This window comes from Mytilus galloprovincialis, chromosome 3 (genome assembly GCF_965363235.1).
Source record: "Mytilus galloprovincialis chromosome 3, xbMytGall1.hap1.1, whole genome shotgun sequence".
Classification (NCBI taxonomy): Eukaryota; Metazoa; Mollusca; class Bivalvia; order Mytilida; family Mytilidae; genus Mytilus; species Mytilus galloprovincialis.
Window position 1 is genome coordinate 73,010,972 of NC_134840.1, and position 142,514 is coordinate 73,153,485.

At 32.6% G+C, this 142,514-nt stretch overlaps 6 protein-coding genes and 1 long non-coding RNA gene across 8 annotated transcripts; 3 read left to right on the forward strand and 4 right to left on the reverse strand.

The window, feature by feature from the left end:
- Positions 1–2,879: 2,879 nt before the first annotated feature.
- LOC143068870 (uncharacterized) lies at positions 2,880–11,976 on the reverse strand. Its single transcript, XM_076243214.1, has 11 exons — positions 11,802–11,976; positions 10,983–11,203; positions 10,387–10,559; positions 9,777–9,884; positions 9,014–9,107; positions 8,676–8,725; positions 7,808–7,889; positions 7,320–7,405; positions 6,934–7,128; positions 3,851–3,946; positions 2,880–3,503 (listed from the first exon to the last, which is right to left on the reverse strand). Exons 1-11 carry the CDS (start codon positions 11,852–11,854, stop codon positions 3,366–3,368), a joined length of 1,296 nt encoding a protein of 431 aa, XP_076099329.1. The 5' UTR covers positions 11,855–11,976; the 3' UTR covers positions 2,880–3,365.
- Positions 11,977–16,706: 4,730 nt separating this feature from the next.
- Positions 16,707–50,905, forward strand: LOC143068871 (uncharacterized). Its single transcript, XM_076243215.1, has 4 exons — positions 16,707–16,882; positions 17,281–17,498; positions 19,556–19,804; positions 49,726–50,905. The coding sequence occupies exons 1-4, from the start codon at positions 16,743–16,745 to the stop codon at positions 50,175–50,177; spliced, it is 1,059 nt and encodes a 352-aa protein (XP_076099330.1). The 5' UTR covers positions 16,707–16,742; the 3' UTR covers positions 50,178–50,905.
- A 225-nt stretch (positions 50,906–51,130) lies between these two features.
- LOC143068872 (E3 ubiquitin-protein ligase FANCL-like) lies at positions 51,131–68,863 on the reverse strand. Its single transcript, XM_076243216.1, has 13 exons — positions 68,648–68,863; positions 67,942–68,055; positions 67,276–67,332; positions 66,195–66,292; positions 65,256–65,352; positions 62,425–62,493; positions 60,707–60,857; positions 59,904–59,987; positions 58,537–58,582; positions 57,834–57,915; positions 57,060–57,176; positions 52,774–52,842; positions 51,131–51,912 (listed from the first exon to the last, which is right to left on the reverse strand). Exons 1-13 carry the CDS (start codon positions 68,726–68,728, stop codon positions 51,883–51,885), a joined length of 1,095 nt encoding a protein of 364 aa, XP_076099331.1. The 5' UTR covers positions 68,729–68,863; the 3' UTR covers positions 51,131–51,882.
- Positions 68,864–80,491: 11,628 nt separating this feature from the next.
- Positions 80,492–95,031, forward strand: LOC143068873 (GTP cyclohydrolase 1-like). Its single transcript, XM_076243217.1, has 6 exons — positions 80,492–81,013; positions 88,296–88,405; positions 90,378–90,433; positions 91,994–92,025; positions 93,592–93,676; positions 94,582–95,031. Exons 1-6 carry the CDS (start codon positions 80,734–80,736, stop codon positions 94,703–94,705), a joined length of 687 nt encoding a protein of 228 aa, XP_076099332.1. The 5' UTR covers positions 80,492–80,733; the 3' UTR covers positions 94,706–95,031.
- A 14,160-nt stretch (positions 95,032–109,191) lies between these two features.
- On the forward strand, positions 109,192–133,675 carry LOC143068876 (protein Smaug homolog 1-like). Of its 2 annotated transcripts, none has more exons than XM_076243218.1 (13): positions 109,192–109,336; positions 113,851–114,094; positions 116,135–116,548; positions 117,439–117,678; positions 118,485–118,594; positions 119,129–119,215; positions 122,736–122,889; positions 123,734–123,822; positions 124,250–124,359; positions 124,746–124,941; positions 125,375–125,450; positions 125,704–125,796; positions 128,694–133,675. In XM_076243218.1, exons 2-13 carry the CDS (start codon positions 113,893–113,895, stop codon positions 128,708–128,710), a joined length of 1,788 nt encoding a protein of 595 aa, XP_076099333.1. In that variant the 5' UTR covers positions 109,192–109,336; positions 113,851–113,892; the 3' UTR covers positions 128,711–133,675. The 2 variants fall into 2 exon arrangements, with proteins under 2 accessions (XP_076099333.1, XP_076099334.1); XM_076243219.1 differs by lacking the exon at positions 109,192–109,336 and adding an exon at positions 109,440–109,509.
- Positions 121,051–122,365, reverse strand: LOC143068874 (uncharacterized). The gene is made up of 2 exons (XR_012976265.1): positions 121,863–122,365; positions 121,051–121,509 (listed from the first exon to the last, which is right to left on the reverse strand). It is a non-coding gene; the product is annotated as an uncharacterized LOC143068874 (long non-coding RNA).
- Positions 133,676–138,456: 4,781 nt separating the features above from the next.
- Positions 138,457–142,098, reverse strand: LOC143068878 (small ribosomal subunit protein uS12m-like). The gene is made up of 3 exons (XM_076243223.1): positions 142,030–142,098; positions 139,999–140,075; positions 138,457–138,933 (listed from the first exon to the last, which is right to left on the reverse strand). The coding sequence occupies exons 2-3, from the start codon at positions 140,066–140,068 to the stop codon at positions 138,515–138,517; spliced, it is 489 nt and encodes a 162-aa protein (XP_076099338.1). The 5' UTR covers positions 140,069–140,075; positions 142,030–142,098; the 3' UTR covers positions 138,457–138,514.
- Between the last annotated feature and the right edge of the window lie 416 nt (positions 142,099–142,514).

Sequence of the window (142,514 nt, forward strand, 5' to 3'; positions counted from 1 at the left end):
ATGTAATACACAATGTATTGATATGCATGAAATACATAACCAATATTTATGTTTTACATGAAGATCATCAAGTAACAATTAAATAATAACATAATAAATCATTACCTTTTTTTCAATTTTGATAAGTGACCTTTTCTATATCAAATCTTATTAGCGAGAAATTAAAAAAAATGGCCGGGGGATTAAAAGTTTTAGAGCTACATGTGGGGCACATTAACTTGTTTCACGTGGTATAAAAAAGACAATTTTAAAAAATCTACATTTTTTCTTTAAAATTATAGTATTACAACTTCAGTTTATGAGGTTCTAACATCATGATGACAATTTTCTGAACCTGCAACAATTCTCAGAGGATCTCCTTCAAGTTGCTTCAACGCAAAAAATCATCAACACATTTGCGGAACTATACGAAGTGTCTTCACCACTGCAATGGAAGGTGATTGCACACAAATAGTGCGTGTTTTGTTACCTTTTTTGTATATCAATAAAATAAATATTTAACTGATAACGATTCATTTTCAGTTAAAAAAAATGTCTTGCTGTAAATCTATAATGAAGAAATTTACTTTACTAATTGATTGTCCCTTTGGTATCTTTCGTCCCTCTTTTAAACACAATTTATTTTTCCCAATGAATGCATGTCTACAGATAATCTGTTTTAGTCTTAATGATAAATCGACCAGACTGTGTAAGAATTCCCAAAAAGAACACAGGACAAATCTATAAACTATTTAGTATACCTTGCAAATTAAATTATTGAACGGATGCCAGGTAAAACAAATTATGTCAATAAATGATATATTAAATAATTGATCAATTATAGATCAACCGTGTACATGTGCTTAATCAATAAAACAAGGTTGATACATTGTGGCATGTTCAGTTTTTGTTCACACAATTCAAATTTGGCAAACATTTAGTGTCTGTTATGATTCAACACCTTCTATGTTTAATCTTGTATTATCGTTTATTTTTCCTACATGTAACACATGTGCATAGTACAATTATAATCAGCAGCATAGCGATATAAGATTTTAAGACATTCGTAATATGTTTTTATTACTGAGACTATGATATATTATGCTAGTTTGGGACAATCATTTGGGGTGGTAATTTTTGTCATACATGATGGTATACATCATGGTTCCGTTTGGTGATAATGGTTTCAGAGATATTGCATATCAATTCACTGCAACTATATTTAAAATATTAAGACCGGGAAGTTAAAATATGCTCGCAACTAAAAGATCGGACCATTTATCAAAGAAATATTTTGCCATACATCAGTACTATATATTTTTTTAATCTTACTTTGTTCCCTGTAATGTTTTCTTTCTCTGTGTGTAGGTGCATTTATCTCAAATGTACAACGTGGCTGATATCCAGGCTTGTGTTCATCAAATGCCGTGCTTGTAAATTGATCCCCATGGTGTTTCCTTTCTGTTCGACACCAGCTCTGTTCCTTTTTCATTTCTACGGCACACCATGATTCCCTTGCCTCTCCAATCGCCCGAGCATCAGTTGGAGATAGTTTCGACATTTTGCAACTAACACATGTAACCTAACAACGATCAATGACGCTTTAACGTTCCGCTGTTGCCAAGTAATAAACAAATGCGGAAACTAAAAGTAATTGATGATTTAACTCAACTGTATTTTAGAATAAGTATTAATTACTCATAAAAAGACAACTAATTACATATAACTATTATTGTTCATTTAACTGTAATTAAATTTAAATGGAACTATATACAATGCGAATTAATTTCTTGTTTCGTTTAAAGTAAAGTCCGGATCGAAGCTTTTTTCCGGCTTTATAATGTTATTTTTAAATTTTAAATGTCCGGTAATTTAGGTATTGTTTACTTATAAATATCAATAGATTTCATTTAACTTGAATTGATTGAATTTAAATGGAACTATACACCATTCGAATTAATTTCTGGTTTCGTTTAAAATCAACTCCAGATTGAAGTTTTATTTTCCGACTTTAGTTAACCGTTTTATTACATATGTCCGGTAATTTTTGTTTAAAGATTTGTTTACACAATTTCCATTGTGTAGTATTTTATATCCAATTTTTAAAAAGAAAAAAATATAGGACTTTAGATTTATTCAGATTTTCATATGAACCAAATTTTTAAGTTATAAATGATCACAAAACTTATTTTTTCGGCTTTTGTGTTCATCCAGAACGTTATATATTGATAAGCGAAAAAAGTTACTTAAACAATAAATAATAATAATCCCAGATTATCTTTTTAAAAATCACGCTCGTAACAATTTTTGTACACGAGACTTTAAGGGAATGGCTAATCACCATCACCACTTTTCTCCTTGTTCCATGGCGGATGAAACTTTGAACTGCCTTGGAATTTATGAAATACAATGCATGAGATTAAACACGGTATTACTTTAAAGAAGGGTGTTTGAATTACATAAGATACAACGTCCAAGGAGTACAGTTGGAAAAACTAAATAATTCTGTATGTTTGTGGCTGTCCCAAGTCAGGAGTCTGCAATTCAGTGGTACAGTTTGTTACTGTGTTACATATTTGTTTTCGTTCATTTTTTGTACTTTAATTAAGCCGTTATTTTTCTCATTTGAATTGTTTTACATTTGTGAATTCTGGGCCTTTTATAGCTGACTATGCGGTATGGGCTTTGCTCATTGTTGAAAGCTGTATGTCGCGATCTATAGCTGTTGATATCTGTGTCATTTGGTCTCTTGTGGAGAGTTGTCTCATTGACAATCACACCACATTTTGATTTTTTTTATATATAAACGACTTTACTAATGGGTTTCGTGTCTAATATTTGAGAACTATACTACACCAATGAGGCAAACAGACAAAATGTCCGAAGAACTTCAACCAAAGTTTATATAACTACCAGGTAACGACATGTATTTATGATAATATTATATAAACTGATCACAAAAACAATTTTCTACCGTAATGTATTCCCACTTTCATGTTCTGAAGTCTTTACAAAGAACTAATGGCTAAACACTCTGAACATCAAGTGAACCCTTTTTTTTTAGTTTCATAAAGGTTCCATTATCCGTGTTGCTTATAAAGGAAATAATCAATTAGTTTGATGTCTTCTTTTGCAGAATTAATCCTTAAGTCTAAACTTTGAACCAAATAGTCATTGTTAAGAATTTAATTCCATTTCACACAAAACGGAGAACTCGACATTTTTTCTCTTGAAAATTACAGATGAAAGACTGTAAGTCTATGGCACTGATGACAGTATAAATTTATCACTTACGGCTTATATCATTTAGGAAAGCTATTATATGATGTTAGAACACGCACATAAAAATGCAAACCATATTCCTGATGAACAATGACACTTTTTTTTTACATTTTGTTAGGTCGAACACACCGAAGAATGAAATCCTCTGATAATACTGTAACATCGTGAATAACTCTAAAATTGTCTCTGTTATTCTTAATGTCTGTAGCAATTTCTAAGCAACTTTGCACGACTGGCACATCCTAAAATGAAAAATAGAAACAGTTCAAGTTATAATAAATTAATATCCAACATATATGATGTTAAGCACTTATACGTGACAGTCGTTCATTTTAGTTTGGAAAGTAATAACGTATTTTTTTTAAACATAGAGATATAAACAATATGAAACGTAAGCAGATGAAAATTAACTTATAAATTGAGTATAGTTTTGCTTTTGCTGATTTCAAAAGCAACGAGGTGTAGACACACGAAAAACTTAAGATTGAAAGCAGAACCAGTTTTTCTTGTTGTTCAGAATTCTTTGACATAATTTTAGAGTATTTAAAGTTGCCATAGAGATAAACATAATGCATAGATGACCTTTTACCTGAAGTTCCAGACATTCTATGGCACTGGTATGGTTTTCTTTTATGGCGACAAGAAGTTCTAAAGCTCCACGGGTGGTTATCGAATTGTAGTTGACCTGGAAATAAAACATGATTTCAAATCAAAATTATTCGAGAAGCAACTCAACTGAATACTTTAAATGAAAATAAAACTTCATAATGTGTATATTGCTTGCATTTACGGAAGCGTAATAGCGCCACACATTTTTTTTATATATATTTCTTTCTATGATGTTTGCGTTATAACGCAAATATTTGCGATATAACACAAATATCTTGGTTTTAATTGTTCATTAAGTTTTGTATAGTATGAAATTCAAAACAGTGTAGCTGTGGCCATTGATTGACCCATCAAAGTCAATCATTGACTGGGACAATTTACGTGAACGTTTGTCTGTAACAACCACTGTTCATGACGTACCTACGATAGACATTTAAACTGTGGGGTCACCAAAGGTTTCTTAACGCCTTTAATTATAAAATAATTCGAAAAATTAATCAGGAATAAACTTTGTGTTTTGATTTATATAATTGACATAAATCAAAATATCGTGTTATTTCTGATTAATTTTTCGAATTACTTTATTTAGGTTTTGAGAACCTTTGGTGACCCCATAGTTTAAGTTTCTTTAAAAAGTACATAGTGAGCATTGGTCGTTACATACAAACGTTCACCTAAATTGTCCCAGTCAATGAATGATTTTAATGTGTCAATCAATGGCCACAGCTACACTGTTTTGAATTTCATACTATATGTCCGTCTGTCATTCTTTTCGGTTGTGATTTAGTATTAGATAAAAAGAGAAACATACATACAAGGCCAAATCATTATGATAAATATGCATAGGAATAATGGAATACTTGAAGTGCAATTATACATAAACTAAGACTGATTTGTCAAAAAAGTATATAATTTAACAACAAATAGATATAGTATAGTATATAGGCATATTTAAATTGAAAGATCAAAAATAATGTCATACAATTGCGAAACTTCCTAGTCAAATAGACAAAATGATCTTTCTGCTTTAAAACCTCAGAATATGATAAAGATTCTTTGATAGAAAGTCATTGAATTTTCAGTTCAAATATAGTGAGGTATTTTTAAGATGCTTGGGTAGTCATTTGAATGGAGAGAACATAATTGTATTAATAAAACAAATTCATTCTATACATTTATTGCCAAAGGGAATCTAACCAACTTTACACAGTTTTAAAACGATAGCTTTTTATATTCGGTTATAACTATGTGAGGGGGAGGACCGGGGTAAGGGAGACAGGGAGAAAGGGGATAGGAGAAAGGAGAAAGGGGGTGGGAGAAAGAAGAAAGGGGGTAGGAGAAAGGAGAGGAAGGCTGGGAGAAAGGAGAAAAGTTGGAGAAATGAGAAAAAATAAAATATCTCTCCTTTTAAAAAATGATCTAATATTTCAAGAAAAAATATCTCAAAAGGAGATGTTTTATTCTAATCGGAGAAAGGAGAACGGGGGTAGGAGAAAAGAGAAGAGGGGTGGGAGAAGGGGGAAGGGTAACCCTCTGTCCTCCCCCTCCTATATTCGTAGGGTTGATTTTTTTTCTTCGGTATAACCTCAATATACTCAGTTTTCTTTGTAATATATATACTAGTAGTAACATGGATATTGTTTTTGAGGGCCTTTATAGTTTGCTGTTCGGTGTGAGCCAATGCTCCCTCCGTGTTGAAGACCGTACTTTGGCCTAAGACGATTTACTTTTACAAATAGTGACTTAGATGGAGAGTTTTCCTGTTGGCACTCATACCACATCTTCTTATATTATTAAAGGATTGCGTTAAACCCAAAGGTTAGTGTTATTTCGCAAAGGGTTTACGTTCAACGCAAAGGTCTGCGTTATAACGCAAAGTTAGGAAGAAGAAAATGTGTGGCGCTAACACGCTTCCGTATGCATTCGTCGTCCGACTGTTTTTCGTATTTTTCTGTATTTAACTTCATTAGGAACCCTAAGAACCTTTTTTTTAAATATTTGAAAGCAGGGGATGTGTAAATACATAGATACTTTAGGAGCTTTATGAGGGGGAGGACAGGGGTAAGGGAGACAGGGAGAAAGGGGGTAGGAGAAAGGAGAAAGGGGGTGGGAGAAAGGAGAAAGTGGTAGGAGAAAGGAGAAGAAGGCAGGGAGAAAGGAGAAAAAGTTGGAGAAAGGAGAAAAAATAAAATATCTCCTTTTAAAAAAAATTCTAATATTTCAAGAAAAAATATCTCAAAGGAGATGTTTTATTCTAATGGGAGAAAGGAGAACGGGGTAGGAGAAAGGAGAAGAGGGGTGGGAGAAGGGAGAAGGGTACCCCCTGTCCTCCCCCTCCTTTATGACTAAAAGGAACACAAACAGAATATTAAAATTCTGCTGAGGTCAACTTGACCTCAGGAAATTGGAACCTTAGTTTCTAGATAATTACTTAATTCAGCAACGGGAAATTTTGAGAAACAATGTTATAACTTATGTAAGTACCAAAAGCACTAGCTACTGAGCAACATGAAACCACCTAGATCTAACATTAAGGTATCATGACTGGTATGCATAAAACCACATTAGTTAAGATATCCAACCGTAGTATTCATTTATTCCAGGACATGAAGAAAAATCCATCCGTTCAGATCAATCTTAACTTAAGTAGTTTTATGCATATATCCCCAGAGCTTTTTTGAATACATATAATACATTTATGATTGACCACAGAACAAAAATACGAAAGATTTGTCTTTCTTTTACAGGCAAAATATTAAATTCATTTGCAATAATTAAGTTTATAGTGATATCAAAATGAAGAACTGCAATTCATAAAACTGGTCAAAATGGTGTATTGGTCTTTGGTTGCTTAAAACGTCCAGTGACAAATAGTTCACCAATGTTCAGGTCTAGACTGACACATTAATCAAATTCATTTAAGTAAAAGAAGAGTTGGTTTCTTTGCCCATAGAGTATATTTGAAAATAGAAATAGACATAGTTGCCTGCTATACAAAAGTAAATGCAAGTTAATGATATCCGCCATTCTGTTCTTAAATTCTAGGTATAAAATAGAACTTACCTTTAAGCAGGTCAATGTATTATTAAGAACTAAAGCTTTGGCAAGATTGTGACATCCTTCATATCCTATTCTATTACTGGACAAATCTAAGGTATCAAGGCAAGAATTTGACGCTAATGCTCTTCCAACAGCTTCACAACCCAAGTCTGCAAAACCATTCCAGGACACATTCAGTTGTTTTAATGATTCGTTATTCTAAAAGGAAAATATATAGAAATTTCAGGCTTTAATGCAAAAAAAACCCTGTAAATTCGGCGATAAAATTTGGGCAATTATTACATTTTGTCAATCAAAAATTTTATTCTTTCTTTCCTATTAAAGAAAAGAGGAGTAGGAGACAAAACATCCCAATTTCTTTACTCTATAAATTTTACAAAATGTCTGACCTGCAAACTGTTTCCAATAGCAACAGCGCCACAGAGTCTCAACTGGTTCCAGCTTAAATCTAAATCTTGTAAATAGTCGTTGTTCTCTAAAAAAATTAAATGAATTATATTGATAACCTATTGAACATAATTGAAAATGTACATACCAAGGCTAAAATGTACATATAGTATTGGATATTTTATATGTTTGCTTCTTTTTCACATGTCTGTTTTAAATATATGAACAAACTTTTAAAAGCAGTTTAAAAGGGCACAACTCGTCAGATAAATACAAAGAAAAAAAACTAGTAACAAAAACATGGACCGGAGTTGGAGGGATATTTATTAATCGCTACACCAAAAAAAACCCACTGAGTACTAGTCTTGGAGTACTTGCATTAACTGACAGCTAGTTTAAAGCCAATAACAAGTAATAAAAAATCATGTATCTAAGACTAAAAGTTCATCCAACATTGACATTTTTTATTATTGTTGTCCAAGTAACATACCTAATGCCTCCGCAAGCAGAGATCCTCCTTGTTCCTGGATATTGTTGTCACTTAAAATTAACTGACGTAGGTTTGTATTTTGCTGTAAAAAAAAAAGTAATAATCCTTTATAAACTCAGCATTGCCTAGTCTAGTATTCTGCCACTAGAATAAAACCACGGAGATAGAAGAAAAATAGGCGTGGTCGAGTGAACATCTGCATGGGTCAAAAATAAATGACAAATGACAAAAGCAAAGTCTTGTCACGACAAATTACATTTGTTGTGAAATGAAATATTCTTTTCAATGTAACTTTGCAGAATAGAATTGATCAAACCTTCGGTTTTTTGGGTTGTTTTTTTTTATGTTGTTATATAGTTTGCAGTCGCGTTGTCGTTAATAATACATCTTTTTCTGTTTAGTTTAATAGTACTACTAGTAATTCTTTTTAAGGTATTAGCGATCTTCTGTCCTAAACGGTGCCAAAATTTAGAAAAAATGTTTAATGTTTAAGTCAATGTATCATGATAGCATCTTAACAACAAGACAAACTATCAAAAAATGGAAGAACAACGAAGATAGCAATAATGCAATGGTCATCCCTCAACCTTCGATTCTTACTCCTCTTCACAAAAAAAAATCACAGAAAATCAGGTATATTGGGATTCTATTTAAATACCTACTTTACGAGTGACGATTGAAATTAAATTGCTCTTCAGAATATATTTATACTTCTTTTTGCAGATATTGCGTGATACATTAAAAGTAATTTAATGTGTAAATAATGTTAAGAATTACAAACACGCTCTCTAGCAGTATTATATAACAGTTATACCGATTTCATTCAATATTAAATATCAATAAGTTACATAACCAATAACACAAATACCTTTAAAGCTTCTGAAAAGCATCGGGCTTCGTCGTTCCCAAAACTGTTACCTACATCACAAAACAATAAATAGGATATGAAGGAAAAAAATAACAGTTATTTTGTATTTTTTAAATCTGAAATTTTCTTGAACATGGTGTGTTTTTTTAAGATGCATAAAACATGAGAAGTATGCGTACAGGTAAAATTTTCACATTTCAGAGTTTTAAAAAAAAGTGTGTCGATGAACTGTTGATGAGAAGATGAAAACTAATGTCTTTAAAACCAGTACATAATTTAAATTAAACTGCAAGAGGCATATTTCTGATAATAAAATGGAAGAGCAAAATAAGATTTACCTGCAGCATTAAGAGATTTCAGATGTGATTTAGAACTGAGCAGCTGTTCCAGAAGTATGGCACCTTTAGAACCAAGGTCATTATAGGAAACATCCTGAGGAAAAAAATAAAACATGCTTTTTAAAGTTGTAATTTTACACTACTGTCGCCGGTATGGGTGAAGGTCGCCTGTTAATTGTTTAAACCTGCTGCATATTTATGCATTTGTCCTAAGTCGGGAGCCTGTTGTTCAGTGGTTGTCGTTAGTTGGTGTGGTTCATAGGTGTTTCTCGTTTCTGGTTTTTATATAGATTAGACCGTTAGTTTTCCTGTTAGAATTGTTTTACACTAATCATTGTTTGGGCTCTTTAAGGCTTGCTGTTCGGTTTGAGCCAATGCTCCGTGTTGAAGGCCGTACTTTTATTTGTTAACTTTTTATACATTGTGACTTGGATAGAGACTTGTCTTATTGGCACTCATACTACATTTACTTTTGTATATGTGATTGGTGTAAATAATTGCAGGCAAATAAAAGAATATTCAAAGATCAGTAATCTGCGTGTTTTCAATTGTGATCTGCTTTAAATTTAAAATATCGTCAAAAAGCTGACATATTTTCTAATGCTTGAGAAAATTAAGCATGTAATTGACTCAAAAAAGTTGACTAAAACGGCTTTATTGTTTCTCCCTTTTAATCGTGGACCTTCATTTATTCATACATACAGTTTTGGTTTTCTGAAAGTTTGAATCAGAACGTTCTTTTAACTCGTATGTAACAACTTACAAGGTCAGTTATCGACACATTTTCCTCCAGCATTCTACTAAAATGTTTAAAGCCTTCTCCTCCAAGATTGTTCCAAGAAATATCTAATATAGTTATGGTATTGTTCATCTGAAAAATATACAATTGTTTTATGTAGACTTCGAATGTAGTATTGAAGATGATTTGGATTGTATACGCATAGTTAGACATGCCCTTTGTAAAGGTTAAATCTACTGTCAATCTATCTGATTTTGAAAGTAAGAAATGCAGACCTAGAAGCCATCAGTTCAATGTATTTTGCTAATGATAAATTATAATACTTTTGTTTACCTGTCCGTTTTTATTCAATGGAATTTTAAAAATCCTCCTTTGGAAGCGTCCACATAAATTAAAATCAACTACTGTGGATTCAATATTATTCGTGGGTTTTTTGGTTACAGGCGAACCTCGAATTTAAATGTTCAACGAAAAACGAAAAAAAAAATCTACAAAGTTGTATCCAGACATTGGCAGCACCACGTAATCAAATATCCACGAAAATGCAAGGTTTCTGAAATCCACGAAAATTGGTACCATCGAAAATAAAAGAATCCATAGTATTATGAAATTTCTAAGAAAATATTAAACATACCGTGAGAGAATATGCTAACGGTTGGATGTCAGGGCGTGTCAGTCTGCCGTTATTGATAGCCAATTTGTCTGTTAGTAAATGTTTCAAAACACTATCGCGTGGTGTGACTCCAAACTTCTTACAGGAGTTATTGTACACCAGCACACTTGTTTCTGTACCGTCTTGAGTAGTTTCTGGTGAAAATAAAGAGAAAAATGGTAACATGCAAATTAGTATAGAGTAAAAATATAATAATCGTTCGGTAGGCCGATTACTCGAATACAATTTTTGTACTTGTTTGCCTTTTATAAATCTTGAGATATTTCTCATTACATTTCCCCTCACTTAAGCTCCCTTTAAAATGTCTATCGTGTTTTTGGAAGTACTAGCATAGTCTGTACTTCATTATTTATTATCAAATAAGAAAAAATGTAGGAAGAGCGTGAACTCATCACGAGTAACCAATACAAACATGGTATTTATTTTCTTCTCTAACTCAAAGAAATGAAGGGAGAGAGAAACGAACGAACAAACAAACGAAATATCGAATTATCGTTTTATTGAACGCGATGGATGGGTGTGAATAAATAAGTGATTGAATGAATAAAAAAATAAACCTTGTAGTTCATCTTCGCTTTCTGATAAAGAAGCGTCCACGTTAAAGTCTAGCCATAAGTCTGAGTTAGCTTTTGAAGCTTTCCGGCTTAATCGTTGGTCATTGGAGTATTTGTGATGGCGTCTGGTTGACTTCGGACTCTGTTGTCGTCGTTTTGTTTTTGCTCTTCCAATATGTTGTCTTTGGTGCGAGCCTATCTTATGGTGAATTGGCATACGTTCTCTATAAGTAAAAGTTTTATGGAAACATGTTTAGCTGATGACCATTTGATAAAAACTGAAGTTATAAGTGGCAGGATTTTTTTTTAATATATATATTGCAACTGGCAAAAATAAATAATCACTCCAATGAATATTGACACCTACAAAATGATTGAAATAGTTGAAATAAATATCCATTAAATGTAGTTTCAAATATATAATCGTTTTTCAAACTAATTAAAAATAAATGTGTGTTGCAAAAAATTGTCTTCCCCTCCCCCTTTTATTTATTTTATTTCTCACTTTTTTTTCTTTTTTTTAACTTTTACAACCATTATTTTAAATTTTGTTTTGCTAGATTGTTGTCTGATTGTCATTCATATCTTCTTATGTGCCTTTTAATGGTCAAATCATTGTAAGTATTTGACACAAAACAGTTCTTGTTAGTGAATAATTACAAATATTTTAGTAACTTTGTACGGTAAATCATAAACTAAAAGATAAAATACTTTAAATACACAAAAGTGATATACTAAAGTAGATAGTCTTCTTATAAAGAAATAAATCAATATCATAATTATTTATGTACTTTAGAAATATTAAAATATCAAAATACGTACAGATTTGGTATAAATTCAGGTTTTCTTAATATATTCCAGTCCTCATCAGCCATTTTGTTTATATTTGTAGATTTAGACTAAGATAGTTTAGATGTTGCATTGGTAGAACAATTTTAACATTTTTGTGTTATATTTATCCTATTTAAGAACGTCAATAGCGGGACTATGGCTATTGTAGAAGATTTTAGGAAGGTTTAAATTCAAATTATTTTGTCACATTGATATAAAGACATTTAAAATTTACCGGAGTAGAAAATTGTCATTCTCATAAAAAGAAAATTTGAAGGTTAAATTATTATTTTGATTGAAGGCATACAATTAAATCATATATGATATGATATTTTGATATAGTGAGACAATTTTTAATCATGAAATCATGAAAGAGAATCCATGAAATCGATAACATTACGTGTATGTTTCTGCAAGTTTATGCGCATTAATCTATAAATCCATTTTAATGTCTTTCTTTAATGTACAAATAAGTGCATTCTATCGTTAATGAGTTAATTCAAAGTAAAATGTTTGCTTCTTTATCGAAAATAGATACGGAAATTAATACATCCTTAAACTCTGCGTGTGTTTTTTCAGTCGAATATAATCCTTAAATAGTGTAATAAACATTCTAAATCTTGATTTGATAATTAAAATGCAATTTCTCGTATATAACCTAAATTGTATACCCTATATTGGAGAATCAACATTTCAAATATCTATGGGAGATAAAAAGATAAAGAAATTGACATCAAATAAGTACTTGAATTAACTTTATTTACATATCATGGAATTCTTTTATGCCAATCATTGAATATCATTGCAGGAGTTTATTATTGCGATTGTTGGTTAAGAGATCAAGATGTGATATTGATAATCGAAAAAATAGGAAAAAATACCATAAACAAGTTCTATAGTATGCTGTCCATTGGAATGCGAGTTTTTATTATATCGACATTCATCCTATGATATATAATCTACAAACTGCATAATTTCTTCACATAACCTTGTGTTGCATTGATTTTTGTTCATTGCTCTTCCATAGTGACGAATGTTCTATATGTAGACATATATTTTGCTCATGTGAATTTCAAATGAATCTCAATTGAACTTCAACGAGCGAATAAGTGGAACTCGTATGTAAATTTTCGCTTGAATGTCACCGTTAATTGAGATTATCGCTATTTTGGTGGCTTACTGACTGATAATTTCCTTTCTCTACACATTTGAGTGATATGAATATATATATATATATTTGCGAAAATCCTAACCCACGTGCACCCTTAAATTCTAGCGATAATTACAGATAATTGTTGATCATCTTTGATGAACAGATTATCATTGGTCATCTCAGCTCAATTGCTTTTCTTTCTTTCGGCCTTACCGGCTCAAGCGAGAAAACCTATCTCGTTGAGATGATCAAAGATAATCTATAATTAAGGGCGCATGTGTCGTTGTCAAGGAAATTAACAACGTCTTCGTTGGTAAAATCAACAGATTAGCATTGGCCATCGCAACTCGATTGCTTTTCTCACTTTCGCCGTTCCAGCTAAAAAAATGACCAACGACAAATCATGCGAATTTCAAATGATACAAACAAAATTGGTATTTTTTTCATAATTTGAAATATATTTGGAATTTTGATGTTATTTGAAAAACTTTTTTTGTTTAAAATTCACGTTTAAAATCAGTTTACGTGACTTTCATCTGAACCCTTATTTGGGTGAGATTTATGTGATACACATTAATCTCAATGCACGTGAGTGAATTTTTTCCTGTGCATATGAAGGAAGCTCGAGGAAGGAAGTTAAGAGAAAGGGGACATGTATATGTGCTTGTCAATAATACTGCGACTGTCTCTTTAAATTTTGCGTTCTCGTCCCTTTGTCAGTTTAATGTAGATATTTCGATTTCTGATTGACAATTTCACGGTCTGTCCTAGATATGCACTTATATAGTGTTACATAACCGTTGTGTTTTGTGTAATGTGTTGTAATTGTTATTCGTCATTATTTTTACCATGGTAATGCCGTCTGTTTTGATTAGACTTTTGATTTTAGATCCCTCCCTTGACATATTCTCTCTTTCTGGCAGCAATCGAACAACACATACAAAACTACGAAGACATGGAAATTTTGGCTTTCATGTCACAATCAAGTTGTATTAGCTAATAAGCATGAACAATACTAGTAGGCTGTTTGTACTTTAACAGAAGGTCTTAAAAAAGACAAGTATGTTTACCGTTTTCCAAGCTCTTAACTATCTCAAGTATATGAATGAATGAATGAATATTTTAATATTAAAGTGCAACCTGAATTATAACAAATAATTACATTCATATATACAAGTAATTTTCAGCCAGCCAAATAGGCCTATGATATACTGTACATTGTGTATCATTATAGACAAGAGTCAAAGGATATCTGAAAACACAACACAAATCATTATGCAATTATTCAAAAAAAAAAAAAAAAAAATTAAGTATAAAGATATTGACACTGAGTGACAAGGTATATACTTAGACAAACCTAATGTATAACTGAATAACATACCAGATTTGCATGGGATAGTTATGCGACCGAAAAAAAGTCTCAAACTTTTATTGTGTTGTTATGTTAAGAAGGTCATGTCGATTCGTCTTGTTGCATAAATTGCTTAGGATAGAACGAAATCACACCGTATTGTGTTGTACGAACATATTGAAGACCTGTCAAGCTATTAAAAGTATTATCCCTGTTGTGTTATATTATCTGTTTTAATCACAAGGAAGTCTGATAATCGAGTGTCCCATCGTCTTTGATAACAGGAACAAACGGAAATAAAAATCCAATAAATAATAAGAAAACATGTCTTAATTTCATTGTTAATCCATAACCTGGGTTGTAAAGCGTCAAGAATTACTTCTGCTTTGTGTGTTTATATAGATTCAAATGATGTTATTGTCTTCTATTAGAAATGTAACTGCTTCCCGCTCAAAAGTTCATTCGTTTTATAGCAGACGAACAAGCAAGTTAACGCCAGAACAATGAATTTTTGGTCCTCAATTCTCTTCAACTTCGTACTTTATTTGTCATTTTTACATTTTTTAATCGAGCTTCACTGATGAGTCTTTTGTTAGATGTATACATCTATGGTAAGACATAACGGGCGTCCTTGGCGCAAATACCCATTTCAATCCTGTTGTCTTTGGTGAGTTTATTTAGATATGTTCATTATTTTCATCATATCAATTATAGGTATGAGTGGTTATAATGTTTCTTGTCATAAATTTATACAATTCGCCTTATTTAATCTTGAAAAACATTTACATCAATATTCAGTGTTAGAACCTTCATATGAAGTTCTCTAAATATATTTGTTGGACTCAAAATTGTGCTGTTTTATCAGAACTAGGGCTTCTAACATTATGATTTTGTATTTTAGTCAATTGTTGAATATATTAAGCTGTAGACAATAGATTCACAAATCTTCCATAACTGCTTTGTTCCATTTTTTTTTTTTGAATATTAGAAAGTTTTGAAAAAACAACAAGAATTAAAACAATTTTGACAGAACTATTTTTTTAATATATTCATAATAAAACTTAGTAAATATTTGAAAGATTGTAATGTTTTAATAAAAATGCTTCTAGAAGAAAATTGTTTGAAATTTAGAAGAAGAAAAAAATCGTTATGAAAATTGTCTCTCTTTAGTGTGATTTTGAATTTAGAAGAGCAATTAACTTGTAAGTTACGTATATCTAATCTGCTCATAAGCTCGAGTTGAATTTTGCCGTTTTTCAAATATAACTAGAGATGAAAGAATTTGCAAATAAATCCTCCTCTTGCTGTGAAATCCATGTTTTCACTTCATGCAAAAAAATGTTACTCTGATAGATATTCTCTCTTTGGCTTTGTTTGCCAAAAAACTTTTTTCTTTCTTATACTGGGCAATCAGCAAAAAATCGTTTATTTATTAAGCTATGAAGACAATCAACTAATGCAGTTCGAAAATTTATTAAAGTCAATATGAGTTAGATCTATTTTATATTTTTCATGTAGCTATAATATATACTACAAACCAAGGGTGTTATCGAAGTCTAATTAAATTGTTTTGTGATTGTGTATTTTAAAAATTCTATGTATCTATGCTTTTTTCCCCTTATACATGTAAGCTCTATAATGGTCTTTGTCCTTTTTTGTTCTATAAAATATGTTCTTGTTCTTGTTCTTACACCACGAAGGGCATTGGTTCGATCGTTTGTATAAATCACACTATGATTATAATAATATGATAATGCAAAATGCAAACCGATATAGCTTTCAATAATTTCGAATTAAAGGAGTCTATCGGGAATGTTCTTTTTTTCTAATACAAAAGATGATTAATGCAGGATAACCAACATCTTGGTGTAATAATATTTTTGGGGGAGTTCACGAAATGTTATGTGTCTAGATATTTATAATTGTTTATTAAAGCTGAAATATTAATATTCAAGAGTGAACTTCTGCTAGAAAATTATGTAAAACAAATACTTTTCTTTTCCGTATATCATATATTTTTTTAGATCGCCTTATTGTATGTCCAAATATCCATTTTCGATTAGTTACGCTGAAAATTAAGAAGAATGAAATATGTGTAGCTTTATAACTACATATATATGAACGTTTGTTCGTTCTATTCGATTTAATTTTATTTGTACAAATCATGGTGATTGTTTGTATGTATAAATGACATGCTGTCCATTAAGGGCCCTTAATTGCAACAATGAATATTTTTATTTTAACTCCTTATTTATTCCGAGACGGAGCCGAAAGTGTCAACGCTTATATAAGAGATAAACATTTTCCTTATCAATTTCGTCTATTCAATGTTTAATTTACATGTTAACAAAATAAAATAATGCGTGTGTCTTTCGTTTGTGTTTAAGGAGGAACAAAAATACCCGAAACCACCAATGTCATCTTTAGTATGATAGAAGGGGACATGAGCTGGAACGAGGCTTCCGTGGAATGCAAAACACGTGGTGGCCGTCTACTTAATATATATGATGAAGTTCGAAAAATTGCAACCTCCTATTATGTTAGACACATGAAAGATTCCAGCTTTTTGTAAGTTTCTTGTTCATAGAATACATAGGATAATTTTTTTGATTTCATGATCACATTTGATAAACTGATTCCAAAAATATGAAATGAGATTCAAGAAACAAAATATGTCAAATCATCCAAGTTCATATTAACAAAATGAATGATACCAGCAATTTTATTCCGTGTTCAAATGTTATCAGCTCTTTACGCTAGACATAATCAACCAGCCAGCTAACAAACTCAGACCTCTAAACAAATCCATTTAAATCAATGTATATTATATGAATAATGTATATAATATGAATCAATGTATATTGTATGAATCAAAGTATATCATATGAATTAATGTATATCATATGAATCAAAGTATATTATATGAATCACAAATAGTATTTCATGAGCAATCACCTACAATTCAGGTCGTCTGCCTTCTGGGTAGGATTGCATGATGTAAATGGTAGCAATACAGATGGTATTTTCAAGTGGTCAGACTGCAGCGCCATAACGTCTTCATATTGGTCTACCACACCACAGGCGAACGGTGAATACTGTGTATCTGCCAGCCAATTTGATCTGTCATGGAAAATTCGTCCTTGTACTGACAAACTTCCTGCTGTATGTGAAAATCGTCAACCATGTAAGTTTGACTAAAAAATGCACAACCCGTAACCGAAAAAAAAGATACATTGAGTAAGTCAATATTAAGATAAACAGAGGTGGTATACATATAGCCAATGAGACAACTCTCCGCGTGAGACCAAATGTCATTATGGTTTACAACAGTCAACTTCATGTCACAGTACAGCATTCCACAATTAGCAAAACACAAACTGCATAGTAAGCTATAAAAGGCCACGAAATGACGATTGTAAAGTAATTCAAACAAAAAAACGAACGACCTGATTTAAGTGCAAATCAAAACAAGAAAAACAAATAGGATATACACCAACGATAGACAACTGAATTACAGGTTTGGGACAACCTTTTCACTGGCGCCAAACCTTCTCCCATTCCAAGTTTACATTTAAATGTATACATCCTAAGCCGATCAAAGGGGGGGAGGGGGGTAATAACACTAGACATGCCGGACGGTATGCCTTTTACAAGAAAACGTTATTTCATCGACAAAAATTTAAAGTAGAACAACTTAACAACTCACTGTTCTACAATACAAATTAATAACATCAATGACAGTTTAGAATAACACCTAAAATGACTACAATGAATTGGACAAAAACAAAAATTGAAGGCCATGACAACACTACTCATTTCGCAGCTTTTGAAGTGAACATACAGACTTACAGAAACTTACTAAAAAGAAATGATCATATCCATCTGAAAGGTACAAGAAAACGTGTTTATCAACATCAGTCATATGAAGAACGCATACTTGTTGTTGGATTGCTTTTTACCACAGGCACGTGTCTCGGACCCCCCCACCCCCCCCCCTTATATACCTTAATATAACACTTATATATCAATTTAGATTTTCGACAAAACAAGTTTTCTTCTCTTCTTTAGGTACGGAATACCATCAACTTTTTGAGGAAGTTACTTTATTTTTACTGGGGTTGACAACCGAGAAATTGGCATATAACGGAAAGTTTTGCGACCGGTTGAATTTATTTTTCTGAGACAAGTGCCTGTGTTTTTAACTGACGGTCAAATGACGGGAAACACTACATGGCATTGCATAGAAAACTATGATAACGACTGTAGTACAACACTACATGCATAGAAAAATAACGACTGTACTAGTGCAACACTACATGCACAGAAACTTCTGACGATCACATTTGTTCCGGTAGGGTAAACAGATTCTGCACCATATCTGGCATCAGGTAAAAAGATCGTATACCTGTATCTAAATGGTTTTAAAAACATACGCTAGACACTGAAGTAGCATATTCGTTAAGAAGCAGCCAGTGGTTGATCCAGACATTTTCAAAAGATAATTAAATATAACAAACAAGATTTCAACTTGTGACATGTTCAATTTTTTGTACAACTATGATAAATAGATATACCTTTTGCCTATATGGCAGATCCAGTCATTTTCAAAAGAGGGGTTCCCAACCCAGGAGAAAGGGAGTAGTTCCAGCCATATGTCCCCATTCATGTGCATTGATCGTCCAGAAAAAGGGCGGTTTCAAACCCCGGAACCCCTTCTTGCATCTGCCACTGAACACTGAAATGTTTAAACAAAGATTGCTTGACCAGGGCTTAATTTCAGGTAGCAAATATTACATTTACATTAGGATATCTTCAAGTCATAGTAATAAACAGTCAGTATAAAAATGTATCACCCTACAACAAATACGCATTATTAAGCAACTCTCAATACCTAACACACGGTGCTCATAAAATCATAGAAAAGAAACTATAAGATTCATAATATATATAATATTATCACCTTTTTATGCCCCATTTATGGGCATTATGTTTTAAGGTCTGTGCGTCCGTCCGTCTGTCCCGCTTCAGGTTAAAGTTTTTGTTCGGGGTAGTTTTTGATAAAGTTGAAGTCCAATCAACTTGAAAATTAGTAAGCATGTTCCCTGTGATATGATCTTTCTAATGTTAATGCCAAAATAGAGATTTTATCATATTTTCAGGGTCCACTGAACATAGAAAATGATAGTGCGGATGGGGAATCCGTGTACTTGGGACACATTCTTGTTTCTTTTATATCCACAGGTTCTTGTAAACTTAGTTTTGATTCTGACAACTGTGCTGATTTAGAAACCTCTGTCAGCTCAACAAAACATGGACTATCAGAAGAGGACTGTAAGACTCAGTGTCTGCTACATGTCCGGTCTAATGAGCAGTGCTGGGGTCTGTCTTATGATCCTACCACATCAACTTGTATTCTACATGAAAGACTACAGACAAAAAACACATGCACTCTTCCTCTAAGATATTATAGGAAAGCCTGTTTTTCTTACCGTAAGTGAATACTTTTGATAGTATAAAGTGTTTTTTTTAATGTATATGACATAGATGAGAAATGTATTATGCTAATGACTGTCCGGGAGAGTAAAACAATGAGGTGTATATGTGAGTATGTGAACAACTAGTATCAAGTCTTTATACATCCTTTAATTTTAAATATTTTGGTTTAGAGAGTCCGGGATAAAGGTAAATCAAGAAAATCTATACAGGCCTCTACTTATAGTTATCAAAGGTACGAGAATTATAATTTGATACACCAGACACATGTTTCGTCTACATACGACTCATCAGTGACGCTCATATCAAAATAGTTATTAAGCCAAACATGATATATTTGCATTTTCTAGCATTGAGTCGTCAGCAGGGCCGTAGCGTAATGGAGGCAAATGAGGCAAATGCCTCACTTTTGAAACGAGGACAAAACTTTCGAAGTTTTTGAGAAATTTTTCTCTTGATTTTTCGCAGCTTTATCATTGACAAGTTTAAGTTCTCAAAAACTATTAAAAAATACTTCCACAGATGGCCTTTAATTATACATGTAAAAGATTTATAGTGAACGTACTTCAGCCCGGTTAATTTTAGTAGTATTATATATTTTAAAATTTGAGTTTCTGTTTTACATTTTACTAAAAGATTATTTAAAAATATAATAGTTTTAATTTATAAAAAATTTATTCTTTAAACTTGCATTAAAATTTTATAATACTAGTATTAATTTCTATCTTGTTTTTCTTTTACAGTTACTGTACAGTTTCATTTTCCATCATTGTGCATTTAATTTTGCAATGTTTATTATGTATCATTATTTAATAAATACAATTTGAAAATATTATTTTTCAAACACTTCACTCGTTCTACACAATATCCCCATATTATCGATAATTTCCGTAGATATTTCACGTTTTATACCCGATCCTTTGACATTTTATTAGAAAACCGGATGTGGGTACGCGCAGCCTAAAAACCGGGCTGAAGTACGTTCACTATTCACTATTCACTTTTCACTATTCAAAATTCATGAATAGTGAACTGTGTTTTTTTGCACTATTCACTATTCAAGTTTATGAAATTGAATAAATTTAGTATCAACTTGTATATGTAAAAATGTGAGAAAAAACCCAGATATGCTATGCTTGCCAATGAGACAACTCTGTACAAGAGACCAAATGACCGGCACAGACATTTAAAACAGCTACTCACCGTACGGCCTTCAACAATGCACAAAGTCCCTACCGCACAGTCAGCTTTGAAGGCCCCGAAATGACAATGTAAAACAATTCAAACGAGAAAGCTAACGGCATTATTATTTTATCAGGGTTGAATTCGTAACCTTTTAGAATAAGTTTATTTAAAAGATCGTTAAGTTGATTTGTTAAGTGTAATGTCTGTAATGAATTGCTATAGGAATTCGATTAGAAAACGAGGTCTGTATAATATATAGTATTAAGGTATAAACAGATAGGATATTTGTTATGCCTATCCCTTTTATCTAGAATTATTTAATTTTACGTAAAATTGAACTTGATCATGCATCTCAAATCCACTTATGCATATCTAGGAGCTTATGGTACAATTGTCGCACATATTGTCACAATTATTACATAGAATGCAATTCAAAACAGTGTAGCTGTGGCCATTGATTGACACATTAAAATCATCCATTGACTGGGACAATTTAGGTGAACGTTTGTATGTAACGACCAATGCTCACTATGTACTTTTTAAAGACACTTAAACTATGGGGTCACCAAAGGTTCTCAACACCTAAATAAAGTAATTCGAAAAATTAATCAGAAATAACAGGATATTTTGATTTATATCAATTATATAAATCAAAACACAAAGGTTATTCCTGATTAATTTTTCGAATTATTTTATAATTAAAGGCGTTAAGAAACCTTTGGTGACCCCACAGTTTAAATGTCTATCGTAGGTACGTCGTGAACAGTGGTCGTTACAGACAAACGTTCACGTAAATTGTCCCAGTCAATGGATGATTTTAATGTGTCAATCAATGGCCACAGCTACACTGTTTTGAATTTCATTCTATATTTCAATGGGTGTGCGGGGTCCACTTTTATTAATCAAGCATTAAAATACGCATTCGTTACGGGCTTGGGATGTCCACATAAAATGAAATCAACCGTTTAGACGGTACTCGATGTGTCAGGGGAGGGAAAAAGAGTAATCATGTCTCAAAGTGCCAATTTTAAATTTCAAAATCTCATTTTCCAATATGAAAATTTCTCACATACTTATACATTTATATATAAAGACTTTAAGTAAAATATGAAAAGTCTATTAGGACTATAGGAGGTAATATACCCAAGGACTGAAAGTTTCGTATAAAAAACTAGGGGTGTTTCCTCGATAAAATCTAATAAGGATATCTGTATTATGGAGCGCCCGAATACCGAAAACGGCCAACACGTTATGATCGAATTTTTTACCCTTGAATCCCCTAATTACAGGTATATCCTATATATCCTAAGAAAGGTAATAGAAGGGGAAACAAAACCTATATAGTGAATATAGTGCACAGATGCGGTTTAAGGGAGTAAGATGCGCCCTAATGTCAAAAACGGCTGATTTGAAGAAAATATGCTTCCCCCAGGACCTTATGATCGAATTTTGAACCCTTGAATCCCCTAATTACAGGTATATCCTATATATCCTAAGAAAGGTAATAGAAGGGGTAACAAAACCTTTATAGTGAATATAGTGCACAGATGCGGTTTAAGGGAGTAAGGAGCGCCCTAATGTCAAAAACGGCTGATTTGAAGAAAATATGCTTCCCCCAGGACCTTATGATCGAATTTTGAACCCTTGAATCCCCTAATTACAGGTATATCCTATATATCCTAAGAAAGGTAATAGAAGGGGGAACAAAACCTATATAGTGAATAAAGTGCACAGATGCGGTTTAAGGGAGTAAGGAGCGCCCGAATGTCAAAAACGGCTGATTTGAAGAAAATATGCTTCCCCCAGGACCTTATGATCGAATTTTGAACCCTTGAATCCCCTAATTACAGGTATATCCTATATATCCTAGGAAAGGTAATAGAAGGGGGAACAAAACCTATATAGTGAATATAGTGCACAGATGCGGTTTAAGGGAGTAAGGAGCGCCCTAATGTCAAAAACGGCTGATTTGAAGAAAATATGCTTCCCCCAGGACCTTATGATCGAATTTTGAACCCTTGAATCCCCTAATTACAGGTATATCCTATATATCCTAAGAAAGGTAATAGAAGGGGTAACAAAACCTATATAGTGAATATAGTGCACAGATGCGGTTTAAGGGAGTAAGGAGCGCCCTAATGTCAAAAACGGCTGATTTGAAAAAAATATGCTTCCCCCAGGACCTTATGATCGAATTTTGAACCCTTGAATCCCCTAATTACAGGTATATCCTATATATCCTAAGAAAGGTAATAGAAGGGGAAACAAAACCTATATAGTGAATAAAGTGCACAGATGCGGTTTAAGGGAGTAAGGAGCGCCCGAATGTCAAAAACGGCTGATTTGAAGAAAATATGCTTCCCCCAGGACCTTATGATCGAATTTTGAACCCTTGAATCCCCTAATTACAGGTATATCCTATATATCCAAAGAAAGGTAATAAAAGGGGGAACAAAACCTATATAGTGAATATAGTGCACAGATGCGGTTTAAGGGAGTAAGGAGCGCCCTAATGTCAAAAACGGCTGATTTGAAGAAAATATGCTTTCCCCAGGACCTTATGATCGAATTTTGAACCCTTGAATCCCCTAATTACAGGTATATCCTATATATCCTAAGAAAGGTATTAGAAGGGGGAACAAAACCTATATAGTGAATATAGTGCACAGATGCGGTTTAAGGGAGTAAGGAGCGCCCTAATGTCAAAAACGGCTGATTTGAAGAAAATATGCTTCCCCCAGGACCTTATGATCGAATTTTGAACCCTTGAATCCCCTAATTACAGGTATATCCTATATATCCTAAGAAAGGTAATAGAAGGGGTAACAAAACCTATATAGTGAATATAGTGCACAGATGCGGTTTAAGGGAGTAAGGAGCGCCCGAATGTCAAAAACGGCTGATTTGAAGAAAATATGCTTCCCCCAGGACCTTATAATCGAATTTTGAACCCTTGAATCCCCTAATTACAGGTATATCCTATATATCCTAAGAAAGGTAATAGAAGGGGGAACAAAACCTATATAGTGAATATAGTGCACAGATGCGGTTTAAGGGAGTAAGGAGCGCCCTAATGTCAAAAACGGCTGATTTGAAGAAAATATGCTTCCCCCAGGACCTTATGATCGAATTTTGAACCCTTGAATCCCCTAATTACAGGTATATCCTATATATCCAAAGAAAGGTAATAAAAGGGGGAACAAAACCTATATAGTGAATATAGTGCACAGATGCGGTTTAAGGGAGTAAGGAGCGCCCTAATGTCAAAAACGGCTGATTTGAAGAAAATATGCTTCCCCCAGGACCTTATGATCGAATTTTGAACCCTTGAATCCCCTAATTACAGGTATATCCTATATATCCTAAGAAAGGTATTAGAAGGGGGAACAAAACCTATATAGTGAATATAGTGCACAGATGCGGTTTAAGGGAGTAAGGAGCGCCCTAATGTCAAAAACGGCTGATTTGAAGAAAATATGCTTCCCCCAGGACCTTATGATCGAATTTTGAACCCTTGAATCCCCTAATTACAGGTATATCCTATATATCCAAAGAAAGGTAATAAAAGGGGGAACAAAACCTATATAGTGAATATAGTGCACAGATGCGGTTTAAGGGAGTAAGGAGCGCCCTAATGTCAAAAACGGCTGATTTGAAGAAAATATGCTTCCCCCAGGACCTTATGATCGAATTTTGAACCCTTGAATCCCCTAATTACAGGTATATCCTATATATCCTAAGAAAGGTATTAGAAGGGGGAACAAAACCTATATAGTGAATATAGTGCACAGATGCGGTTTAAGGGAGTAAGGAGCGCCCTAATGTCAAAAACGGCTGATTTGAAGAAAATATGCTTCCCCCAGGACCTTATGATCGAATTTTGAACCCTTGAATCCCCTAATTACAGGTATATCCTATATATCCTAAGAAAGGTAATAGAAGGGGGAACAAAACCTATATAGTGAATATAGTGCACAGATGCGGTTTAAGGGAGTAAGGAGCGCCCTAATGTAAAAAACGGCTGATTTGAAGAAAATATGCTTCCCCCATGACCTTATGATCGAATTTTGAACCCTTGAATCCCCTAATTACAGGTATATCCTATATATCCTAAGAAAGGTAATAGAAGGGGAAACAAAACCTATATAGTGAATATAGTGCACAGATGCGGTTTAAGGGAGTAAGGAGCGCCCTAATGTCAAAAACGGCTGATTTGAAGAAAATATGCTTCCCCCAGGACCTTATGATCGAATTTTGAACCCTTGAATCCCCTAATTACAGGTATATCCTATATATCCAAAGAAAGGTAATAAAAGGGGGAACAAAACCTATATAGTGAATATAGTGCACAGATGCGGTTTAAGGGAGTAAGGAGCGCCCTAATGTCAAAAACGGCTGATTTGAAGAAAATATGCTTCCCCCAGGACCTTATGATCGAATTTTGAACCCTTGAATCCCCTAATTACAGGTATATCCTATATATCCTAAGAAAGGTATTAGAAGGGGGAACAAAACCTATATAGTGAATATAGTGCACAGATGCGGTTTAAGGGAGTAAGGAGCGCCCTAATGTCAAAAACGGCTGATTTGAAGAAAATATGCTTCCCCCAGGACCTTATGATCGAATTTTGAACCCTTGAATCCCCTAATTACAGGTATATCCTATATATCCTAAGAAAGGTAATAGAAGGGGGAACAAAACCTATATAGTGAATATAGTGCACAGATGCGGTTTAAGGGAGTAAGGAGCGCCCTAATGTAAAAAACGGCTGATTTGAAGAAAATATGCTTCCCCCATGACCTTATGATCGAATTTTGAACCCTTGAATCCCCTAATTACAGGTATATCCTATATATCCTAAGAAAGGTAATAGAAGGGGAAACAAAACCTATATAGTGAATATAGTGCACAGATGCGGTTTAAGGGAGTAAGGAGCGCCCTAATGTCAAAAACGGCTGATTTGAAGAAAATATGCTTCCCCCAGGACCTTATGATCGAATTTTGAACCCTTGAATCCCCTAATTACAGGTATATCCTATATATCCTAAGAAAGGTAATAGAAGGGGTAACAAAACCTATATAGTGAATATAGTGCACAGATGCGGTTTAAGGGAGTAAGGAGCGCCCTAATGTCAAAAACGGCTGATTTGAAGAAAATATGCTTCCCCCAGGACCTTATGATCGAATTTTGAACCCTTGAATCCCCTAATTACAGGTATATCCTATATATCCTAAGAAAGGTAATAGAAGGGGGAACAAAACCTATATAGTGAATATAGTGCACAGATGCGGTTTAAGGGAGTAAGGAGCGCCCGAATGTCAAAAACGGCTGATTTGAAGAAAATATGCTTCCCCCAGGACCTTATGATCGAATTTTGAACCCTTGAATCCCCTAATTACAGGTATATCCTATATATCCAAAGAAAGGTAATAGAAGGGGGAACAAAACCTATATAGTGAATATAGTGCACAGATGCGGTTAAAGGGAGTAAGGAGCGCCCGAATGTCAAAAACGGCTGATTTGAAGAAAAAATGCTTCCCCCATGACGTTACGATCGAGTTTTGAACCCTTGAATCCCCTAATTACAGGTATATCCTATATATCCTAGGAAAGGTAATAGAAGGGGGAACAAAACCTATATAGTGAATATAGTGCACAGATCCGATTTAAGGGGTATTGGAGCGCCCGAATGTTAAAAACGGCCGATTAGAAGAAAAAATGCTTCCCCCATGACGTTACGATCGAGTTTTGAACCCTTGAATCCCCTAATTACAGGTATATCCTATATATCCTGAGAAAGGTAATAGAAGGGGGAACAAAACCTATATAGTGAATATAGTGCACAGATCCGATTTAAGGGGTATTGGATCGCCCGAATACCAAAAAAGACCTCATGTACTTTGCATGAGGACTGTGTTTTTAAAACATTGACGTAAACGATTACAATTCTAGACTTTTTAGTGTTAAAGAAAAAAAGTATCATACTTTTAATCATGTGAAATTGACGAAAATTAAAGTGAGCCTTTTTTCCGGTATATTCTCAGAAAATGTTTTTCGTGAGGTAAATATTTTTCTGTACAATTTCATAAAATGCCTAACATATTTTCCGTTAGTTTATTTTATGTTTGCCAAAATTGCAATGCTTAGAAGTCAGATGGAAGTAAGGACAAAATGGAGGAATTCATATCTATACAACTTTTGCATGGAACTGATTACAAATTGACATTAGCAGGACTAAATAAAGATACGAACGCTGACAATCTGAAAAAGTAAACTGGACGTTACGTGAAGAGACATTTCTACATCGAACGATTTTGCAAATTGGAAATTTATTGAAATGACTGTAGACGTGAAGCTATATATCTTTTTATTAAAAACAAATTATGAAAGAATTGATTGCATACCAAATTACTTTTTTTCTGGAATGGCTTATGGTGACTTTGGATGAAATAGTTAAATAACGATGTTCAATAAATATATAGGCATACTTGCCGACTTGTTTTTAAAGATTAAATGGGTATACTCCTGTCTGCAGTTGTAGTTCATAGTGAGTTTGCCCTGTGGCTACTAGTATCAGTATTCTCAGATTTGGCAATATTCAATCCATTCTCTATATATTATCAGTAGTCAAACCTACATGGTTATCTTTCACGTCTTGATTTGGACAACGGTTGTTTTATTTAGTTGGGCGTTTAAATTCGTTGATAAAGTCATCAACGAAAACCACGAAAATTGGTTCCCCACGAATAAAAGTACTTTCACAGCATTACATTGGGAATAATACTTAAGTACATGATACTCCCAACCAACAATTACAGAAACAACAGACGAATTGCAGCAGACAACAACAAAAAACTGATTAGATCAAACAGGAAATACAGGTTTGGTGTAATTTTCACAGTCGATTGCATTGAAGGGTATAAGAAAATGTAATATCTTTGGTTAGAATTATTGCAAGCTGAACCGTGAAGTCATTATTAGGTAATGTATACTATCATCCTTTCGAAGAAGCATAATACTACAGACATAGATTGGTTATCTGTCGGAATATTCTAGTCTTGAAGGAGGGTAGTTTACCTAACTTAATAATGATTTCACGGATCGTCTAGCTAACAAGCTAGGTAAAGATTTAACCTTTGCCTACACACTCAATGCAATGGGTTGTAAGCAATTTTTGCATAACATGATAATATTAGTCCATATTGTTGGATTCCTGTTATTTGGTTAGCTCCTAGGTAATACTACAAATCGAGTCTGTTGTGTTTGAATGTTTCTATTTTTGTGTTTGTGTATCCTTTTTCGTTTGATTTTTCTCACATATTCATATGCATCATGAGCATATTGGTGTTCCATAGTTTATTTCATAAACAAGAATCGTCTGCCAGTTTATGAATTTATGATGATAATGGGGATAAAAAAGAGTTGATACAAAAATAACAACACAGAAAACTACGAGTAAGTGTATTTGACAAATGCTTTGCTCATATATTTCCATATTCTATGTGATATGTAATATAGAAAAACAGAATTACTATCTCAGCGAAATGATTCAATGGTATTAATGATTGTATATATATATATATCGTAAAAGTGTGTGTGTTGCGTGGGGGGGGGGGGGGGGGGGTGGTGTTCTTTATAGCTTTTTTGTCCAATCTTAGCAACGGAAAAGCGTTTCCCGTTCATCTATTTCTTAGTTTTGATTCATACCATCTATGACATTCTTTATGGGGATATTTAAAACAGTATTTAATATAGATATAGGAAGATGTGGTGTGAGTGCCAATGAGACAACTCTCCATCCAAATAACAATTTAAAAAAAAGTAAACCATTATATGTCAATGTACGGCCTTCAACACGGAGCCTTGGCTCACACCGAACAACAAGCTATAAAGGGCCCCAAAATTACTAGTGTCAAACCATTCAAACGGGAAAACCAACGGTCTAATCTATATAAAATTAAAAAACGGGAAACGAGAAACACGTATAAATTACATAAACTAACGACAACTACTGTACATCAGATTCCTGACTTAGGACAGGTGCAAACATGTGCAGCAGGATTAAACGTTTTAATGGATCCAAACCTTCGTTCCCTTTTTCTGAAACAATAGCATAACATCACAACATAGAAAAACACAATATGTCTTCATGAAACTTTTGAGAAATGCAGTTTGAATCAATCATAACATTTGAAATACAGCTAGGTATAGCAAGCAATACAATAAGATGTTTTTCTAGACTTGATATATATATAAACTCGGAAAATTTTCACCCATTCCAGGCGCGAATCTAGCCATGTTAAAAAAAGGAGAGATCCAACCATATATCCCCATTCAAATTCAGATATCTTCTCCCCCCTGTTATAACCCCTAGAACCAGCCCCATCCCATCCGTGGATACGCTACTGCATTTGATATATAGACAAACAAAAGACTTCCTTTCAGTGGCTTATAGATGCATTCACCATTTAAATAATACAAAGAACAAACCAACTGATACGTAGTCCGGGTTACCAAGCATGGAACACTATAGCATTTGATTTGTGTGTTTCACGGAATAAATTTAGATTTTTGCCATTTGATTAGGGACTTTCCGTTTTAAATTTTTCCTTGGAGTTCCGTGTTTTTGTTATTTTACTGTTTTTCTGTAATCGTGTTTACTCATGGATACAATTGCGTTCCTCTAATGGTATGATTGCCAGTGAGACAGCTATACACAAAGTTCAAATGGAGTGGATGTAGCAGATATAGGCAACCGTACGGTATTCCACAGTGAGAAAAAGCACACATAGCGTATGACCGACTTATGGTCCCCGATAAGAAAATTACGAAACAATTAAATTTAGAATATTCACAGCCCAAATGATAACAAAAATCGAAAAACAAATGTGACAGACATGGCAAACGACAAAAGCACTAAAAAAAATATCCTGGGCAGGCACATAAAGAATGTGGCAGGTGAAACCTGTTCATGAGCACTAAACCCTCCCCTATCCTTGGCCATTGGTATAACAGTGCAACATGAGAACAAACTATAAACAACAGAAAACGGCTTAACTCACCAGATTGATCAATATAGACAAACATGTTACAAAAACACTTTACAATATATAAACGTGTATGTTGAACATTTGGACCATTAATGTTGTATTTATACATGTACAAATGCATTTGAATTGAATAAAGCCTAGTTTTCACGATCTTCAATTTTGAGGTGTCCAAATACTTTTTTAATAATGCCTCGGTCACATGCAAATTTATTCGAATCGAATACGAACCGGAAGCAAAAGCTAATTAAATTATTCTAATAAACGAAAATGCATTTCTAATGCGAATCGAATAATGCAAATTAGCGATTTCGACTCTAATTTTAAAAGGCATTCAAAAACCAAATACAGAGTTGTATATGTCGAGTTTCTCGTACACTGTACTAAAAGTATGGAATGCGCTCCTTTAATATATCAAAAAAACAAATACAGTATTTGTCAGGCTTTTTCTAATGGTTAGTCTTGATGACAATATCGGACGAGGACGTGGGCCTCTGTTTTGTAATGAGATTATGTTTCATGGCAATTAGACTTGCTTTGATTTGCTCTGTATCCTGTTGAAGTTGACCTTTGCCTGCAATAACTGAGATTTCTGGAGTTTGAAATGCCTACGGTTGTTCTAAGGGACTTTATCATCTCTGGCTTGGTGGGGGCGTTGCTGGTCGATAGGCATTACACTTGAATATATTTCTATCTGGCGATCTACCGCGATTATACTGCTATGGGGATCTTCCAAGTGTATATTTATCAGCTGATCTTCCATTAATCTGGTAATCTTCCACGATTACATCGATCAGAAGACCCAAGGTTATTATATTGATCGGCCAATCCCCGGTTAAGCTGATCAGTTGAAAGCAGCTAGTATGTGACAATTTAAGTGAGGTTACGCACCTTATTTTCCAAAGGACTGCTCATATTCCCTTTATCGGTCGGTGATACTGCGCCATCAGCAAAGAAGACTTGCCGAATGCTGATTGGCATAATTGGCACTTTTTGGTCATATATCGCCATCAGGCTGGATATTGAGGTTTTCAATTGTTTAAACGCCTTGTTTATCGTTTCGGTGTTCCTCTCTATCTTATGCCTTACATAATTATTATCATTTCATCGTCGGAGGGATGATTTGGTTCCAATCTGGTCTGAGTGTCTTTCTTCCTGAAGCGCTGCTTCAATGCTTTTCTTAAGGCATTGGAATCATTATCTATGTTTACTTTGCGAGAGTACTCCTAGGCAACATCAGCCAGGCAATCAAAGAGACTACACACTTGTGCCCTGTTTTCCCATTGTCCTCTACTGGCAGTCCGTTCAATTGGTATCTGAACGCCTCCCAAGTCATTGATCCCCTTCTTTTGAATATTTGCATCTTTGGGAGCTGTGGGCGTCAGCTCATGTTCCTTGCAGCAGAATTTTCTTGCCTTTGTGTATATTCTCTCTCCACAGAGGAGTCTGGAGAATAGCTGATGACACCATCTCTTTTCCTTTGCCCTTTCCTGGATCGTTCAGTGGAGTCAGCTTGCTGTTGTGGCAAGCCTGTTTGAGCTCCGGAAGCTGATGATCTTGTCATAATTGGAGTAATAAGTGTGGGAGGAGGATTTGTCATTAATTCGACAGGGATGATACTGGTAGTAGGCACTGCAGCCAGCATTGGAGAATCTTGACAAAGGGCCCTTACATAGTACTTCAACCTTTTGGTGAAGACATCAAATTTGCATTCAACAGAGTTGGTGCGCTTGATAGCTTGATAACTAATTGGGAAGAGACCCAAGGCAGAGAGTTTATTATGTACTATTGGTGTACTTGCGTTGTACTGGCTAAGGTCAAATTTTGGCTTAGATGATGTATCCATTGCAGGAATTTTTAATTCTTTATTTCTCTTCTCCACTAATTCATTTACAACAGATATCTTTTTTTGGAAAGTACCCTGTTTTCAAATGCACTTTAAAATTGAACTGTGTCTCCTTCCTCAGTTGCTGCCAGGTCGTCCATCCGTCTTACCACAGCATTGAATTTCTCATGGTCTGACCGTCAATTCCACCAAGCGCTCACCACTAGCCTTGTGGTCTAGCCTGTGTTCAGACTGTTGAAGTTGCTGATATATTGCTCCCATCTGTTCATTATTAACATTCATTGCCTCTTTTTGTTCAGCTTACATCGCTATGAGACCAAAAAGTATTATATCAATTCACGCTTTGCTCTGTTTTATATTGCGGTCAATCTAAGCTGTTCTTTGAGCATTAGATTTTCTATCTGCTTAAAATTCTTGGTACAGTTGTTGAATAGTCATTTCCGAGTTGTCCTCTGTTAAAGCGTCTTCAGCTTTGGGGTTCGCCACTATATCAGTTTCTGACATTTCAATATTCTTGGCCTAAATTCTTGCCATTTCACTGATTGGTGGTAATACAATTCTCAAATCACACTATGATATCTCAAATAGCAATATATAGCAAACCAAGAAATAAGATAGACAATGAATAATATCTTACGGCAGATAAATCTCAAATCACAGCTGTAATGTATGAAATAAGACAAAAAATATTGCAGCTTTTTAATGAAAGCTACTGCTGCAGCTTTTTAATGAAAGCTACTACTGCAGCTTTTTATGAAAGCTACTACTTTGTATATGAAATTATCATGACAAGCCATGGAAATCAAAAGGACAGAACTGGAACAGAGACTAAATGACACTATACTTCAATGAACTGTTTAAATTCAAGTCAATTCTCAATAATGAATATTTGCATTTTTTCAAGGCGGCCATTTTGAATTTCAAAATATATATCAAAACAAAATCTTGATAAGAACACCAAATCATTCAAATATGTTGAATTTTGTGCTTCCAACATCAAATCCACTGTTATTTGTGCAATACTGGAAAATATTTTTAGAATGTATGGCGGCCATCTTGAAATTAGCCGCCATATTGAATTTTGAGGATGGGTCCATAGCTACATGTAATATTGCTCAGTACACCAAAATGTACCATCATGCAAAATTTGATGCTTTCCTCAATATTTGAGCAATTTTTTCACCAATCGGCCAGACTAAACATAGAAGACTAAAGAATAAGCAACAGGAACGCTTATTTTAAACTGTGCACTATATTCACTATATAGCTTCTGTTTCTCATTTTATAAGCTTTCTAATGGTATATAGGATATACCTTCAATTAGGGGATTCGAGGGTTTAAAACTCGATCGTAACGTCCTTTGGAATTAATTTTTCTTGATTTTGGCCGTTTTTTTATTTTTGGGCGCCGTAATACCCATTAGACCGAATCTGTGCACTATATATATGCCACATATTCACTATATAGGTTTTGTTCCCCCTTCTATTACCTTTCTTAGGATATATAGGATATACCTGTAATTAGGGGATACGGGGGTTCAAAACTCGATCGTAAGGTAATTTGTGGTGTATTTTTTCTTAGGTTCGGCCGTTTTCGCTTTTCGGTCACTTGTTACCACTTAAATCGCATCTGTGCCACATATTCACTATATAGGTTTTGTTCCCCCTTCTATTACCTTTCTTAGGATATATAGGATATACCTGTAATTAGGGGATACGGGGGTTCAAAACTCGATCGTAAGGTAATTTGTGGTGTATTTTTTCTTAGGTTCGGCCGTTTTCGCTTTTCGGTCACTTGTTACCACTTAAATCGCATCTGTGCCACATATTCACTATATAGGTTTTGTTCCCCCTTCTATTACCTTTCTTAGGATATATAGGATATACCTGTAATTAGGGGATACGGGGGTTCAAAACTCGATCGTAAGGTAATTTGTGGTGTATTTTTTCTTAGGTTCGGCCGTTTTCGCTTTTCGGTCACTTGTTACCACTTAAATCGCATCTGTGCCACATATTCACTATATAGGTTTTGTTCCCCCTTCTATTACCTTTCTTAGGATATATAGGATATACCTGTAATTAGGGGATACGGGGGTTCAAAACTCGATCGTAAGGTAATTTGTGGTGTATTTTTTCTTAGGTTCGGCCGTTTTCGCTTTTCGGTCACTTGTTACCACTTAAATCGCATCTGTGCCACATATTCACTATATAGGTTTTGTTCCCCCTTCTATTACCTTTCTTAGGATATATAGGATATACCTGTAATTAGGGGATACGGGGGTTCAAAACTCGATCGTAAGGTAATTTGTGGTGTATTTTTTCTTAGGTTCGGCCGTTTTCGCTTTTCGGTCACTTGTTACCACTTAAATCGCATCTGTGCCACATATTCACTATATAGGTTTTGTTCCCCCTTCTATTACCTTTCTTAGGATATATAGGATATACCTGTAATTAGGGGATACGGGGGTTCAAAACTCGATCGTAAGGTAATTTGTGGTGTATTTTTTCTTAGGTTCGGCCGTTTTCGCTTTTCGGTCACTTGTTACCACTTAAATCGCATCTGTGCCACATATTCACTATATAGGTTTTGTTCCCCCTTCTATTACCTTTCTTAGGATATATAGGATATACCTGTAATTAGGGGATACGGGGGTTCAAAACTCGATCGTAAGGTAATTTGTGGTGTATTTTTTCTTAGGTTCGGCCGTTTTCGCTTTTCGGTCACTTGTTACCACTTAAATCGCATCTGTGCCACATATTCACTATATAGGTTTTGTTCCCCCTTCTATTACCTTTCTTAGGATATATAGGATATACCTGTAATTAGGGGATACGGGGGTTCAAAACTCGATCGTAAGGTAATTTGTGGTGTATTTTTTCTTAGGTTCGGCCGTTTTCGCTTTTCGGTCACTTGTTACCACTTAAATCGCATCTGTGCCACATATTCACTATATAGGTTTTGTTCCCCCTTCTATTACCTTTCTTAGGATATATAGGATATACCTGTAATTAGGGGATACGGGGGTTCAAAACTCGATCGTAAGGTAATTTGTGGTGTATTTTTTCTTAGGTTCGGCCGTTTTCGCTTTTCGGTCACTTGTTACCACTTAAATCGCATCTGTGCCACATATTCACTATATAGGTTTTGTTCCCCCTTCTATTACCTTTCTTAGGATATATAGGATATACCTGTAATTAGGGGATACGGGGGTTCAAAACTCGATCGTAAGGTAATTTGTGGTGTATTTTTTCTTAGGTTCGGCCGTTTTCGCTTTTCGGTCACTTGTTACCACTTAAATCGCATCTGTGCCACATATTCACTATATAGGTTTTGTTCCCCCTTCTATTACCTTTCTTAGGATATATAGGATATACCTGTAATTAGGGGATACGGGGGTTCAAAACTCGATCGTAAGGTAATTTGTGGTGTATTTTTTCTTAGGTTCGGCCGTTTTCGCTTTTCGGTCACTTGTTACCACTTAAATCGCATCTGTGCCACATATTCACTATATAGGTTTTGTTCCCCCTTCTATTACCTTTCTTAGGATATATAGGATATACCTGTAATTAGGGGATACGGGGGTTCAAAACTCGATCGTAAGGTAATTTGTGGTGTATTTTTTCTTAGGTTCGGCCGTTTTCGCTTTTCGGTCACTTGTTACCACTTAAATCGCATCTGTGCCACATATTCACTATATAGGTTTTGTTCCCCCTTCTATTACCTTTCTTAGGATATATAGGATATACCTGTAATTAGGGGATACGGGGGTTCAAAACTCGATCGTAAGGTAATTTGTGGTGTATTTTTTCTTAGGTTCGGCCGTTTTCGCTTTTCGGTCACTTGTTACCACTTAAATCGCATCTGTGCCACATATTCACTATATAGGTTTTGTTCCCCCTTCTATTACCTTTCTTAGGATATATAGGATATACCTGTAATTAGGGGATACGGGGGTTCAAAACTCGATCGTAAGGTAATTTGTGGTGTATTTTTTCTTAGGTTCGGCCGTTTTCGCTTTTCGGTCACTTGTTACCACTTAAATCGCATCTGTGCCACATATTCACTATATAGGTTTTGTTCCCCCTTCTATTACCTTTCTTAGGATATATAGGATATACCTGTAATTAGGGGATACGGGGGTTCAAAACTCGATCGTAAGGTAATTTGTGGTGTATTTTTTCTTAGGTTCGGCCGTTTTCGCTTTTCGGTCACTTGTTACCACTTAAATCGCATCTGTGCCACATATTCACTATATAGGTTTTGTTCCCCCTTCTATTACCTTTCTTAGGATATATAGGATATACCTGTAATTAGGGGATACGGGGGTTCAAAACTCGATCGTAAGGTAATTTGTGGTGTATTTTTTCTTAGGTTCGGCCGTTTTCGCTTTTCGGTCACTTGTTACCACTTAAATCGCATCTGTGCCACATATTCACTATATAGGTTTTGTTCCCCCTTCTATTACCTTTCTTAGGATATATAGGATATACCTGTAATTAGGGGATACGGGGGTTCAAAACTCGATCGTAAGGTAATTTGTGGTGTATTTTTTCTTAGGTTCGGCCGTTTTCGCTTTTCGGTCACTTGTTACCACTTAAATCGCATCTGTGCCACATATTCACTATATAGGTTTTGTTCCCCCTTCTATTACCTTTCTTAGGATATATAGGATATACCTGTAATTAGGGGATACGGGGGTTCAAAACTCGATCGTAAGGTAATTTGTGGTGTATTTTTTCTTAGGTTCGGCCGTTTTCGCTTTTCGGTCACTTGTTACCACTTAAATCGCATCTGTGCCACATATTCACTATATAGGTTTTGTTCCCCCTTCTATTACCTTTCTTAGGATATATAGGATATACCTGTAATTAGGGGATACGGGGGTTCAAAACTCGATCGTAAGGTAATTTGTGGTGTATTTTTTCTTAGGTTCGGCCGTTTTCGCTTTTCGGTCACTTGTTACCACTTAAATCGCATCTGTGCCACATATTCACTATATAGGTTTTGTTCCCCCTTCTATTACCTTTCTTAGGATATATAGGATATACCTGTAATTAGGGGATACGGGGGTTCAAAACTCGATCGTAAGGTAATTTGTGGTGTATTTTTTCTTAGGTTCGGCCGTTTTCGCTTTTCGGTCACTTGTTACCACTTAAATCGCATCTGTGCCACATATTCACTATATAGGTTTTGTTCCCCCTTCTATTACCTTTCTTAGGATATATAGGATATACCTGTAATTAGGGGATACGGGGGTTCAAAACTCGATCGTAAGGTAATTTGTGGTGTATTTTTTCTTAGGTTCGGCCGTTTTCGCTTTTCGGTCACTTGTTACCACTTAAATCGCATCTGTGCCACATATTCACTATATAGGTTTTGTTCCCCCTTCTATTACCTTTCTTAGGATATATAGGATATACCTGTAATTAGGGGATACGGGGGTTCAAAACTCGATCGTAAGGTAATTTGTGGTGTATTTTTTCTTAGGTTCGGCCGTTTTCGCTTTTCGGTCACTTGTTACCACTTAAATCGCATCTGTGCCACATATTCACTATATAGGTTTTGTTCCCCCTTCTATTACCTTTCTTAGGATATATAGGATATACCTGTAATTAGGGGATACGGGGGTTCAAAACTCGATCGTAAGGTAATTTGTGGTGTATTTTTTCTTAGGTTCGGCCGTTTTCGCTTTTCGGTCACTTGTTACCACTTAAATCGCATCTGTGCCACATATTCACTATATAGGTTTTGTTCCCCCTTCTATTACCTTTCTTAGGATATATAGGATATACCTGTAATTAGGGGATACGGGGGTTCAAAACTCGATCGTAAGGTAATTTGTGGTGTATTTTTTCTTAGGTTCGGCCGTTTTCGCTTTTCGGTCACTTGTTACCACTTAAATCGCATCTGTGCCACATATTCACTATATAGGTTTTGTTCCCCCTTCTATTACCTTTCTTAGGATATATAGGATATACCTGTAATTAGGGGATACGGGGGTTCAAAACTCGATCGTAAGGTAATTTGTGGTGTATTTTTTCTTAGGTTCGGCCGTTTTCGCTTTTCGGTCACTTGTTACCACTTAAATCGCATCTGTGCCACATATTCACTATATAGGTTTTGTTCCCCCTTCTATTACCTTTCTTAGGATATATAGGATATACCTGTAATTAGGGGATACGGGGGTTCAAAACTCGATCGTAAGGTAATTTGTGGTGTATTTTTTCTTAGGTTCGGCCGTTTTCGCTTTTCGGTCACTTGTTACCACTTAAATCGCATCTGTGCCACATATTCACTATATAGGTTTTGTTCCCCCTTCTATTACCTTTCTTAGGATATATAGGATATACCTGTAATTAGGGGATACGGGGGTTCAAAACTCGATCGTAAGGTAATTTGTGGTGTATTTTTTCTTAGGTTCGGCCGTTTTCGCTTTTCGGTCACTTGTTACCACTTAAATCGCATCTGTGCCACATATTCACTATATAGGTTTTGTTCCCCCTTCTATTACCTTTCTTAGGATATATAGGATATACCTGTAATTAGGGGATACGGGGGTTCAAAACTCGATCGTAAGGTAATTTGTGGTGTATTTTTTCTTAGGTTCGGCCGTTTTCGCTTTTCGGTCACTTGTTACCACTTAAATCGCATCTGTGCCACATATTCACTATATAGGTTTTGTTCCCCCTTCTATTACCTTTCTTAGGATATATAGGATATACCTGTAATTAGGGGATACGGGGGTTCAAAACTCGATCGTAAGGTAATTTGTGGTGTATTTTTTCTTAGGTTCGGCCGTTTTCGCTTTTCGGTCACTTGTTACCACTTAAATCGCATCTGTGCCACATATTCACTATATAGGTTTTGTTCCCCCTTCTATTACCTTTCTTAGGATATATAGGATATACCTGTAATTAGGGGATACGGGGGTTCAAAACTCGATCGTAAGGTAATTTGTGGTGTATTTTTTCTTAGGTTCGGCCGTTTTCGCTTTTCGGTCACTTGTTACCACTTAAATCGCATCTGTGCCACATATTCACTATATAGGTTTTGTTCCCCCTTCTATTACCTTTCTTAGGATATATAGGATATACCTGTAATTAGGGGATACGGGGGTTCAAAACTCGATCGTAAGGTAATTTGTGGTGTATTTTTTCTTAGGTTCGGCCGTTTTCGCTTTTCGGTCACTTGTTACCACTTAAATCGCATCTGTGCCACATATTCACTATATAGGTTTTGTTCCCCCTTCTATTACCTTTCTTAGGATATATAGGATATACCTGTAATTAGGGGATACGGGGGTTCAAAACTCGATCGTAAGGTAATTTGTGGTGTATTTTTTCTTAGGTTCGGCCGTTTTCGCTTTTCGGTCACTTGTTACCACTTAAATCGCATCTGTGCCACATATTCACTATATAGGTTTTGTTCCCCCTTCTATTACCTTTCTTAGGATATATAGGATATACCTGTAATTAGGGGATACGGGGGTTCAAAACTCGATCGTAAGGTAATTTGTGGTGTATTTTTTCTTAGGTTCGGCCGTTTTCGCTTTTCGGTCACTTGTTACCACTTAAATCGCATCTGTGCCACATATTCACTATATAGGTTTTGTTCCCCCTTCTATTACCTTTCTTAGGATATATAGGATATACCTGTAATTAGGGGATACGGGGGTTCAAAACTCGATCGTAAGGTAATTTGTGGTGTATTTTTTCTTAGGTTCGGCCGTTTTCGCTTTTCGGTCACTTGTTACCACTTAAATCGCATCTGTGCCACATATTCACTATATAGGTTTTGTTCCCCCTTCTATTACCTTTCTTAGGATATATAGGATATACCTGTAATTAGGGGATACGGGGGTTCAAAACTCGATCGTAAGGTAATTTGTGGTGTATTTTTTCTTAGGTTCGGCCGTTTTCGCTTTTCGGTCACTTGTTACCACTTAAATCGCATCTGTGCCACATATTCACTATATAGGTTTTGTTCCCCCTTCTATTACCTTTCTTAGGATATATAGGATATACCTGTAATTAGGGGATACGGGGGTTCAAAACTCGATCGTAAGGTAATTTGTGGTGTATTTTTTCTTAGGTTCGGCCGTTTTCGCTTTTCGGTCACTTGTTACCACTTAAATCGCATCTGTGCCACATATTCACTATATAGGTTTTGTTCCCCCTTCTATTACCTTTCTTAGGATATATAGGATATACCTGTAATTAGGGGATACGGGGGTTCAAAACTCGATCGTAAGGTAATTTGTGGTGTATTTTTTCTTAGGTTCGGCCGTTTTCGCTTTTCGGTCACTTGTTACCACTTAAATCGCATCTGTGCCACATATTCACTATATAGGTTTTGTTCCCCCTTCTATTACCTTTCTTAGGATATATAGGATATACCTGTAATTAGGGGATACGGGGGTTCAAAACTCGATCGTAAGGTAATTTGTGGTGTATTTTTTCTTAGGTTCGGCCGTTTTCGCTTTTCGGTCACTTGTTACCACTTAAATCGCATCTGTGCCACATATTCACTATATAGGTTTTGTTCCCCCTTCTATTACCTTTCTTAGGATATATAGGATATACCTGTAATTAGGGGATACGGGGGTTCAAAACTCGATCGTAAGGTAATTTGTGGTGTATTTTTTCTTAGGTTCGGCCGTTTTCGCTTTTCGGTCACTTGTTACCACTTAAATCGCATCTGTGCCACATATTCACTATATAGGTTTTGTTCCCCCTTCTATTACCTTTCTTAGGATATATAGGATATACCTGTAATTAGGGGATACGGGGGTTCAAAACTCGATCGTAAGGTAATTTGTGGTGTATTTTTTCTTAGGTTCGGCCGTTTTCGCTTTTCGGTCACTTGTTACCACTTAAATCGCATCTGTGCCACATATTCACTATATAGGTTTTGTTCCCCCTTCTATTACCTTTCTTAGGATATATAGGATATACCTGTAATTAGGGGATACGGGGGTTCAAAACTCGATCGTAAGGTAATTTGTGGTGTATTTTTTCTTAGGTTCGGCCGTTTTCGCTTTTCGGTCACTTGTTACCACTTAAATCGCATCTGTGCCACATATTCACTATATAGGTTTTGTTCCCCCTTCTATTACCTTTCTTAGGATATATAGGATATACCTGTAATTAGGGGATACGGGGGTTCAAAACTCGATCGTAAGGTAATTTGTGGTGTATTTTTTCTTAGGTTCGGCCGTTTTCGCTTTTCGGTCACTTGTTACCACTTAAATCGCATCTGTGCCACATATTCACTATATAGGTTTTGTTCCCCCTTCTATTACCTTTCTTAGGATATATAGGATATACCTGTAATTAGGGGATACGGGGGTTCAAAACTCGATCGTAAGGTAATTTGTGGTGTATTTTTTCTTAGGTTCGGCCGTTTTCGCTTTTCGGTCACTTGTTACCACTTAAATCGCATCTGTGCCACATATTCACTATATAGGTTTTGTTCCCCCTTCTATTACCTTTCTTAGGATATATAGGATATACCTGTAATTAGGGGATACGGGGGTTCAAAACTCGATCGTAAGGTAATTTGTGGTGTATTTTTTCTTAGGTTCGGCCGTTTTCGCTTTTCGGTCACTTGTTACCACTTAAATCGCATCTGTGCCACATATTCACTATATAGGTTTTGTTCCCCCTTCTATTACCTTTCTTAGGATATATAGGATATACCTGTAATTAGGGGATACGGGGGTTCAAAACTCGATCGTAAGGTAATTTGTGGTGTATTTTTTCTTAGGTTCGGCCGTTTTCGCTTTTCGGTCACTTGTTACCACTTAAATCGCATCTGTGCCACATATTCACTATATAGGTTTTGTTCCCCCTTCTATTACCTTTCTTAGGATATATAGGATATACCTGTAATTAGGGGATACGGGGGTTCAAAACTCGATCGTAAGGTAATTTGTGGTGTATTTTTTCTTAGGTTCGGCCGTTTTCGCTTTTCGGTCACTTGTTACCACTTAAATCGCATCTGTGCCACATATTCACTATATAGGTTTTGTTCCCCCTTCTATTACCTTTCTTAGGATATATAGGATATACCTGTAATTAGGGGATACGGGGGTTCAAAACTCGATCGTAAGGTAATTTGTGGTGTATTTTTTCTTAGGTTCGGCCGTTTTCGCTTTTCGGTCACTTGTTACCACTTAAATCGCATCTGTGCCACATATTCACTATATAGGTTTTGTTCCCCCTTCTATTACCTTTCTTAGGATATATAGGATATACCTGTAATTAGGGGATACGGGGGTTCAAAACTCGATCGTAAGGTAATTTGTGGTGTATTTTTTCTTAGGTTCGGCCGTTTTCGCTTTTCGGTCACTTGTTACCACTTAAATCGCATCTGTGCCACATATTCACTATATAGGTTTTGTTCCCCCTTCTATTACCTTTCTTAGGATATATAGGATATACCTGTAATTAGGGGATACGGGGGTTCAAAACTCGATCGTAAGGTAATTTGTGGTGTATTTTTTCTTAGGTTCGGCCGTTTTCGCTTTTCGGTCACTTGTTACCACTTAAATCGCATCTGTGCCACATATTCACTATATAGGTTTTGTTCCCCCTTCTATTACCTTTCTTAGGATATATAGGATATACCTGTAATTAGGGGATACGGGGGTTCAAAACTCGATCGTAAGGTAATTTGTGGTGTATTTTTTCTTAGGTTCGGCCGTTTTCGCTTTTCGGTCACTTGTTACCACTTAAATCGCATCTGTGCCACATATTCACTATATAGGTTTTGTTCCCCCTTCTATTACCTTTCTTAGGATATATAGGATATACCTGTAATTAGGGGATACGGGGGTTCAAAACTCGATCGTAAGGTAATTTGTGGTGTATTTTTTCTTAGGTTCGGCCGTTTTCGCTTTTCGGTCACTTGTTACCACTTAAATCGCATCTGTGCCACATATTCACTATATAGGTTTTGTTCCCCCTTCTATTACCTTTCTTAGGATATATAGGATATACCTGTAATTAGGGGATACGGGGGTTCAAAACTCGATCGTAAGGTAATTTGTGGTGTATTTTTTCTTAGGTTCGGCCGTTTTCGCTTTTCGGTCACTTGTTACCACTTAAATCGCATCTGTGCCACATATTCACTATATAGGTTTTGTTCCCCCTTCTATTACCTTTCTTAGGATATATAGGATATACCTGTAATTAGGGGATACGGGGGTTCAAAACTCGATCGTAAGGTAATTTGTGGTGTATTTTTTCTTAGGTTCGGCCGTTTTCGCTTTTCGGTCACTTGTTACCACTTAAATCGCATCTGTGCCACATATTCACTATATAGGTTTTGTTCCCCCTTCTATTACCTTTCTTAGGATATATAGGATATACCTGTAATTAGGGGATACGGGGGTTCAAAACTCGATCGTAAGGTAATTTGTGGTGTATTTTTTCTTAGGTTCGGCCGTTTTCGCTTTTCGGTCACTTGTTACCACTTAAATCGCATCTGTGCCACATATTCACTATATAGGTTTTGTTCCCCCTTCTATTACCTTTCTTAGGATATATAGGATATACCTGTAATTAGGGGATACGGGGGTTCAAAACTCGATCGTAAGGTAATTTGTGGTGTATTTTTTCTTAGGTTCGGCCGTTTTCGCTTTTCGGTCACTTGTTACCACTTAAATCGCATCTGTGCCACATATTCACTATATAGGTTTTGTTCCCCCTTCTATTACCTTTCTTAGGATATATAGGATATACCTGTAATTAGGGGATACGGGGGTTCAAAACTCGATCGTAAGGTAATTTGTGGTGTATTTTTTCTTAGGTTCGGCCGTTTTCGCTTTTCGGTCACTTGTTACCACTTAAATCGCATCTGTGCCACATATTCACTATATAGGTTTTGTTCCCCCTTCTATTACCTTTCTTAGGATATATAGGATATACCTGTAATTAGGGGATACGGGGGTTCAAAACTCGATCGTAAGGTAATTTGTGGTGTATTTTTTCTTAGGTTCGGCCGTTTTCGCTTTTCGGTCACTTGTTACCACTTAAATCGCATCTGTGCCACATATTCACTATATAGGTTTTGTTCCCCCTTCTATTACCTTTCTTAGGATATATAGGATATACCTGTAATTAGGGGATACGGGGGTTCAAAACTCGATCGTAAGGTAATTTGTGGTGTATTTTTTCTTAGGTTCGGCCGTTTTCGCTTTTCGGTCACTTGTTACCACTTAAATCGCATCTGTGCCACATATTCACTATATAGGTTTTGTTCCCCCTTCTATTACCTTTCTTAGGATATATAGGATATACCTGTAATTAGGGGATACGGGGGTTCAAAACTCGATCGTAAGGTAATTTGTGGTGTATTTTTTCTTAGGTTCGGCCGTTTTCGCTTTTCGGTCACTTGTTACCACTTAAATCGCATCTGTGCCACATATTCACTATATAGGTTTTGTTCCCCCTTCTATTACCTTTCTTAGGATATATAGGATATACCTGTAATTAGGGGATACGGGGGTTCAAAACTCGATCGTAAGGTAATTTGTGGTGTATTTTTTCTTAGGTTCGGCCGTTTTCGCTTTTCGGTCACTTGTTACCACTTAAATCGCATCTGTGCCACATATTCACTATATAGGTTTTGTTCCCCCTTCTATTACCTTTCTTAGGATATATAGGATATACCTGTAATTAGGGGATACGGGGGTTCAAAACTCGATCGTAAGGTAATTTGTGGTGTATTTTTTCTTAGGTTCGGCCGTTTTCGCTTTTCGGTCACTTGTTACCACTTAAATCGCATCTGTGCCACATATTCACTATATAGGTTTTGTTCCCCCTTCTATTACCTTTCTTAGGATATATAGGATATACCTGTAATTAGGGGATACGGGGGTTCAAAACTCGATCGTAAGGTAATTTGTGGTGTATTTTTTCTTAGGTTCGGCCGTTTTCGCTTTTCGGTCACTTGTTACCACTTAAATCGCATCTGTGCCACATATTCACTATATAGGTTTTGTTCCCCCTTCTATTACCTTTCTTAGGATATATAGGATATACCTGTAATTAGGGGATACGGGGGTTCAAAACTCGATCGTAAGGTAATTTGTGGTGTATTTTTTCTTAGGTTCGGCCGTTTTCGCTTTTCGGTCACTTGTTACCACTTAAATCGCATCTGTGCCACATATTCACTATATAGGTTTTGTTCCCCCTTCTATTACCTTTCTTAGGATATATAGGATATACCTGTAATTAGGGGATACGGGGGTTCAAAACTCGATCGTAAGGTAATTTGTGGTGTATTTTTTCTTAGGTTCGGCCGTTTTCGCTTTTCGGTCACTTGTTACCACTTAAATCGCATCTGTGCCACATATTCACTATATAGGTTTTGTTCCCCCTTCTATTACCTTTCTTAGGATATATAGGATATACCTGTAATTAGGGGATACGGGGGTTCAAAACTCGATCGTAAGGTAATTTGTGGTGTATTTTTTCTTAGGTTCGGCCGTTTTCGCTTTTCGGTCACTTGTTACCACTTAAATCGCATCTGTGCCACATATTCACTATATAGGTTTTGTTCCCCCTTCTATTACCTTTCTTAGGATATATAGGATATACCTGTAATTAGGGGATACGGGGGTTCAAAACTTATTTTTTCTTAGGCGCTCCATAATACAGATATCCTATAAGTAAGTGCTATTATTAGATTTTATCAGGGAAACACCCCTAGTTTTTTATACGAAACTTTCAGTCCTTGGGTATATTACCTCCTATTGTCCTAATAGACTTTTTATATTTTACATAAAGTCTTTATTTATAAATATATAAGTATGTGAGAAATTTAAATGTTGGAAAATGAGATTTTGAAATTATTGGCACTTTGAGACATGTTTACTCTTTTTCCCTCCCCTGACACAGGGAGTACCGTTTAAATGGTTGATTTCATTTTATGTGGACATCCCATGCAGGAAACGAATGAGCATTTTAATGCTTGATTAATAAAAGTGGACCCCACACACCCATTCAAATATGTGTAATAATTGTGACAATATGTGCGACAATTGTACCGTAAGCTCCTAGATATGCATTAGAAGTGGATTTGAGATGCATGATCAAGTTCAATATTTTACGTAAAGAATAAATAATTCTAGATAAAAGGGATCTGCATACCAAATATCCTATCTGTTTATACCTTAATACTATATATTACACAAACCTCGTATTCTAATCGAATTCCTATAGCAATTCATTACAGACATTACACTTAACAAATCAACTTAACGATCTTATTCTAAAAGGTTACGAATTCGGCCTGTCATTTATTCTTTGAATATTGTTTATATTGGATAGTAAAATAAATTCCATTGATCTTTTCTACACTCTGATGATTCCTGTATCTTGGCATTGCATGCACAATGTCATGTTTTTTTCTCTCTCTGTTCTTAACTATGTTGGATATGCTATGCTTGATAATTTAGTCTGAGGTGCATTTTTTATTAGTTGTTATTTGTTTTGAACTAGCTGTCAGTAATTGAGTACCGAACACACCCAGATCTGCACTGAGTGTCTTTTTATTGTTGGGATGTACAAGTACCCGGTTACGTTCACTCTGTGTTTTTATGCCCCACCTACGATAGTAGAGGGGCATTATGTTTTCTGGTCTGTGCGTCCGTCCTTCCGTCTGTTCGTTCGTCCGTCCGTCCGTCTGTCCCGCTTCAGGTTAAAGTTTTTGGTCAAGGTAGTTTTTGATGAAGTTTAAGTCCAATCGACTTCAAACTTAGTACACATGTCCCCTATGATATGATCTTTCTAATTTTAATGCCAAATTAGAGTTTTTACCCCAATTTCACGGTCCACTGAACATGGAAAATGATAGTGCGAGTGGGGCATTCGTGTACTGAGGACACATTCTTGTTGTTGTATGTATTTATCCTTATATCTATCTGATGAGTGAAGCCTTTTACAACTGATTTTTACATCGCGATAACCATGAGGGCATTCCGATGCATTGCTACAGTAGGAATTCTACTTGCGTACGTTGTATCTTTTGTTTTTGACTGGTAACCGATCTATAATTTCGGAGACATTATCGAGTGCATCATAACATTCCTTATCGTCTGGGCAGAGTATACTGATTTGTATTACTACAATCAGAGAAATATATATAAAAGAGATTAAGAAGTATCTGCTACAATATACTAGTTATTACGGTGTGGTTGTTTGTTCATCATTTATGCACGAACTTATCGTACAAAATAAATATTTCTTTGTACATTAACCTTACTTTCATGCGTAGAGATGGGAGACAGGTGCTTGTGACCGATGTTCAGTAATTCAGTACTTTTATTATAGTTGGTTCTTATGGGGTACTGTTATACCACTATCCTAGGTTAGGTTGGGGTTGGGATCTGCTAACATGTTTAACTCCGCCACATTCCGTGTGTATGTGCCTGTCTCAAGTGAATGTCGTTTTTTGGTGTATTACATACTTGTTTTTTTTTCATTCTTTTGATAAAATAATAATGCCGTTAGTTTTCTCGTTTGAATTGTTTTACATTGTCATTTCGGGGCCTTTCATAGCTGACTATGCTGTAGGGACTTGTGCATTGTCGAAGGCCGTACGGTGAGTAGCTGTTTTAAATATCTGTGTCAAGAGTTGTCTCATTGGCAAGCATACCATATCGGTTTTTTTTTCTTCTCATTTTTACATATACAAGTTGATACTAAATTTATTCAATTTCACAAACTTGAATAGTGAATAGTGCAAAAAAACACAGTTCACTATTCATGAATTTTGAATAGTGAAAAGTGAATAGTGAATAGTGAACGTACTTCAGCCCGGTCTAAAATTAAAGATTGAGTTTATAAAAATTATTATATAAAGAAGCAAGTAACAATGAATAATGAAACGTGAACGTAAGCTGGCAACATTTGAAATGTGCAGCCGGGTTGAAAGGCTGTGCCAAAACAATCATATTTGATATGTAATTAAAATTTGTTCCAAATCTTAATTAGTAAAATGAATCTTTTTATAATTGGTTTAAATTGATATTATTACTTGCTTCTTTAATTTTTCTAAACTCAAGCTTAAATTTTAGTAGTTTTATTTTCTTTTTTTTTTTCTTTTCAGGGAATGTACAGTTTCATTTTCCATCATTGTGCATTTAATTTTGCAATGTTCATTTTTCCTTTGATCTTTTTTGTGATAACTTTCATATCATGCTTCTCGCTTGATATGGAAAAATTATCGCTAGAAACTAAGGAGGCCACGTGGCGTTTCTAACGAAATTGACATTGAAATTGACAACGTCGTCATAGGTAAAATAGCGATAAACAGATTATCATTGGTCATCTCAACTCGATTGCTTTTCTCACTTTCGCTGTACCAGCTCAAGCGAGAAAATCAATCTCGTTGAGATAATCAACGATAATCTATAAATATATTTCACGTTTCATTCCCGATTCGATAGCATTTTATTAGAAAACCGGATGTGGATACGCGCAGCCTGGAACGGCAATTTGACTATTCGTACCCGCATGCGGGTACGCGCAGACACTGCCAAAGAAAATGGGGATCAATGGGCAAATTTTTTTAAGGGATTCAAATGGATGAAAACAGAGGATTCCGAAATTCTGACAAAAATTCCAAAACATGACACACGAACATCCTTAACCAGTTAACACACCATTTCCTTCGAAATGTCTGTTTGAAGTCAGGTATTTGGAATTTGTTTTTCTATAGATCCATTGAATGATTTTTGTTTTATGTGGCTTTCCCCTTTTTAGCTCACCTGACCCAAAGGGCCAAGTGAGCTTTTCCCATCACTTGGCGTCCGGCGGCGTTAACTTTTACAAAAATCTTCTCCTCTGAAACTACTGGGCCAAATTTAACCAAACTTGGCCACAATCATCATTGGGGTATCTAGTTTAAAAAATGTGTGGCGTGACTCCCCCAACCAACCAAGATGGCTGCCATGGCTAAAAATAGAACATAGGGGTAAAATGCAGTTTTTGGCTTAAAACTCAAAAACCAAAGCATTTAGAGCAAATCTGACATAAAATATGGAATAAAATTAATTATCAGGTGAAGATCTATCTGCCCTGAAATTTTTACACAAATCGGACAACTTGTTGTTGGGTTGCTGCCCCCGAATTAGTAATTTTAAGGAAATTTTGCAGATTTTGGTTATCTTGAATATTATTATAGATAGAGATAAACTGTAAACAGCAATAATATTCAGCAAAATAAGATCTACAAACAAGTCAACAAGACCAAAATTGTCAATTGACCCCTTAAGGAGTTATTGCTCTTTATAGTAAATTGTTAACAATTTTCATAAATTTTTAGGAAATATTTTCCACTGTAATTACTGGGCCAAGTTCATTATAGATAGAGATAATTGTGGCAACAAGAATATTCAGTAAAGAAAGATCTGCAAACACATCACCATCACCAAAACTCAATTTTGTCATGAATTTATCTGTGTTTATTGTTAATATGCACATAGACCAAGGTGAGCGACACAGGCTCTTGAGAGCCTCTAGTTGAATTTGCCATGGAGTTCGGTATTTTTGTTATATTTTTTTATAGCTGAATATAATAAATACTGGGTCAATATTGAAGCTTTTACAGTGACCTTTAGTTACTAGTACAACACATCATTTGATGGATAGTTATTCATTGGCATTCATACCACATTTCCTTGTTTTCATGTACTAGTCAAAATGGTAACAATTTTTTTTTTTTTTTTAGAAAAGTAAATTATTCATAAATGTAAATCTTTTAAAGAAATAAAATCATTTTTTAAAATAAATGATGAATAAGATAAATATATTTGATTCCTTTTAACAGGTGCCGATCCTCTCTCACGTGAAAACACAACTTACACCAACACTGATGTGAACCCAGAATCTGTGTGTACCACAGGTGATGACCCGATTGAACCTAGCATTGATTGTAATTACACACTGTTGGTGGACATTACACCTCCACCCTGTTCCTGTCCTAAATGTGGATCAGAGGTTTCTGGTTTACCTGAATTTTGGGGTAACAGTACACTACAAGAACAAATTGATTGGCTTGTAACAAGCCTGAAAGTAGATAAAACTAATACTTCTATCATGCGTCGAAGGAAATACAGTGCTACTGATTCTCGTATGACAGCAGCCAGTATTGGCTATGCAGGAGCTGCCATTTTAATATTGGTTGTTAGCGGTATTGTTATTTTAGATATGAACAGACTATGGAGAGATATCAAACAGGCATTTAAAGGAGTACACATGTACATATTAAATAAAAAATGATTCCATTTGATGGGTTGAAAACCAAGGGTTATTCCAGATATAAATGTATAAAGCTTGAAGACACATTACAAAACCTTCCAAACTTATGATTTCCATTTTAAATACATGTACATGTATATTTAAATTTTGTATTGAAATTTTCATGGTTTTATTGATTTGTGTCCTTTGTTTAAAAGTTGTGTAGTTACACTAGATTTTCGTCATATATGTTTCCAAATACATATAACTTTCAAACTTCTGAATTGTGAAGTTGACCTTTCAACATTGATATGTGTTTTATGCTCCAGTGATCAGATCAAAGACTTGAGTGGTAGATCAAGAGGTAAAGGGGATTTTAACTTCCTATTACCTGATTACTGTGGATTCATTAATTTTTCCTGGATTCCAATTTTCATGGATTAAAGAAACTTCGTATATTTTTTGTATTCGATTTCTTGGATTTGTTCGGGTCTGCATACAAGCCTATAGAAAATCTGTACTTGATTATTTAAGGTGGTACCCAACACTTTAACTAAAATTAATTTGGCTGGTTTAATTTTCTTAAAATTTTGACAAAGTATTTACTTTGACCCTTTTACAAAAATATAAAAAAATAAAAAAATTTGAACCAAGCGTTTTATCAGAAAAATTACACTGGTTATATAGCAGTTTGACAAACACTTATTTTGATCATTGAGAAGCTTAATATTCCTTTAACAACACAACGTAATTAAAACGTTAAGCTGATTTTACAGGAGTTACCTCCCTGTAGTGTAAGTTACCACCTTAAATTCATCATTCACCTGTAACAACAAAATCAACAAAAATTGGTATCCAACGAATAATAATGAACCCACAGTAATACATTTCTGTAACAACCCTGATCATATACAGATGTTTCTATCCTTGAAGATAATTACTTTTCATGAACAATATATAAATATGTAGATGTTATTTCAAACAGAAAGGCTATCTTATGTATTTTATCTTTTTATTTATAATTCTATAACAAAATTTTATGTACCCAGTTTTGAAAAAGCCACATTTTGTTTTGAATAATTTAATAGATATTCCGCTATTAAATGTTATGAGATTTCTTAGCAATAAATGTTTTGATGTGCAAACAGTTCATTTTCTTCCAAAAAATCATAACTTTTTCTGGTTTCTAGCTGTGTCTGAATGATACTTGGAGAGTACACATGCTATATGTATGAACCTGGTAACACATAATTAAATGAGGTCATCTATTAACAAAAGTGTTTTTAAACTCAACAAAGTCTACATTCAAATCACTGTAAATTATCATTGGCACTTGTTGAAGTTTTGAAGATGCCTTTGACGCAATGGTATCAATCTCCTAAATAGAACTGGTACATCTATGGGTTGTGCAGCATCTATTTGCAGTGTTTTTAAACTCAGCAAAAATCTACATTTAAATCACTGTAGATCAGGCGCGGATCCAGAGGGGGGGTTCCGGGGGTTGGAACCCCCCCCTTTTTTTGGACGATCAATGCATTTGAATGGGGACATGTAATTGGAACCCCCCCTTTGTCCTGGGTTAGGAACCCCCCTTTTTAAAATGGCTGGATCCGCCCCTGCTGTAGATTATCATTGGTATTGGTAAGCTACTCTTATTTTTAATGTTATCTCTCTCCTAAATAGATCTGGTACACCTCCGAGTTGTCCATGGTGGTTAGATTTATATATAGATTTTATCGATCTGTAATCAAGTTGTTGGCATCTTGACTGTAATTGGCTGTAAAAAAAGAGAAGAGAGTAACTTATAAATAAAAGAAACAACAAAAAACACATGCAAAACACATAATTCATTTCAAAATCTATTTTATGTTAAAGGGAAATAACTCTTTGTATGAAACAGCAAGCTATTAGATTGAGTGTCCATGACTGAGGGGTTTAAATGGTTGGTAGACACTAACCTGTAAAGAATACTTGTGCCAACATCTATCTCTGACATGTCATGATGATACAGGTGAAAATCTTACTGGCATTCAAAATAAATGGGTAAGATCACTTAAGGATGTACTTAGGTGATCTTAGATGAAATTAAATAAATCAAGAACTCAAAATTGATACTATAAGCTGGAAGAGTATTAGTTAAGGATCAAAATAAGCTAAAAATATTGATAGGTCATGGAGCTCCTTTTTGAGATGTTTGATTTATAAAATATGGCGGGAAAAGGCTGACTCTGACTTTTACCTTATATTCGCATTGGTCTCATTTCGGTCTCAAATCAGAAGAAAGAAAAACAAGAATCTGCTTAAATTTTGTCAAATGATTTTTTATGAGCTATTAAGTTTTATATTGAAAGACAAATAGGTGTTATGGGGCAAAATATTTTACCTTGTATTGTATTGAAAAACACCAAGGATTTCGAACATCTGACACATATTCCAAAACCTCACCTAAGTACATTCTTAAAGACAGCGTCAGTTATTTTACTCAGGTCACTCTCTGTAGGTAACAGTACATAAATATTTGTGTATTGTTAGATAGTGATGTAAAAAAACAAATTATTTTTTTACAGTGAACAAATGTATTTAAAACACCAAATATTTTAAATTGGCATCATGTCTATAAAAACAAACAATAAGTTACCTTGCTGCAATATGGGCATTCACCAAAAACTGTATTAAAACTTTGTCTACAGCCAGATGACCTTAACCACTGTAATAAAAATTCAAAGCATGAAAGGAACATGAATAAACATAAAATACAGTGTAGAAAAAACTTTTAAGAGTTTCATTAACTACAGAACAATTTGAGAACACAATATAGTGGAGTGATAGATCAAGAAAAAGGTTCTTATTTTACGACTTTAATGGACCGGCATACCTGCAGGCTAAAAAATAATATTTTGCAAAGCCAATACCTTAAGCTAACTTTTTAGCCCAGTCGTAGACATTTTATGCGGTGCAGTTTTTTATAAAATGGAAAGAAAAAAGACACTTGGACTTTTTTTCAAATTTCAAGATGGGGAAAAAAATTATGAATTTTGTTACTTTTTTTTTGGTCTGTTAACATATGAATTTGCATTTTTTACAGAGTTTAATTGTGTATTCATAATGTTAAACTAGAATTCCTTATTTCTTTTCTAAATTTTGTCCATTTTCACTCAGTTTAGCGAAAGTAAATTCTGTATTATTTTAACTAAGTGGTTACAACATTTGTAAATTAAGATTACATTGATAATTTCATAATTTTCCGAATTAAGATGTTTTAAACTTCCTATTGTAAAGTTTCGAAGCCATTCCAAGTCAGTAATTCTTATAAATTAACTTTAATGAGGATTTTTAACTTTGCATAATAGTTCAATGCATATGATACCAACCTCCTCGTTATTCTGATGCTCATTGAAAAATTGTAGTAATGTTTCTAAAGTTCCTGGCAATAACAGAATGCATACTTGCTTTAAACATAAACCTGTTAACCTCATTTCATCTTACTTTGGCATTACAATTACACCATAAGTTTGGCTCTAAAAAAATTATTGAAAATCCAAACTCTCATGGTTTTCGTGCATCCTATTCTGATGAACGTAGATATCGGACTAGTTTAGCTAATTTGGAAATAGACAGAATCCAATACATGTTCTATGTACCTAATGGTATTGCTGTATTAAGAACAGGTAGTCGTATTATACAGACATGAGCAGAAGATATTGACTTAAATGCTGAAACAATCCATTGTAAAAATACATTTTACTCCATGTCTAGAGTTGTATTTCAGTATCAAAACGAATCATCAAACGCCCACATGAGTTCCATAAAGGTTAAATGCGGACTAGAAAGATCTTTGACGTTGATTCGAATACCAATCTTATGGCATGTTTACCTTTGGACAAGCCAACCGAACGGTATGGACCACCTAGTTATTCTAATGTTTATGGGAAGATTGTGTCTTGTTTCATCGAAAACCGAGATATATCTGTCCTGTCTTTGGTATTTCTGTATATTCTTTCGAGACAAAACTTAGATTCGATTCCCTCTTCTGCAGAAAGCACTGAACAAATTGTTCCATTAGGAACCGGTTCTAAAAAAGGCTAAATCTGAAATTTCGTCTGTAGTCTATGAATCTAGCTCTCATGGCTCTTTTGTTTAATTCAAAAGCATTCAATTGGTGTTAAGACGAAAATCGCTAATTAATATTGAACCAAATGTATGTCACAATTCATTTGCTGAAACACCCAAAAGCGCTGAAGGTGTTGCACAGTGGTTTTCTACTTTTAAAGAACATATGTTGCCATTGTTTGAAGAATTCAGAATACACTCTTATAAACTATCACCAACCTTCGCATTTTGGGATATGTTTCTTCGTGCAGTTGAGATATTGTTACAAAACATTAGGGCTGAACGAAATGGGTTGTGGCTTTTACATTTGAAAATGGTAGCTGCAATGTTGCGATGCCTTTTCATTACCAATCGGACGAACTATGCTAGGTGGACACCAGCCTACATATTGGATATGTTGAATCTGTCTGAAACGGTAAAATCAGTCTTTATGTCAGGTGAGTTTTCAATCAGACATAAACATGGAGCCTTAAATAGTATCTGGAGTGATATGGCTACAGATAAAACTATTATTAAAGATTCTAAAGGTTGTAGAGGCATCATAGGACTGACAAGGAAAAAAAACACTGTACTTCGATGGATGCTGAAATTAGATCAAGATCAGGATTAGCCACAGATTCAGAAATTGAACACAAAGAAAACAAGCCAACAGCAATGACACGAGACAAGAAGAATGTCTCTGATTTTATAGGGTATATGCATTCAAATATGACCTATCCATTTAACGTTGCCGATCATCCTTAGCCATTGAGAAATACTAGTATTTCTACAGAAATGAAAGCCTCAATAAATGTTCATGATTCTCTTCATAAATCTTTTGAACGTGGCAACCAGATGTTAAAATCTTCTGTGGAAGGCTGCTCAAATGAGTCTGAAACCCATGTCTTCTACAGTTATAAGTCGAGGTCTCCTCTCAATACATTCCATGATAAGACCAAGACCTCAAAACTCAAGTGTAAATCAGGTGACTTTGTTAAGGCACATATAAACCCAGTAAAAATAGTTCGTCGTGCTTTAGTTCTTGCTAATGTTCATGAGTATGAGACTGTAGTCAGAATATTGGCATATCCTATTGGTCCCATACCTTCATTGAAAGTGAATTTATCGTCTCATTGTATGATCCAAAGAGAAAGTTCAGGTATCTTCATGATGGGCTAAACAAGCGAAGGGTGGAGTTTGCCGCCACAAAGGATACCAGTCTTGTGAAAATTCCTTCATGTGAAAACAAGTTTTTACAGCACATCCCACGTGTGCATGCAATGCTTCAAACGCAAGTTTGGATAAACATCATATTGCTAAACCAGTTATCATACTTTCCAAAGACTCTGGTTGGTAAGAGGGTAAAAACAGTTTGTTCACGATTTTCTTTGAGGGACCCATGTCAGTAGATTTCCTTCAAGAATTTGTTTTAACGTATACGGACAAGGGAAAACAGCTTGCAATAACAACTGTGTATGCAACCAACAGAAATCCGTGTATACCAATATTTGGGCATGTGAAGGGTTTGATGGTTGTAGAAATTATTTAACTCACCAAGCAATATTGGAAGAAGACGACGATGAAAACGATGACTGATGCCAGGTTTTCGAAAGTTGTCTTGCCCTTTGTTTGTTAAAATATCCCATACAACCACTCTTTCTAAGGGGTCCATGCTTATGTTAGGCTAAGGCACATAAAACCTAAAATGTTAAAAGAGCTAGAATATACGCTGAAACTTAAGTTCATCAATAAACCCATTTGATTTAATTGCCTTGTGAAATATTTGTGACTGTCAATAAATATACATCAAAGCAAAACCAAATTGACTTCGATTCTTTTTATAAATGCCGTAAAATCAGAAATATATCTTTAGAAGTACATGCGATGTTAAAAAAAAAAACCAGATGAATTGAGATTCGGTTGTTCCATCTTCTTTTTGTTGCTAGTCTGAATTCCCTTAAAAATGTGCATTTGGTGGTTTCATTATTTTCAAATTAAGTTGCAAATGAAGTGTCACAGTTTATTTCATTATAAATTTCTTGTTAAGTAACAATTCAGAAATTTTTTGGTAACTTTTTATAACCTCTTGTGAAATAAATTGACAATAGTGAAAAACTCTAACCTTTGACCTTATTTTTTTAAAAATTGCACCATATTTCAATTCTACGACCAGGCAAAAATTTAAGAATAAACATTTCTTTTTCCAAAAAGTCATAATTTAGCCTGCAGGTAGGGTGGTCCATTAAAGTTGAAAAATTGTTGGCTTGGTCACTCCACTAATATGACAAAAAACTATGTAAATAATAAATTGAACAACAATATTTGAAGCCACTGGTAAAAGATAATGAACTGATTAACCAAACGTGTGGTATCTGTATGAGGGCAAGCTGTTTATGCAGTCTACAGCTAGCTACACTTTAACAAAATTTATTGTCTTATGAGATTTTGAGACCTGTTTAATAACAAGACAAATGTATAGTTCAACTAGTATGTTGCTCTATAACAATTTACTTATCAGTTTATAGTTTTGGGTAGCATACTGTAGATTCATTATCATTAGTTAGTTAGAGACCAATTTTCGTAGGTTTCCTGGGTACAAGTGAACCATAAATTTGAATGTTTGCCAAACATTTTATCATAGGCTTCGAATGCAGAGAATGTGTAATCCACAAAATCAAATATCCACAAAAATGCAATCCACAGTATTCTTGTGCATCGATGTGGAAATATTAATAGTATATTGTCAGAATAATTTTAATACAGTGCAAAGTAATACTTTTTTTGAACATATGTTGGGTTGAAACATATGTTTTCTAGCAATTAATTGTATATTACCTCATACAAACAGGAATGATGGTAGGCCTGTCCACATCTACTGTCGTTACATACTTCATTGGGCAATTCTGCCTCCAGTTTATATGAATAACAGATCCCACACTCCATACTGAATTCCTGAAAATATGCATACTAGATATAAGACTATAAGATTATAAGTACAGTAGGTAAAATACTTATTGTGTAAAATATGAACCAGAGGAGTCTTGTGTTGGTGGTCGGTGTTGTCTGTTGTATTGTCCAGTATTTTTGGTGATTGGTGATATCCTGTTATGTATAATTAGCTTGATGGTTATCTTTCTATTGTTTCCTTTTATGTTGCTTAATAATCTTTGAAATCTATATTGGATTTATTCAAATTTTCTACATTGTGCTACCTAGAATTTGACCTTAGATGTTGCCATAGGTCTTTTGTTGGGAACTTTGTGTTTCATCTTTGGAACCTTTTTCTGGTTTGATTAATATGTTGCATTTTTTTTTCATTGGTGTATACTTAACTCTATTTATGCAAAGCTTTCCCTATGTCTTATTTTCAACCACCTATACTATATTTTAAATAATTGTGTTTTGAGAAACAAAGATTTATTGAACGATTGTTGGTTACTTAATGTCCAGTGGTAATTAGGTTACAAAAGACTAAAGAAAAATGTTTCTTTAAAAGTAATGAGAAAGGACAATGCACAATTCCCAAATTGAAATGTCACAACAGCTTTCTCAAAGACAAGAATTCTATAAAAAAAAAATATGCAGCAATAATATATATGAAACTGGTACCTCTTTCTTTGATGTTGTAGGAGTAGGGAAGGTTATATCTAATAAACTCTGTAGATTCTCCAGTAGATTTCCTTCTGGATCCCTGTAATACAGTTCAGAATATTTGTTCATTGTAAATTGGCATGTAAAAAGATTTTATCAATAAAATTTTCAACAATTTCATATATTTCTCAAGTTCATGTGCTGTTGAGTGAATTTGATACAAATACTACACTAAGATAGGAAATATTATGGTGTATTTTGAAGTTGTATACATTTATGTTATTTCTATTTTCTAATCCATATCCTTAAAACAACACCTTAAGGATTAATACCATGTAGCTGTAAAATTAGAATATTTTAAAACTTGCACCTTACAATGTTTTATTGTATTGATAATGCCACATTAATGGCAAACATATCTTAATTGAAACTATTTTAAGTATATAACCATGCAGCAATGATGGAAGATGTTCACTTTGTGTAAGGCAAGCAATTTATTTTTGCAAGAAGAAAAATAATGCAAATATAAATCGCCCAAATATGCAAAACTTGGATATTCCCAACACTAGAACTGCATCAAGTAAATTAGAAAATTGCGAAGTTAAGAGCTGTGAAACGGACTAGAAAGGATCAAACTTGAAAAAGGTAACAGTGAAAATAATCTGGTTTACAGTATTTAAATGACTTATCAGATAAAATTAAGAAATCAATTATATCTTACCAGTGATAAAGGTTAGAGTTCATGTTCTGTCTTAATTGACTCACACCTATAAAAAAAAATTGACGTTTTTTTTTAAATGATGAAAACTAAAACCGTGAACTGGAAAGAGTTACAGAATATGAAGTATCTAGCACAAATATCATATATCTGATGCATTTCATGTGTTAAAATGGGGTTAAATAACAATTTCAATTGTTTCCATTGTGCATTTAAACATAAAAAGTTGACTTGCCTTTATCACTATACAGTGAAACTTCTCAAAACCGGCCGCCCGTCGGACCACGGGATTCGGCCGGTTTTCAGGGGTGGCCGGTTTGTTGAATTTGAAATTAACAAGAGTTACTTCCCTTCAATATTTGTGCATTTGGTTTTTTCACCATGTATTGTACCTCAATCATAAAGTTTGTTTTGTTGTGTAAATTTAGCTTTGTATTCTAAATTGATTATGAAATAAATATTAAAACATCATTTGTATCTTTATTATTTTTTTATTTTGCAGGAATAACAAATAAAATGCAACTATATAACAAAACAGTCTTAATATCGATATATTATGTTATTGAACTCAATTGACATACATTCATCATCGGTACCATACGAAGATAATACATAATAAGCAGTATACCACCTTACAGCACTACACATGTTCCCAAATGCATAACGACGATATCTATTTACGATATATTTTGAAAGATCAATGTGATAAATTTCTGTAAAATTTGCCTGAAAGTTATTTTTTTTAAATGATGAAATAAAGAAGCCAATTTTTTTTTAAATGATGAAATAAAGTAGCCAAATTAAAACATTTAATGAAAATTAATTATCATCATTGATTAGCGTGAGTGAAGATCATAATCTGTCAACCGATAATTTATTCGGGTATTGATTTGACATTGACAGGTAAACACTACTCAGTTAATTGACCGGATTAACTTGTTTGTTTATATAACAGTATTATATATGGACTAATGATTACAAATGACAAGGCCGGTTTTATGAGGTGATATTTTATTGATTTTGATTACACAAATACGCAAATATCGGCCGGTATCCGGTTTAAAGGGGTGGCCGGTTTTATAAGGTTACCTGACCGTTTATTTACATACACGCCGGCCGGGACTTGTTATTTTGGCCGGTATGAAGGGAGAACCGGTATTTAGAGGGACCGGTTTAGAGAAGTTTCACTGTACAATGAAACATAGTTATTTTTACATGAATTTATTCCATGGATCATTGAAGTCTGTCTCCTGCAACTTCTCAGCAACAGCAAACTTGCTATTTCCCTCTTACGCAGTCAATAGGTATACAATATTTCAATTGTCATTCAGAAAAAACAATTTGAATTTTATTTCCAAATAACAACTTACTATGATCAGCTCCCATAAATCTACAACTGGGTAATAACTGTGGTTGTCTGGGATCCACTGTAATTTGAACAGATGCTGATGAACCTGGAAACAAAAACCTTGAAAAGTTAAATCAAACTTTTTATTATACGAAGATTTGATGAACATTTTCTCTTAGACCTTTATTTTTATTGATGTTAGTTGGTGTTAAACACACTTTCAGCATTATTAGGGTGGCAGTCATTTTTTATTGAGGAGGCAGTCAGAACGCCTAGAGAGACCAAAGACCTTCAATAAGAAAACTGACAATCCTTGTTGGATAAAGACTGAATTAAGACTGAAGTTGAACTACTATTGGAATATATTTCACAACACTTTGAAACATGAATAAAACACTATTTTCTGAATGAAATTACAGGGGGAGTCTGATACTATTTTCTAAAGCCCTTACAGGGTATCATTGAAATAATAAATGTCATGTTTTTAGATCTACTGGTTAAATGTACTTCATCAAATAGAAATATCTGGGCAGAAAAAAAACTATTTTGGTAGTATTTACTGTGTACCACGTATTACAGTATAAAATTTTGTACACCACACCGATAAGTATCAACACATATATTTCTATATAGCAGATATGATTAAAAGAGCTTATGCATGCTTCTAAAACTGCTGACCATTAAAAACAATGATCAACATTTGCTTCATAAACAGGGTACGGTCCCCTATAGTTGTTATTGTCTGTGTCATTTTGGTCTCTTGTGGATAGTTGTCTCATTGGCAATCATACCACATCTTCTTTTTTATAAGCTATTTTATCTTACTGATAGCTATACGTCTGTATACTGCACTGAAGTTTGGATTGTCTGGTTCCAAGACCCAGGTATTCTTGTCTATGTCTTCCATACAGTCCCAAAATAGCTGGGAACTATTTACACTGTGTGTGAACTGGTTGTATAAATCTTCAAGTGTACTCTATAATATATTTAAACACCTTTTTAAGATAGTATGCAGACATCGGCCATTCACTTTGTTGGATAGAAATCTATATAAAACAATAAGACACTATTACATATATATTAGTAGACTTAACGTATGAAAGACTTTTTTTATTAAATATAGTTACATGAGTTTATAAGCAAATCAAATTTTGATTAATATTTTAAAGATTATTATTGTTCGCAAATCTAATATTACTCAAGTCTGTAAAAGTATGGCATGCAGTTTAACTAACTTTTGGTTTGAAATATTTTCTATTTTGTTATACATTGTACCCATCATTGTATTGTATTGTTTGTATATAATACATGTATATATAAATCTTGTTACACATATTTAAATCGTCTGAATGATCAAATAAAGTTGATACTATAGCTAAAAATATTCTAAAACTTTCATAATTTTAGTGTGACTTGATAAGAAATTTTTCTTTTTTTTTTTTTATATTTTTGCTCATCTCCTAATGCAGTCCCTTTCAACTCTGATTTGATTTCCTAAATTTCATGTACAGATAAAAAAATTCAATCACATATCTATTGTTAGTCATATGAAAAGCAATATTGTCCTGATTTGAAGAAGTTTTTTTTTTAATCAGATAGGCATGAAGACTAATAAACATCCGATACATAAATTTCTTAAAAAAAAAAATTAAAAAAATGCCTACCTACCTACCCACTGTCTCAACCTTGGGTAGGGTTTGGGCAAACCAAAATATTTTTAATTGTGGCCTTGTAGTAATTCAAGAATTACTACATTAATGTCCAATTTAAAGTTTTCAAATAATCTCTTCTCAAATGTAATGTTATTTTTCTATACATTTAAAAATACTCAAGAGACATTGTTTGGGAGTCTTAAAGGGAGATAAGTCAGTCCTATTACTTTTTCATATCAGATTATCTCCCATGGAATTTTATTTCCAACATATCTAAACTTCATATATATTTCAATGAATATCAAATGTTTTAATCAAAATTCAAATCTGTTTAATAGTTATATAGAAGACATTTTAAAAGAAATAGTTTTAACAATTGAATCTTTACAACTGTATAGCAATAAAAAAAAATGTCAATTAAAAGTTACTACAATTGGTGTCTTTAAAGAAAATAAATCTTTATAATTTCAATGACAGTTGTGGAATTGAAATCTAATAGGACTGATGTTACTAGCTTTCATCTTCAATTCACACTACTATCATTGATGACTAGACTTTGGATCTTCTAAGGCAATTTTGTAAAATTTCTGAACAGTTTATTTTGATGAAACAGATGGCATTTGAATCAAAATTCTGAATGCACTGCAATCGGTCGAGAACAAAATAAACAATCAAGCCAGTTATATTCCAACTGAAGAAAAAGTCTGAGAGGTTCTGAAAAAAAATCATTCGTTAGAATCTCTAGTTTATATTGAAAACATTAAAACTTTCTCTTTTTTTTCCATTCTTTTTATCATGCAATAACAGTTATATTTAGATTATTACAGATGTTATGACATAATTTCTGTGTATAAAACTGATTTTGCTGAAAATAAATAAGTGATAACCTACTTTATTGGTCCAATGAGGATCAAATGGTACAGGAAGATCTGTTATACACTGGGGTGGTTCTACAGGATGCTAAAATATATTGTGAAAAATTGTATGACGCATATGAATAATATCATGAAGAAAAGAAATATCCATTTTGTAAAATAATTGTTTATTTTTGTAGCTATTTATAACCAGATGCTCCGCAGGGCGTAGCTTTATTTGACCGCAGAGGTTGAACCCTGACCAGTTGGGGCAAATATGGACACAACATTCAAGCTGGATTCAGCTCTAAATTTGGATTGTGATTAAATAGTTGACACAGCATAGGTTTCTGACACAGAATGAATGTGTTCTAATGAACTTAAAATTTTTGTTTTCTCTTAGAGCAATTCACTATGCTGTTGAATATTAATCCTCTCAAAAAAATGTTTGAAGAAATTTTCTTTTTTATTTATGAAATTTCAAATGAGAAAAATTGAACCCAATTTTTTTAATCACATCCCCCTTTCCCTTATTCCAAAACTAATCTCAATTAAAATTTCTAATGGAGTTTGCAAAAATAACTACTCATTTAAATACATCATAAAATATTAAGATGTAAAAAAACTGCTTGTTATCACTGAATGGTAAAGATTATTTTAATTTATCAGTTGGTAGTAAAAAGTGAATATACATTGTATATTGTATATAACAAAGATTTAAGTTGATTCTGGACAAAGAAAGATAACTCCAATTAAAAACAAATCTTGCTATTGCACAATATTTTGCAATTAGATATTTCTTGCTTACTATTCTGGACAAAGAAAGATAACTCTAATTAAAAAAAAATTTGCTATTTCACAATATTGTGCAATTAGATATTTCTTGCCATTGCGCAATACTGTGCAATTGAAAAGACTTGCTATTGCACAATACTTTTAATATAATAATTTTAGATCCTGATTTGGACCAACTTGAAAACTGGGCCCATAATAAAAAATCTAAGTACATTTTTGGATTCAGCATATCAAAGAACCCCAAGATTTCAATTTTTGTTAAAATCAGACTAAGTTTAATTTTGGACCCTTTAGACTTTAGTGTAGACCAATTTGAAAACAGGACCAAAAATGAAGAATCTAATACACAGTTAGATTTGGTATATCAAAGAACCCCATTTATTCAATTTTTGATGAAATCAAACAAAGTTTAATTTTGGACCCTGATTTGGACCAACTTGAAAACTGGGCCAATAATCAAGAATCTAAGTACATTTTTAGATTCAGCATATCAAAGAACCTAACTGATTCATTTTTTGTCAAAATCAAACTAAGTTTATTTTTGGACCCTTTGGACCTTAATGTAGACCAATTTGAAAACGGGACCAAAAGTTAAGAATCTACATACACAGTCATGACAGTTAGATTCGGCATATCAAAGAACCCCAATTATTCAAAGTTTAATTTTGGACCCTTTGGGCCCCTTATTCTGTTGGGACCTAAACTCCCAAAATCAATACCAACCTTCCTTTTGTAGTCATTAACATTGTGTTTAAATTTCATTGATTTCTATTTACTTAAACTAAAGTTATTGTGCGAAAACCAAGAATAATGCTTATTTGGGCCCTTTTTTGGCCCCTAATTCCTAAACTGTTGAAACCAAAACTCCCAAAATCAATCCCAACCGTTCTTTTGTGGTCATAAACCTTGTGTCAAAATTTCATAGATTTCAATTAACTTAAACTAAAGTTATAGTGCGAAAACCAAGAAAATGCTTATTTGGGCCCTTTTTGGCCCCTAATTCCTAAAATGTTGGGACCAAAACTCCCAAAATCAATACCAACCTTCCCTTTGTGGTCATAAACCTTGTGTTAAAATTTCATAGATTTCCATTCACTTTTACTAAAGTTAGAGTGCGAAAACTAAAAGTATTCGGACGACGACGACGACGACAACGACACAGACGACGACGACAACGACGACGCCAACGTGATAGCAATATACGACGAAAATTTTTTCAAATTTTGCAGTCGTATAAAAAAATAATGGCTAAATACTTTTCTTAGATATATTTTCAACAACCCTGCATACTCGAAGACTTATATAAGCCTCTGTTATTAGGACGAGAAATTAAAAGAATGTGAAGTATAACAAAGCTGTTGACATTTTAAAAATTTTGTCTTGTGTGTAACTACACTAAAGTTGAAATCTTAATGGCAAAACTTTACCAACATGAAACTATGCCAAAATTGAATGGACCATTACTGTGAGAAACGTGTCAACTTATCAGCATGGTATTGAGATATGTCAATGCTTATGCAACTGGATACCAAACATCATTGATTTAACATCAGTGGTTAACCCTTAAACCGATATAATTACAACTTAAACATGGAAACTATGCAAAATTTTACGTAAATCAACCATGATTAAGGAGGCAGAGTCAAATAAACTGCATGAAATTGAGATGACCAGATAATACAAATGTAAACTAAATATCATTGACTTACAATTTGTGGTTTCCTAAAATATTTACCTAATTACAAGCTCAAGCAGATGTTGATGCAACCAATGCAGGAAACAAATACTGTAAATTCAGAAAATGTTGGATATTGCGATGTTTTATTATTGCGAAAAATGCGACAGGGTTATAATCGTAATAATTTGAACTCACATCCAATTTTTTTTTATACGAATTAAACAGGATTTTTCACAACATCGCAAAAATTTAAATGGCATTTTAGTCCAAAATGACAAAATCGCAATAATAAATGCACTCAATAATTTCTGAATTTACAGTAAACTAAGACTCACTTTCACCACCTCTTCACAGACATGATAACATTATAAGTTTACACCAAGCAAACAGAATACCTGAGGATGAAGCTTCATTCCTAGGATGTGTTCTCTCCCTTTATGGTCTGTATAAAGGAATTGTAATAATGTGAAGTCAGCATCTACTGATACAAGTCTGAAATGATATGTGAATAGTAACAGTACTGTACAGTAAGTAGAATACAGTTTTTGTATACTAAAAGTACCCAGATTTTTTATTCAAAATCACAACAATATGCAAGAATGCCATCCTTTTTTGGACGTCTCTCCTATTAAATTATATGTGGTAAGTTAATCTTACGCTGTCTCTGGTGTTAACTTCCTGATTGTCTAAATTAATACTTATCCAATCAGCTTGGTGGTCTCAATGTAGAATTTGCACATTGAATGTCAAGGGCTGGCTCTTTACTCGACCTTTTTAAATCATCTTTTAAAATTGTTATGACAGCTGTTTTATTACCAATTATAAGCAAGCAACATTAAGTCGTGAGAGCAAAGTGTAAAAGTTTCATCATTTCAGACTAATGTGAATATCATGATTAATCTGTTAAAAATAAATAATCGAATTGAATGTCATTTATTTGATATAACCTTGCTTTATACTGAAAACATCCTCAATTTAATACTGAAACTGTTTAAATCTAAGGGTATCTTAATATCTTCTAATTATTCATAAGTTTAAAACATTTAAACTTATTTTTTTTAGAAACTTTAAATTTTTAAGTAATCTTCTTACAGCTGATAAGCATTAACTCATGTTAAAACATTAACGTTTCCAGTTTTACTGTACTAATTGTCCATTTCAATCAAAAACGTCTCTTCAGTGATGCTTGTAACTTGTTTGTCTAATCTTAAACATTGTTAAAATATAAATCTCTCAAGAAATTTGAAGGTAAAGCCTGCATTTCAGATTTAAACTGTATTTCTTTTACTGTACAGTCTGCTTAGAATTTATAAATTATGCCAATTGTAACTTACCTGTCCCATCCTAAACTCTCAATTTCTGATATAATCTGACCACATTTTATAGGTTCTTTATTTGATTTTGTACTTTTGGTAACTTCCAACTTCTTTTCCTGTAAATGAAAAAGAAATAACTGATATTGTGGTACAATTCACAATTGCACATTTCAATAGTTATCAAAGGTACCAGGATTATAATTTAGTACGCCAGACACACGTTTCGTCTACATAAGACTCATCAGTGACGCTCATATCAAAATATTTATAAAGCCAAACTAGTACAAAGTTGAAGAGCATTGAGGATCCAAAATTCCCAAAAGTTGTGCCAAATAGGGCTAAGGTAATCTATGCCTGGGATAAGAAAATCCTTAGTTTTTCGAAAAATTCAAAGTTTTGTAAACAGGAAATTTATAAAAATGACCACATTATTGATATTCATGTCAACACCGAAGTGTTGACTACTGGGCTGGTGATACCCTCAAACTTTCCTAAATATCACATGACATAAAAAAATAAAATGGAAAAGTAGTCAGAAATATTTATTAACCATGAAATGGACAAATACGGCTAGGCAAACCAACAAAGTTTATAAACTTAAAAGTAGAAACACACAAAAAAATCTAATTGATTTACATTTTCCAACATTTACAATTCAGACTGTTTAGATTGCATGGTAAAGACTTAATCAAGTAAGAAAATCCTTCAAATCTATCTAATGTACAAACAACCTAAAATTTAGAGAATCCAAAGGTTCATGTTTAAAATAAACTGACTGTGCTAGGGCTGTATAGCCAGTCAAGGTTGTTAATAACTCCATCATGATCATGTTTTAAATAAAAGACTATTGAATGACAAGTTTTAAATAAAAGACTATTGAATGACAAGTTTTAAATAAAAGACTATTGAATGACAAGTTTTAAATAAAAGACTATTGAATGACAAGTTTTAAATAAAAGACTTTTGAATGACAAGTTTTAAATAAAAGACTATTGAATGACAAGTTTTAAATAAAAGACTATTGAATGACAAGTTTTGAACAGTATTGCAAATGTCAATGATGAAAGTTATTTTACAGGCTTAGATTTAAATAACTTACAATAATTCTTGTCATTTCTTGCAGAAAACTTGGCAATGATTTACTCTGTAAAAGTCTCTGTAAAATTAATTTAAAATGTCTCAATACATTTTTTATTGTCAGACACAATGCTTTTGTGCTAATACAGTTATTTTCTTTAATTAGATATAAGAAGATGTGGTATGAGTATGAGACAACTTCTATCCAAGTCACAATAATATTGGTGTTTATATATTATATAAAAGTAAACCATTATAGATTAAAGTACGGCCTCCAACACAGAGCCTTGGCTCACATCCAACAGCAAGCTATAAAGGTATATATTATGCTCTTTTTACATGTTTCTAAAAAAAAAAAGTATTAGAAAAGAGATGTCTCAGCAGTTTGCAGCAAACATTGAACATAAAGCAACTGGAGGATTAAATCATATAGCAGCTGTGCTGAAACCATATAATTGCATACCAAATACTACGGAATTCAAGGGTTCTGATCAATAAAATCTTAATATGTAAAGAAAAATGTTTTGAGGTCAATGTGCAAAAAATTATTGAATAGTTTTCATTTGTAACTGTTATAAATGTATCATATATATCTGCCTGATAGTAATTTTTTATTTCAATTCAATCAATTATTACAAAGTCTGTATGTGATTAGTTTAATGCAAAGCTTTTCTTTAATTATCCTCACCTGTTTAAGCACATCCAGACAACCGTCCAATAAGCATTTTAATTTCCAGTCACATGACAAAGAAGCTTTGGCAATGTCAGATGGATATTCTAGGCACAAACAGAAATCTTCATTCTGTAAAATAAAATAAATTAGAAATAAAGAAAATTTGTTGATATTGATAATCTGTCCAAGTATATCTTTGATGAAAGTATAAAATAGGCAACAAATTTCCATCCATTACCAAATTCTGTCAGCAGAAAAATAAAACTTTGCCAAAAAAATTGAACTTCAATATGGATGTGCATAACTAAGGTAGCACAATACAAAGATTTTTCATCCCCAATCAGACATCTTTAAACTGATGTAATTCCACTCATGTTTCTTTAAATCTTATAAATGAGGTACCAAAAGAAAGAAGAAGGATTAATCTTTCAAATTGTGATAATTTCATTATGACATAATTATTTATTACATAATTACTTGTTATGTAATTAGTTGCCATATTGTGATATCCATACTTGAATGAATTTAGCTTCTTTGTTATTCATAGCATCACAAAATATTTTATAGATTCTTGCACAACACAGTTTGACCTCCTGTCATACCACATCTTCTTTTTTATATTTCCAAAGAATCATCAGAACTTGTTTCAACTCTTATAGTGCTAACAACTACTACATATTCTTTATACATGCTCAGATATTATGAATTTACTTATAATTACCATAACAGTTATATAACCATCGTATCTTGTTCCTTCTCTATTCTGTAGTACCATATTAGGAAACTCTAACAACATATCCATCTTACAAGCGGTTTCTCTTCTCTACTCTTTTTACATCTGGAATCTAGTCACTAGAAAAATAAACAGCCATTATTCATAATTTGGCAAACAAGTTAACCAGCAAATAATGATACTTTCCAAAGACAATTGGTGTTAAAAAATATTAAACAAAACATCTTTAATTACACTTTATATAGCTTTATTGCTATTTTACGAAATTTTCCTTTGATCTTGCTGACTGATAATTGCCTTTCTCAGCTGAGTCAAGTGATATGAATTATAGCTGGAAACCATGGGGTAGTGTTGCCAATTTCAATTGACAACATCATCATAGGTAAAATAACGATAAACAGATTATCATTGGTCATTTCAACTCGATTGCTTTTCTTACTTTCGCCATACCAGCTCAAGTGAGAAAATGAATCTTGTTGAGATGATCAACAATAATCTAAAATACATGTAGTTTGCGAAAGTGTGGGCCGAGTTCAAAAATTTAAACCCTACTTCCATATTTTTATCATTTCTATAAGAAACATTGTTTATGCTGTACACAACTCCTGAAATTAGATTACAATGTATGACTGGAGAATGATACATGTAGCAAAGATTCTATTCAAGTTTCAGTAAGATTCTGTAAATTACATGAATTTATTATTTTTTTAATCAATTATTTTAAACTATTATCATAAGGCCAACTAAAATTAATAAGTAGATTTTCATTCAAATTTTTGAAAAAAATGGGGCGGGTGGGAGGATTTTATTTTTTAAATTTTATTTCATATGAAACCTTCTTGTCACGTGTTATTCATATATGCAAGTGTAATAACAAGCCTTTATCATGTAAATACATCCATAAGGTATAGTGTATAAGACAATAACAATCAAAACCAAGGAGTAACCAAAGACTCATAAAACCAAAAGACATTTACATCAACAGCTACAAATAATAAGTAGGAAACATCACGAACTCTACTAAAACCAGGAGTGAAATCAGGTGCTCTGGAAGGGTAAGCATTTCCTGCACCGTATACGGTACCCGTCATGTTATATTTTTGTTCAGTTCGGTAATGATGGAAGGTTGTTATGACTGAGGAAGAATATCACTGAGATATGATTTCTAACACACTTTTGTCATTATGGCATATCAGCTTATGATGGTGGCCATAAAATTGTTTGAGTGATGACTTTAATTTGATTGATTCATAGCCCTGTCTTTGAAATTTTTGAGAAAGAAGTATACCTTGTTCAACAAAATCAACATACTTTGAGCTAGCTCTAGAGTAACGTATCAATTGAGACACACACATATATACTCCATATGCTGATGCCGCTTTTTCAAATTCATAAATATATATCTGATTGGCAACCACTGTTCTACATGTAATTGCCGCTGTAGAAACCTATCTTATAGTAAACAGCAGAAATGTGGACAAATGCTCTTTTCAGTTGGACAACCTACATCAAATGTATTTTGCTTTTGAATCCGGGCAATGTTTTGTTATCCTAATAAAATGAAGCAAATGCAATGATATGCAACACGAGTATGATGAGTACAGAATAAAATGAAAAAACTCAAACAGTGTTGAAATATAAAGTTGGTCCTTAATATAATTATGCAAGATGCAAATATAATTACAAATTGAATGTAGAACATAAAGTTGTTTAGTGACTCTATCGTGGGTATTGGGACAGAGGATGTTTGCTGTTTTTTTCTACAAAAAACTAAAGGCGCCATGGCTAAATCTAAATCTAAATCTAAATCTAATCTTACGCTTTTGGGTTTCATTCACAGTCCAAATTTCTTGACACAAAGTCATGTCAGTCATTGTATAAATAAAATAAATCCAAGGTGTTTTACTCACAAACATTTGTGTCATTAAGTTGTGACATACGGCGATTTGCGTTCTTGGACACAGCGTTTTACTCGTTACCCGAATATTTCATGCCCTTCTCGTAATCAATCTCTATTCTCGGTAAATGATAAGAATACTCTCTCTAAGAAATACGAAAACCGAAATTGGAAACAGGAAGTTTAACATGAAACGAAATTATCGACGGTTACCGGTAACGGAAATGAACAAAATCCGGGAATCGTTATTTTTCATAAAATAAAAAAAATCGGGGCGGGCGGGGATGAAAATCTATCAATTAATTTTAATTGGCCTAATGGTGTTTGTCTCAGAATCTTTTGTACATTTTTTCTATTCTAGGCGTTCAAACAATATTTATTAAAGATATACAACATGTTGACAGTTAAATCAATCTTTTTGAACTTTGAATTCCATTATCATTTTGGTCAAAAATTGCATTGAATAAAAAAATAATCCTGATTTTACACTATACATAAAGTGATAGTTTTTGTATTATTTTAGATCAAGAACATTTGCAGGGATTGAAATATACAATCATTGATGACAAAGCAGAATAATTTAACATAATCAAATTTAAAGTCAAAACAAGAATGTCATTCATTAAGTTCAGTTACATATGGGAGATAAATCATAATTTAAATTTTATGATAAATTAGAGTTGTCTCCCATTATATATTAAAATGACACCCAAAAACATATAAAGTACAAAAATATAGTGCTTTCCTTTTTACAATAAACACAATTTCTGTGAAAAAGAGAACTTGAATTTTTTCAAATTTCTATAATTTTTCATAAACTAGAGGCTCTTAAGAGCCTGTGTCGCATTCTAGATGCCTTCGGGCCAGGTGAGCTAAAAATTATAGAAATTTTGTTCGGCTCTAAATTAAAATATTAACAATTTCATATGAAGGGGGTTTGAATTTAAGGATGTAATTAGATTAGGTTTTGGAATAAGGCCAAATAAAAATATATGTGTGGTTCCAGTAACCCTACCGTCCCTACTTTTTCGGCTTAAAAATAGCCTACCCTAAAGATTTTATTGTCATTTTTCATTAAGCACTGTTATAGTCAGAATGTTGCTCCCATAGACTCAATGTAAAAAAAAAACATAAAATAAAAAAAAGTCCCTACCTACCTACCCTAACTTTTTTTCAGATGTAACTGGAACCACACATATTTTTTTTTATTTGGCCTAAGTTTCAAATGTTCTGACTCCTTGGTGATTTTCCATACAGTATAAGGTAAAATATTTTGTCCCATAACACCTATTTGTCTTTTAAGCAGATTCTTGATTTTATTTCTTTTGATTTGAGACCCAACTAACATGACTAATACCAATGCAAATATAAGCTAAAAGTCAGAGTCAGCTTTTCCTGCCATATTTTATAAATCAAATATCTTGAAAAGGAGCTCCATGACCTATTGATATTTTAAGCTTATTTTGATCATTAGTTTATACTTTTCAAACTTAAAGTATCAACTTTGAATTCTTGATTTATCTAAATTTAACTTAGATCACCTAAGTACATACTTTAGGACATACCGTATTTATTCTAATAAACGCCCCGTTGGCGAAGACAATTTCCGAAAGGGGGGCGTCAATTAGAGAAACGAATTTCGTACCTTACTTCATTGATCTTTACCTGAATTTTGTTGAAAAAGACTATAGTAACATACACGTGCTTCTTATTGTCTCCATAATCTATAAATAAAGTTTATCGGTAATGTGACCTCATCAAATAGTTTGTTAAAATTTTCGAATGAACAAGCGTGCACATCAATGGAACATAATTTCATAATTTCAACAGCGTACTGTGTAACTGACAGATCTATTTTTGGAACTTGTTCACACTGTGTTGGATTATCAGAGTGGATTAAAACATGGGCATTACTGATTTTTCGTTTCATGTTTCTGAGTGACCGGGTCGATCTCTTAGCAATATTGTTATGGATAAGTTTCAATTTTATTTTTTAACTACAAAATGGGGGCGTTTATTAGAAGTCAAAAGTTCTGAACACACGATTTTCGGTAGGGGCGTTAATTAGAAGGGGGGCTTTAAATAGAATAAATACGGTATTCTCTTTTTTTCTACCTTTTTCAAATAGTTTAATACAAAACTACAGGTTAAACATGTTAAATGACCATTGGCAGATCTCTAAGGTCATCTCAAGAGTTAATTAGATGGTGTCTTCGCTGAAATAATTCTGATATATATTATAGCGCATATGCAATGCTAACTGTTAACTTCAGGTTAAATGTAATTTGGAGCAAATAGGTGATTATGAATTTGACAGATAGTACCCCTTTAATAATAAAATTTTACTATAAGTACCACATTTATATCTATAATTTATGATCAAAGAAAACGAGGTCAGGGTCAGATAAGCCAAGCTGTAAATACATGTACACCTTAATACAATCACTTTATGCACTGAATATAGATTACATATATATTGATTATACCAAGTTATACATTGTTATAGTATCAAATAAACTGACCAAACCATGGAAATTCTATATTGACCAGTGAGTCATGAAAATAAATGGAGGCATCATTATTCATTGATCATTCCATGCATCAAATATGGTTTACCTATATGGCTTATAGTATCTAAGTTAACCAGGAAAACTGAATTCTGCCGCTGGACCATGAAATTGAGTTGAATGTCAAATAATACCTGCTAGACAGACATATACACCTTATAATTATTGCAAACACCAAATAAAGTTAACCTTTTGCTAAAAGTTTATGAAAAGCAAACGAAAACACAAAAAACTTAGCAATGAGCCATGGACCATGAAAATGGGGTCAAGGTCAATTAAAACCTGCCAGCCTGACATTACATGTACATAAAAAAATAATTCCATACACCAAATAAAGTTGATCTTTTGAGAACAGTGTTAGAAAAACAGACCAAATGACATATCAAAAATCAGCTCAAAATCTGGAGGCATATTGAAAAAAAGTCCGTATAACTGTGAATTTCAACAATTTATCAAAGTCCTAAGCCCGTAATTTCGGCAAAAATTAGCGTGCTGAACAAGACTTAAACTTGATCTGTAACTAACCATGGTTAACTCACATACCAAAAATCCGCTCAAAATCTGGAGGCGTATAGAAAAAAAGTCTGTATAACTGTGATTTTCAACAATTTATCTAAGTCCAAGGCCCGTAATTTTGGCAAAAATAAGCAGAGCGGAACAAAACTTAAACTTGATCTGTAACTCATCATGGTTAACTCACATATTAACAAGAATGTGTCCAAAGTACACGGATGCCCCACTCGCACTATCATTTTCCATGTTCCATGGACTTTGAAATTGGGTAAATACATGTATCTAATTTGGCATTAAAATAAGAAAGATTATACTATCGGGAACATGTGTACTAAGTTTCAGTTGATTGGACTTCAATTTCATCAAAAACTACCTTGACCAAAAACTTTAACCTGAAACTCCCACTTTTATTTTCTATTCTAAGTGGACCGTGAAATTGGGATCAAAAGTCTAATTTGGCATTAAAATTAGAAAGATCATATCATAAGCAACAAGTGTACTTAGTTTCAAGTTGGTTGGACTTCAGCTTCATCAAAAACTACCTTGACCAAAAACTTTTACCTGAAACTCCCACTTTCATTTTCTATGTTCAGTGGACCGTGAAATTGGGGTCAAAAGTCTAATTTGGCATTAAAATTAGAAAGATCATATCATAAGCAACAAGTGTACTAAGTTTCAAGTTGATTGGACTTCAGCTTCATCAAAAACTACCTTGACCAAAAACTTTAACCTGAAACTCCCACTTTCATTTTCTATGTTCAGTGGACCGTTACATAAGGGTCAAAGGTCTAATTTGGCTTTAAAATTAGAAAGATCATATCATAAGCAACAAGTGTACTAAGTTTCAAGTTGATTGGACTTCAGCTTCATCAAAAACTACCTTGACCAAAAACTTTAACCTGAAGCGGGGCGAACAGACGAACGAATGGACAGAGCCGCAGACCAGAAAACATAATGCCCCTCTACTATCGTAGGTGGGGCATAAAAATCAGCCCAATATCTGAAGGCATTTAGAAAAAAACTCTGTACAATGGTTTGTTGCGGAATAACAGAATTTTGGAATTTTGAAATTTGGACAAGGGTAAAACTATATTGGCACTGACAACTTTGTTGCGGGGCCATAAAAATTACAACTGAGTCCATGAGTATGGCAGTATGGGTTTGATGGGAGAGAAATAATTCTGACTTATTGACAATGATTGAAAAAATGACAAATTAATTAAGGTTTATGACCCCTTCTGCAGCAAGTTTAGTACGAACTTTTCAAACTGCAATAGTATAAGAACAACAAATATAATGAATATTAGAGATAGGCCATATCAGGGTTGGCAAAGTATTACCCGCCCGGGAAAACCCAGGCGGGAATTCCCGGGTTTTCCCGGGCTGGGCAATACTCCCAGAAATGGGTAATACTGGGTAATACTGGGCAATAAGACTTTTTAAGCTTATTTTAACACAAAATAGTAAAGTCTTGTTGTAGTTTCATAGTATTATAGCTAAATATATACGTTTTATACAGATAACCATTGAGAGTCATGTTTCTAGAAGATTAAAAATTCAATTTCATTCTTTTCTCCACTACTTCTATGAAGCCAGAATACAAAATTTGAATATTTAAGTATTATTAATACCTTGTTAATTTCCATGTATTGTTTCAACTATCCAAACTTTAAAAACAAATGCATTTTATAGCAGTGTTTATGTGAATTATAAATTTAAATGTCTATGCAATCATATTGCTAAATAAACACCCTACAGGGTCAAGTCATTAACCCTTATAGAAATGAAAAGGCTGAATATTGTTATACATGTTATATAAACATATCAATGTCCTAATCTGAATAATTACTTATTAATTAGGGATGTACATTTAAATTATGCAACAGTAATTTTTCTTACATTTTCTTGTTAATTCTTAATGTAAGATAAATACATTTGAAAAATGAATTCTTTGAATTTATGTTAACAGTTTGACCAATCTAGACGAGAGGGTGATTTAATAGACTTTCTGAAGAGAATTATTGATAAAGGCCTTTTCCATTAATATTTGTGTAATGTGTGCCTACATGTTTACTTGTCTCATAGTTGCAAGAATAGTACTTTTTCAAATTTATATACACTTGTATTATCACTCTCAAACAAGTAAACTAATTTATAAATCAAAATGTGTTTATAAATAACTTAAATGTATTGCAATTGAGTTTGATCACTGAATCCTCTTTATAATTCAGGCCAGTATTTTATATTACCCAGTATTACCAAGTATTACCCAGTATTACCCATTAAAACCCAGTAAAACCCGGGTTTTCCCAGTATTTCCCACTGGGCTGGGCAATACTCATAAAACCCGGGTTTTTGCCAACCCTGGGCCATTTTGTACATATAACAAGGGGGACTTTGTGTAAAGCATTTTGTTCATCTACTGTTTCATTGTATTTCATAGAAAAAGTGGACTTTGTGGCAAATTAACTAAGATTTTTATAGAAAATCCACAGCCTTTAATTCAGAGATTTTTGCTATAAAATTTTAAACATAAATTACTCACTTGCTTTTCTATGCCCTGCTAGTGTTATTTTTTTTACAAAAAGTTCTAAACAACCTTGAAGTTACTAAAAACCTCAAGTTGAGACACTTAAATTGGGTGCACCCTAAAGGTGTACTTGATTTTGTTTATATTTATATTTGTTTTCACCAATAACTTAATGAGTAAACATGTTTTAAGGAAATCCTTGCAAGCACTGCATGCAATAAACCTCTATTTATCATGTTTATCAAGTACTGAATTGCCACATATGAGAGTAGATGGGAAAGGCTGTTGATTTTCTATAAAATTTCCATATGTTTAGCATTGAATCAACACAAGGGTGCATAATCCCAAGGATTTGTATAGTAAGTAAGTCTAACCAGAGACATATATAGGAGGTCTCATTTGGGGGGTTTTGATCCTGGAATCCGCTTACTGTTTTGTCAGATTTCCGTATCCCGCTTACACTATGTAAGTAAAGCAATTCTCTTTTTTTTTGTAATTTCCCGTGTCCTGCTAGACTTCATTTCCTGTTTTCAGTACAATAATGTGTCTTTCATGTGTCACGTTAACAAAAAATTAGAACCTTGCATCACACTTAAACCCAAATTAGACCCACTAATATGGAAGTAGTGTAGTGACGTCAATGCATAGTTTCCCTGTATGTTAAGTTCAAAAAGAAATACCAAATGAACTAACAAGATGGCCGATGTTAGACTACGGTAGGATACACATATCTGTGCATATATACATCTCTGGTCTAACTATACAAATCCTTGCAGGGGTGGATCCAGTCATTTTAATCAAAGAGCAGATTGCTCTAAGGATTACGATTGCCATTGTTTTCATTGGTACATTTATTAGTATTATTTTTAAAAAATAATTCAACTGCAAGTGTAAAATTAAGCTCGTAAAATGTAATTTACGTAATCTGAATAGTTATTCAACTTTAAAAATAGCCAATCATCGATACACAGTGTATGAACAATGTAATTATTGTGTTTTATTTTTGTGTAATATCAATTCCAAGTTTACTTTTTACAGCAGTCACTGTGAGTTAGAGAAGGTATTTCACATCGTACCTTATCACCTATTTTCCTACGTGAATTCTAGGAACCCCATTCCTCACTCTTTAAATATTTAATTTCCTTAGGGTCAGTGGGCATGAGGCCAACATTAAAAATATCTTTGTTTCCCCTCCCCGACTGAGGTTATCAGAGTATGGGTAGGTAGGTAGGCAATTTATTTTATTTTATTTCTTGATATAATTTTTCTATTATATTGACAAAATTCAACAGGTAAGATCAGCCAAGAAAAGTGGGGTATTCCCTGTATTCAGTGTACAACCAGTTTTCTGGTGTTAAAAACAGTATACAGGGACCTCCTTTTTTCCTATTCATTTTATGGTATGAAATCTACAAAAGCACACATTCTTCATGTGATAACAATGTTTTTAAATAAAACCAAGTGTTTAATTAGTTAACAAGAATGTGTCCATAGTACACGAATGCCCCACTCGCACTATCATTTTCTATGTTCAGTGGACCGTGAAATTGGGGTCAAAACTTTAATTTGGAATTAAAATTAGAAAGATCATATCATAGGGAACATGTGTACTAAGTTTCAAGTTGATGTAACTTTAACTTCATCAAAAACTACCTTGACCAAAAACTTTAACCTGAACTTCGCACTATCATTTTCTATGTTCAGTGGACCATGAAATTGGGGTCAAAACTATAACTTGGCATTAAAATTAGAAAGATCATATCATGGGGAACAAGTGTACTAAGTTTCAAGTTGATTGGACTTCAACTTCTTCAAAAACTACCTTGACCAAAAACTTTAACCTGAAGCCGACGGACGAACGGAGGCACAGACGGACGGACGGACGAACGGAGGCACAGACCAGAAAACATAATGGCCCTCTACTATCCTAGGTGGGGCATAAAAATCAAGCTTATTCATGCTATTTCAAGTCTAATTTAATGCATAACTCACAACAATTTCTGTGTTCACCAATTCATACCTTGATCATCAATTATGAGATAACAAAAAGATATGTTAATGACTTGGGAATTAAAATTCAATGAATAAAAATTTTCAATAGAAGTGAACATAATTCAGTTATAATCAGTTACACCTGGATCATGCAACTTGGTCAATTAATTCCTAAACAAAAGATTTGTATGTTTTTTTTTGAGTTCTAGAAAAAAACAAGGCTTCACTTATTGATGTTTTTTGTTGTTCCTAGAATACTTTGAGTATTTACAAATTCAACTGATGTAAGTTATAACGTAAAACGTGCCCTTTTGTAAATTTCATGCCATAAATTGAAAAATAAAAACACCTTTAAACTGGTCTTGTTAACACCAGACATCAGGGAGGTTCCCTGAAAGCAGGGAATTCACGTATACAACATTTTCTGACTTGTGCCCAACCTGTTCGAAGTCGTAGACAAAGAAGATTGATTTCAAAGCACGATTCAGACCATTTTTACTCAAAGATTTTATCCTTTAAACAGGAACAGAGGTAAGAGACAAAGCCAATCAAGGTGCACTCATTGGGTTGAAAGATGCTTCAGATTTTTTATTTTTAAATTATCACGTCTGGCAAGGCATTATGTTTGTTTTCCTGGATTCCGAATCATATAGACGCTTCAATGCAAAAATGCCTTTACTTAAAACGCTTGTTTACTACAGCATCGGAAAGGTATTACAAAAAACCAATGCACGTTTACTACAGCATCAGAAAGATATCCCCAAAAACCAACATAGCAACAACAAAAAAATTTGGACAAGAATGGCCAATAAAATTTTTCGAGTCGCGGCGATTTTACCGGGTCGGTCAGGGGAGGGGAAACAAACAATATTTTATTTTTGGCCTGGTTCCTTTCCGTACACATTCCTCTGTTTGAATTGCAATCGGTTTTAATATACTATCAACAAAACAAGTTATTTTTTCTCGACCATATCGTCGTTTGACGAAAGTTACTTATGGAAGGTAGACAACTCGAAGTGATAATATGGAAGACTCCATTTTGGCTGAAGGGGTGTTCTAGTTACACCTTTACGTTATGGACTACAATTATTTTAATTTAAATGATGCATATGATTTGAAATTATGCAACAATAACCCTAAATAGCAGACAGACATAGAAAGGATCTTGTGAGTTTCAAATTAATCAATAGAGTTGGGAATCCAGAGCAACCATTCAATCTAATACCCCTTCAAGTCAAGAAAACTATACGCATGCGCATACTTACGTAAACAAACCCTAGACTTGTGATTTGTAGCAAGGACATATATATTAAATTTTAATTAAAGGACCTATCGTTATGGAAGTACACTATCAAATATCAGTTTCAAAACGGTGACATATAAGCTAGAAAACTCCACTTCAGTTCTTATATGACAGAAATAGATTTATCGATCGGAATTCAGAGAACTCTAGCATGTTATCAAAACCTTGGCATTCCCTCTGACGTGTTTCTAAATTTATAAAAACACTAAATATAAATACTGCTTAATCCTGATTTTCCGTGTTGTTAAAATCATGCATACAAGTCAAGGGAAATATCAAAACATGACTATTATGAGAAGAACATTATAGGGCCGTTGTTTAAAAACAATCCTTTTATTTTTTATACCATTTAAAGCAAGACAATCTGAAGAATTTGAGATGTTCCTTGATGTTTAGAATAAAAACGATTGACGTGAGGTCATGGCCCTGAGTCAATGGTATATGTCTAAAGATTGCTTAAAAGCGATTGACGTGAGGTCATGGCCCGGAGTCAATGGTATATGTCTAAAGATTGCTTAAAAGCAATTGTATCCCAAAAGGGAAGGTTCTCAACCCAGGACAAATGGGGGGGGGGGGGGGGGGGGTTCCAACTATATGTCCCATTCAAATGCATTGATTGGCCAAAAAAAGGGGGTTCCAACCCTGGGAACACCCCCCCCCCCCCCCTTTTTTTTGGATCCGCCAATGCCTTGATAATCCCAAGGATTTGTATACTATACAAATCCTTTGATAATCCTTAAGGTAAACTATTTCTAAGCTTTTTAAAGTAGGGAAACAGGAAAGCATTTTTGTTTATTGATCTAACTTTCTATAGATCCTGTATCTTACAAAGTTACATTCTGAAAAATAACCCCTACAAAATAGGATTTGTCATCTGCTTCGTGTTCGGGAAGTTGCTGCATTTACATATCGTGGGTTCAAGTATAATTTGTTATTGTTTACATTAAACTGTCTCAACTCACGACAACTGTCGACGCTTCTAACAACTTACTAACTTACTAAACATGCTAAATGAGTAAATGTCTAAATAATTCGGTTTTTCCCGCAGTTTTAAAATATAATTGAAAGTTTCAAATTTCATACGAAATTTCGTTCTAGAAAACGTTTCATTGATCGTCTACTGTTCAAAGAATTTTAACGCCTCCACTTACAGAAGAGTTATAAATATAAACAAGCACACTGATTTGCCAAGCAGAAAAGGAGTTAACAGCTTTACGGAGAGCATTTAGAAACTGTCACTTAAATATTCGCTATCTACGGAATTGAGAAACGATGACTGAGAGTGGAGCACATCATTATATTCCTGATCCAGACAGTGAATTGGAGAAAAAAGTTAAAAAGCTGACTTTGGGGGACGGTGAAAATGACAAGGACACTGAAAATGATAAGCCTCATAGGGATGAAAATGCACAATTAAAAATAACAGAACATTATAAAGGTATTCTTTCGAATTTAGGTGAAGACCCAACTAGACAAGGATTACTTAGAACTCCTGAAAGGGCTGCTAAAGCATTAATGTTTTTCACAAAAGGATACAATGACAACATCAAAGGTTAGTAGTAGTTCATAGTGTTGCATAAAAGGGATCTTAATACATGTATGTCCTATTTAAATGTGATTAAAATATATATATTTCATTTAAAAAAAAATTTTGAAATTAAAGATTAATCTGCTTAAAAAAATATATCATAATGTTATTTTCACTGTAATCTCACTTTTTTTTAAGTACTCCTTTTGTATATAAAGCAAACTTTAGATTTAATTTTGATTATGTATCTTATAAAATAAGAGAGTATCTTAGTTTAAAATGTGTTAATCAAACTTTATACATATATTATTTCTACCAGAAATAGTCTATGTGAAATGTATGTATATGTCAATTTATAAAATTATATTTACATGTGTTCATGATTTTTATGATATATTTACATTTTAAAAATATTCTATAAAGGTAAAACAAATGTTTAGGGGAGTAACTTTTTAAACCTTGAAATACAAGAATAATAAAGTTGTTAATAACGGGGTCATCTTCTTCAATTCACAAGATAATCATCCTGAACAAGTACATGATGTATGAAATAATTGCCACTGAATGTTAAGCAACCAGCAATCAATTGATCGGGCCGAATTGATCTATTCACAATTAGGTACATGTGTACTGTATCTTAGAATATGAGACATCAGTAATTTATAAAATATTTGATGGCTATCTTATCTACATATTTCTCAATATCTTATTTACATATACCATGTATACCATGTTGTATACTGGGGTATGTTATTTCACTCCAATATTTATCTCCAATTATGTCAGAGAGACTTAAGTCTTATTCAAGTTTTACTGCAAAACTTCATGGATTTCTATTTTTATCAATCTGATTCATTGCCCTACAGCTAAAATGAGAAATATTTTGGAAATACATATATATGATTTGTATTCAGGAATTTTCTCTCTATTTTTGCAAGTTAATTCTTTATTTACTTGTATACAATTTTTTTAAAAGGGAAATGGAGTAAAATAGTATGAGTAATCAATGAAACACCATACAGTGTCCTGAAAAAAAAAACCCAAAAACTAAAAAAAATCACTGCGAAGGACATAACAAAATTTGAATAAAAATGATAAATTAAAATGAAAAAAACACACTTACATTTTTGTACATGAACATAAAATATAATGACATGAATGACTTTCTTACAAATTTGACCATAACTTTTTATGAATAACTAATTTTTATTATCATTCTTATAGATTGATGGTTGGTTGAAATAATATAAATGAGAATTTAGAAATATTTGAAATACCTAAAAATGTACCAATAATCTGGAATATTCTTCCTCCCCCGACCCCCTTCCCCCTTTGACAATGTTTGATTTAAAAAAAAATTCAAGTGAAATGTTAACAAAACCAAATAAAGCAACAATTTTCTTATTTATATCAGTGTGTGCGCCAAAATTTAAAAGAGTTTGATAGGAGAACTCAGTCACAATTAAGATAAAATGTACTGAAATGCATGTACTTAATGTATACAATTCCCTGCAAACAACTTTCATGACATAACAAAATTTAAAAAAAAAGAATAACAGTCACAATGACAATAAATGAACATATAAAAACTGTTACATACTAGGAATGAATGTACTGTTGAAACCTGTTAGGGAGCTACCATTTGATTTTTATGGGGGGCTAGGATGAAAAATGTTGTCCTGCATTTTTTTTAGCTGTAATCTCTGTCCTGGCTTTTTATTTTTCACTCTGTTCAGTCCTGCCTTTTTTTTTTTAGTTTATCCTGACTTCTTTTTACCTAAATTGTCGTCCTGATTTTTTTTTTTTTTTTTGCAAGTGTCTCATCCTGCCTTATTTTTTTCTCAAAATTCCTGTCCTGCCTATTTTTTTCAAATTTCAGATATATATGCCAAGTTTGAAGTTTCTTTAATTTATTGTGGAATATATGGCAAATTAATTCTGGTCGTCTAAAGCTATGTTAATTATATAATAGTGGAGGACTGCGGAGCTGCTGGTTTTGGTTTAAAGCAATGTACTTCAACTTTTATGTACTTAGGTATACAACGTAAAAAATCGAACTTTTGTATGCTCCAATACATTAAAGAATCTAAAGAAATACAAATCTACTCTTTAGCATCCTTCAGAGATTCATTAGACATTTAATATCTTTTTAGAAACCAGTATTTCAATTTTGACATTTTATTACATATAAAAATGAGGAATGTACGTACTATTACAGGAATACAGTTAAAAAAGGTAGCAAGTCCTCCTCCATATAAATTGCCTATTTTTTTCAAATTTCATCCTAGCCCCTGTTGGAACAAATATTCTATACCATTTATTCCATTGGGAACATTTACTGTAATATTTATTCCTGTGGAAATAGTATTCCAGAACATCTTTTCCTTTTGGAACTTATATTATGAAGGAAATTCTATTCCGTGACACCCCCACTTTGGTCTACTAAGACCTTTATGTTTATTGCAGTAAAAATAAAGCCTTAATGAAAAAAAAAACCATGAAAAGGTGTTGTCAGCTAAAACAAGAAGACCTGTCATTTATGATTATAAATCATTATGTAATAATGACATTATAGTTTTGTAATTTCAGTTGAATAATATACATGTACACTGTATATAGGTATTAATAACAAAAACAACAAAAAACATATAAGTGTAAGAAAGCAGATGTGTGATTTTGATTTCAAAGCATTTGATATTTGAATATTTTCCCCAGGGACTGTAAAAGCAGCTGTATGAGCACATGATTATTTATAAGCTGGTGTAGGCAAATTATCTTCTTTGAAAATATACATGATTTAATTTTAATTTTAAAAGGGTGCATGCAACCTTCAACCTCATTTTCATGGATCATTGATGGAGTTCTTTTCTAAGATTCTATAAGCAATACCATGAATACAGGTTTATCATATTTGGTATATATGGAGTAATTAAAAAGTTCATCCATCTAAAAAGGTTTATCTGATCTCATTGTTAACCGTTTATATATTTATATCAACATAAATTTACAAAAGTACAATGTATACAATAAGAAATAAGAGGTTTGGTATGAAATTCAACAAGACAACTATCCACCAAATTTCAAATGAAGTGGCTGTTAGCAATTACTTTGGGCATTGCATATAAGATCATGCTTTTCTGCACTGTATCAATTCATAATTTTCAAATAAACCTTTTTCAGTCCTACATTTAAAAAGTTAAGATTTAAGTGATAGTTTATGTAAAACCTTTTGAAGAAAAAATACCAATGTATATCACAGCCAATGTCTCTCTTTTTTGCTGTTTTATTACTCTGTATTGCATTAATTAGGTAGCATAATAAATAAAAATACCGTATATTTTATGATTGAATATTTTACAATTTCATTCAATTAGGCAAAAATATATTTTCTTGTTATGTTATGGAACCTAAATAGCACTTAACTTCAGAATTTTGGAAATCCATTAGATATTGTTTACTTTTAGAACTTGCAGTTTATTCTTTGACTGTCTGAATCTGTTATTCATATATGTAAATAAAATTCATGAATGGATCAAATGTTTCCTATGGCCTGATCAATACACATAATTCCACTTAAAACATTTGACAAATCAGTTCACATCAACAAAACAAATCACAATTTTATTGATCCTTAATTTTGTCATTTTTACAATTTGTCTGGTAACTGAATATAAACACCCACGGCACTCCTCAGCAGTATTGCTATTTTACCAATAAACCATTCCGCTATTTTGTTAAATGTTTATAAATGGTTTAACTACTGGTTAACTAGCAAATTAGATCTGTTAAATGGTTGCTGAACTTTTATTACAGAATTAATTGGATTTCAATATAGTTTTATTGAGATTTTCATTATATGTCCATTTTAGACTTGCATGACATCAAAAATGACATTTACCATTAGCTCTGATGCCAGTTTTACATACATATATGCATCTGTTTAATTTTATGTTCTGCGGATGATTTGAACTTGAGCAGATTTTCATATCTTTACATTTACATGTATATATCTTTCTGGAATCTATCCAAAACTGTCTGACCAAAAATTGCTATTTCCCACATAGCTATTGGAAAAAACAGGTATGAGCCATTCAAGTTATACCTAAAAGCTGTTTTACACATGTATTAACCTCATTGTAAAATTCATCTTATAGAAAAATATCTTGTGCTGTACAGCTTTGACTCTAAATACAAATGCCAAAATCTTAAAATGTGGCTTGCATTTTTCTCAGGTTTGCACTAAATTCAAGACATTTGAAGCCCTAATGGAAATATTATTTATTATGAATAAATTACATCAGATTTTTGAATTTAATGGGGCATAAAATAATGCTTGAAGTTTTTGTCATACTTGACAGGTTTTTATTTTAAAAAAAAACAAGTTACTTACTCAATTTATATGGACGAGGACTTGCTACATTTCCTTAATAGTACATTCCTTATTTTTATATGTAATAAAATGTCAAAAATGAAATACTGGTTTCTAAAAAGATATTAAATTTCTTATGAATCTCTGAAGGATGTTTAAGCGTAAATTTGTATTTCTTTAGATTCTTTAATTTATTGAAGCATACAAAAGTTCGATTTTTTAATTTATTGGAGCATACAAAAAAAATGCATTTAATTTTTGTCATTTTTATTTAAAAAAAAAATAAATAATTTACATATTTAATTTATATGAAAAAGGACTTGCTACCTTTTTACGTTGTATACCTTAGTACATAAAAGTTGAAGTACATTGCTCTAAACCAAAACCAGCAGCTCCGGAGTCCTCCACTATTATATGATTAACATAGCTTTGGAGTTTGGACGACCAGAATTAATTTGCCATATATTCCACAATAAATTAAAGAAACTTCAAACTTGGCATACATATCTCCCCAGTTATCATTTATTTCTGCTATAGCATCATTGACAGTTGTCAAAACCTTAAAATGGGGATTATTTTGGCAATCAACAGTTTTCACTAAATTCAAGACGACTATGAAGCCCTAATCCAAATATGTAAGAAAAATTGAAACTTTAAATACTGGTTTCTAATAGGATATTTATTGAATTTCTTATTATTCTCTGATGGGTGCATGTTATAGAGTAGATTTATATAACATTGTACTTTTAGATTTTTTAATTTAATGTGGTATACAAAAAACTGCATTAAGTTTTTTTCATATTTGAAAGATTTTTATTCCTAAAAACAAGTTACATATATATTCAATTTATATGTAAGAGGACTTGCTACCTTTCTACGTTGTATACCTTAGTACATTAGTACATTGATTGTAACCAGAACCAGCATCTCTTCTCCTAAAATAGAATTACATAGCTTAAGACAAACAGGAGTAATTTACCATATATTCCAAGCAGAATTGGTGTACAGTAAATTAAAGAATCTTTGATCAACTTTGCATATTGCTTCCAATTTATATTTTTTTCTTGTGAATCATCATTTACTGATGGCCTTTGATTTACATTACTTTTGTAATTGATTGTTGAATGTTATAGTTTATTATAGCGAACCCTATGATAGTTTTCCATAGATTCACCTGCTAGTTACCTGTCGATTTAAACTTTTGGCAGTTCTATTGTCCCATCTAACAAAATACAACAGGTATTGTTCTCTGTGTAGTTTATTCACTTGGACATTTAAATTTCTTCTAGGAGATATCTATCACTCATTGATTAATTTACCTGAACAAAAAATTGAACTGTCAATGATGAAAAAAAACTTATACCAATACTAAGAAAGGACTCACAAAACTGCATGTGGTGTTGTATTTATTCAATACCAAAATCTCGTTTTTAATATGTTCAATATTAATACTGATTTAAAAAGTAAAAGTTGATTTCTGATCAAATATTCAATATTTTTGTGTGTTTGATAAATAAAAATTTGAATATTATTATTTTTAAATTAAGGTCTTCATAAACTTAGTCTATAAATTAACAACAACAAAAACATGCAAATTCTTTGGAAAATACTAAAAAATGTGTCTAAAATAAACTTTTTATTATTAAATCAGATTTTATATTGAACAGATTGAAAATATATTAATGATATATTGAATAAAAACAATATTGCATACATTTTATGTGAGTTTATAGAAGTATTTCAAAAAAAAAAAAGATATAATTTTTTGGTCAGGTAAATTAATCAATGAGTGATATATTTCTCCTAGAAGAAATTTAAAGGTCCTGGTGAATGAACTATACAGAGAACAATACCTGTTGTATTTGTAAGATGGGACAATAGAACTTGCAAAAGTTTAAATCGACAGGTAACTTGCAGGTGAATCTATGGAAAACTATCATAGGGTTCGCAATAAAACTTTTACACCAAAGAAAATCTGAATTGAAATATTTGGTTTTTGAAAACAATTTTCTTCCATTGGATAAAATTCCATATGGCTTGTGAAAGTATATTTTGTAGATTTGTTGCATAAATTTTAAGCAGTAAGTAAGTGAGTAAGATTGAAGGCAAAGCTTTTTAATGTGCATTGTCATTCAATTGCATGGGAAACCATGTGCAGGATGTTTTTTGGGGTGATTCATTACATTCTCATTAACAATTTCCTTTTATTCATATGTTACAAATTTGAAAATGTCTGTAAAAATTTAAGATTTTTTGCAAAGTGAGTTCAATTTTTGTCAGATAGTTTTATTTTTTCATCTTTTCCAGAAAAAAAAGCAAAAATAATTGTAATGTTGAGAAGGTTTTTTAGGAATTATTGAATATTAGTGTTAAAATATATATTGAATCCATGTATTTTAACAATGTACGTAATACATGATCAAGTGCAAACATATTCAAATACTTTATATAAATCAAACAGGATGTAATATCAAATAATTTAATATTGCATTTGTTTTATTTTTAAATATCTACATATAGACAACGGTTTTGGAATTTTTTGATTGCAGAAAATAGAAAATACTGTAAACTTAAAGAATGAGTGCATTCAAATAACATTTTCTTGGTACTACAAGTTTTAATTTAAAAGATTATAATGACCTGGATAAGGGACAGGTTTTCTCTGAATTTGTTCTGTCCTTCAATATATTTTATATTGATATTAATTTTATGTATAGTGTTTAATATGTGATTATGCAATGAAGTTTTATATAAAAGGGTCTGGAAAGGAGGCTTCATTTCTATATTATCGATTCTTTTGGGTAAATTTCTTAATTTTTTTATATTTTAGTACCTCATTTTTCTCTAATCTCTTTTTTAAGTCCTTTATTAAATGTTTTACCAATTATTCTCTACTCAAAATCTTCATTTAACAGATTGTTTTTATTCATTTTACAGAGGCCTTAAATGATGCTATATTTGACGAAGATCATGATGAAATGGTGATAGTTAAAGATATAGAAATGTTCTCTCTATGTGAACATCATTTAGTTCCCTTTTTAGGAAAGGTAATTTTAATGATACTGTATAGAGTATAAAGCAATATTTGCATTGGCAGACCTCAAGAATGAGGAAAGGAAGAACGGGTTCTTTCCCCTTTACTCATGATTTAAAAAGAACAACTTTAAATATCTCAAAATTAAATCAGACCAATCACACACCTGTTTAAACATCAATACATATACACTGTTCAATTCCAAGAAGTAACCTTTTTGAATTTTTCAAAAACATGAAACCTTTGTACCTTAAATAACAAAAAGTGATTATAAGAACTTTAAAAAAAAAAAAAAAAAAAAAAAAAAAAAAGAGGTCAAGTATGAAAGAAAAAATTAAATGATGTTTAAATTACCATTCTTCAAACATTTTTTGAAAGATCAGCCTTATGTTTTGATTAGGCAAGCAAAATGTTCATGCTAGAAAGCAAAAATAGAAATAATGCTTTATTTAGAATATGTTAACTAAAAAGGAAATGAATAATTTATTTCACCAATAACATATGGTTTACAATGATGAGATTTAAATCCCTTTTTACACTTTACAACTAATGGAGGAGAAAAATGGAGGAGTTTTCTGAGAGAACCATCAACCTAGTACAAATGAGATATTTACAAATACTGTCACATTTTTGTCTGGCCTGCGTCTAAAGTTGCAAAAAACAAGACATAGGTTGATTTTAAGGTGACAGCTGCAGCATCAACAATTGTTAAGTTTTCTGCTTAAGTTAGTTTGATAGGAACTTCTTGTGATAGACTGTTGATATTTCATTTAAAGTTCTATTACCGGTACTTTCAGTTTGGTGACTGGCCCCCTAGGTCATTTCCAGTTACTGAATTACTTTGCAATATTCGATGTTAGGTTTTCTGCTCAATTTAGATTGAAAGGAATTGCTTGTGATATATCAAAGATATTTTAAAGATGCATATTACTATCAGTACTTTTCAGTTTGAAGACTGATTTGAGGCCCTGGCCCCTAGGTTATGGTCCAGGGAATTATTAACCAATTTTCAATATTAAGTTTCCTGCTATAGTTTGATATGGACTACTTACAATAGACAATTATATTTTCTTTAAAGTTACATTACTGTCCATACAACTCATTTTGTGGACCATTTGAAGACTCAATCCACTAGTTCATGGTCAAGCAACTTTGAATTAATCAGCAATGTTGCTATCCGCCTGATTATATATAAAAAAAAAGATGTGGTATGATTGCCAATGAGACAACTCTCCACAAGAGACTAAAATGACACAGAAATTAACAAAACTAAAGGTCACCGTACGGCCTTCAACAATGATCAAAGCCCATACTGCATAATCGGCTATAAAAGGCCCTGAAATAACAATGTAAAACAATTCAAACGAGTAAACTAACGGCCTCATGTACAAACAATGAACAAAAACAAATATGTAACACTTAAAACAACAACCACTGAATTACAGGCTCTTGACTTGGGACAGGCACATACACACTGAATGTGGCGGGATTAAACATGTTAGCGGGATCCCAATCCTCCCCCTAACCTGGGACAGTGGTATAACTGTACAACATAAGAACTAACTATAAATATCAGTTGAAAAAGACAGCTAGTTCAAAGCCACTAACAACTAATAAAAAATCATGCATCTAAGACTAAATTGTCTTTTTCTTAATTTTATGCTGACAGCTGAAACAAATAATATTATCTGTGTCAACCGTTTATGATCATAGCTACAGAGTGTGAGAATGCTTAAGCTAAACATATATTATATTGATACAATAAAAGGTATATATCATTTTAAATCTTATTTTTCAATGAAAAAATTCTACATAAAACTCTTCTAAACATTAGATATAACATTGCCTCTTTTTTCTTCTTATGTACTATGGCTCAAAACATTTGATACTAGTTCAATTTATGTTTGAAGTAAAACACATTTCTGTAAACATTTGATACTAGTTCAATTTATGCTTGAAGTAAAACACATTTCTGTACATTTCAGGTTTCTATAGGCTATTTACCAAATAAACGGGTATTAGGACTTAGTAAATTAGCAAGGTAAGGTTGATATATCTAATTGATTCTATCAAAGACGCAATCAATTCCAGATTGCATTAGTGCTATTGATTCCTAGAAGTTTGTTTATATTAAATCTAATAATTGGCCATTTTATTGTTACTGATACTTAGGTGTGGTAAAGAGAAGCGCCAATAACTGACTTAACATTACCAAACCCAATAAAAACATTGATATTGAGGCCTATATTAAGAACACAGGGCCAGTGACATCATTGATACTTTGTGCCACCATCACTCCCTTTAAAAAATTGCTTTATCCATTCATAGATTTCCTTTAAACAAATTTTACATGAATAAACAAGTGTTTAGTATCATTAATACTTTATGCCACCATCACTCCTTTTAAAAAATCGCTTTATCCATTCATAGATTTCCTTTAAACAAGTATGTTTTTGTTCGCCTTGATTTTTGATGGTTTGTTTAATGTCATCCAAGTATTATCATTGGAAATCAAGTCACATTATATATAGTCTCTTTATTTAGTCATTCTGATATATTTTCATACCTTTTAATGATTTAGAATTTGATACTGTACGGTGGGAGTCTATTTCGATGCTGTATATTGAATGGTTTTAAATAGCATTGGAATTTACCGATTAAAAAGATTAAAATCAATTTCTTTTTGTTTATCTGATTTTAAAAAAAAAAGATTTTCATTTATTTAAACATGTTTCTATGCTTAATTTCATGGCTTTTAATATAACAACAGATTAAAGTCTTTGAAGTTAAAAATAATGAGATGAAAAAGTAGTTGATTATTGGTGTTTCTGAAATGAACTGGCACTCTGCAGAGATTACAAAACTCCTTTTTTGATAGTCATTTCTGATTTCTTTAGTTTATTGCAAGTTGATTTCAGTTCCTGCAGATAGCTATTAATGAAGAGTTGCTGTATGTGTTGCCAGATTGTAACTTGTAACTAAAGTCATGTGCATTACTATATTAACTATTTTCTACGAGGAACAGGTATACTGTTCACAGCTTCCATCACTGCTCATGCCAGCTGGTGATTAAGTTATAGTCTTCATCTGAAACACAACAAAAATCAGGCGCCAAATAAAATAAAGCCTCAATAATATAATATATAGTATTAGTTCTTGATACTGATTGGTACCCCATAATTAAACATTTTGTTTTCTTCTGAAAACTCAGTGGAAGGGTTCCAGGGGTTGGAAGCCCCCTTTTTTTTGGCCGATCAATGCATTTGAATAGGGACATATAGTTAAAACACAACCCCCCACCCCCTTTTTCAAAATTGCTGGATCCGCCCCTGGTGCATAATAGGATATTAGCAACATAGAACATGCCCATATTGTGATAGAAGCTATATTATGTTTGTAAGTGCCCAGACTGCAAAGAAGACAGGATTGTTAAACATCACCATATTACAGTACTGTAAACCAACTAATATATTTGCGCTGATACCTTATTTTGCAAGTCGCCAAAATAAATCACTCCGAAAAAAAAATTGATTTACAATATATATTTTTTGAACTTTGATGATATACTTTTTCATATGATAATTTCTATTTGTTTTTTCAGAATAGTAGAAATTTACAGTAGACGACTACAAGGTAAGATTTAATCAGCAATCAAATTTGATATAATTATTCCTAGGAAAAATGTACCAAAAAAAGAAACAAACGGTAAATAAGGTAAATCTGCAGCCAATTTTGGTCTACCTAAATTGCTAATTCTCAGGAACAAAGCCCAACCCACCCACCCACACACCCACCTAAAATCAAATCCTGAATCACTGCCTACTACTGATGCTTATCATAGATGCTTGATTTGTTATTCTGTTTGTCATTGTGTTTACCATGACGATGTTGTTCTATGAAATGCACTTTATCTTATAGTACATTCATCTCTAAATATGATTTAGTGCACACAATTTTTTATTTAATCATGATTAGTTAATAACCAAAGATCTCATATTAAGATTAAATATACCCATTAATTTTTAAGCACCAAAACGAAAAAATGGAATAAAATTGATGATTTTTTTAAAAGCTCAAAATCATTAAAACTCTGATTTATTAGCCATGTTCACTTAATATTGTATTTAAGTGGCACCTAATTCATTAATCTCAGGTACATAAGAATTACATGACAGGTATCCAGTTTATTGTTCTGTTTATTGCTTTTTACTGGTAAGACCCAGGGTGTAAAGTAGTTTTATTGTCTGTGAAATGAGCAAGTAAACTACAGTATATGTTGCATAGAGATGCAAAGTGATTCAATGAAAATAAAAGGAAATTTTGTTTGTATGTTTAAAAGACAGCAATCCAATGATAAAAACAACCAAAAGACATTCCTAGGGCAAAATATATCCTTCAACAATAGCCATGAGTCTTTAGAACATTTTCAAGCTTTAAAAATTTCCTAATCTATAAAAGTTTTGAATAGCATTTAAAGATCATCCATCATCCATAAAATCCTTATCCTCCTAGAAAAAGATATTATTAGATACTAGCATGCTAGCGACAGTAGTATTGCGTAGGGTCGAGTCATTTAGTGACCTCTGAGAGAGTTTTTAACATGGATACAGCATGGCACTTCTCCTACCCAAAGCAAATTAAAATAACATATTTGAGGGGGGATAGGACCTTTATCAGGACTCTGGGATCGGGATTTCTGGATTGACCCTTTCAGGATCTGGGAATTCTTTTTTCGAAATTTTGTGATGTCAGGATTTAAATTGATTTAAATTCGGGACCTCAGAATTTCGTGTTTTATAGCCCGGGATTTTTCGGGTTCGGGTCCATCCTACCCCTCCTCATATATGTTTATTTAAAGCACAAAATCATAGATTTTAGAACCTGAATATGACTCTTATTATAGTTCATTATATATTCATTTAAACTGCCTTGATATATTTAGATGATCAGAGACTTTTGGAAGAATGTAATCGTAATGTGTCAAGATTTTGTTGACAAATATCCAAATTATTAATATAATAAAAACAAAAACACTCATTGTTGGTATAAAGAAATTATAGTAAAAAACAATAATCACAGATTCAAGTGTGAACTAATGTTGCTGTAGCTAAGGATAAGTCAGGGTATAATTTTTTGTTGAAACACATGAAGTTTCTTTAATTTTGATAGTTAAGACTTATAGAATTTATTATGTTTTAGTGCAAGAAAGACTAACAAAACAAATAGCTGTGGCCATAACAGAAGCTATACAGCCTTCGGGTGTAGCAGTTGTAATAGAGGCTACGTAAGTTTTAGTATTAACTATATTTCAAATTATAACATTAATCATTTACTTATGCATGCAAACTAAAATTAAAATTGGAGGAATCAAATTTGATATTTTTCATTGAAATGTCAGTAACATAGTTGGGTAGTTGCCTCATTGACAATCATACCACACCACCTTATTTTATTATTTATGTTATTTTGTTGATAAAGTTACATTGGCTGAAAATATATAAATATTCTTGTAACATTATTATAACATAAATAAAAACCAATGAAATAAGTGAATATGAAAATGCAAAACAAAACAAAAAAGTAAAACCAAATTAAGAAATTCACCAGTGAAAAGTCTACTTCTACTTGTAATCAGTTGATTAAAATCTGATGGGAACAATAACACAATGTCGACTTTGGTATCAATAATTCTTTGTCACAATACGAATACTGTTGACCATGCTTTGTAAGTACATGTTAGGTATATTTATTATGATTTAAATGAATATGGGTTTGTTTGTGCTGTCTCCTTGATATTGTGAAAATTGTTTTCATTCATTCTAAGACATTAATAATTTTTTTTTTGCATATTTCAGACAATATTTTAAATTCTGATATTATTGCCATGTTTTTATTATTGCGAAATATGCGACAGTTATAAACGCAACAATTTACTATCACATTTCGATATTTTTTATATGAATTAAACAGGATTTTCTCAATGTTGCAAAAAATAAAATCAAGTTTTAGTCTAAAATGGCAAAATCGCAATAATAAATGCAGGCAATAATTTCTGAATTTAAAGTAATCCATTAATTGTATTTGCATATTTCAGACCAGAATTATTTGTATTTGCATATTTCAGACAATAATCATTTGCATAAAATTTGCATATTTCAGACAATAATCATTTGTATTTGCATATTTCAGACACATGTGTATGGTTATGAGAGGGGTACAGAAATTAAATAGTAAAACAGTAACCAGTACTATGCTTGGGGTATTCCGTGACGATCCAAAAACTAGAGAAGAATTTCTGACATTGATACGTTAACAACAGAGCAAGTCATATGGTCGATGTGATACAATAACAATAGAGCTGGTCATCTAGTCGTGCTGATTTTTATTTGTTATATTTTTTTAATCTTCCCGAAGCCTTTCTTCCAAGGAAAGAGTAACAATTTTACTTCCAATTTGGAATTTGATAACAGAAATATTGTTTTTAAAAAGCATTTATAATATTTAAATTTTTAATATTTTAGATACTGGTTATCAAGATATTATTTAACAAGTCACTGTTTATTGAGTTCAGAGCCGATTATGCAGCTTTGAAGTCTTATAATAGTGAAATTGTTTTCTTTGTGGATAGCAATTTTCATAGCTGCCGAACCATAGCTCTTAGGTCCTTATGTTATTTTTTGACTTTTTGCGGACCATAGAGCTACAGATTTTTCCTATTTCAAAACGTTCGGAATTGCGACCCAGGTTCAGGTCGCACTTATTTCCCAAAAAAATGTTGTTTATAATCCATGCAAAGCTTGTCAATATATATAGTTCGTTTCGTTAGATATTTTTCTAGGATATGACGTACCTATTTATGTTTGAATATTCATTTCCTTAACACTATTATCTAATTATTTCCATTTGTATACATTCTCCGCCTATTTTGTTCGGCCATATTGAATCTCGTCGTGACATCACGAAAATCATGAAAAGATAACTCTTATAGGAAAACACGTGTTGGGTTGTTTACGTTGTCTTTTATTTTATTTTCATGACTTTTTGAATGAAAGTAAGTTTTATTAAAGTTAAATACTAACGGAAATAATAATTCTTTCAAGTTATTAAAAAAATTGGTATGAACTAATGTTGTAAAGTCTTAAAAACACTCGATTCTAGCTTAGAAATAAGTAAACAAACCAACACGTGTTTTTCTAAAAGAGTTATCTGTTCTTGTTTTTCGTAGGCGTTCCTTACCTCCAACATAGGAGATCAAGGATATTTGAGTTATCTTTTCTTGATTTTCGTGACGTCACGACGAGATTCAATATGGCCGAACAAAATAGGCGGAGAATGTATACAAATGGAAATAATTAGATAATAGTGTTAAGGAAATGAATATTCAAACATAAATAGGTACGTCATATCCTAGAAAAATATCTAACGAAACGAACTATATATATTGACAAGCTTTGCATGGATTATAAACAATATTTTTGGGGGAAATAAGTGCGACCTGAACCTGGGTCGCAATTCCGAACGTTTTGAAATAGGAAAAATCCGTAGCTCTATGGTCCGCAAAAAGTCAAAAAATAACATAAGGACCTAAGAGCTACGGTTCCGCAGCTACAATTTTCAATGATTAAGAAAAAAAGATGTGTTTATGGACTTAATATAATTTATAACTATCTATTAGTTGTGCAAGGGTAGTTTTAGTGTATATTAAACCTTTTTAAAATGGGTTATGAAGGCTATAAAAATATGTTTTTTATTTAGAAATGATGTTTATGAGTTTAATACTTTCATACATTCCTGAAAAAGAGTTCGGGTATGGTTTGTGTGATATTTTTATTTAAATTATATTTTTATTTAAACATATATTATGTTTTATAATCTGCAATAGGTACTTGTTACAGAGTAAATTTTAATAAATTTTTTCAAATTTTCTAAAAGATGAGATATTTATGTCTTTGAGCCTAGGAGAATCAGTTCATATACACAAAATATTAATTTATTTTTAAATTTTTACTCCACTTCTCAAGTATATACCCAGTGATATAAATAGATTTCCTCTGGGTCAACTTATAATGCAGTTATTGAGTTTTGCACAATTTTGATTTGCACTTGCATCATTTAGAATATAGCACAAACTCTTCACTCTTTTTTTTTTTTTAACCATTTTCTGAATAAATAATTTTGTGTTTGCATTATGAATGGTGGTGGATGTACGTCATTAATTGATATATTCAGAATAGTGTGGGAGAAAGTTGCATGTACAGGTCTGAAAAAACTTAGTATCTCTCCTCTCTAAGACAGAGAGAGGAAGGCTATAATTGCATTCATCTTGTCTGTCTGTTCTTCGAAAACAAATATTTCCCTCATATCTTTCTCCGCTACTGCCAAACAAAATGAATTTATATTTAATCAGTCACTTAACAATGATGATTTGTAACATGTGAACACTGTTTGAATCTTTTACAGCTAATTTCCTAATAAATGCAGAGTAAAACTTTGGTAGGCTTGCTTGCTCTGTTTGTATAAATGTTAATTCAAGCTTTCTAATTAAAATTACAACAAATGGAAGTTTTTAACAACCTGGACTGGCTATACAGCCCATGCACGGTAGGGATTTTTTAGCCTAATTAACATTGACATCTCGAATCAGTATAAATAGGCATATTTTTACCCATATATATTATGTTAAATTTGATTGGAGGTTATCCCAATTACAATTGTACAATATACAAACAAAACAAGCAAGGTAACCAAAGTCTTGCTTTACATGCATTAGGAAATTAGCTGTAAACAACAACTCCCTGTTTGCTGATACTTTGAAGTTTTCAATATGTTAAGTACAAAAAGTTATCAAATAATATTTTGTCCTCATACAGAAATTTGTGAGTTGTAATGTGTGCAAGCTTTTTGTGTTTGTCAGACACTCAATTTGTGTGTTTTTAAGATACTTTGAAATAATAATGGTATATGCTTAGCAAGACAATGCAAGCATTGTTGAAAAATTGACTCTTCTTTGTAAAACTGTCAAAATGAGAGATACCTGGTAATTTATTTTTATTGTCTTATACTATTTAATGATTGCATATTTTGTGTAATATTTATTAGAACCAAATGCAATAATAAAAACCAATTGAAAGGTATAATCTATATGAAATTACATTGCTTTTGTATTATGAATGATTTTATATAACAGTGACATGTTGTGTACTTAATTGTTTTCTATATATTAATATTTTATGGGTTCTCAAATTTAGTTTAGAGTGTACAGGACATACACCCCCTCCTTTCAATGGAAAAATACCTAATGAGACACCTATTACCAATTACAACTTAAAAGAAAAGAAAAATAAACAATGAGAATCTCACATTAAAAGGAAAATCTGAAAGGCTGACCATCTTAATATTTATTTGTTTATGTTTAAAGGGGCACTAGCTGTCAAATTCATGGTCACCGATTTGATTCAAATTCTCATATTTGATTTATAACAATGTAAAACATTCATCCAAACTATCAAAAGTCTAAAATAAACAGTGTACAGAGCATGGGGTAGATAATATATAGGTTTGTTTCGTGTGTATTTTAGTCCAGACGCCATCTAATTAACTATCGATTTGACTTCAGATGACCATATAAGCGATGTAAACATCAATAAAGATATGAATAGATTAAACCAACACATGCAATTGGATTTTTATAGGTCTGTTTGATTTTATTTTATAGATTAAAAATAGATGTTTCTCATTGCTTTTAACCGTATAAGAATGATTTTATGTGCATCGAATTAGTAATCAAATGATTAACCGTAGTTTCACTTTCATTGTTGACATTCTTTTTCTTTAAATAACCAGTACACGTACAATGCATGCGTTGTCAATCTCTAGCTAGAGTTTAAATTGAAGTTCACATGAATACTGATTTAAAGAGGTCGACTCATTCACTTGCAAGTGAATAACTAATTATCAATGTTTCTTAGCGTAATTTGACAAAATTGAACCTTTTTGGCTGCAAAAAGCAAACTGTTATTTCACTATTTCACTTTCATTATTGATTGAACAAAAAAAAATCAAACTTAGATTTTTTATATATCTCGTAGCTAGTGCCCCTTTAAAGTTATAATCTTTATCATCGTATCAAATTATTTATTTGTTCTCAGTGACTAAATTTATATACGTCAGTATTAAATAACCCTCCCTTTTCTCGCAATGTACTTAATAATATATAAGACAACTAATGGTGGGTGATCAATTGTATTTTCACTTTTATGTATCTGATAGCCGTCTCTTGTTATGCATCTGTCCTAAATCTTCATCTTTCTAAAATAATCATTTAGAAAATATATTTTAAATAGGAAATCACTATTTTTTATTAGAATTATATCCTACTTTCAACAGTGGTGTGAAATTTCAATATGCAGATTTTTTTTATTATTATCAACAAAAACAACCAAATGACCAAATTTTCCATTAATATGGTGTCTGGGACCTTGATTTTTGTATTTATATATTTATGTATTGTTCATCTATTATTATGTAATTTTAAATGCATTACTTTGAAGTTTATTATCTTTTTTCATTAGGTTTTTGTGACTACAATTTATGTAGGACATGAAACCACAAAGGACCAATAATAAAAGCTTATGGTTGTGATTTAAATGAATCATTCCTTAAATTGGAACTGGCCACATATATTTCAGTGACAGATCAAGGATTTTTTAATACTATATAAATTTGTTAAACATTATAGTCGAACTAGAATTTTATGGGGATAATTTTGCGCTCAAAAATGATTTATTTTCCAATCAAAAAAGGGGAATACACCCTCTTAGCTCCCCTGCATCCACCACTGTATTAGTTATTTTGATTTAATGTAAACCAACTAATTTTCTTGAGCAATATATTTACAAGTGTAAAAATCAATATGAATTTGAATTGTTGCAGATATGTATAACTTTCCTCTTTATTTAACTACATCAAGTAAATTCGAAAATCAGGATCTTATATCACTATTTTAAGTGTACTAGAAAAAGCTAAACGTAGCATAAAGCATCTGCAAAAAATGAGTTTTGTTATATATTTTGCTCTGTAAACATTAACAGATATATTTCAAAGGGAGGTTATTCATTATTTTTAGTGATGTGTATTCTAAAAATATATAATTTTCTTATCTTATACAATGTACATGAATCGTCTAAGGTATTGCTCATTTTTTTAGCAACTTTCAAATTGGTAATGATACTTTTGACTGTTGCTATAATATGAACAATACTTTCTTCTGAAAGTCTCCAAGTTTTAAAAACTGCCAAGTCAATAAATGTATTATAATATATACCTTTTGTACTTATGGTTTATTTTTATATATACATTGTTCCTGTGTTATATTTATATTTTAGTAATTTTATTTTTACTTTGAATTTTAAGACAATAACCTAAGCTGAATTATCTGTGTACATGGAAGCTTTTTAGAAATATATACTAATAGATGGAGATTTGTATAATTAAGCTGGTGGTTGGGCTATGAACATATAAAAACTTAAATTTCACAATGAGTGAAGAATTATTTTTTATCTTGTACATGGAGCAAAATGACTGCATGAAAATGATAAAATATGGAAACATTTTAAATTTCTTTGCATTTAAAGAAAATAAATAATCATCTTTAATTCAAAATATGTCCATACAAAATCCTATAGTCTCTGATGACTGGTTACTTTGATTTCTGGCCTCAAATTATTGAATTATGGATCCAGTGTTCTGGTTTCACTTACAGGAATTTGACAACACTCCTTTCTTCCTTCTGTCCTGGAATCAACCAAAGAAATCTCAGCCTTCAAATTTTGAAGCTGTGTTTCAACAGGACAAAACCAGAGGATCCAAAAAAGTTTTCTTAACAGAATGTAGAAAAGAGCAACATATATTCTTGTAAGCAAAGCATCAACACAGGATAGACATTTCAATCTGATTGTTTAAATTTAAGCATCTTCTATAACTTTTAGGTTAAATATAGGTTTAAATTCTTTAGATCCTATCCATGCTCATGTGAAGCACTAGCCATGCCCATGTCAAGCAACAACAATCTTTGATTATTAAATATTCAAGTAACAAAATGCTGTGTATGTGTATAATCATACATTTTAAGAAAACGATTTTATTGATATTAAATAAGTTTACAGAAATTATTTATTGCAAGGTGAATTCATCTGTCATGGGCAAAGGTAGATAACTCCATTTCAAAAAATGTTCTACTGCTTAAAATGACAATCTTTCCCCTCAGTGCTAACAAGCACTTTGATTTTATAACTTTTGAAACTTGTTACTATGTGATGATTATCTTGTTGACTTTACATTATGTTGTTTTAATTTGCATTGTTTTTATTTAATAATCAAAGTAATCTGTAACAGTTCCATGTCAATATTTGTTGATAATGTAATAAATTTATACCATAAGTATTGTCTTATTCTATTTTAGAATTCACTTAATTCACTCATATTGCAATCCCCATTTTCTTTAATTTATTATTCACTACAATAACAAGAATGTTTCTGGGCAATCATGAGTGTCTAGATTGACAGTCTTTCAATTCTGCATTTTTAAATATTTTAAGCCATTTTTCTGTTCCTTTTATAAAATACGCCCATTATTTAAAAAAAAAAATTAACACTCTATGATAATATCTTATCATTTTGATTTATTTTTGGCTAATTTTTCTCTATTTATTTTTTGGGTGATTTTTTCTTTATTATTTGTCCATTTTTGTATATTCTGTAAACTAGACCTTCAATTCCAATTATTGACTGAAAACATTTAAGCAGTGTAGACAAGAATTTTTTCTATGATTGAAACAATAAAATGGTTTTAGCATATAAAAAACATTAAATATGAATTAAAGCCCAACTAAAGGCGTTGTATACCCTGTCTGCAATGAATTTCTCAGAATACGAGTTTTGTCGAGCCTGTGACTTTTGTTGCAGAAGTTTGACATCAAGATATCCAGCTGCTGCAGCATTGTTAACCTACTATTTCAAAGCTTTAAATTTTAGAAGGGGGAAGACCAGGATGTTTCATACTTTGTATATAGTTGCCTTTTGTTTTAAGTGGTTTCCGTCTGTTTTATGTCTATTGTCCTCGACCTCATTTTCATGGTTCACTGACTACTTGAAAAAAAAGTTCAGATTTTTTTTGTAATGTTAATGTTTCTCTTATTATGAGTAATAGGATTTCTATATTTGGTATGTGTACCTTCCTGTCAGATAGTTTTAGTAGTCAACTCCATATCCCATATTTTATCAGCAAAAGTTCCACTGTATTTTTGTATGGAATGATTGGAAGGTGAATAGGTCTGCCTGGCATGGTTCATCTGAACTTGACCTCATTTTCGTGGTACATTAGTCAATGTTAAGTTTTCCTAGTTGAGTTCGTTTCTAAGAAACTAGTATATTTGGTGCATGTATGAAATGATTGTAATGTGTCCATATATTTTTAGTTTGGGCTACCTGACCTTGACCTCATTTTATTGGATCATATTAAGTTTATGTGATACTTGTAGTAAAGCTTTACATTTAGGACTGACAGCATAAAATCAATAGTCAGTGAATCAGGGATACATTTTAGTGTGTAAGCATGACGAGTTGGCAATGAAGGTGAAAGCTTTATATATTTAAAAAGGAAGACATGTTTACTTAAATATATTATATACAGAATTACAGATGCCTATTTCTATAGTCATTGCAAGGACTGCATTTCCTTCAGAAGGTTTTACTTGACAGTGATCTCATATATCAGAGATCAGTGGTACACATTACAGCCGATTTCATTGATTGTGTAGCTAAAGGTAATATATTTGATTAGCTTGCTTGTTGGCTGAACCGGGAAGTCATTGTAAGGTTATGTAAACTATCCCTTTTTCAAGAGTAGACTAGTACGACTCACATATATCCGATCTATATGTCTGTAGGAATATGCTACTTCGAAAAGAGGGTAGTATACCTAATCTAATAATGACTTAACGGTTCAGCTAACAAGCAAGCTATTAAAAAACCAAAGATATTACCTTTGGCTACACACTCAATGAAATAGGTATCTCAGATACTGTAAGCAATTGGTCGGCTATATTGTGTGTTTGACATGATAGAAAGAGCACATGTCTGTCTGGCAGTGTTCATCTAACATTGACCATATTGTCATAGCTCATTGGTGTATAGTTTTAAGATCCCTCTTTTAATGGTCTTAAAATAGAGAGCGGACACCGGGAATGTGTCAAAGAGACAATAAACACGATCATATACTGTAAGGATCTATAAGTTAGTGGCGGATCCAGAAGGGGGCGTACGTAAGCCCTCCTTTGCTTGGACTTTTTTTTTGTAAAAGTTTAATGATTAATCAGACTAGACGGCGTGAACTTTGCCATTCCCGTGTATTTATTTTATGTGACAATTCTTTACTTATAAAGACATTTTTCAAACAAAAATTCTGGCCGTATCTGGATTGAAAACAATAATCTTGTCCATTTTTTTGCTATTAGAAACGAATATCCAACAGAATTATTAAGCATTAAATGAACATATGATGAAGAAACGAATATCCAACAGAATTATTAAGCATTAAATGAACATATGATGAATACGGGCGTATTTTTTTTTTGGCCGGGGTTTGCATGTCTGACCGGAATGTCTGTTTCGCCGAACTAATATATTGAATACTTTTTTCAAGACCAGACTGCAACCTGCTGCTGCATGGAAGTAGTCTTTTTGTCTACATTTTTCGACCGTCATTCATATATTCGTTGTCCGATGATTTCAGACTCATTCGTAGCTTTGGAATCCCTCACATCCCTTAATTTTGTTAAGTGAAACATATCAACCAAACATTTGGATAAATATTGCTTGTTTGTCTGTTTTAGATCGTGTCCGTCATATTGTAATCATTAATCATACTTTAATCATTCTAATCATTTTCTGTGCTTTATTTTGCAATTCATTTGATTGTATAGCTCAACTTGATTTTGGGCACCATGATTGATCATGATTGGTTAATAAAATTATCTATCTATCTATCTATCTATCTATTGTAAATTTTATCGAATAGCCCGACTTATATCTTGTTTACAACAAGAAATCTGTGAGGTTATGATAACTTAACTTACAACAAAACAGCGAGAATTTTTCATGTCTTTTTCACTGAAAAGTCCCACATCAAATTTATCAGTAAATGGCTTGAAATCCGTAATATCATTTTATGATAGACAATTAATAGGGAGAATATACAGCATCGAAAATGTCCAACCCTTACACTTTTCAGGAACTACAAAATATACATGCACCACGTCAGGAATCGTTTTAAAAGTGCATATTACACTTATTTCATGTTTTTTTAGCCAAGAAAAGGTCCCAAAATTTTAATAACTTCGCCACCCCCCCCCCCCTTTCCAAAATCCTGGATCCGCCCCTGATAAGATATAGGATAACTTTAATTAGTGTGTGGAATGATTAGATGGAAAACATGTTGTCTGCATGGTAGAGTTCGACATTGATCTCATTTTTGTGGTCTTTTGGTCTGTTTTCGGTTTTCGTGATTATGTCGGTTCCTTAGATGCTATAGCAACAGGCTGACTATTTTTGGTTTATTAAATGTAATTTATTAGGTCAAGGACGTATATTAGATGTTAGTTATACGTCCTTGATTAGGTGAACATGTCTGTCTGGTAGGAGTCTTGTTCAATAATGTGAGAGTGCATGGACTCATGCTGAAACCTGTTCTTTTCTGCCTTTATGTTTTTCAGGAAATTTTGCATAAAATGCAATTAAAACCCATTGATACTGATTTGATATCTAAATCTTCCAACTGAGGTTTATCCACATATACAGGTTTATCACTACTATACTACACTTTATAGATACACAAAACCGTGATAATGCATTGATAATAACATTCTAAGCATCCTATCCAGGAACAATTCCAGAGATTTTTCAGTGAAATATATACCCAAATATTCAAGTTACAAAAATTATTTTCAATTTACTTGTCAAGGAAATTACAAAAGTTTAACTCGTGAAGGTGCAGGAATCTAAAATACGAAAGATATATCCATGATTTTATTGTTAAAGTAATCTTTAGAATTGGAGTTATCTTCCTTTGTCCATATTATATTTAATTCAATATTACATTCATGCAATGTTTAATTTTACTTCCCACTGATAAATAACACTTTCATTGTGTAATGTTTCTGGGCTTTCACTTTTTTCTTTCAATCGTTATTTGTCTGTCTTTCGAATAATCAGAACAGAAGCATTTTAATCTTATGTATATATGAACCTTGTTTTATACGAAACGAACAGCCTGATCCATGATTTGTAATGTGCTTGTTCACAGGTTAACGTCAGTCTGAACCCGGGTCAACCTACCTGAAGACCAGTCTTAATCTTGGTCAACCAGTTCAGCTTTGCTCTTATTTCTGAATACCGCTCATTCAAAAGAAAAGCAGGTAAACACCAATTATCAAGGTCTAGTTTGACTTCAGCGAGAGTACCCTCCCCCATTTCAGTTACCCCTTTTACTACGCTGAAAAGAAATTTGTGAATTTCAAACAATGCTTTCGCTTTAAAGTTAGTAAAGCTGTTACACTCAAATATTTAATCTCTAGTTTTTACCTAGTATTTAATATTTCGGGATAATTGGTTCACTTACTTGGAAAAGTAAAATATCTTCATTTAAGGGCAATAAATCACAAAAGAAGTCGAATGGTTCCTTTTTGATGGCCATTTTTACTGTTAACAGTTCTACCATACCTATTGTAGTTTCGAGAGGATTGGCAAAAAAATAGTTATGAATAAAACAATCCGCCGCACCATTATTTACATGTAATTGCAATAACTCCTAAGGATTCATCAAATGGTTTCTGTTAAATAACATTTTTGGAGCCATTCAACGGTCAGATTTTTTGATTTTTTTTTTATATCTGTAATGGATTTTAAATACAAGACAATTTAGACAATTTTGGGTTGTTTTTTTTTTTGCTACGGTTGCAATGGATATTGAATAAAAAAAACCAAATATAAATGAACACTATATACTCATACAGGCCACATTTTGTTAAAAATGGTTTTGCAGATTTTACAAAAAAATTGCGACGACGGATGCCAAGTATGAGCAAGTGAGGACAATACTTGAACTGTGGCAGTGCCATATCCAGGGGAGGATTCCTGGGGTTGGAACCCCCTCCCCCTTTTCAGCCGGACGATCAATGCATTTGAATGGTGACTTATGGTTGGAAACCGCACGTTATCGGCTGGGTTGGAAACCCCCCTTTTGAAAATGTCTGGATCTGCCCTTGCATAAAGTGTCAGGTAAGATACAAATAGGGTTCTGTTAATAATCTTTTTTTTATGAAGATCATTGTACACAAAATGCAGATTCTCTACAAATAAATGTAGATTATAGTATTTGTCTTTTTTTTTTGTTTGTCACTTTTTATTCTTTTGAGTCAGTTAATACCTTTATAACCACCATTTATAAATGTATGTGATTAACGGTTGAAAACGAACGAGTTTGAATAGCATTACGTAGATCTTATTCAAACCGTCTGATTAAAATCAGATCTTTCATTCTGCTTGACTAGATATGCTTGTCACGGTGTGTAGACAAACATGAGACAAACACATCTAATAGAGCAGAATGAAGGATCTGGTTTTAATCATATTGTATCTTATTTTTACATTTTGTTTAGAGACGACATCATAAGATCAATATAGGATAAACAAAAAACTTAAATCAAATAGTTTGGGGGTTGTTGGGAAGGGGGGTAAAACTTTCTGCAAGTGTTGTTTTTTTACATCGATTTTACATATATCACTATTGGTCAATCATTTTTCCCCAAATTAAGCCGTTAAGTAGAGTGAAAAAAATATGTGATTTTTTTTTTATCCTACGTTGAACTTTTTATGTCGTCCCTTTAAATATGTTTATACAATTCATATAAAATGGTTATACATGAATTATATATATTCGTCTGAGAAACTACAATGATATCCCGTATGGGACATGTCTTAATTAAGTTTATTTTTTTTGTCTTGTCCAGTGCTGCGTTCAATATCGTAGCAGCTACCTAGTGATACGAAAATTTTGACTATTGAACGTGTAGCTACAGACTATTTGTTACATAGGAGTTGATAGCAGCTACGTAGCTGCTAGGATATTGAACTCAACCCTGAATTGCTTGCAACTGAACGTTAGCCAAACAACAGCAAACCAATCAATCCAAACATACGCAAATTATTGTGTACATAAATTATAATGATTTATTCTATGTTATTTGGTATTTCTCGGTTGGTTGATTGATATTTGCCTAACGACCAGTGGCAATAGATACATATGTACATTTAGGCTAAAGTTGTGTGTATATATCTTAAATTGTATCCTTCACGGTATCAAAACAATAAAGACTGGATAAAAACAAACCGAAAGGGAAATGTACGTTTATGGTATTTTTTTCCGCGCGCAAAAAAAGAAGATAGTCAGTTCACTTTTGTACATATTTTTTTCCAGCATTCCGTTTTTGCAGGATACTCATTTTCCTACTGTAATGTGCAAAGTTATTTTTATTCTGTTCATACAATGCCAAGTTATTAATTTTTAGCTTTTCTCGCCACTTTGCGTCCGTCGTCCGTAAACGTCTGTCGTCGTCGACCGTCCCAGGCTGTCGTTATCGTTCACTTTTTATATTTTGAACTTCTTCTAGAGTAAAATTGAACGGAAAGAATACTGATATTGTATAAATATTTCTGATGAGGTGCTGACAAAGTGTTGGCCACCAGCGGGGGAATTCGTTTAACATAGGACCCTATGGATAACACAAACAGAAGTCTCCTTTTTGAGAACCGCCGAATGGGAATGAAACCTAACATGGTATGAATGTTCCTTATGAGGTGCTGGCCAAGTGTTTTTACTTTGAAGCCGGAGATGAACTTAGTTTAACATACTAGGACACCGTAAGGGAAATATATACAAATGTAGAACCACTTATTAGAACGGACAAAACATGGCATGAATGTTCCTTATGAATTGCCGACTGAGTGTTCTAACTTTGTTGGCGATCAATCATCCAAGATGGTCACCAGCGAGGACTTAGTTTAACAAAGTCCCTACAGTAAATATTTACATTTTTTTTAGAGAAACACTGAATGGAATTGACATCTTGTTGGCAAAAGTCTTCTGCTTTTGATTAAATTACGGTCCCGATATTAAACCAAATTTGGCCTCAATTAAAATTAGGGTATCTTCGATGATTTTACTGTTTTTACATGATTTCCAAAACCAAAGTATAATCGGATGAGCCACACAGGCTCTTGAGAGCCTCTAGTAAAAAGAAAGTCCTTCTGTGCCCCTTTCCCTTTTTTCGAAAAACAAACTGGTCGGCGCATTCTTATTCTTCTCAGCTTCTTACATTTAATGATCTTTAATTGGGACTACAATTTGATTGAAATGTCTATCTGAATACAATTTCATATACATTATCATATGCAAATATAGATGTGGTGGCCACCACTTGACAAGTTGTTCTGGAAGGTGGCAGAATATGTGTGACTCAAACGACTTAGGTCACGAGTACCATGCATGACATTATGAATTATGTAACATTTGAGTTGGAAAGCAAACAGAATTTTTACGGAACAACTGTTTGCCCAACCAAGGATTTGTACAATACAATACAAATCCTTGGTCCAACCCTTATCTTTATAATTTGATCAACTGTTAAAAGTTCAAGTTAACTTATCGAATATTGTGATATTAGCAAGAAAGAAAATAGGGAACTGCAAAAGGGGGTGACGGGGCGGGGTGGGGTGTGTTTGTCTAAAAAAAAGTTATTCTGATCCCTAATTTCAATTGATGAAAAAAAATATATTGTGGTCAAGCAGATGACAATTAAGATGATTTTAAAAAAATTGAATCCAGATTTCTCCCGTAGCTGATTAGTGAAAGTGATAAATTAAAAAAAAAACATATTTGATAGATAGCCGAAAAACTAATTAACAAATTTCTCGCGAAAAAAATCTGACTTAGACAACAGTACCCCCCTTTTTTAAAAGCGAAATTATCATGATTATTGCTCTCTTATATAAGTTATTAATTATGTGAAAAGTCAGTCCCAAGCTTATTTCATACATGCATGTTATAATTGTACCTAATATAGTAAGTTATCATTTAATAGTATGTTTAATGAGAAATATAAAGTATTCGTATTCCGCCACCAATATGCCCCTTTAGAATTTCGATAATTTTTCATTTTTTAACCTTTTTCAGAAAAATCTTTATCTTAATGATGTTGACTGTAATAAGTAAGACAGGCAATTATTAAAGGTGATTATTTGTACATAACTTTCAAAATTATATGTGTAATCATTGTAATATTATAAATTACTTTGATTTTTTCCCCCTTTAAATTAATAATTGGAATACAAATATATCTTTTGTATATTTTAATCAGAAGCACATTGTACAATATAAAATCGACAAGACTTAATAATTTTCAAAATAAATATTCACACACACTCATAAATTGACACACGAACACGCATATAGAGATTTGATTCAATTAATTGATTAAGGGCACCTGTTCGAGAGGTGGCGCTTTTCAATTCGATGTAGGTCAAAGTTCGCTAGTCACTTTGGATTAATTCCATGGCTGATATTGCGTAATTAGTTGATGTTTATCAATAAAACAACCTCTCTTCCAGTTCGTCTAATTAAAATGATAATGATGCTGTTATTTTCTTTAATAGTTTCTTATATGAAAGCTAAACTATAACATGACATTTCTGTTTCTAATTATTACCGCCATACTTTGCAGTATCATGACGTCACTCATCTGTGTATTTTTAACATGTGGGATGTCAAAACAAAAATTCCTCAGTCGTGCAGGCTACTCATAATTGTTGAGGTGAAGAAAAAGTAGGAAATGTAAGTGTCAAAGTATTTAATATTATTTTAGTTTCAAGAGTTTCGTAAATGTTCAAGAAAAGAGGGTTAAGTAATAGCATTGTGCTAGTGACTAAACTGTAAACAAAATGGATGTCCCTCCCTGTCAACACAGACAGTCACCTGGATAATACCTGTCTGGTAAATTTATGATGGTAAACATATCGTAGGATTATTTCTAGTAGTTGTTATACGACATTCATCAATGAAAGTTGTTGTTTACTTGCTCTATACTTTTTAAAAATGACAAAACATGACCATGACAGAAAAGGGGGGTGAAAACGTATGTAAAACTTTTTTAATATAACAGTAGTACTACATTCTGTAGAAATAACAAAGATTCTATAGATTAGCAAGTCAGATGAGAAACATTTCTGCATTGAAAGCCAATTTATTATTATAATTCAATTCAAAGTTTTATTGCCATGTAAACCATACAGTTTGTGACATATACATGTAACAACAACAAAAACAAATAAAGACAATAACTAAGTAACTCAATATATATACACAAATTCAGGTAAATAATAAAGGGTCCCCTGTCCTCAGTTCCATTGACTTTTTTATAAAGGATCCTGGTTTATTCACTTGTATAATGTAATGGTGTTTAAAAGATCTGTAAACATGGTAAATAGCAAAATGTCATCAAACGACATGTATTGTTACTATTAGAGTAAGTCATATTTTAAAGTATCGAACATTGGCTTAGAAGTAGAACATGTGACTTATATCTAGGTAACATTGTTCCTAGCAGTAGGCGTGCATCACTCCTTCACAAGATTGCTAAAAAAAACGTGTAAACAGAGTTCAGTTGCAGAGACAAAATAAACATTCTATTTGAACATCTTGTACACATTTTGCTTGTATTCATGGTATTTGTAGTCAAATCTCAGAGTCGAATGATTATTTTATGCTTTAACCTCACAAGACTTGCAAGACTTCCAAGTTTGTATTAATTATTTGAACTACTTGTATTTGTTGAACGAGACATCGTGATCATTTGTATATTTATCATGTTTATTCTGTTTATTAGTTGATGACCATAAAGTATTTATTGATACATGATTGATCTGTTGTGTTGATTGGGGTCCCATAATAAAGTGTTTATTGAAAGTTACTAATCTTCTGATTAAATGATTAAAAATGTAAATAATTAAAATTATAAGTATTTGTTTTTTTAAATAAAAAATATTGTCAACTTTAAAAAAAATATGGTGACTATAATCAAGGGTATAAAAAAAACCAACATGTGTTGTAGTCTCAGATCCAACCTGGAAAAATTACAATTAATTATTATAAGATCAGATAAAGATCAAACTATAAAGACCTTGTTGATTACGTAACTTTTGCAAATCAGGATTTTGATTGAATTAAGTGATTTTAAGTAGCATTACCTTGTTCACAATCATCAAACAATTGTTGAATAAACAAACCAATTATAGACTACTGATTTGATTAAGCAAGTCATTATGATAATTTATTTTTTTTTAGGTTCCATTGGACTGTAATTAGACAATATATGTATGATGTCTTCAAATATGAAATTTATTTGTATGAGGCTTAGAAACCTCGAGGTTTGTACCGAGCATTTTCCCGTTTCGTGCCGAATACATATAAATTTCATATTTCAAGACACTATACGTATATTGCCTTTATACTGAAATCGATAAAAAAATAACAAAAAATAACAAAAAATATGTAACAAATGTTGTTAAAAAAAAGTGTTTGGAATTTCCCTCATGGGGTACTATTTTGGGGTATTTCCCTATGAGCGTAGTCCTGGTGGTAAGACATTGACATTTTAAGGAATTAGAAAGGGAAAATAAACTTATTTTAATAACATTTAATAAACATGGTATATAAATAACTAATTTGAAGACATAACAAGTTTAAATTCATAATTTTTTGACCATTGTTACTACACGTTGTCATGGTTGTGACGTGACGTTGTTGGTGAAATACAGTAGTTCCGGTAAGTAGGCGGAACTTATAGGTTAGTTGAGGTCATTGACGTATAAAGCTAACGTTTATATGTATAGCTTTATCTGTATAGTAAAATAGCTGATTGCAGTATAAATATCTATCTAGCCCTTCTTATTTTGAAATTTTAGTAATCCTGATTAATGTTTGTAACCTTATCCTCTGAAGTCAATATAGCTTATTCATTATATTATTATGGGGCTGGATCAACGTTGGGCCGGATCAACTAAGGGACGGAACGGCTGGATATCGAATAGCCCGGCAGTGGTCAATGAGGGAATTTGTATTTAGGCTCAAATTTGTGGTTTTCCATAACACTTGATATGCATTTACAAAATGTAGACATTATTAAAATCCACTCACAATTTTATCTTATTGTGTTCGATCATTTGCACTGATTTTAGTAGCTGCCTAACCATAGCTCATAGGTCCTTCTGTTATTTTTTGACTATTTGCAGATCATTACCTGAAGTCTGTACATGGATACTTCAAGGTGTAAAAATATCCATATCTAGGGATAGGAACGTAGATAATTTATAATATCCCTTATATCCCCTGTGAATAGAAATTGAAAATGAGAATAGATTTTAAAACCTGTGACAAAAGTCCAAATACATATTTAGATTCAGCATATCAAAAAATGAAACAACCCTGATATTTCAAGACTTGTAATTAAACCACATCAACATGATCAAGAAATATGCATCTAAATTTAAACACATAACGTATTAAAAAGTATTGTTTCTGGCCCCTGATAACTAAACATTTATTAGGGCGATAAACCCATGAAAAAAAAATTACTTTCAATTCAAGATTTTAAATGAAAATATAAACAGCATCACAAGTTTTCTAAAAATAGAAATAATTAGGTCCATGACTTGTAGATAATGATCAATACTTAAACATGGTAAAAGCATATATGAGTAAAAAGATTAATTTAAATAGCTAGTTTTAAAAGTAAATCAACATTATAAAACAAATTGATTCAATATTTACTTTAAGATGACAAATATTATTTCTTACATGTGAAGTAGGATCTAATAGAACTAGTTTTCATGTTAAATGTAAACAAACTATATCTTCTAATAGTTCTCTTTAAGAGCCAATAATTTAAATACACAATCTACCACAAAATGAAGTGTATTACATACAGTTGTACATGTCCTATTTAAAAAGCTCAATTCATAAGATTTATAAGGAAAACATTTAGTTGAATGATCAGTGTTTTTTTATGTTCTGTCAATTCCTTCATCATCATAAATCATACATGGAAATAACGTTATATTTTTTAAAAAAGCTTATTGTGTCAGGGAAAGTAGAAAGAAAATTGTTAAATTTGTAAATTAGGTTTTGAATAAAATAGTTTTATAGCAACCCAGATCTATAGAACTCCAAAGAAAGTTTGCAAACCTATTAATGTTTTGCACCATGATCACCGTCAAAAATAAAAAACTGTTTAGGGTTCAAGCTCTGCGGTCGTATAAAGCTGCGCCCTGCAGGGCATCTGGTTTCCTGTTTTATTGAAATGTTAAGTAAAGTCTATATTCCATTGTTTATATTAGAATATTCCTAAAAAAAAAACAGCCAGTCATTTGAGTCTTTGATCCATTTTAATCTAAGATTAATCCTACTTAAAATTTAATGAAGAACACATCATGTTAGAAAGTCTTGATGAAGTGTAATCCCAGGACATTAACCTTTTCTTATGTTAGCCAGATCTTTTTTAATGATAATCCATTACAAAAATATTATAAGTTCTATGGAGGCTTAAAAGTATAAAGTCTTTCAAGAGTAAACGTACCCCAAGGATAACTGGGGTATAGAAATATGGCCAACAGGGGCTTCTTCTGATCGAAGATTTAAGACGCTGCTCTTTTTGTGGAATGTATAGATTTGCCTCCACATCCAGTAAGCATGGTTAGGTCTAAGGATGGGGACATTTAATCTGATGCCTTGGTATAGAGGGTGCATGTGTATTCATAGTTTCTTGACCTGATTATGCTTGAAATAATTGCCACTGGACAATGAGTAAAGCAAGAATAAAATCAATCATACAATTTATGTGAGAGGAGTTTAAAAGGGTGCTGTATACTCATGATACTGTTATTTCATTGTCATTAAACCTAGCATTTGTCTAGTGGACATCATTATTTATTTTTTAAAAGTGCTCCAAACAAACCTTCACTGGCCATTGACAATCTATTATCAATTTATTACATAATTTAAATGGTAAGTTCCCAAGATTAAATACAGGTACATGTAGTATCATATAAATTTTAATATTTGCAATATACTTTGTATCAAAAATGGATACAGACAAGACATATATACAAGTAACCTCTTGTGTCAACAGTTTATTGTATTTATTTATTATGTTTTACTAGAAGTAGCTACCTTTTTTGTGTAGCTAACTTTTTGTAGAAGTATATGTACCAATCTTGTAGGTAAAGTTTATTTGATCTTTTGAAAGAACATTCGTACTGTCTTGTTCATCAATTTATTTCCTTTCCTTTCAGAACAAGTATTTTTAGTTCAGAGAATGTAACAGAGTCAGCAGAATGAAGTCTAATAATATGTTTCGTGATCATATGAACTCGATCTATAGTTGGTTTGAGAGCTGGAGTGAATGTGAACAAACTGTAGCATTATATTCTCTGTTAATGAGAGCTACGACAACACAGTGTCGATTCCTGTCACAAGTGCTATCTCAGAGGAATTATAGTGATATTCTGGAGTTGGAAAAAGAAGCTAACCAATCAGGTACTTTTTAATTATGATCAGTAACTAAAAATAAATTAAAAATAAACATGATATTAAAGAACAATGTCTCTTTTAACATGTTTAAGTTTTGAACTGAATTGAAATATCCTCAATTAGGTTATCACAGTCTTCACGCCGAGTGGCAGCCCAGGCTGGTAAAATTGTTCTTGGGCCTCTAAAAATCAGACCTACAGGCCAACAGAATCTAACTAAAAATTTTCAAAAATTAAACTGCGGGCCTGTAGATTTAGCAGTTCAGCGTGAAGACTTATCAAGCTTACACAAGACATTCATTAGATCAGTCACAAATACATAGTAAAATACATACATGACATAGTAATCTGGACAAAAACAACTTCAGTGTTCCAGCTAGGTTTTCAAAAGGGCAGGGTGCCAATCCTGAAAAAGGGCATTTAACGCGCGATATGATAATATGAAAAGGGCATATTTTAATAAAAGATGTTAATCAAACATTTGTGTTTATTCGTTGAATCACAGGTTATACAAGAACAACATCTTTAGCCCATATAGAACTCTATCTTTCTACTTTTAAGGCTGAAAAACTTGTCAAGCAGCTTGTCATACAAGTTTTTTTTATCATTGCTTGGCACAGTTGAACTTTATATGCAGTATGTTTTGAAAGGAGATCTGTTTCATACTGTTTCTATGGTCTACCACATTTTACCAGTTTCACCTTTCTACCCCTTCTGTGCTTGATGGCAAAACAGCACAAAACAGCTGTGCTCAGTAAATTCACAATTTTAGGATATAAAGCAACAGTGAAAAATAGTATCAAAAATAAAGAATACAGAAAAAGATGACCAAGGCACCCTACCAACACTGCTACTAAGACCCTCTTTAACTTTTCCCATAACTCAAAATAAATACCTAAACATATATATTCTTAAGCAAGAAGTATGGAGACACATTTTAGAATATGTAAATGGGTTACTCAATGCTAGGAAAAAAATCAGATTGAGTTATCTTTCTTTATTCGGGTGTGCTCCTTCTTTGGAGGATTTTAAACAGTACCTAAATATGATGTAAATATGATCACAATATGGCGGCCGATTTTTTTATTTTCGTATCAAAAATGAAGGCAGTCAATGACAAATACGTCTGAATTTTCTGTTTATTTTACAGAAAACAAGTAAAACAATGTCTTCAACGAGTTTATAATGGTTTTCCAACTTTCTGTCATTACGTTTCTTCCATGAAACTACGGTAAACATCGCAAATTGTGCCCAAGTTGTTGTATGCACATTTCTTCAAAGATAATTGCCGACTGACCGATTCTATTTGAATGAATTAATGTTGATGATCCATCCAATAAACGGATTACCTATAACAACAGATTATGACACCAGTTGTAACCATTGATTAGCTTGGGGTGGTAAACAAAGTCATAATCTTTTCCCCAGGTAAAATTTAGTAATTAGCGTATCATATCAATACGCAAATTAATATGCAATCGATCTTCAAAAAAGGCAGGGCGCCCTGGAAACTGTAAAAAGGGCACAGGGCGCCACTCGGAAAAGGGCGGGCGCCGCGCCCTCTGAAAACGGCCTAGCTGGAACACTGAACTTTAACCACCTGCCATGGGCAGTTGTATAAAGACTCCAACCTTCATTGGCTTAAAATTAGAAAAAGAAGGGGAAAAAATGACTATTGAGGATTATTGGTGAGAGCCTTTCTTCAATCTTGTAACTTTTATAATACATGTTCTTTAAATATTTGTTGCTTTGAAAACAAACAGAAAGCTTTTAAGTGCCATTCCAAAATTTTTTGAGTGCGGGGATTGAAGGCACTCAAATTGATTAACATGACATAATGTGTTGTTAGGATCTTATAAAGTTGTCTACCGTCACCCCCAACATGGCTTTTAATTATCATGATTATGGAACTACCCTAAGGAGAATTTACCTTTATACATGTACATGTTATATTATTTTGTTTACTGATTAGGACATGTAGCAAGATAGTTCAAAATTAAATATTGCTTTTATTATTCATAACTAAAAATATTTCTGTCTGTTTCAGCTTATATTCACAATTTGTGTAATGAAAGTAAAGAAAGTGCTATATCTAAACTGTTGGCCCATTGGCCACTGCTTCATACCGGTAACAATGATGCCAAAAAGGAATACTTAAGACTGATTCCTATAATCTTGTCATATTCAAAGGAAAATGGAAGTCACATCGAAGACACTAGACAATTATTGTCATATTCATTGATTCATCCAGCATGCACTAGTGAGGAACGGTCACAATTCACCATGTGGATCGGTCAGTTGGAGGAAATATTTACATATGGAATCCAGCAGCAACAACAACAAAATTGTGAAAAATCTAGTGATACAAACTGTTGGCAAGAAAAACATAGTGAAGAAAACCATCATACAACTTTACATGCTACATATTCTGCTCCTGCTAGATACCCTACAAAATCTCCATGTAAGTATAGTGAAGAAAACCATCACACAACTTTACATGCTACATATTCTGCTCCTGCTAGATACCCTACAAAATCTCCATGTAAGTATAGTGAAGAAAACCATCACACAACTTTACATGCTACATATTCTGCTCCTGCTAGATATCCTACAAAATCTCCATGTAAGTATAGTGAAGAAAACCATCACACAACTTTACATGCTACATATTCTGCTCCTGCTAGATACCCTACAAAATCTCCATGTAAGTATAGTGAAGAAAACCATCACACAACTTTACATGCTACATATTCTGCTCCTGCTAGATACCCTACAAAACCTCCATGTAAGTGACTCGGACATGTGTTTAATTCTGAAAGTTCTTGGTATTATCAAGACATAACAGTATCACATGTATATATAAGTTAAAGTATGACAATAAAGACTAGATACAAAATTAATTCTTATAGTAGGTCTGACACACTGTGACACATAAACAACCAAACATGCAATTTCCCCTTCAGGACTGAGGTACAGCAATGTACTGGGTAAGCTAGTAGTAGGCAACAAAAAGTTATGCATTTATGTCTTTGCTAATGTTGAAAATCTTTACAGCACAGCTTTGAAATAAAAAATTACCTGAATATAAATTTTTCAGTTCATAATGTATTTTCACACCTCATAGTGCAACTAAATATGCTAACCAAAACCAGAAGCAAAATTTACATAACTGTCACTGAACAGATTGTATTTTCTTTTTTTTTGTTACTAGATTTTGTACATTACTTATAAGTACAAATATCATGAATATATTGTATACTGTTCAATCTTCAGATCTTACATTTTGTTTCATGATTTAAAAAAGGAAACATGTTTTATGATGAATAAAGTAATTACTTTTTGTTGTTTCAGTAACTCGTACTCATGCACAATTAACCAGAACAACATCTTTAGTACCTCCACCTTCCACATTAAATGTTTCTATCAATGAATGGTTGTCATCTAGTGACACACAGATACACCGTATAGAGCATGCCCCATTATCTCCACAGAGTAGTATCACGTCATCTGGTAGTAGTAGTGACACACATCAGGAAGATGGTCCACAACCTACCCGTAACAGCTTTCTGGAAGGTCGAAGTGGTATGAGAGGTGAGTAGGTCAATAAATGGACCTTAACCTTTGTACATGTTGTAAACAGGATCTTTTTAAGTGAATTACAATTGGCCTCAACGTCAATTGTAACTAACATGATATATTCATTTTAAAAGCATTTGAATTTAAACATTCATGGTCTGAGGTTAAACATTTTAAAGTTGAGGGGACTGGAGTTAAAATCAAATTGATTAATATGGGATCATCTAGTGTTTTATTCCCAAGTAAAACTGATATTTTGCTCAAGTCTTAGATGGGGTATATCACACTTTTAAAAACAGAATTGGAATTCAGATTACATTTAGATATGAATATATATAAATATATAAAACTAAGGAACACCTAGCAGTAAACTTAGTTTCCAACAATAGACAAGTCTACACAAAAATCTCTCAAATTGCCACAATATAAATGTCGGATGATATTAAAGGAGCATTTAGTTTATAGTGATTTAAGGTCATTGAAAATTTATGACATACATTTTGTAAGTTGCATTTAATGCACACATACAAGAGGTTCATAAAGTTATATTAAATATGGCATTGTCTTTGCACATGTTGCAACATCTCATGTAAATTGCTTCACAGTACAAAAATCATCTAAACTTATTGAACAAATTTTAGAAATGAAACCTTCAGTTCGCTGGTCATTAGTTTATAGAATATTGACCAAAACATTATATTGACCTTATGTTAGTGGTAATGTTTGAAATGTCCAGAACTTGAAAGATTGACCACTAATAGTTCCAATAACATGAACAATAACCTGTCAAAATAGAAAATGTATTTTATTTTCTATTTCAGATGTTCCCATGTGGTTGAAGTCTTTAAGGTTACATAAGTATGCCTATCTTTTCCAACAAATGACATATGAAGAAATGATGAATTTAACAGAGGAATGGCTGGAAACTCAGGTAAACCTTTAAAACAAATTGAAAGCACAAATTCATAGGTGAGAAGTGCAGACTACAGGATGAAGAACTTTTCAATTTTTTATTTTCAATTCCATATCGATTTTTAATCTACTCAAGAAAAAAATAAGATGTTCAAAAGTGCTTTAAAAATTGATCTGTTTATTTTATATGACTGAATGGAATTTTGAAGAATTGTTATTGGTACATATCATTTTGCTGTTAATTAATATGCATACTAAATCAACATCAGGCATTGGACAATGACTTATCTATTGAAACATAGTTTATTTCCAGGGAAGGTACAAATGTAACAAAATGTAGCATAGGCAAATATATTTGAAATTTATAGCTGTGCTCAAATGTAGTTGCAGAGGTTGTTTTTAGGAACCTAGCTAGAATTTAAATTTTGAATTCCCAATAATATAAAAAGTTATTCAGTTGTTAGCTCTGCACAACCATGGATCAGTCATTTGAAGTCATCAGTTGAGATTACTCCTGTTTGCATTATAAAATATAATCATTATTTATTTTCAGAATGTTACCAAAGGTGCTAGAAACAAGATTGTACTGAGTATAACCAAGTTACAGGAAAGACAGGCTAGATTGAGAGATATGGAAAAGGTATATAACATTATAATGAAATATCTTCTCAAACAGTTGTTGAAATGCATATTTATTCAGTACATTGTACCTGTAGGTGTAATATATTTGTCCATTGCATTGCTGATTTTGCTTTATTTCAATTGAATGAAATCTGACATATTAAATTAAAACAAGTAATTGTTTTGTTAAGATTTATCTTGAGAAAATGAAAACAAAATATTTGACTATACAGTATATATTTTGACAAAAGAATACAAACAATTTATTTATTAACATATTAACCAGATGACAACTTATTTAACAATGAGTTTCAATATTCAAAATTTATAATACAATAATAAAAAAAATGCAAAAACTGAAAAAAATACTAGCAGCAAAAATATCTACTTTATTATTTTCAGATTTACCTGTATTAAAATTGGAAGGGAGGTACGCTTACTAGATTTTAGTCTGAGCATAAATCGAATGAATGGCTCTTTCTGTTTTTGTAGTAGTAAATTTATTATTTCATGTAAGGGCTGTTCCAGAAAATACTATGTCCCCCCCAGGGACGGCACTTTTTTTTTACCCCCACCACCCATAGAAATCAATTAAATTTTTAAACCACCACCAATAGAATTTAGATTATGTCAAGACCAACAACCTATGGAATCTTAAAAAAAATCATTGAAACCCACCACCCATAGATTTTTTTTTCTGTCAGTTTAGAAAAATATCGGAATGATGCTATTTTCCATAGATTATTAAAGGTTTTTCACAATGTTTTGGCTATCAGCATGAGAAAATGTGCAGTCCTAGTGGTCGGGTTGTCAGTTTCAGCACTTGGATGTGTTACGTGTCCCTTGTCTACACGCATTCATATTCATATTTCAACTTAAAATTCCAGAAATGTATCCAACCAAAATGAACCGAACCGCAACCCTTGTATAGAAAATCAAACCAAACTGTTAGGTAGGTGTATTGTTACAGCCCTAGCTAGCGACAAGTTACCAAAACAAATTCAACATGCATGCAGTAATTGACAATTGGCAAATCACCTTTGAGATCAGTTTTACAAATCACAATTCAGGGTAGGGCTAAACCATTTGTCACAACAGTCCTGTAGGCCTTGGCAGCGTATGTTTTGCTAGCCTTTCATCCATTTGTTCTTTGAATCCGTTTCAACAAAGTCAAAGATTTAATGAACCTAACAGATTAAACCACAAAGTATTGTTAGCTTTGTACCCCCAAAATTATCATGCAATTCAAGTTCTACATTTTCTTTAATTGGGGGAGACAGGATTTAACATTTCATATTTTGGAAACAGGGATTGCAGGTTTCTTTTTGGAATTCAGTTTTTTTTTTACCTCTCCCCCTCCCTTAGTTAAACGTCCAGATCAAAACATCGAACTATGCACTTTTCCTGGATCAAACATGAGGTTAGTCTTTGAAAAATATTTGTCTAGTATAAGGCTAACCTCTACAAATACTAGACCACTTATCTTTTCTGGTTTTACTTTTTTGTGGCATAGCCATCGTTATTTGATCGATCGTTCCAAGTTAAAAAAAAAAATAGGGGAAAACGCAATGTTTGTTCTGTTTTTTTACTTGTTTGCTTAGGTACTTTGTGTATCGTGTTTGTGTATATTACCTGCTAGGAATATGGGGAACTCCATCATCTGACGTTCCTGGGAGGTTGTCCATGTTGCTGTTTATACATACATGTCAACCTCTGACAATGGGAAATCATGTCATGACATGACATGATATGTCAAAAAGCGTGTGAAAACGCGTGACGTAGATGCGGACTTGTTAATATGAATGTGGTAATGTTCATAATTTCATACAAATTTGTGAATACAAAAAAACTATATATTCTACTTTGAACTTTTATTGTATTAAACAGTGGTCTGTTATGTTGCTTTTAAAGCACCACCACTAGGCACATATTCAAAACAACTGCCAGTTTCAATTTTAGTTACATTTATTTGATAACAGCACACAATACAAATGTAACATAGTCAAGTTCGGATCAGAATTCAGTGTTAATTTCTTTATAATTGAAAAGGCTCTCTCACAGTAGGAATTGATATTTGACTGAATTAGCTTCATCAAGATTTGAAAGAATGTCATAATGTTTTGTTTTTTTTTTGGCAATGTAAAATGTCATCTATAGATTATCTCTGCCATTGCTCCCATTGCTATTGCCTGGTTAAAACTGGGTAGTTCAACAGAAGAAAGCTGGTACTATCAGAGCTGATGCAACAGTTCTGTGGTATTTTTTATCCCCATGGCCTGTAGAAATCTGTTGCCGTGTTGGCTAGATTTAAAACTGAAATTGAAAAAGAAAAATGTTTTATAAATTTGATTTCTATTAGATAAACATGTAAATGTTTATTCAAATAGCTACATTGTATTTCTCCTCTCACATGTATTGTTTATTTATCATTGCAACATAGAATGCACAAATTATGCGTTACTTGTCACTCGATCATTTAAACTCGAACTCCAAAATATAATTTATAAATCTTGAATCTTGCCGTACACGTCGTTTTGGCTTAACAATTGGCACTTTAGGCGACGGTACAGGTCCTGAAAAGTGACCTCTTTCTGTGCACATTTCCTCTATAAAGTGAATTTGAAAGAAAGTCACAAAATCGTTAAAACTAATCACAAACTACTTACCTTTTACTGTTTGTCCATATAGAAAAATAAACAATACGGCAGCCAAACAATTGCTTCGAATTTTTCGGTATTTATCGCCGAATAAGGATAAAACCCGAGAATAGCGATATCACTAACGACCAAAAAATTAAAAGAACGAAAAAGCGTGTAATTGCGTGTAAAGTGGTGAAAAGCGTGTACACGCCATATGACAAAATCCTCGCGTGTAAACCGTTGAAAAAGCGTGTATTACACGCGAATATCATATGTCACTTGACATGTATGGTTTATACCATGTGCTAATATTTCAGATTTCAACGAAACGAAATAACCGTAAAAAAGTTTATATGTTTAAGTGTTTATTGTCATAAATAGACAAGATGTAACAATATATTACATTTAAAATAATAATGTATCAATCTGCGCGTATCTAATAAATAAACTGACTAGTAAAACCGGGAAAACCGTTTGATTCGCTTCGTTTAAAAGACAAATATATTCCGTAATATATATTTACCGCAAAGGGAAATAACTCTAACTGTCTTTACTTTTTTAGATAGGGTTGCATGGTACCAGTTAAGGAAACAGTAAATAATAGGAAAACTGCCGTTTTTCGTTACAACTATCTAGTAACGCTTCGTGTCAAATGTGCACCGGAAATATGCACACACAACGGAATAACCCACCACCCATATATTATCAATTTTCTCCTAAATACCCACTACCTATAAATATAAAATTATCCTCAAGGGTACCACCAACGTAAATATTTTCTTCCCTCACACGACCACCCATGGAAAAAAAGATCGTTTGCCGTCCCCGGGGGGGACATAGTATTTTCTGGAACAGCCCTAATGAGCACACTTGACTTGAATCTGTATTTTTATTTTTCAGGAAATAATGGATGGTGCATCTTTGATAGAAGCTTTAAATGAAATGAAATCCATGTTAAACAGTCCTCTTAAAGGATTTAATCAACAATCAGAAAGTGACAATTCTATTGCTGTGAATGACATTCCCTCTCAGTTTACAAGGACAATGGGAAAAGGTTGGCTTTCAGAATTAAGTTAACAATGAATCCACTGACATGCCGCCCTGCTAGACAAAGGGGGCTTTAAGTGTAACACTTGACTGCCTTTCTGTCCGTCCCAAAAGTATTTTGAAATATCATAATCAAGCTGAAGCAGGGTCATAGGTGTCCTCAGAAACAATCTTCTTTTTATCTGTTTTGTTAAATAAAAAACGAAAAGACATTTCAGATATATATATATAATAAAATAAGGATATAAACATCAACATGTTGCATTAGTATAAAATGATTTTGATTTTTATCAATTTATCTTATATATAAATGGTTTGATTTTATATGTAAATAAGTAATTTTTCTTCAAACTCAAGTTTAAGAACATTGTTACCATTTTGTCTGATTTTAAAACTGCCTTTTGATACTATATTTGAAATAGCTCTCACAGGATATAGCTTTTTTATGCCACATGTATGGGCATTATGTTTTCTGGTCTGTGCGTCCATTCCTCCTTTCGTTCGTCCGTCTGTACCTCTCCAGGATAAAGTTTTTGATCGAGCTAGTTTTTGATGAAGTTGAAGTCAAATCAATTTGAAACTTAGTACACATGTTCCCTATGATATGATCTTTCTTATTTTAATGCTAACTTAGAGATTTTACCCCAGTTTTATGGTCCACTGAACATAGAAAGTGATATTGCGGATGGGGCATCCAAGTAATATGAACACATTCTTGTTATGCCATAATTCAATGTAAATCCAGCATCAATCAATCAATTTTAGATTAGAAGACGTAGATGTTAGCAAATGTATGAATGTTCAATAAAATTGGTGAACACATATTAACGGATATTGAATTTATATTTCAGTTTGTACACAGCTGTCTGTCTGTAGTCAGCCAGATGACCAGAGTTGTAATTTGTACATGATACTGATAGAAAAATGTATCAACCATGAAGTAAGTACACCACTTAATTGCATAATGATAAATTGCATAAGTTAGTTATTAACATAATTAATAAGTTAATATAAGTAATTTTTCTCTTGCCCACAATGTTTGCTATTCATTAATTGTGAAAGAAAATGAAGTTGTATGTATTGTCTGTCAAAAGTTCTATATTATCATATCTCAATATGTTAAATTGAATTTTTATGATTTTTGAGCCAGAAATGGCGATATCAATGCAAGTACCTATTGAAAAAAAAAAACAAGTATTCATTTTTGCATGCATTTATATTCAACACACAGTCTGATAGAACCATGCAAAATGCTTATCAGTGGGTCTGTAGTAGAGTTTATATGATAAAAATATATTTGTGTTTTTCTTTTATTTCTTTTTTTTATTTAAAAAATTATTACCATTTCCACTATTTGTTGTTTTCAGGCTTTTACTGACAAACAGAAGAAGTTACTTGCGTCATGGAAATTACAATTACAGAGAGTATGGCAACCTCAAGGTTATAGTAAATATGGTCATGATAGAAGAAAAATAGGGTAAGTTTACTGCACTTTAATTCTGGGTCTTCGATTTAAATCATGGTGTTACTATTGTCATACTCAACTGTTGTTCAAGGTTACTTGATAGCGATAGATAAACTTAGCATTGTGTGAGCTACTTTTCATCAGTCTGTTCATGGTATTTTAAAAAAAAAAGGTCATGCATTGTAAATGCTAACAATGAAAAAATGTGTACCACTAAAATTTAATGAATTTCGACCTGAATCTATCAATTAAAAAAACTATTACTCAACATATTAAAAATACCTAACTTAATATACTATAATATGATGTGCTGTTAATACAAAAATCTGAATTCTTCAAAATTATGAATGACATATTACAAGTTATGTATGAGAGAACTTTCATGAATGTGCTTTTAGGTGGGGCAACACTTTCCCTATGTCAACAAGAGGAGGAATAGTGCAGAAACCAGTAATTAGGCTACAAAAATCTGGTCCCCAGTTTACTATTGGTCCCAAAAGGTCTATAGTAGGAGGAACAACCAGTGGACATGCTCCATTACAGAGAAACAGTTCATTGAATCCTGACATGTTCACACAGTCATTCTTATTAGAAGTAAGTTTTCATCAAAAGTGTCTTATAAGCAATAAAAAATGATATAAAAATAAAAAGATATGGTATGATTACTATACAGTTTTAACTGGAATAGACTTAAATGATTTTATTATAAAACCTTATTGAAAAAAAAACCAGGGAAGTCATTGCAATTTTATTTTTACAATTTAAATTGTAATGGAACTATATTTGACAGAAATGCTGTTTAAATTATGCAATTTTGCATTTCAAAGGAGTTATAGCCCTTGAAATTACAAGACAGTAAAGAGATTATGCATCAAAGAACAAATTTAATATTTATATGGGTTAGTCATAGCATTTCTGAAGTGTTACAACTGTTGTAAATGTATGGTCTGAATACATGATTTGCCTTTTTGAATACATTAGTACCAGTTAAGGCAGTTTTGAAAATTATATTCATTATGTTCTACAGCATGGAAAAACTCCTGTCACAAGAACATATTCAGCCCCATTACGATCAGCAGCTAGCTACGGACTAACCATGTCAAGTAAGTACATGCATTACAAAATTGTTTCAAAAAAACCAAACTGAAATATACTTCTAGTATTGTCCTAAATTTGTTGTAAATATATTGATAAAATTTTACCAATTTATATTCTCAAAAAATTTGTAGACAAAGAATCAATAATCCAAACAAAGATTTTTTTGGACAATATCTGTTTCAAAAGTATTTTCGTATGCAACCTGAGAGAATAAATGTCAAAGCATACAACAGCCATTAGATGTTCTTTATTTTGTAGATTTCGAACAATCATCAACAGACACTGCAGAGAATTATGCTCAGTTGGACTCGCTGTGTCTTAGTGTGACGGAACATGCCTTAGGCAGTTTAGGTATTTAAAACTAATAGTCTTAACCAACTTATTTCGCAAGCAGAAAATAAATACAAATCATCATGAACAAGTCAAACTTGGATCGCATCTTTTATTAATCAACAAAGTAAGAAAATTACTACAAATGTGCTTGATGCGAAAAGAAGCTGTATACATAACTGTAGTCATTTTTGTGGCACATAGAAAAGCCAGGAAAAAAGTATCCTTCAAAATCAATATTTATTAAAAGACCATGGTATATTAACCCTTTCGCCGATGAGTCCCGGTTTACCGGGATTCACGCTTCAGACAGCTGACGATGAGTCCCGTTTTACCGGGATCGGAATACCTCTTTTATATTTCCCGCTCAAAACAGTGCAAACATGAGTTATCTTTCTTTGATGAATACCCGGATGAAAGTGTAAACATGGTGCTTCCGTTTGTTGAAAACCGTGTCAAAATCAGACGAAATTTACGAGAATTTGAAATGAGGGAACATTTTTTTTGAAAGAATATGGAAGAATTGAAGCGAAACTAGCATACCTTTTTGACATAAAATGTCGTTTTATGTACAAAACACTTGGAATGGACATCGTTCAGTGTGAGGAATTTGTACAGCCTCATAAAATTTTTCAAAATTTTGCCGTTTTGGGTTAAAAAATTACGATTTGGGGTCTAAGAGCAGAATTTTGAGAATTTCACCAAGATAATGCCGAAAATTTGAAAATTCGAATATTTTATGAGGAAAAAATTATCAAAACATGAACAAAACTGTAAACATGTTGTTAGTGAATGAAATAAATACACAAATAACTACAAACAAGTTTTTATTGACATTTATTATGAAGATCTCCCACTTGAGTAATAGTAGCCAGGGAAGCCATCGTCTCAGAGTAGCTTCTGTCTGGGCAGCAATCTGTGAAAGGGTTAAAACTGCTATTTTAGAAATAAAAAAATAATGGAAGATGTTAAGAATTTAAAGAAACAATCAGAGACTGGATAAGCTTAGGCCCCTTGCAAAATTTCTCATTTTGAAATTAAGAGAATTGACAGTTCAAACAGTTTGTGTAAATTTAAGATAAATGATGTATAAATCAAAGATGAATAAAACTGCCCTATCATTCCATAAAACAAGTTTGAATTAATTTTTGTCTTTGCTTTGTTTCATTCTCATCAAGGTCCATGTTATTGTATGTATTTTTAGATTCTTGACAATGTTACAAAGATGGATAAAGGTTGAGACATCCTAAATGATATTCAATGCAATCATGTAATGCTGCCCATCAATGGCCCTTGATTTGAATAATAAATATTCTTTATATGTGCTTTGAGTTAGGATAATCATGCATATTAGTAAAATTCCCTCATGTCAGAGAGAGAAAACACATGTTGATAAAAGATGACAAGTAAACTAGCAAAAAGAAAATCATGGTTGCTTGATTTCTTTACAGCCCCCAAAAAGAAAAAAAAAGCAGGTGAAAACTGAATCACTTATGCAATTTAGGCATGAAAATCGATAGTTGTTGTGAATAGCAATTCTTTATTAAATAAAGATCATGATAAATAATTTTCGGATCCATTCAATGTCGATATAAAAAAATATGTGGTATGATTGCCAATGAGACAACTCTCCACAAGAGACCAAAATGACACAGAAATGGCTGTTAAGTATATATAACTTTTTACTCAGAGGTCAGCAAGAACACTCAGTGTAACAACTGGTCGATGTTTATGCAGTATTGTGCATTCTGGTTCCAGTTTCTGTTTATAATATAGTTTTATAGTCTTAACCAGTAACCTACTCTGAAAATTTTGATAATGAAAAGAAATCACAGAAATTTCATATAGGTTGGTAGCTAGTTTTTTGTGCTTGTTGATTTTTTCAATTTGTTACTAATACACCTTATTGGCTATTGCTATTTGTTCGCCATTACTGGACATTACAAAAGTTCCGACTAAAGTTTTGAAGTCATAATAAAAATATCGGATGTCAAAAGTATAAGCAGGATAGATATCTAAATATCGATAAGGTGTATGCATAGATTCTAGAAAAAGTAATGCCTTAATTTCTTCTTGGTTTAGATGATTATTTTTGTGTGATTTGACTGGTAAGTTTTGACTTTGTTTCTTTAATTTAATTGCATTGATTTCTTGGTAATGGTTGATTATGACCCATCAGCTGATTTGAAAAAATCTGGCAATATGATTGATTAAAATTAAGACAATTATTCAATGTATTGATATCAAAATATTTTTATTTGATAAGCAAAATCATAATTTACTAATAAGATTGATCTTGCTAAAAATAATTTATAAAAGAGTATGAAAATGCTTCAGAGTTCACCATTTTCATTGTAAGCCCCAAAAGATAATTCAAGGAAAAGCCCTGAACCAACCTATTTTCTATCAGCTGCTCAAATTAGTAAAAAGCCTGTTCACTTCAAACTTCTTGAAAACTGAACAATAAATATAAGATGCATTTATAGAAATTCAGACTATACAATAACAGTAGGAAAGGAGATTAAGACTAAATCAATCCTGTCAGCTGATATTTTATAGTGAATGTTTGAAATTTTTGAAACTAAACAGATAAGTTTATAAAAAAGAATAATAAAATGTCTTTTTAAAGGAATTTATTGGTGTCTTACTGGAGAAAGTCACCTGCAAACAAATACTATTCTGAAGGACTTATATAAATAAAAACATTCCCTTGTATGCAATCATATAATAATTATTTAATCATGTTTTATTATTTTGAATAATCTCGACCAATCAAATAAAAGTATTCCCTAATATGTATATCATATGATAATTATTTATTTAATCATGTTTTATAGATTTTAATGATCTTGAACAATCGTATAAAGGTATTCCGTAATATGCATATCATATGATAATTATTTGATAATGTTTTACAGATTTGAATGACAGATGATAGTGTGGAATGGCAATCTTTTAGCAGGGTAAAACAGACCAGTTTTGAAAAACTCCAGCTCAAACGGTGGTTATGGACACCGGGTGCTTGCCATATTTTATCACTGTGTGATGTGTATATATGTTATTACTGGACAAACACAGTTTTAAAGTTATTTTAACTGTTGTTAAACAACTTGTAATAATATGATTATGACCTGAAATGTTTTTAAGATGTGAATGTTGCCAAAAATTCAACATATATATGTCCCTTTTGTAAGGTTGTATTGTGTAGAAAATTGTCATTGATCTCATGTGCCTTCCAATTGAAACCAGTCTTTGTTAGAAAATCAAAATATGCATTGTTTACAAAACTGTCTATTTTTACATTTCTTACTTTATCATTCTGCTTTATTGGTGCAAAACTAAATCATGATTAAAAAAAATGTGCTTTAAACATTGCTCAACCATGAACTTATATGTTTGTATCAGCATTTTGCAGTGTCAATCCAGTCACATATTAAACCATGTTGTGCCATTTTTTTTTTTTTTTTTGTTCAGTATAAAGGTCATTGAAGTGTATAAAATTAGTAATAATTAAGTGAATTGGGTTCATGTTTTGAGAAACACTAGAAAAATATGTCCCAGCTTTTTATGAGACAGTGCCATGTTATTAGATAGAGAGAAGACTCTTTTATATGTAATTACGATAAAACATGTGAGGAAACTATATGTAGGTCTGATTTATGTGCAGAAAATTATCAGGATTTTGCACTATGTGCCCATGTATTTAGTAGTAGATGTATAAAAAAATATATATAATTACTGCAGACAATAGTTGTATAGTAGTGGACGTAATAGTCCTCTGAGAGGATTGTCCAATTATTTTCCTTAAGTTATATTTATGTTCATAATTTATGTTTATAGAAACCCTACAAAGCATTTAAAATTTTAGCAAGTGTTCAGTGCATTAAAGTATAAAAGGGTAGAAAATGGACTCTGATGAAAACCCTTTTTTTCCCCTTTATTTTTGAAAATGTATAATTCCAAAAAGCTATTCATATTTATTTAATGCATTCTTGCAGATTTATAAATTAAAGATTTTATTGATGAAAATATTATTTGGGTAATATATGACAAGGGAAAACCTGAATAAAAACTTTTTTGGGGGGTTATTTTCATTGGGGAAAAAACGAAAGAAAAAAGAAAAATACATGCTTTTTGTAGGGTTGCAAAATGAACTTCATCTCTGTTATAAAGGGTACTTTTACAAAACATATAAAACTATGATAATTTATTGAACTGCTGGATCAGTTTATATATATAATCAAGGCAGCTTTGTATGTGTGTGCCTTGATGGAATGTTTGTAATGCTGTACCAATCAAATTCATTATTTCTGGTACATTTATTTCTCAAAGAAATCATTGTATGAATCATTTAAAGTATTGTGAGTATTATATATATACAGTGAAACCTGTTTAAACTGAACCTCTTCAGAACTTGAGATTTTGTTAGGTTTTCGTCAATGTTCGGTTTTATAAGATTAACAACGCATACAGTTGGTATGACGGTGCCTAAAAACATGTTTGGTTTAGTCAGGTTTCACTGTTCAACTTTTTGTGACAATTTATACACCAGTAGTATAGGTGAAAGCACACTTGATTCTGATGTCATTATCGTGGCATCACAGATGCTTTATATACCTCATTTGAAGGCTTTTGTTATTGTATATCACCACAGCAGTATTCTCTTGTCTTAAATTTGTATATTATTCTAGAATTCTCTTTAAATAGGATAATCTTTAATGACAATAGTAGAGCGAGTTTCTCTACCTATATGTGGTATACAAGGATGGCACTTTGAAAATTATGCATTATTTCATTTGAGCGATTTAACATTTCGGGCAAACTTTTTGGTCTGTAAAGTGGCCATCATGAATTTTAAAAAATGAATTCCATCTCTTTGTGCTCTGTTTCTAAAAAAGGAACTGTTTTTTGAAAAAACAAAGTAATTGAACAGAGGAAATATAATTATTATTATTTGAGTTAATGGTTGTCTCTGGTTCAAAAGGAAAACAAAGCCTAAAAATGTGTTCATAGGGAAAATAGTAACAATGGAATAATGAGGTTTTTTAAGCCATTAAGGGTGATTTTTTTTTTTTTTTTATGTATTTGGAAGTCTAGTTTTCTTAATTGATTAAATAAAGAATTTACCATTTTAGATTTTATTAAGTTTTTTTTTAAGTTAGAACATTTTTAAAACTATAGACCTACATTAAAACTATAGACCTACATTTTAAGATGGGGAATATAAAATAAAAAAGTATTTGTTTGATATATTTGGTACTTGACCTTACTTTTAGATAAAAAAAATACCTCTTTTTCACAAGGTTAATTTCTTGCTTGGAGTAGGGGTTACAAATTCTTCTATGGCCTTTTGTTTTGACATATTATTTGAATGTAATATTATATATCATTCTGGTACCTGTAGAACAGACTTAAGTATTTTACAAAACTTGAAGGTTGTTGTAATAAAGTGTTCAATTATTTATAGTGTCCTCATTATATTAGACAGGACAGTAGTCCTGTGTGAGTGAATGAAATTTTGTATAGGTTTGATTGAAAGATTTCTAAAAAAATTAAAAACTTAAGATTGTTGCCGATTTCAATGAAATGTAAGCATAAGGCCATGTTTAATTAATTTTTTAGTTTCTGTTTTTTTTAGGAAGGCTTCAATTATTGTGTGTTGATTTTCACTAATTGCTAGGAACATTATTTTTAAACATGTAAAATATGTTTTTGAAGACAAAATTTAAGGATCGGAGTTGCATGTGAATCTAAAACAATTTTATGTGGCCTTACTTTATAGATTATTATTAAAGTGGCAACATTGTTTCACATCACAAGAATTTAAAAAGCAGTTGTTTAATATTTATTTATAAGTGTATTCTCATTTTAAAATCTAAACAGGTTTTGGTCTGTACCTGTACAGTATTTATAAAAAATCAAGTCTTGTATACCAATAATATTGATGTATTTGGCAGGTTCTTTATTTTTATATCTGTTTACAATAATATTGATGTTAATATGCATGCAGTTCAAAAATCATGATAGTCGATTTTAAGATTGTAAAAGACTTATTTATTATTATCCTATATACAATCACGTATAGGCTCCAGACTGGATTTAGTTGCACACTAGATCAGAGATCTAGATTTACGAGAAATTGCAGAATTCAAAGCATGCACCAATATTTTTACATTACAAATCTCTTTTGTCAAATTTAACTATCAGAGTATTGTATTTTATATGTCAGATAAAAATCTTTTTACAACAGTGTTATACTATAGAAATATTTTACAATTTATCAAGACTGCTTTTACACTGTTAATGCAGGTAGTTATCATCTGATGCCTGAGGCTTCTTGTACAAATGTTTTGTTACATTTTCTCTTGTTATATTTATCAGTTTGTTTTTGCATCATATTAGTGTATGATAAAACTTAAAAGCCTGCAATACATTCAATAAAATAACAATTTGCAACATCTTTATCTGACATTACACTGTTCAGTTTTCAATTTTTTTTTTTTGAAAAGTCAAATGTCAGTGAGTTTTGAAAAATGGTAAAGAAGGGATGTAAGATATCAATGTACAAAATAAAATCTCTACACCCACTTTGTTAAAAGGCAGAGCAAATGGAGCTTTCACTACATATCAAAAGCTGTGCTAGATGTTGATAGGCTTTTACCTTAGCATTCATCATAATTTGACTAGGTAAAGGGGAAGGAGGTCTGGACACACTGGTTTACCTTTGTTGTTGCTACCTCACAACTACTCAAATTTTTCCAATATTGATCTCAGCATTCATATTTCACAGTGCTTTATTTTTAATATGTAATATTAATTTGCAGTTTCTGTTACATTTGATAAGGTTTCTCGATAAAAAAATATCTGGTTTCAACAGAACTAAATAGTCGTTTGACCTGAATTTTATTTTTTTAAACTAAAATTTTTGAAAGATGTAATATTTTTCATATCTCAAGGTTGTAGTTCACCTATATATATATTGACTATAGATGTGCACTTAATCTAAGGTCAGGGGCTAGAGTATTTGCAGGGTTATTTGTCTATCATATACTAATAGAGATGTAGAAATTATGTTTGTTGAATCTCTTTATTGTTAATCATGTTTAGACGTTTAGACAATTTGTTCGTTAAGAGTTGAATATAATAATTGTTTTCAGCATCTGAAACCAAACGTTGTTTTTTCTGAAATTATTTTCTATTTGAAATGATATGGTAACAAATTAAATATCACTTATTATCTTTGTGTCAACAGTTTAAGATTGATGATAAAATTCGAAAAATTGTGATCCTTTTAAGAAATTTAGTTTTCTTGTGTGATTATTGTCAAGTTTTAATCCCTCCACAATATAATTCTGACACCCTATCTGTACTCAGTAATTTTTAGAAATCATTGCTCTTTTTTCTTTTGTCTGACACATTCTTGTGAGTATGGGAACAAACATTGCTTTTGTTAACACAATAAATTAAATGTTGCTAAATCAGATAAATAAAATTTTCATCTGCATTGTTAGAAGATATCTGTTTATTTTGTAACATGGAAATAACTATTCTGGATATTTAAGACTAGAGAGTATTTTGGAAAATGGTCTCTTCTGTCAATTGGATTAAAGACTAGCAAATCAACGAAAAAAATTTACAATATCAGGAGCATTAGTTATTCATTTAAATTAAACTTTCACCTAATGTGTAAAGGAAATGCAAGGGATCTGCTTGAGTGTCAATCACAAAGAAATTTACAAGTGTGTAGATATATATGTAGCCAATGTGATATTAAATTGTTTTGTAAAATCAAGTAACTTTTTACATAAATCTTGATAGTAGTCATTATTGTCACATTAGAATTTACATGCAAAACATCAAACTTATTTTGGTATTTGAGGGAAATAAATGATTGAAAACATGTTTTTTTTTTAATTCATTTCCACTTTTATTAGCTCACCTGGCCCAAAGGGCCAAGTGAGCTTTTCCCATCACTTTGCGTCCAGCGTCCGTCGTTGTCCGTCGTCGTTAACTTTTACAAAAATCTTCTCCTCTGAAACTACTGGGCCAAATTAAACCAAACTTGGCCACAATCATCATTGGGGTATCTAGTTTAAAAAATGTGTGGCGTGACCCGGCCAACCAACCAAGATGGCCGCCATGGCTAAAAATAGAACATAGGGGTAAAATGCAGTTTTTGACTTGTTACTCAAAAACCAAAGCATTTAGAGCAAATCTGACACGGGGGGTAAAATTGTTTATCAGGTCAAGATCTATCTGCCCTGAAATTTTCAGATGAATCGGACAACCCGTTGTTGGGTTGCTGCCCCTGAATTGATATTTTTAGGAAATTTTGCTGTTTTTGGTTATTATCTTGAATATTATTATAGATAGAGATAAACTGTACACAGCAATAATGTTCAGCAAAGTAAGATTTACAAATAAGTCAATGTGACCGAAATGGTCAGTTGACCCCTTTAGGAGTTGTTGCCCTTTTTAGTCCATTTTTGACCATTTTTCGTAAATCTTAGTTATCGTTTACAAAAATCTTCTCCTCTGAAACTACTGGGACAAATTAATCCAAACTTGGCCACAATCATGGTGGGGGTATCTATTTTAAAAAATGTGTCCAGTGACACGGCCATCAAATTAAGATGGCCGCCACCGCTAAAAATAGAACATAGAGGTAAAATGCAGTTTTTGGCTTATAACTCAAAAACCAAAGCATTTAGAGCAAATCTGACAGGGATAAAATTGTTTATCAGGTCAAGATCTATCTGCCCTGAAATTTTCAGATGAATCAGACAACCCGTTGTTGGGTTGCTGCCCCTGAATAGGTATTTTAAGGAAATTTTGCTGTTTTTGGTTATCTTGAATATTATTATAGATATAGATAAACTGTAAACAGCAATAATGTTCAGAAAAGTAAGATTTACAAATAAGTCAGCTTGACCGAAATGGTCAGTTGACCCCTTTAGGAGTTATTGCCCTTTATAGTCAATTTTTAACCATTTTTCGTAAATCTTAGTTATCTTTGACAGAAATCTTCTCCTCTGAAACTACTGGGCCAAATTAATCCAAACTTGGCCACAATCATCTTTGGGGTATATAATTTAAAAAATGTGTCCGGTGACCCGGCCATCAAAGCAAGATGGCCGCCATGGCTAAAAATAGAACATAGGGGTAAAATGCAGTTTTTGGCTTATAACTCAAAAACCAAAGCATTTAGAGCAAATCTGACAGGGATAAAATTGTTTATCAGGTCAAGATCTATCTGCCCTGAAATTTTCAGATGAATCAGACAACCTGTTGTTGGGTTGCTGCCCCTGAATAGGTATTTTAAGGAAATTTTGCTGTTTTTGGTTATTATCTTGAATATTATTATAGATAGAGATAAACTGTAAACAGCAATAATGTTCAGCAAAGTAAGATTTACAAATAAGTCAACATGACTGAAATGGTCAATTGACCCCCTAAGGAGTTATTGTCCTTTTCTAGTCAATTATTCACAATTTTCATAAAATTTGTAAATTTTTATTAACATTTTCCCCTGAAACTACTGGGCCAAGTTCATTATAGATAGAGATAATTGTAAGCAGCAAGACTGTTTAGTAAAGTAAGATGTACAAACACATCACCATCACCAAAACACAATTTTGTCATGAATCCATCTGCTTCCTTTGTTTAATATTCACATAGACCAAGGTGAGCGACACAGGCTCTTTAGAGCCTCTAGTTTGGTTTTCCAGCAGATGAAAGGTTATCATTTACAACAAAAAATGGTGTGTATCTTTACCAAAATTCTGGCAAAACCACCAGATATATAAAACTGTTGAACAATACCACCAATCAGTGGAAATTTCAACAGATAATATTAGACTTTTTGTAATGGGTAGCAGTAATGGACATCTAGTGAATTCAAAGTCATCTGATGAATTATTGGAATGAACAACACTTGGTCCTGATAGCCAGACTTTGTAAAGGCACACAATATGGTGGATAAAATCAGTTTTACACGTAGAAACCCATCCTCTTTGCTCATCATTTAAAAACAGAAGTTGGTTAACTTTAAATGTCAATTTATTTTGTCAAAATAAAAGCAACCTAAAAAACAACAAAAAGATCGCTACATGTGTCAAACCAGTGAAGTTTCATCTACCTCCTTCAATACACCTTAATAGTTTCAAGAAATGACTCATAACAACAACTCATGAGAATATGATCTTAGTTTGGAGCTTTTTATAATTTTGGTCTAGGATCCAGGAAGGAGTGTACAGAAAGTCATTATAACAGATGAATTTTTATTTTTTGGGGGGGGGGGTCAATTATCCCTTTAGAATTCTACAGATATCATCAAGAGATGGTTGATTGTTAATCCATATAATATTGAATATCTGTTTCACAGATTTACTCCAACTGTTGTAAGCACAATTCCGTCCTCTTTTCCTCAAAATTTTTCCATTGTTACCTAGCTACAACATTAAGACTTCTCAACAGAGTTGTATTTACATAAGAAACACAACATAGGGCCCCACGGCTCTGCTTACCCTTTAGATTTTTGTTAGCCTGCAACTTTTTCTGCAGAAATCCAACATAGGGATAGTGAGTTGGCGGCTACAGTGGTAGTGTTAGCTAACTTCTTAAAAGCTTTATATTTTTGGAGGTGGACGACCTGGATGCTTCATACTTAGTATAGAGATGCCTTATGTTTCAAATTTTCCATTGGTCACATGTCCATTGTACTTGACCTCATTTTCATGGTTCAATGACTCCTTGGAAAAAAAGATCAGATTTTTTGTAATGCTAATTTTTCTCTTATGAGAAATAGGATAACTATATTTGGTATGTGCATACCTTGCAAGGTCCTCATGCCCATCAGACAGTTTTCACTTTACCTGGACCTCATTTCATGGATCAGTAAACAAGGTTAAGTTTTGGTAGTCAAGTCCATATCTCAGATACTAGATTAGAAGCAATAGGCCTAGTGTTACTTGATTTATTTCACTTGACTGTGCAGAGTTTAACTGGTTCGCTAATAATAAACCAGTCCATCTATAGATAGATGTTTTAGGATAAACTCATCAATGAAGTATTCAGTCATTCTTTTGTAAATTTCTTTGATGACACCTGATAGGTGATTAGAAATCATTAATAATTATAACTACAATCTTCCTTATCATACACATCTTCAAATAGACTGTCCTTATGCAAATTAAAACAAACTCCGCCCAATCAGTTGAAATAACATTGGTAATATATGCAGTGTATGCAAGGGCTGTAAGGTGTACATGTCCAACTGGCAGATGTCATCTGACCTTGACCTCATGTTCATGGTTCAGTGGTTATTGTTACTTTTTTTGTGTTTTGGTCTTTTTTTTATCTTATACTGTGCAATAGATGTACTATGTTTGGTGAATGGAATAATTGTAAGTTGTACCTGTCTGATGGCAGGTGTCATCTGACCTTGACCTCATTTTAATGGTTCAGTGGACAAAGTAAAGTTTTTGAGTTTAGGTCTTTTTTTCTAAAACTATATGCAATAGGTCAACTATATTTGGTGTATGGAAATATTTTATGATGTACATGTCAGTCTCGCAGGTTTTATTTGACCTTGACCTCATTTTCAAGGCTCATTGTTCAGTGTTTATTTTTTGTGTTTTGATCTGTTTTTCTGAAACTAAGCAATAGGTCAACTATATTTGTTGTATGGAAGGATTGCAAGCTGTACATGTCTGCCTGGCATGGTTCATCTTACCTTGACCTCATTTTCATTGTTTAGTTTTCTTGGTTAAGCATGTTTCTAAGAAACAATAAGCAATAGGTCAACAATATTTTATGTATTGAATGATTGTAAGGTGGACATGTATTTCTTGTTTGTTTTATATGAACTTGACCTCTTTTTCTTGGAATATGTTAAGTTTATGTAATAAATGTAGTAAAGCTTGACATTAAGTACTCTCTACATAATTTCAATGATTAGTAAAGAAGGCGAGACATCTCAGAATGTGCACTCTTGTTTGTATTTGTTTGCCTGTCTTTATTTTTTTTATGCCCCATCTACGATAGTAGAAGGGCATTATGTTTTCTGGTCTGTGCTCCGTCCGTCCTTGAGTCCGCCCGCTCGCCCGTCAGTCCGTTCAGGTTAAAGTTTTTAGGTCAAGGTAGTTTTTGATGAAGCTGAAGTCCAATCAACTTGAAACTTTGAACACTTGTTGCTTATGATATGATCTTTCTAATTTTAAAGCCAAATTAGACTTTTGACCCCAATTTCACGGTCCACTGAACATAGAAAATGAAAGTGGGACTTTCAGATTAAAGTTTTTGGTCAAGGTAGTTTTTGATGAAATTGAAGTCCAATCAACTTGAAACTTAGTACATATGTTCTCTATAGTATATCTTTCTAATTTTAATGTCAAATTAGATTATTACCCAATTTCAGGGTCCATGGAACATGGAAAAGGATAGTGCAAGTGGGGCATCCGTGTACTTAGGACACATTCTTGTTTGTTGAGTTTTGTGTCCTGTTTGTCTTGACTTTATATGAGTTTGAATATCCTTTTGGTATCCTTTAACTATCGTTTACAATGTCCTTTGCCACATTGAAGCTGGGGATGAATGAAATTATCTAAGGAAGCAAAATTAAAGTTTGGGTAGGTAACATAACCTTAAAGATAATTCTCACATGAATACAAACAAAACCACTTTCTACTTTTTTTCAAATTTATCATAATTTTAATTTTGAACATTGAACAATCAATTCTCATTTGCTTTTCTTGACATGAGCTAAGTCATATTTTCCCCGCACACAGCGAAGTTTAACACCAGGTACATCCTGTAAGCGACCTCCTCCAACTAATACTACACTATGTTCTTGTAAATTGTGCCCTTCGCCTGGTACATAGGCTGTTGCTTCTTTACCATTACTTAGTCTAACACGGACACATTTTCGGTTGGCAGAGTTTGGCTTTTTAGGCTTTTTTATAATGGCTTTAAGAACAACAGCTCGTTTGAAAGGGTTTCCATCTAATTGAACGGAATGATTTTTCCTGTTTTTTATCACTGGTCCTTTTCTGTGCATTTGAGCGAGAGATGCCATGGATCTGTTTATAACTGAGCAAGTAAATGGATTGTAGTTCCTCAGACTGGGAACAAGATTATTCACTTGACTGGTAACATATTCTGAAAAGATATGAGTAACATATAATTTAAAAAAAAAATTCAAATATGTACACGGGGTTAGCAACTTGAAAATTAAAAAAAAAAACCCACATTCTGTATGGGCCTGTCCTAAGTCAGGAGCCTATGGTACGCTCGGTTGGCGAGTTTCATACGATCGGAATGCATGGAATCAGCCGGAAGTTCAATAAAACAAGACAGAACTGTGTTCTAAGAAACGCAATCTACAATGCCGACTTGTTCACTTCATTTCTTTTATATATATAAATACTAGCAGGCCGAGTTTATTATGATCCGAGTTTTCGATATGCCAAGTTTGTTCCTTTAGGCCAAGTTTACCAGCAGTCAGATACATCCGGTTCCAATTAGTTCGATTGACGTCTGGATTCAGAACAGATGGGCCCTGTTCAGAACACACCAACCGAGCGCATCCCTATAGTTAAATAGTAAGCATAAGTTCATGCATGTCATATTAGTTTTTTGTAAATTGTTCTGTTATACATTAGCTGGATTAGGCCATTAGTTTTCTCAATTGAATTGTTTTATATTTTTCATGTCAGGGCTTTTTAAACCCGACTACAAATGTATACTTTATTGGTTTTTCTCAATGTTGAAGGACATACAGATGCCTATAATTGCTTACATCCACTTCCTTTAAACTTTGGTGGATATTTGTCTCATTGGCAATCATACCACATCTGATTACTTTTATAAAATTAGAGTTACTGATGCATCAGCTTGATCTGTATAACAAATACTACTACTCTATTGCAATTGTTACAGATTAAATTGAAATATTCAAGGCATTCATTGGTTTAATTAAAAACACAAAAACTGTGTTCTAACAGAAATTTTGATATTTTGGGTACAATGTATATTGAACGAATTCTGTATGATTTTGAAAAATTCTCATTAATTTGATTTTGTAAGTAGGAATGATTCCTTTTATTAATAAAGCTGCTTATACTTGTGTTATAATATAATGGTTCATAAAAAAAGTTTGTTTGGTTAAAAGTACATGAAGTAAATTAATCATAAAACTAAAAATTCTGGATTTTTAGTACTTACCAGTTGGTAGAGTATTTCTTGCAACATTTAATAAATTTCTTGAAATCTTCTGGCAAAAGTTCTGTAGCATTCTGTGGCTGAAATAAAGAATATACTGTGAACAGACACATATATGATATAAATTTAAGAAAATCATGATGTGATATAATTGTCTTTGAGACAGCTATCCACCAGAGACTAGATGGCTTAAAATTAATATAAGCAAATACATGTACTGCAATTAATAATACTGCAGCTTCTCTTCAACATCAAAACTAGACTATTTATTTTACAAGGCAAATAACATGATTATTCAAATTATAATTATGAATTTCTCCACAAGAGGGGCAGAAGTACCTTTTTCAGGCAGTCTGGACTGGTTTGTTAATTATTGTCATGATTGTAGGAATTCCTTATAATGAATTAAATATAACAGTTATTGGGAGTCTGGGATTTTTTATAAGTTTTTTTTTTATCCAGGATGACACCTCCTCCTATTACCACTCCATTATGGCTTTGTCTGATTTTTTCCCCACTTATTTCTGCATGTAATTTGGCAATTAATCTTCTCATAAAGACTGTACAATGAAGATCTAAACATACAGATTAAATCATTATAGTACAATTTTTTGGTCAAACCATTGCAGTTTTAATATTTTCATGAGCATACAGTAAGTCATGTGATTCTTCCAGCAGGAGTTAAAATCTCCGGCTTTTCAGACCCTCTTCCATCCCTCCTGTTAAAATTTGAAATCTTCTCCTTTTTGAAAATGTCAATCTTGTTCAAGCTTCACTGATGATGTTTTCAAGGTATGAAACGTATATCTGGCATAAAATTTTTTTTTATCTTGGTATCTATAATGTTTATTTCTGTGTATAATTTTTAATAAATGAGGATCATGCCTGTGACTGCAAAAACTTATCATTATGACTGCTTTTGTATTGTCTCTGGCATGAAATAGAAGTTCCTTCATAATTCAAGTTCCAAGTTGAAGAATTAATCTGCAATATTAAACACCATATCGCTATGAGATGGTTGACACAAGAATCTGCGCTGTTTGAACTATTGACGAATTAAATACAACATGTACTTCTTCATTGTTTTATTGTACATGTACATGTGGTGTCATATATTTTCAAATATGACTTCGAAATTTTACAAGAACTTTTGTGATGTCCGGTAATGATGAACAAATAGTGATAAGGTGTATTCCCACTGGAACAAAGGGTATAGTATAGAATATTTGTAGCAACTAGGGCAGATATTATATGGGAATTGTATAAACAAAGTTTCGCAGTAAAATTCTTATAAAAAGAAAAAATCAACGCTGACATCTCCAATGAAACCAAGTGTCATATAATTTGACTATACCGGGTGCCAAATAAAACAGGTGACAATTTAACCAGATGCCGAAGTGAATAGAATTTATAATAAGATTATCATGATTAAAGCCGATATAAGTCTGAATGAAGAGGAGTAGTAATGCCTTTTAACAGTCATTTCATCTACAGTTAGCGTCAAATTGATTAAAATTTTACCATGATAATACCATCAAAATATCCTTATCCTGAATCGACAGAGGTCTCAAATAATTATTGTAACCATCTTTTTTTGAAAAAAATTATTGTGATTTGTCAAAATCAGTCCATGTTTTTATCGTCTAAAATAAAGTGTACATTTTATTGTCTAAAATAAAGTGTACATTTTATCGTCATACACCAAGCATTACCATTAAAGTTGTTTGGCAAGAACAGTTTAATATTTGTCTTGAAGGTAGTCCCATTACGACCCTCTGTCATGACGAATAACTGTAAAAATTCTTGCTAAATGATGTTATCGGTAATATTGGTGCATGACGATGGAAGGAACACTTTCATTTAGACGATAATGAAAATTACCAAATTGACAAATCACATTAATTTTTTTCCACAAATAATAAAAACGATAATTATCAGCGACCACTGACAAATCAGGTGAAATTTTAACCAAGTTGACGCTATTGGTACTCGTAAAATAACCGTTTTACATCTCACAATTAAGGGCATTCTTACCCTTTCAATAGACTTAGCCTCTGGCTGTTACTGTTTCTTAGTCTTGTCTTAGGCCAAGGATTTGTGTAGACTATATTTTGAACAGAACAGAACAGAACATATTTTATTTCCAATTAAGGGCCCACAAGGGGCATACAGAGCATACATGAATAAGGCAAAAGAATATTGATTTGCATAGATACATAGATACAAACAATTTTTTACATACAGTTACAATACAATTAAAATTTTCACAGTTAGTTAAAAAATGGATTTCATCTTCAACACAGCCAGAGGAGCATTTTTTGCAAATTCTTTCATTTCGTGGAATATTTGAAAAACGACCAACTTCAATTTGAAGCTTATGAGCAGAAATACGTAATTTGCATATAGATCTTCTAAAATCAAAGTTCTTAATTAAAGAAAGATAATTTTCATAACCAAAATTCTGCTTAAATTTTACATAATTAAACAGTTTTCCATCAGAAGCTTTGTTTTGGCTAGCA

Excerpts from the sequence above, each read along its gene's own strand:
- LOC143068870 (XM_076243214.1), bottom strand. The coding sequence starts at position 11,854 with ATGGCTGATGAGGACTGGAATATATTAAGAAAACCTGAATTTATACCA. Across the intron at positions 9,108-9,776 it reads ATGTGTCGATAACTGACCTT|GATGTTTCCTATAATGACCT; the intron begins GTAAGTTGTTAC and ends TTTTTTCCTCAG. Across the intron at positions 7,406-7,807 it reads TCTGCTTGCGGAGGCATTAG|AGAACAACGACTATTTACAA; the intron begins GTATGTTACTTG and ends TAATTTTTTTAG.
- LOC143068871 (XM_076243215.1), top strand. The coding sequence starts at position 16,743 with ATGATAGAAGGGGACATGAGCTGGAACGAGGCTTCCGTGGAATGCAAA. Across the intron at positions 16,883-17,280 it reads ATGAAAGATTCCAGCTTTTT|GTCGTCTGCCTTCTGGGTAG; the intron begins GTAAGTTTCTTG and ends CCTACAATTCAG. Across the intron at positions 19,805-49,725 it reads GAAAGCCTGTTTTTCTTACC|GTGCCGATCCTCTCTCACGT; the intron begins GTAAGTGAATAC and ends TCCTTTTAACAG.
- LOC143068872 (XM_076243216.1), bottom strand. The coding sequence starts at position 68,728 with ATGGATATGTTGTTAGAGTTTCCTAATATGGTACTACAGAATAGAGAA. Across the intron at positions 59,988-60,706 it reads ATACAGACGTATAGCTATCA|GTTCATCAGCATCTGTTCAA; the intron begins GTAAGATAAAAT and ends TTTTGTTTCCAG. Across the intron at positions 57,916-58,536 it reads AACTCTAACCTTTATCACTG|GGATCCAGAAGGAAATCTAC; the intron begins GTAAGATATAAT and ends ACTGTATTACAG.
- LOC143068873 (XM_076243217.1), top strand. The coding sequence starts at position 80,734 with ATGACTGAGAGTGGAGCACATCATTATATTCCTGATCCAGACAGTGAA. Across the intron at positions 81,014-88,295 it reads ATACAATGACAACATCAAAG|AGGCCTTAAATGATGCTATA; the intron begins GTTAGTAGTAGT and ends TTCATTTTACAG. Across the intron at positions 93,677-94,581 it reads GCAGTTGTAATAGAGGCTAC|ACACATGTGTATGGTTATGA; the intron begins GTAAGTTTTAGT and ends TGCATATTTCAG.
- LOC143068876 (XM_076243218.1), top strand. The coding sequence starts at position 113,893 with ATGAAGTCTAATAATATGTTTCGTGATCATATGAACTCGATCTATAGT. Across the intron at positions 114,095-116,134 it reads AAAAGAAGCTAACCAATCAG|CTTATATTCACAATTTGTGT; the intron begins GTACTTTTTAAT and ends TGTCTGTTTCAG. Across the intron at positions 116,549-117,438 it reads ATACCCTACAAAATCTCCAT|TAACTCGTACTCATGCACAA; the intron begins GTAAGTATAGTG and ends TTGTTGTTTCAG.
- LOC143068878 (XM_076243223.1), bottom strand. The coding sequence starts at position 140,068 with ATGCTACAGAACTTTTGCCAGAAGATTTCAAGAAATTTATTAAATGTT. Across the intron at positions 138,934-139,998 it reads AAGAAATACTCTACCAACTG|AATATGTTACCAGTCAAGTG; the intron begins GTAAGTACTAAA and ends ATATCTTTTCAG.